The sequence below is a fragment of the Cornus florida genome, unplaced genomic scaffold (assembly GCF_030987335.1).
Source record: "Cornus florida cultivar Cherokee Brave unplaced genomic scaffold, ASM3098733v1 CherokeeBrave_3.0.0_Hap2_Chr01, whole genome shotgun sequence".
Classification (NCBI taxonomy): domain Eukaryota; kingdom Viridiplantae; phylum Streptophyta; class Magnoliopsida; order Cornales; family Cornaceae; genus Cornus; species Cornus florida.
The window spans coordinates 79584597-79728775 of NW_026775571.1; the positions used below are offsets into that span (position 1 = coordinate 79584597).

Below are 144179 nucleotides of genomic sequence, written 5' to 3' on the forward strand. Positions count from 1 at the left end.
CGTCTTGGTCCCCCTGGGCAAGGGCCGGGCCTGAAGATGACCGGTCAAATTTTAGGGAAGTTTGCTCTGCATGGGGTTTACTTGTCGGGTAGATGATTTCTAAAATCTTCCACGATTGTGTGGAGATTGTGGAGTGCTAGAGAGAGTTGTAAAATTTTAGAATATTAAAGAGTATTTGTAATGCGTGGATAATATTTTAAAAGATTATAAATATGTTTTTAAGAATTATAGATATTTATGGAAGAAAATTCTCAGGAATACATAGGATATCTATGTAACCATTAAGCTGTAGAAACTGCAACACGGGTAGATGTTGCCTCACAATGAAGCGATATGTACGTGTTTTTGATAAATAATATCTAATAATGCAAACATAATGCATTTTAAAGGAACAAAGAACTAGTCCTTCACATTTAAGGATAAAATTGTACCACCTTTGAGGTTCTAAATTTTTACAAAGACATGTCAATGTGACTTGAAAGTTGACCCGATAATGGATTCGGAATGAAAATAAGGTTCCTAGGGATAAACGGCATCCAAGAAAACTAGAGTGACTTTCCATGAAGTCACGGAGTTTAAAAGAAAACAAAATACGGAAGCGATATTTTAAAAACGGACAATTTTAGCCCTAGGGGCAAAACGGTAATTTTTAGAAAAATTATGGGTGCTACCGAGCACACCATTGGATAGACAACGAAAAATTAACGAAAATAGACTCAAGAATCACTTGATTCTGAGTTCGGACGGAAGAGAACAGCAAAAAATAAAAATGGGCATCCCGTTTAGAATCAGTGCTTTCACATTTAAGAATAAAATTATACCGAGGTTAGTTTTTTTATTATTATAATAAAAATAAAAATAAATAAATAAATAAAATTTGATGAAAATGTTGGAAATGATGGCATAAAAAGTGTATTATTTATTTCAATCCAAATATGATACACAAATAAATGATAAAAGAAGTCGAAGATATTTCATAATTAAAAACTCAATTGATAATACTACTATTTCCAAGATTGCACTATTAAATCTGAATAGAAAAAATGATCAAATTCAATATGATTATGATGTGCAAAAAACACTCACATGATAAAACATTACCAAGATGAATCAACTTATCTTAAGTACTGAGTTTTGAGTGAAAAACTAGACATACGATGAAACTAAATTTGGGAACGTGGTTGGAGAACCATACAAGATTAGACGAACTAACTTTAAATCATAATGGGAGGATTAAACAATTTCCAAGCAGATTAAGATTTTTCTTTTTCAAATAAAATACATATTTAATTTAATTTTTTGGTATTTGGCAAAGTTCTAGTGTGATGACCTTGTAGGCGGGTGTGCCATGGACGGGTGCAAGACATTAGCAGACTACGACACTAACGAGTTACGGGTGCACAATTCAACATTGTCTAGATAAGGGAAAGGTGAAGTACTTATATGTAGGTGTGTCACTCCAATTGGTATGAGGTTTTTTTGAAATAAAGTCCAAGAGCAAAACCATGCGGGCTCAAATCCAAAGCGGACAATATCATATCATGTGGTGGAGTGGATCGTTACAAATGATATCAGAGCCTGACCCAGCTGGAAGTGTGTCGACGGGAACATCGGACCTCCAAGGGGGGTGAATTGTGATGACCCTGTGGGCGGGCAGTGGGAGCTCAAGCTAAAAGCGAATAATATCATACATTGTAGTGGGTTGGTCGTTACATCTAGACTAAGATTGGGATCAAATCTATCTGGTGGGGCGTGTAAAATAACTTGTCGAAAATTAATGGATAATTTTTTTTATATATAAATATTTTACGACAACCAAATACCAAAAAAATAAAAAAGATTACATCAAAATAAACGGAGCCTAAATTCACATCCCCATGGCAAAAAAAATAAAACATTGTAAGCAAAGAAGAGGTGTGTAAGCTTAGTTTTAGCATATCACAAATAAAATTTAAAATCTGAAAGAGGTATTTTATTCATGTTCTTCTCCACATGGATTTATGGGAAAAGAGGTATTTTTATCTCTTTTGAGTCATTGAATTCAACGCTTTTTGCTTCATTAAAGGCCCGTTTGACATGCGCTTTGTTTTTGGCATTTTATTTTTGGCTAAAACAGAAACACTGTTTTTGTTATAGAAGTGTTTTGGAAAAAATTTGAAAACTCGTTTGGGAACGATGTTTTGCTGTGGAAATGTCGGAAACAAAAACATGCAAACACATGTTTGATAAGTCATGCGTTTCAAAACTTTTGAAAACAAAACATATTTGGTCAGTCCAATTGTTGCCAAAAAAAAAATAAAACAGAAACAAAAAAACATATTTGGTTATCATTATTTTTAATTTGTTTTTATAAATTTTAATTATATTTATAAATAGTTACATATTTTTAATACATATGGAGAAATTTGAACCCACAAACATATATATTTGTAATACACACACACACACACACATATATATATATATATTAATTTTTGCAATAACCTATTTATAAGTTGTTTGCAATAACTTACTTCAATTTTATTATCATTATACCTATATAGTTCAACATAACATTAAAAATAAAAACATCTCTAGTCACATTTTACTATACTACATGAGAGTCAATATTTGTAAAAAAAAAATTTGCAATAACCTATTTACAAGTTCTTTGCAATAACCTGCTTCAATTTTATTATTCTGTTACCTGTATAGTCCAACACAACATTAAAATAAAAATAAACCCAACTGAAAACATAATTGAAATAGAGTGTATACCATTTACAAGTCCTTAAATATTCAACCAACAAATTAAATAAGTTTAAGTTGCACATACAATGTTTGAAACAAAGTATTAACAATACATAATTGTCTCTAAAAATTGATAAGAAGTTCATAAAGTGGATGACAATGGCAACGACACATCATCTTCATAACAGCACATGTGGCCTTCAAGAGAGCATCAACACACTTCATATCTTCAATAATAACATTTAAGTTGAATTATATATCTGCAAAAATGATTTATAGTACATATATATATTACAAGCTCACAATAGCAACAAATATATTACATATAAAAGAAAAAATATATCATCACTTTCAGAAGGATTAAGAGTGTTGAAGAGAATTCCAAATTCGATCAGCAATAGTATTACACAACTGATCCATTTCTCGAAGCTGAGCCGAAGGCACATGCTCAACAATCTCATCATCTTCACCATCACTATGAGGAGGATCGTTACCATCAAATAAATCATCAGGCTGATGCTGATTTCTGATGAAATTATGTAATGTGCAACAAGCCATTACAATCAATACTTGTGTTGAAAACTTATAAGGAGGTATTACCCTCAAAATAGCGAATCTCATCTTCAACAACCCAAAGCATCGCTCAATTATATTTCTCAAAGATGAATGCCTATGATTGAACACTTCCTCTCGACCACGAGGTTGTCTAGTCTTACGGTATTCCTGAAAGTGGTAAGTATGACCTCGAAATAGGGCCAAATAACCAGGCTTATTGGCATATCCTGAGTCCACCAAAGAATACTTACTTGTCATGTTTAGAATACATAAAGATATATACAGTATGATAAACTAACCATATATTAAGTGAATTTGTAAGATAATATTACCTGTTAGTGGAGCTGGAAAGTTCATTACCTCATTCTCAATACACTCTTTTAGGATTCTCGAATCATTAGCGGAGCCTTCCCACCCAGCTAGCACATATGTAAACCTCATGTCAAAGTTACATACATCCATTACATTTTGTGTGGTATAACCCTTTCTACCACGAAATGGAAGTTATGTACTTGCTGGCAGAGTTGCAGGAATGTGGGTTCCATCTATAGCTCCCACGTAATTCTTGAAGTAAGGGTAAAACCTAGAAAACTCTCTAATCTTATTCGGAATCACAGAAAAATCAGGAGGGGCAATGATATGGGTGCCCAACTGATATACTGCATGCAACACAACATGGAAGTGTCTAGAAATGGTTTCAATGGAGTGTTGAAATCTCTCTGCTACAACACAATTCCTTTGATTATGAGATAAAGTGAGCAAAAAGATTACCACTTGTTCATGAGTAGTTAAAAATTTAGAATCCTTCAACCCTATACCTTTCAGGGTACTACGCAATGTTCTGAAAACTTCAGGGTACATCCTAAAATTTTCATAACATCTTTCTCTGTGGCCGTTTAAAATCTCCATAACATACGTTTCCCCTTGTAAAATGGAATCCCTACAATGCCTCTTTTGATAGAAATTCTGCTCTTCTAAAAGAGTAGCAAATATTAAAACACTCTCATTGTCCTTCTCATCATCATAAAATTGAATTATTCTTCTTATATGGTTCCACATATCTATTGCCCTATTTAAAGATTTAATAGAAACAAAACATTTAAGTTAATAAGCAAAACAATTAAATAATAAATAAAACATTTAAGTTAATAAGCAAAACAATTAAATAATAAACAAAACATTTAAGTAATAAACAAATTATTTAAGTTAATAAACAAAACATTTAACTTAATAAGAAAAACATTTAAATAATAACAGTACAGTCACCCGAGAAATAAAAGTATTTAGTTATTACAGTCATCCAAATGTGAAATAGTAATAAGTTAAACAAACAACAAAACACAATCATCCATAAAGAAAGACTCAAACATTCAATGCCCAACCAATTCTCATCTCCTCAGGTGCCAAAAGAAAAAATTTCTGCCACTTTTCAAAATCATATAACAACTTCGATACCTTAGCGAATTGGGCCATCTCAATTCCAGGTATTTTTTGTAAAAGAAGCATGCAAGCATCAAACATTTCATAATCTCTATTCTTTGTTAGAGGGATAGAGAACTTCATCATCTCCTTTCTCACATGAAGATACACGAGTAAAAGTAGAAGATGCTTTAATTGATTTCTTTATTGCAGCTTCCATTCTCTCAGTTCTCCTCGCAGAATTCTCATCCATGTTTGACAAGAGTGCATCCATACTGAGAGATAAACTATCTCTTTTGGCTTTCGCACCTTTACGTAAAGGTGGGGGACTGATGTGACAACCCTCTTCCTCATCATCGTCATCATTGGGAGTAGGCAAAATGATTGCGGGGGGTGCTGTAGTGGAGGGGTGGGCATGCATTCCTGTTGCATATGTGTCCCCAAATATAGTCGACATCTTATCAACATGATTATATCCATGTCTGCGAAACTTATTTGTACCCGTAATAACCTATAAATTTTGTTACAATATTAACCTCATAACAAAGAATATACGACATTTTATTATTCATTTAAGACTAATAATTAAATTACTAACCTTGCTCAACCTGCCCCATCTTTCTTCCTCAACTACAACCATGCCCGTCTCATGGTTATATCCCACGCCAGTCTCCGATAACAATTTATTAAACTCGACATAAATTTTCCTCAAGTGGTTAAACTTATTCCGAAGTTGGGTTTTGTTAAATTTTCTCTCTGTTTGAACCTTCATTTCTTTTACCATAGTAGTCCAACCATTTAGATTAAATGTGGTGTCAGTACGATTGCCAACCCTAACTTGTTCCTCCATAATATTACAGAATTTTTCAGTAAGTGAGTTATCCCATAACAATTTTCCATCTTTCGTAAATTCAGTCACCCCTTCTTCTTCAATTGTGAGATAATCACCACATTGTTCCACATTCTCAACATTCATATCCATTTAACAGATTTAATAACAATACTATAATTAATAACAACAAAAATAATATATATTACTTCAATAACTCATGCTATTACTTTAATAACTCAAAGTCCTATAAGTTCTCCATTATTTAATGAATGATTTCTTACTATTTTCTTAGAAGCCACACAAAATGTATAAAATAATTAAAGTCAAAACAAATAATTCTTTATATTAACAATGAGGAATTGAATCATTTTGAAAAGAGCAAACAATTGAGCTGAGAAAGTTAGCAACAACAAATCTAAGAAGGAGCAAGCAATCAAAATGAGAAAAAACAAAAAACTCAATCCCTCTTAATATGTCTTGTTGTTTCTCTGATGATTGCATCTTACTAATATACAAAGAATGAAGTATTACAATTTTAAGGCTAATTGATTTTCATTTATGCTATTGGTTGCCAAGAAGAGGAAGGAAAAAATAAATAGAATCTTAGATTTTCTTTTGTTTGGTTCAAGGGAAATGAAAAGACTTGGACTGAGGCAATAGGTCTAGACTGTCTAGTATCAAGTTCTTATAAGTTGTAACACACTTGTTGAATAGAATTTCTAGATTCAAAATTTGTTTTACATAATTTAAACAATTAAAAGTTGAAGATTCTGAATTTTATTTTCCCTGTTCAAGGGAAATAAAAAGACTTGGACTGAGACAACAGGTCTAGACTGTCTAGTATCAAATACTTGTAAGTTGTAACAAGCTTGTTGAATAGAATTTCCACATTCACATAAAATTAATTATAGAAAAAATTACTACTCAAGAAGCTTGAGAAAGTTGTAAAGCTTGAGAAAGTTTGAAAGAGTTGTAAAGCTTTAGAAAGCTGCTGCTCAAGAAGCAGAAATGGGCATCATAAGACTTCTTGAAGAAAGGCATTCTATCAAGGTAAGGACCACGTTGAAATCACACATAAATACATACACAAGATCTGTATTCACATGTCCATCAAATGAGCAGGTTGCAGTTATATTGAATATGTGGGCGCAAACACACACATATAGGAAACAAGTGCTTTGAGTCCCTGATTTATGGTTGAGAAACTCTGGATACCACCTGGTCTACTAGGTCTGTGGAATCTGTGCAGGATTTTCCTTTCTAATTAGGTATTCTTAGATCATTTTTTTTCACATTCTACAATCATTTCTAAACTGTTCAATTATATCATGCTTTCCTCATGCTAACTCATTCTAGAGGCCTGGTTTGTAATTTCTCCTTCTAATGTGCCTATTTTTTTTTTTTTTTTAATTCAACTTAGCTAAAATGCTCAAGTATATTCAAAACCATACCATATATAAATATATATTTTCCTTTTTGTCTCTAATTAGATATTCTTAGATCAATTTTTTTCACATTTTACAACCTCTTAAAGGCAAAATCCCTTTGTTTTAAGAAATTGATTTCTTCTTATTTTCATCAACAAACCAATATATATATATATACACACACACACACGAGCTTAAAATTTTATATTCCAACAAAATGATAACCCTTTAAATAATCTAATCCAATAATTGGATAATTTTATGTGCATACATAATAATACCCAATATGAACAAAATCCACTAACTATAGAAAAAAAATTAGAAAATCACAAACAGATCAATATAAAATTAATTATAGAAAAAATTACAAACATGTCAATATAGAAAAAATTACAAACAGATCAATATAAGCTTTCACAAACAGATCATATGATTAATTATAGAAAAAATTACAACTAATCCAATCTGATCAATATAAAATTTAATAAGCATTGACGTATCATTACCAAAGAGAATGCACAAGCGAATCACAAATTGACGTAGCTAACAAAAAATTCTAAAAATCAAATTGAACAATACCATATGTTCATGTATGTTAATTAGATATATAAAATAATAATAAAAAAAAACCTCAAATTGTTGATTACCGCAAAACAAAAAAAAAAAAAAAACTGAGATATTCAAACAAAGTCCAAACCTGTCGAGATCGTCGAAGATAGCAGCGAAGGAAAGCAGATCGTGGAAAGTATGGCCGAAAATAGCAGTCCTTCAACTTTTTCCTATTTCGTCGAAGATAGTAGCCAAGGAAAGCAGTTGTCGCCAAGAACGCCAGAGCAATTTTGTGAAAATGCGAACCCTAGAATTGTTACAACTTTTTCCTTTTATACCTCCTTCCAATTGTTGCCTCCGCTACAGTTAAATGAAGGTTTTGCTTTTTCCGCTACAAGACTTTTTACCACAAATAAAACTGAAGCAACAAAAAACACCAAAATGATGTTTCATAATTTAGGCCCAAATTTGAAAATGTTTTGCAACTGTTTCAAACATATTTTGGGCTTCAAATGGGCTACTATAGCAGGCGTAAAACAAAACAAAACATTTGCCAAACAGAGCCTAAGCTTTCCACACTCCTACATATTTTTTAAATTGAGAAATCATTTTTTTTGGACTTTCTTTTAGTAAAAGACTTCTTGACTTGGTTGATAATAAGGTCTCCATGAGATTCTAGAGAATGAGAGACACCACAAGAAGAGAGTTACCTTCATGAACAAAAGAAATAATCACTGCTCTGGTCTTCACCTATATCAGAACGAATTGTAGTAGAATTACAGAACTGGACTTGAGAATCTGCAGCTTGATCAAGAATGTATATGATCATGATTTACCATGATGGTCTCATCAGCCAAAGCACTAAAACTGTTGGAAAACTTAAAAGAGTTGCGATACTTGCACCGATTTGTTAATTACCTAACCGAGTGTTTCTGATTGCTTATTTATGCACAATACAAGTAAGTGGAAACCTCACTTCCTTATTTGATGCATAGATGAACCAATAAAAAGAAGAGTAATGTTATTGCGAGAGCGCTTTCGCAAAAAGTCTAAAGAGCTCCCGCTTATAAACCACATGATTCCTTTTTTAGGCATTTGGGAGAGATAATTAATTAAGAAAGAATTCTCTGCAATAAGGATCATTTTTTTATCTCTTCTTTTCACGTTCTTTTTCTCTCTCTTGTTAACACCCACAACCAATCTGTCTCTTTCTCTCTCTTAGTTAACCCTCAAAGAATTTATCTCCTTCTCTCTCTCTTGAATTTGTTTTCCAAGATATGTTGCATATGTTTTTGTGTTCATGGCAAATTTTTTAGGGCTATTCGATTTTTCTTCTTTTGTTTTTTTTTTGTGTTAAGTTGCTGGAACCACTATTTTTGTACTATTTTTAGTTGTTGTGTTTCTTTGCCAGCTATTTTTCCTTGATATCCTTCAAGGATCAACTGCTATAAGCTTTTGAGTTCTTAATTCTTTGAGAATTAATGTGAAAAAAGGGGAAAAAGAAATGTTAATTTTTGCTTACTTCCTTTTTTCAAGATCACAAGTTATTATTATACAATGAAGAATGATTCTTGAGACACTAAATAAAAGTAAAAACACTAGTAAATCAAATTTAGATTGAATATAAACTGATAAAATCATGTATACATTACAAAGGCATTCACACTATAATTACACTACACCAAGAAAGAAATAAGGAGGAGGAAGCTTGAACAAATAGCCTCTAATAACAAAACAAGAGAGAGAAAGAGATAGATCAGTTGAGGGTGTTAAACAAGAGAGAGAAAGAGAGAACGTGAAGAGAAGAGAGAAAAAAAGATCGATTATTTATTTCCTTATTGCAGATGATTCTTTCTTAATTAATTCTCTCTCCCAAATCTTTAAAAAAGGAAATCATGTAACTTATAAGCGGGAGCTCTTTAGACTTTTTACGAGAGCGTTCTTGCAATAGCATTACTCTTAAAAGAATTAGGTTATACAACAGATCCGTGCACGTAGTATCATTTTTTAAACTTAAAACTGTAGAAAAATTAAATTCCTAATATACATTAGAATTTGAAATGGAATGAATATATTTGGTTGATTTTGCAATATGTTGAGTTTGTTTCGACGTGAAATATTTTATTCATAAAATATATATATTTTATTCAGGTAAAATATATATTTTCTTTTCTTTTTTGGTGCTTGGCTAAGTCAAGTCCATCAGATGGCGCGTGTAAAATAACTTGTGAAAAAATGATGAATAAATTATTTTTTTAAAAATTTAATACTTTTTTTACCCATAAATATTTTACGATAACCATGTAAGCAAAATTAATAGTCTAACATTAATTTCATAAGGATCAAAAACTATCCATATATTTAAGAGGGGTTGCACCATATTTAATTGATGTGCATTACATCATATTAATTCTTAAAGGTATCTCATGAATAGTCACATATGAAGTGGTATATTAGTTGATGGAACCAACACAACTCTTCATATATAATAGAACGGTCCCAACCCTCGTCTATATATATGTGTTAAAATTCTGGAATCCATCATCCTGTACGCAGAGGGAAGATTAGAGGGTTGAAGGTCATTTCCAATCAGAATATGTCCAAAATGTTGTAATTCTCTTTAATAAAGTTTTCATATCGGGTATGTCTCCTAATTGAATTTATGCATTGGATCCATGAGTTTATTTGTATATGATATTTCTTACATGTGATATCAGAGCCTACATGGACTCTGATGCATGAATTTATTTTACATATGAAATTTCTCTGCAATATATATATATATATATATATATATATATATATATATATATGTGTGTGTGTGTGTGTGATATATATGAACCATTCTTTAGAAGAATGTTTTAACGTGAATGTCATTAATATTTATGGGATAATAATATTTTTGGGTGTTCTTGGCACATCAACATTTTGGTTTCTGGTGTTTATATCCGCCAAAAAATATTTCTCATTCATTAGTATTTCAGGGTTGTCTGTTAATCACATGCAGAGTCATATATTATTATTTATGACAGTTTTAAGTTGTTAATCACATTCAACATACCATTGCATGTTTTCTGTTTGGGTTACAAATGTTCTCAAAAGTCATAACTTTTGGAGTTCAAATTACTAATCACGTCTTTTAGATTTGAACCAACAGACATGTCTTTTGGATTTGAACGAACAAAAATGTCTCTATACCTACAGAGTCATGCTACGGAGGCTTTGTGGTCTATGCATCAAGAGTTATGCACGTGGTGTTCTAAAGATGTTTTACTATAAACTCAATTGTTTTGCGATAAACTCAATTAGGGTGTGCATGACAACAACAACATGCAGTTAATATGCTGATTGTGAAGGGTTTTATGTTTCAACGTACCATTACATGTTTTAGTTTGGGTTACTAACGTTGATTCGTTATATATTTACTTGTATATCATGTCTTAGTCATGTCTTTTGGGATTAAACTAGCATGCATGTCTTTTGAATATAAACTGATAGTCATGTCTCTCCACCCAGAGTCATATATTGCATGCACCCTTACTTACTCTATCAATAAAGTTCGCTAATTTAATATTGGATAATTTGCACAGACCTCCCCTATGGTTTGCCATAATTACAGGTGGCACCTTTTTTGTTCCGAAAATTACGCGGACCTCCCCTACTTTTGAAAATATCCTACACGGACCTCCCTTATATGTGACGGACCGTTAAATACACTAACGGAGCTGTCAAAATTACTAAAATACCCTCTCCTTGGCATCTGAAATTACTAAACTACCCCTCTTAGTTATTGTGTAAGCATGACATCAGCTTGTCATCTTCTCCATTCATTTAAGGATTTACTCACTCTCTCTAACATTTTCTCTCTCTAACGTACCCAAATCCTCTCTCATATGTCAGAGATGAATCCATCAAAAATTGCCATTGTTGTTCAGTTTGTTCTCAAATGGGTCTTTGATGAGGTTTATTGGCAAGATTAGGCCACACTTTGATGAGGTTTGTTTTTATGATTAAAAATTAGTCACCAATGGGATTATTATATATCAGTCAGCCTCCGCCGACCTCCACCCATCAGCGAATTGTTTCGGCAATCTCTTCCTCCACTTCATGCTCTCTCTCTCCTCACTTTCTAACTTTACATAATATACACATACACAACAAATATATATATATATATATATATATAACTACAATTAACAAAAGAGAATAATTTTATTAATGATTTGGAAAACATGAGGTTGTTGAAGAACATTGAATAATCAATCAAAGCTTTTCAATTGCAATTTTACTATTCAAGAGGAAAAATGGGTCAAATTCAAACAACACCCACAACAGATTCATACAATTCTTGCAATCCAGATCTAACATTAATTAAAAAAATTCATATATATATATAGAGAAAGAGAGTAGAGAGAGAAACCATGGAGGAAGTGGTGTCGAGATTCGCACTATCTTCCCTAAATTTGAGTGTCTTCTCTGATACTGCCCATTCCTTCTTAACCATCTCTTCATCATGATCAACATCACCTTCCAACTTTCGACGTTGCTCAACTTCACTCATCTTCATCTCTCAGACCCAAAACACAGTTTGCTTTTTACTGTGTGTATATGTGTGTATGCGACGACTGTGTGTGTATACATGTGTGTGTGAGAGAGAATAGGATAGCCCAGACTCGGACAGACAAACAAAAATGGCTGTTTAATAGTTAAAAAAAAAAAAAATGAAAAAAAAGGTCCTAAACCCTAAAGCCCTGATTTCACACTCACTTCTCCATTAGTACTATTTAGGTATGATGTAAAATGGTTCGGGATTGACAGATTCGATGAATAGCAACCCTAATTTAATTGATCAATCTCAAATTTATTATCAATAAGACCTCTATCCCATTTAAGATGGCGTCGGAGTAATGAGTCTGTGATTCCGGATTAGGATGCAGAGCTATGGACAGATTCTGTTTCTTTTGATCTCTTCCTTGACTCCCCATAATCACTTCATAATCTTTATAAACCAAATCAAATCATATTGTGAAAGGGATAGATCATTTCAGATCTGTATATATATCATGTTGCTAGCAGAGATATATATATATACTTATCTCTACCAATTGATATATATATATATATATATATATATATATATATCAATTGGTAGAGATAAGGGTATTTTTGGCATTTCATTAAAAATAATAGCTGATGTCATCATTTTCTGTCGTTGACTACCGTTGACTCTAACAGAAGGGAGGTCCGTGTAGGATATTTTCAAAAGTAGGGGAGGTCCGCGTAATTTCCGGAATAGGAAGGGTGCCACCTGTAATTATGGTAAACCATAGGGGAGGTCTATGTAAATTACACTTTAATATTTTAATCGGTGAAATTTTTATTGTATAACATGTATAAATTTTGAAAATTTTAGATCTTATTTTGTCCCTTAAATATTAATTTTCATAAATATGCCATTTTTCTTAAGTTATCATCACTGGTTGAATATTTTATATATTTAATGATATACATGGCATAGTCAATAATTAATTTAAAGTTTCATAGCATATAAGTTTATGAAATTATACATGTTATTGAAATTATATACATAATTATGCATGTGTCTCATATTATAAATTGTTGCATAATATGTATATGTATATGTCTTGATTCATTCGGGAAAATTGAATTATATTTTGCAATTCTAAGCACAAGTGTCATTTAGTTTGATTGAGTGTTTAGTCACTAAAGTGGCACACTCATGAAAATTTTAATGATATTTGTAACTAGTGGAAAAATTATTATTTTGTTAAAGTTAAAGGATTGTGTTGGCGTTTAGTAAAGACGAGCAATGATCAAACCCAAAGGTAGGTCATTGAGTTTGTCCAACTAAGCGGATTGAGGTAATTAGTGTAGAAGACACAACTGATGACTCACTACACCCAAAGGAGTATAAATTGTTATTGTGTTTTCTATGATTAATTAGCTTCAAAGGTGAAAGTTATTTCACCAGTGGGAGACTAATATATGATAATTTTGGCCCAAAGGAAAGATTATTATATGTTATGTTGATCCCATTCAGAGTTAATTGTTTTGAGGCATTATTTAATTAACTCTGGAAATTTTAGTTAAGCCCATCAATTAAACTGTAAATGTGTGGCCTTAGTTATTCTCAAAGTTAGTGGGAGTAAAATTCATCTTTAGTGTTAAATAAATGTGGATGACAGTGATATTATTGTACATGAGATTAAACAATTTAACTTCTCAAACATTTGAGATAAAGGTGTTGGTGACGCTTTTTTTATTGACATTAAGTTTCACCTAAATCAATCTTGTAAAATTCTTGGATTGTCACAAAGAACTTAATTAGATAAAGTTCTGAAAATATTTGACATATAATACTATAGAGGTAGAATTGCACCCATTGTAAAAGTTAAGAAATTTGGTAATTTAATTACCAAGAAAATATCTATAGTAGTATTAGGTAAAAGGCATTTTTTACGCCTTTGGGAACCTAATGTATGCTAAGATTTTGCATATGGTTAACAATAATATAGCATTTGCTAGTTAAACAGATATCACAGTGATTCTGGTTTGGATCTATAGTACGCGGTAAAGAAATTTATAAGATATCCGCAAATAATTAAGAGCCATATCTTTCTAGGAATGGTGAAAACTGACTTTGATGGGTGCTAGGACAGTATACAAATCCAACTTCAAGTATTATTTTATTATTATGATAAGTGATAGAAGCGGTGTTAATTTGCATGTTATAAGGCCACATTTCATACTTTATAAAATATCAGTTTTGGACTTCAGGTCAATACCGCTACAGTCTTGTATTAAAGAAACAACAAGAGTTCAAGTTGATCTAAAATATGACCATTAATACCTTGTTATGAAATAGAGGATACAGAACCAGCTAGTGTCTGATTGAGCACATTGATACCCAACAAAAGATTGTTGATCCCATAATTAAGGGTTTGCCGCTAATGTTGTATAGTAAGCATGCATATTTCTCTTTGACAACATTAGAAGCAAACCCTTAATTATGGGATCAACAATCTTTTGTTGGGTATCAATGTGCTCAATCAAACACTAGCTGGTTCTGTATCCTCTATTTCACAACAAGATATTAACGATCATAAATCAATGTGCTCAATCAGACACTAGCTAGTTTTGATTCCTCTATTTCAAAACAATGTATTAACGGTCATATTTTAATACAATAATGTATTATATGTCAAATACTTTCAGAACTTTATCTAATTAGGTTCTTTGTGACAATCCAAGAATTTTACAAGATTGATTTAGGTGAAACTTAATGCCAATAAAAAGGTGTCACCAATACCTTCATCTCAAATGTTTGAGAAGTTAAATTGTTTAATCTCATGTACAATAATGTCACTGTCATCCACATTTAACACTAAAGATGAATTTTACTCCCACAGACTTTGAGAATAATTAAGGCCACACATTTACAGTTTAATTGATGGGGGTCAACTAAACTTTTCAGAGTTAATTAAATAATGTCTCAAAACAATTAACTCTGAATGTGATCAACAAAACATATAATAATATTTCCTTTGGGCCAAAATTAATAAAATATTTTCACATGTTATATATATGTGACTTTGGAGTTGAGTTTATTAGTATCAGTGACCATTGGTATTTTATATCATTAATGAAATAATGACGCCTTGATCCTATATTTATAGACTCGAACGGACTCCAAAATTGAATTCTATTTATGTTATAAATTTCTTACATGTGGTATCAGAGCCAACATGGACTCTAATGCACATATTCTGAATATTTTAAGTATATTGTATTCTTGGTGTGTTTATGAATTTGAAATAAAATAGAACACCATTTGGAATGGGAATACAAATTATATTAAAAGTATACGTATGGCACAATTTTAATTATGCTGATTAAATAATAATGAATATGCATGATATAATTTGTTAAAGATCTATTTCAGATATATGCAAAATACATATATCTGAACATTACTCCATTATGGACAAAGACTGCGCCATTTGGGAAAGCTGAGATAATATACATATACATATACATATATATATATATGTTCTTTTAAATGTTGTGTTCTGTGTATTGCGCACAAGCATTCTCTCTCTCATCTTTCACAATGTTGTGTTCTGTGTATTACGCACAAGCATTCTCTCTCTCATCTTTCACTGCAATGTAACATATATATATATATATATATATATATATATATTGTGAAACAGTACTTAAACAAATTGCCATTAAAATTTTGTTTTAGGGGTATGAAAATAATGTATATATACACCATTTGGTTTATCTCAGTAAACCCCGATGCAACGATTCTTTCATTGAACAAATATTTAAATGAATGAAAGATCTAAATTAGTGGAGTCATGCACAATAGTAAAATATGGAAAGTAATTCAAATAGCAAGTTACAGTACATGGGTATATTGAATAAAAAACCGTACGACACTTGCATAGATTCATGGGTTGAGTACGAAACACTGTTTTTGATTTATAATGTTTACGGATAATTAATATATATGCTTAGAGAATGTAACTGTATATGCATGTACATGTGAAAGTCTCACATATTTTTGGTAAGTAAATAAAAATTTTATATTTGTATGGTAAGATGATTTATATGCATGTACTGAATTGAAAATATGATTCGAGGAAAAAACAAAATTATTGTGAAATAGATGATACAGAACCAGCTAGTGTTTAATTGAACACATTGATTTCTATTTGACAACATTAATTTACTTAGTTATTGGGAGGTTGCATTTGGCTCAGGTAAAGACAATTTTATTTTGTGATCACAGTTATTATCCTTATTTACTAAATTTTTCATATTAGTGCATGTGTATGGAAAATTTGTGACTTAAATGTCCAGTTTTGAGACAAGGTGTGTTCTTATTGAGACACGGTATGACCGATGCATGGCATGAATATTGTATTGAATAGATGCACATACAAAATATATGTGACGTTGGAGTTGAGTTTGTTAGTATAAGTGACCATTGGTGTCTTATATCATTGATGATATAATGACGTCTTTGATCCCATATTAGTAGACTCGAAGGTACTACAAATTGAATGGTAGATGTGTTTCTTATAAATATATGGATTAACTTTTGTAGTACACTCAATGATCATTTTGATCTTGAAGTGATCGGAATTAATTATTGTTAGACTAAGTAAGAGAATTTAAGCAAAATTAATAGTCTAACATTAATTTCACACAGATTAATAACTATCCATATATTTAAGAGGGGTTGCACCATATTTAATTGATGTGCATTACATCATATTAATTCCTAAAGGAGTCTCATGAATAGTCACATATGAAGTGGTGCATTGGTTAATGGAACCAACAGAACTCTTCATATATAATGGAATGGTCCCAACCCTCGTCTATATATATGTGTTAAAATTCTGGAATCCATCATCCTGTACGCAGAGGGAAGATTAGAGGGTTAAAGGTCGTCTCCAATCAGAATATGTCCAGAACATTGTAATTCTCTTTAATAGAGTTTTCATATCGGGTATGTCACCTAATTGAATTTATGCTTTGGATCCATAAGTTTATTTGTATAAAATATTTCTTACAAACAGAACATCATAAAATAAAAATATATTTTAAATCCAAACAATCGGAGTCTAATACTCATAATATGTACTACATTTCGAGAAATTGATTGTTGCTTTGAACTTTCATCTTGATCATGGCAAGCATTGTTAGTTTCATTTACTTATGAACGGATTAACCTTCATCATTGTTTGGAGTGACCATATCTTCTACAGTGATCACACAACTTAGGGATGCATTGCTAATCGAATTTGACTTCCACATATTCAAGTGTCCCTTGCCATGATCAACATATAATGAAAATTTACATTCCACAACAAATTTGACTTTATGTAATTTTTCATAAAAGTGAAAATTAATAGATTGTTTTATTTAAAAATTTCGTTGGTACCCCACTGATTTTTTAATTTTTTTTTATTTTATAATTTCATTAAAATTTCAAAAATGCCCCACTCAAAATTTTAAAATGCCCACCCTTCATATTTTTACTTCATTGATTTCTCCACTAGATTTTTTCTAATTTATATTATTACCTGAAGTTTAAGTTAAAATTTCAAAATTAACCCCACTCAATTTTGTAAAATGCCTCACTTCACAAAATTTTCTTAAAAGTTGTCTACAATTTTTTTTTTTTTTTTAAATTCTTCAACGGCACCCCCCTAAAAAAAATTCATGGGTCCGTCAGTGAACACGATCATTCTGAAAAATGTCTTTCGCACTTCTAAATTAACACTTTCATGATTTTAAAATCTAAATTTTAATGACCAATCTTTTATTAAAACTAAAATTGTTCCATTTCATACACATTAATATCTCCAAATGAAATTTTACGAGATCCTTGTTATTATTATTATTATATATTTTTTTTCAAGACAAGAATGTTAAATTAAAAGTTAGAGGTGTAGATAGCTCGAAATCGTGCTTCAAAAAATGATGGGTGCAACCCAACTGTTGGACTAAAAGATGGCGTTCACGATCCTTGTTAATTGAAATACCAAAAGGGACAATTTTGATATATACTCTCCCATTATTTACACACAGTGATTGATTTCACTCAATTGTATTAAGCATTAATTTAGTTTTTATTTTTATTTTTAAATAATAACAAGAAACTTTTAACTTGGTGTTGTTTCTTAATTTAGTGTTTAATTGTGAACGAATTAAGTATATTTGAATAGGGGTGCATATGGTCCGATTTGGTATGATTTCTAACGGAATATAAATCAAAATCGAAACCGTCCCCATCAGTTCCTAGAAATTAAAATCTGAACTGGAACCGAAAGGATTCTAATTTCCTTTTTTTAGATTATTATTATTTTTTTTAAACAATACCTTAACTAAGGCAATACCTTGGACCACAACAAGCATCGATTACCATACTTATATATATATATACATATATGGTAAATATTAATATATATTAGTAATTATATAATTAAAAAATAATGTGTATACAATTATTAGTGCGGTTTCGGTTTCAATTCCAATTCCAAATATTTGGAACTGAAATGAAATTGTTAAGAACCGAAACTGAAGCACCGATTTCCGAATTCAATTCCTAGCAATTCCAACAATTCTTTATGCACTTTACGTTGATAACACAATTTAAATACTACTTATCACTAAAATGTTGATTACCACTTAAAAACTTTCCAACTTAAAATTCAAATATTGAGTACTTAATTTTCAATCAAACACCGCTCGGTTATATTTCACTTATATATATATATATATATATATATTAATACATTTCGCTATCATATCACACATCACTCATCAGACTCATAACACCCAATCATTATTCTAATACAATCACAGGTCAAAACCCAGAGTTTGGTACATAAATTGAAGCCCATATACGGTCCAAAAAGTGGCACTTCTCAGTTCTCACACAAACCCTCAACATCTCGATTAATTCCAACCATGTCCCTTGACGCTGATTCACCGTCTCCTTCCACCAGCAGAGACTGGTTCTTCCCATCACCGTCCTTCATCCACTCCTCACATCCCTCCAGAAATCCTACCAGAAGGTTCTCCACATACACTAGACCTTCCAAACCCTACGTTTCCGACTCCAAGCCCCCCAGACCGACGTCGTTTCGGAGCTTCTCGCACTCGAGTTCCGTCCCTCATCGAGACCCCCAGTATGCTGGAATACGACGCCGGATCGACTTCGCTCGCCGGAGCGAGATGTCTCCGAGCACGGACGATTCCGGCGGCCGAAGACCGGTCGCTGTTTCGGAGAAATGTGAGGTTTCAGAGGATAAAACGGCCGTCGGGAAGAAATGTACCGGTTTGGTCGGTGGTCGGTTGAAGTTTCGGTGGCAGATGGCCTTTTCTGTTGCGGTGAGTTGACTCTCTCTCTCTTTAAAGCAATTCCTCTTTAACTTTGTTAGAAGTCTGGTTTTGTAAGTTTGTGTTTGGTTGCAGATTTTGATAACAGTGTTCTCTTCTTTACTCCACAAGAACTTTTCTTTACACAACCAAGTTTTTGATCTACAGGTAACTCAGCTTGACTTTCTTTGCTTCACTTTTTTTTTTTTTGATGTTGACTTTAACTTTTATTTAATTTTACCATTATCGCGATTAATTGTGAATTTTAGAATTTGCAACAAGAATTCTACTTTAGATCCTTATTAATTGTGAATTTTAGATTTTACACCTTTCCACAAATTTAAAATAGAACTCCTTTTTAATTAAATACAAGTATTTGCAACACGATTTCTTCTTCATATCCTGATTAATTTTGAATTTAAGATTTTACACTTTTCCACAAATTTAAAATAGAACTCCTTTTTAATTAAATACAAGTATTTGCAACACAATTTCTACTTCATATCCTGATTAATTTTGAATTTAAGCTTTTCCACTTTTCCACAAATTTAAAATAGAACTCAAATTTAGTTAAATTCAAGTATTTGCAACACAAATTCTACTTTGTTGATACATATGTGAGTGCATAAACGGATTTGCAATGCTTTTTTGTATTTGTACTTGTTGAGTTCTAGTTCACGAATCATGATATAAGGCTTCATCATTTTTGTTATTTTGAGTTGGAACTCAAAGGAAACAAAGGAAATCCAATTTATGGAGTTTAGTGTGGTAGGCTGGTGGACTAAAACATCGGCCAGGGGATGAATTTGAAGTCATTTCATTTATTAAACTGGAATGATTGATGTTTTGGGGATTTTTTTAACCTTCACATTGAATGGAATTTTGAGTAGTTGTAGTCATTTTGGCCAGGAAAACTTATACAGAAACAACAATCTGTGTTTTCAGCTAGCCTCATAATAAGCAATTTTAACCACAGCCTGAAGTTACCAATAAAGAAAAATCCCTTAAGTAGATTGTTAGATTCTTCACATGCAATGCACGTGATTAAAAGTATCATTGTGTCTATTTATTTATTTAAATCAGAGATAGATCAAATCAATTACTAGAGGAAGAAAATGAAAGAAAATAAAAAAAAATAGGTCAATGCATGAAAGTAAGTATAGTTGAACATTGGTGAATATAAACTAAAATTAGTCCGTGTCTTACCTTTTGACAATTTTGAATATTTTCAAAGGAAGGAAAGTGTCTTTCCTTTAGAAAATTAGTAGATTCTTGGATAAGATAGAATAACCTAACCTGTAATGAGTACAACAAACTAATTCGGATAGTAAGAACTGCACGAGTTTGTATAGGCAATTGATCCATGGTCTTCACATAGAGCATAAGGAACCAAAATTCAAGAATCTTGCCGTTGGAAATTAAACTTGATTGTAGTTTTTGAAACCTCTAGCAGTTCAAGTACATGGCATAGAAAGGTGAAAGGTTCATATAGAAAGCTAATGCATTTATGTATCGAGTTTTTAGATGTCCATGAGTCATCTTAGTGGAAATAGAGGTTTTAAATGTAATTTATATATAAAAAAAAGAATTAAAAATTTATAGGTTTTTTCAAAAGTTCAAGCATTGCACAATGCCCCTCCTAGGGCTTGAACTCTCAACCTCTCCTTTGGGGAGGAGAGATACAATCCAGGCCAATGGCTTGGTGGTGCATAAAATATGTATATAAAGGATCAAAAGTCTACACACTTGTAGTATAGATAGATATAGATTTGACTTCATGGTTCTGTTTTGACTGATGGAGCCACATGTTCTAAAACAGACTTTGGCATGGTAGCAACCAGTTTAACCATCAGATTCCGTCACAAAACTTGTTAGGATGAATAAACTGGTGATTCAATCGGATGATTGTAAACATTTCTCTGTAATTTGTAATTTGTTAGTTATTTATTTATTTATTTATTTTTCCTATCTTGTTCTGTTTGGTTGCCAACTGGTTTTGTTAGGGCTGTATAATTTTTCAACAATGAAGTATTTATGGATTTCTTACCATGTAAGACCTTGCTAAATAGAACCGGTGTTCCTATTGCAGGATCAGATTTCCAAACTCAATATGAGATTAAATGATTGCAATTTGGTGGAATCTGTGGATTTTACCGATTCGGGTCCACAAGAGAGTGATCATCTTCCCAACAAAATCTTGAAAAAGTCGGCTCTAGTTGTTTCACTCACACTTTTATCTATCCCTTTACTTTTTTTCAAATATGTTGACCATGTCTCCAAATTAAGAAGATCGCCAAACAAAATCACAGAAGAAATATCTTTAAGTAAGCAGTTAGCTTATTGGGTAGATGCAAGTTTTTCAGTCAACCCATACGCTAAGCCATTGGCATTGTTAGTTGCAACCCTGCTACTGATTTGTCTTGGTGGACTGGCACTGTTTGGTGTGACAGATGATAGCTTAGCAGACTGCCTATGGTTATCTTGGACATACGTTGCAGATTCAGGCAACCATGCTAACTCTGAAGGCATTGGTCCAAGGCTAGTTTCAGTTTCCATTAGTTTTGGTGGGATGCTTATATTTGCAATGATGCTTGGACTTGTTTCTGATGCAATCTCTGAGAAGTTCGACTCACTGAGGAAAGGAAGAAGTGAGGTGGTTGAGCAAAACCACACACTAATCCTTGGGTGGAGTGATAAATTGGTAAGGTTCTGATTTCACATCTTATTGATATTTAAGTTTTTTTACCGTTGCTTCTCCCGAGGTTGATAACAGAAGTCCATGTCTAATATCTCATGGTATACTGATTAAAGCATTTATAAAATCCTCCTAAAGTATTTTTCCTGATGGGCATTTTCAATTTAGACGTGGTGGATTGCAAGGACCAAACTAGATTGTCTACATGATCTGGATGATAGATGGTTGTTTCTACAATCCAGTTCTCACACAATTACCTGTCATCCCCGACCGGCCGACCTCTAACAGACACACACATGCATGCATGGCTAACACATGCATCATTACTAATTTACGACTATTCTTTCATTTTTTTTTTCCTAATACTTTATAAAATTGTTAAGGTACTGAATGTCGTCGGCCAGTGGGTAGAAAAAGCTATTTGTTTCCTTTCTGCATTGGCTATAACTGTTAACACAGGCATATCAGGGAGGCTGATTTGACAAACATTTGGTTACCTTTTGGCAGCCTGCAGCCTGACTTGTGAAACTAGTTTTCTCACAAAAGGCTTTACCCTAGTGATCTGCAATACGAGGACATGCTATCCAAATGCAGCTACCTCTGATCGCTATTTTTTACTGAAAACACTTTTACTGATTTCTCCTTTTCTGTAAGGCAATATTGGAATAATGAATTGAACCTCTAATAGAATGTGGATTTGTTAAAAAATAAAAATGAAAGACGTACCTACACGAATAGGAGACCGGTAACCTTATGCACTGATAAAGTTTAAATTTGGTAGGTTTCCGAAAGTAAAACCAACATGAATAGAAAACTGGTATTGTTATGCACTGATAGGTTAAATTTGGTAGGTTTCCACGGTAAACATGTGAAGTCATGTTGGTTTAAGATGATCTACTATCATTGCTCTTTGATTAGCTAAAAGGTACACACGTTGCAGATCTGTAATTGGCAGTGGTCGCAATAGCTGGAACATATATGGACAGACACAGAGAGGGATTGGCTTTTAATAGCAGATAATAGTGCAATTAGACAATATATTAAAATGGATATATTTTTTTTTGTGTTAAATCCTCACCGGGGTAGTCAAATTAAGTAAATTAGGACCGGTTTTCAAATTATGTGAACAGAACCTTTCCACAGTGTTGAGTAATGGTTATTGTGAAGTCATTGCCCAAATTTTTTGGTTTCGGCCTGGGCCCCGTTGTGGCCCGATTTCGAACTGAAAAATGGGCCCGTTTTTTCTCTTGCGGGTTGTGGTCCCAGTTCTAGAATTCTCTTTTAACTCGGTATATAAGGGTGTTTAGGGTTTGTGGTGTCACTGGTGTGTAACGAGAGAACACTGAAAACCGTAGGAAAGAGAGAGAGAGAGATGTAGGTTTTGGGCTGAAACTTGTAATCTCCTGTTTTTTTGCATAGTACAATCTGTAGCCAGATCTTCAATGTGGACGTAGGCTTACACTGAACCACATAAATCTTTGTGTTATTTGTGTGTGGCATGTTTGCTTTCCTGTTATGCTTCTTGGTTTGTTCTTGGTTCATGGTGTTTGTTGTAACATACTTTGTAAATCTGTCATGATTACCTAGACAGATGCAGATTAGGAGGGAAATAGGTTTCTGATAGTGCCATTTAGAGGGAAAAGAAGTAAATTGGAATATAGATGAAGACAATAACTAGCCTATACCAATCTGTATATATATATATATATTTTGCAAAATTAGGATATTTATATTCAGCTGGAAGCTATTACCTTCCCCTTGGAAATGTGAGATTTTAGTAGAACATCGCATAAATTTTTTTTTTGTTTTTTTTGGGGATTAGTTGGTATTACCATCCACTGATACTATTATTGGGAACTCAGGGATCTCTACTGAATCAACTTGCTATAGCCAATGAGAGTTTGGGTGGCGGTACTGTTGTAGTGATGGCTGAGCGGGACAAGGAAGAGATGGAACTTGACATTTCTAAAATGGAGTTTGATTTCAGAGGAACATCTGTCATATGCAGAAGTGGAAGCCCTCTTATCTTAGCTGACCTGAAAAAGGTATTCTTTTCTCAAAGAAATATATGAGTTTTCACAATTCCAATTGTCCCTATTGTTATGTTCTTTTATCAATTGATAAACTAAACCATCTTGTTCAGGGTCAATCTTGCAACCTGGATCAATAGAAATATTTGTGGTTGAGACCGGAAATCAAATGAATTGATTTGTTGATTTTGTTGAGTAAACCCAAAACCCTTTAATTATGTCACTTTTATTTATAATCACTTTTATCTCTTTCAACTCTTCCACTTTTCTATTTTAATAGTTCATGTTATAGGTGTCAAAACTGAAATGTACTAAATACTGCTAGAAGCACATGACGCTTTCCTTGTAAAGTAAAAATATTCTCTATGGGAACCACCACTTCATGAAGCATGTATTGTTCTATTAAAAAAAAAATCGTCTATTTTTAGGCCCTTTCATTTAGATTTATTTTCTTAATTTTTTGAGAGGTATAAATTTGGTTGTTTTGTTCCAAATGCTTATTTATTGTCCTTCAAAGGAGAATAAAAAATATAAGATTTTACCAAGATCAGTCTCATTTAAGATTCTCAACCTGGTTCATTTTCCTGCCCATCCTTTGTGCTTATGGGCAGATGTTGCAACAAGCAGAGGTTGCTTCTCGTTGTGGAGAGTTTTTATTGGTGAATAATAGTATTCTGACTTCAAAATCATTTGGTCTCGGTTTGCTGACCGCATGGGGTTTTATAGGTTTCTGTCTCCAAGGCCCGTGCAATAGTTGTCCTTGCTGAAGATGGGAATGCTGACCAGGTTACCTCAATGCAGAAATTTATATATCCCATGTTTGATATTACATATTGTGTGTGTGTGTGTGTTTTTTTTTTTCCCTAATTTTCTTTCTTTCTTTTTTTCCTTTTTCTGGTAGAAATTTTTAACTTATTTCCGATTTGATACAGAGTGATGCCCGCGCACTTAGAACAGTTCTAAGCCTCACAGGAGTGAAAGAAGGACTACGGGCCCACATAGTGGTGGAACTGAGTGATCTTGACAATGAGGTCCTTGTTAAACTCGTCGGCGGAGATCTTGTTGAAACAGTTGTAGCACATGATGTAATTGGCCGCCTGATGATTCAATGTGCTCGGCAGCCAGGACTTGCACAGGTCATTTTAGTAAATCTAGTTCCTGTAATTCCTTCAACATTAGCACTATGTTTATTTCAGTGTATACAATTGATTTATCCTATGATTATTCAGACGATATATGGTTTACTGACTGACATTATATCTGATGCAAATAAGTTGCAGTCTCAGATCATGCTCGACTTTTTGAGTGGCATATAGTTAATTCTATCTTCCTGGGTCATTGCAGATCTGGGAAGATATACTTGGGTTTGAAAATTGTGAGTTCTACATCAAAAGATGGCCACAGTTGGATGGAATGCAATTCGAGGATGTATTGATCAGCTTCCCAGATGCTATTCCTTGTGGAGTCAAGGTTTCTTCCTGTGGTGGAAAAATTATTTTGAATCCTGATGATTCTTATGTTCTACAAGAAGGTGACGAAGTTCTTGTTATAGCGGAGGATGATGATACCTATGCTCCAACAACATTGCCTACGGTGCTTCCCTTTCCTCAGAATATAACATTTTCAAATAGATTGCTTGGTTATTTCTATGTTCTTTCTCATTAATTCTATGGTTCAAGTGAGGTAATTTCTTCCTTTGAGATTGCAACTTATGCCAAGTCAAGCTATATTCTGGCTTACTAATGCGAAACTGAAAGCATACAGATAAGGGGAATGAATGAATTAATGAATTAAATGCCGAATAGCTTGGCTTGATTTGGTCTTCAGCATTAGATTTTGCCTTTGATCAACAGGTCTCGGGATGCTTCAATTTGAAGCAATAGTTTCATGCATTATGCTTTTGATTGAGCGCGTCTATGGTTCTTTTTCTTCTTTCACTTACCAATCTCAATCTTTAGATTTATGACTGATCTGCCTACTTCAGCATCCAAACTGAAAAGGATTATCTTAATCAAATTAATGATTATCACATTTATGTGCCGGCATAAGGTAGACTCGTAAGAACAAGACAAACAGTACAGTACAGACCACTTTTAAGTTGCATGCCTAGGACATAAAGCTCAGAAAATCGAAATCATAATACTATTTGAAAAATCTGAATGGTGGTAGCCAAAAGCATCCCCTCAAAAATGTGAGTGAATTGATGTCCAGGGCCCTTGATCACTGGTCAGGTAAAAGTTTGTGCTAGGATGAGGTTGGCCCATTAAATTGATTAGAATAATAAGCATGCACAACACATGGAATGATTCCTACCATGGCATCCAAATGAGTGGGGCATACCATGAATAAAACTTACATAAGTATAATCAATTTGATCATTCAGGTCAAAGAAGCACCATTCATACACATTGCCCGACCAGCAAGAAAGCCCCAGAAGATTCTACTTTGTGGATGGAGGCGGGACATTGATGATATGATTGTGGTAAGTATTATCTATTGAAGCCCCTAATTCATTCTTTCCTTCACCTGAATGCTGCAGGTGTGGAGAGGAAATCTACCCAAGGACCCCATTTTTCCAAGGTCTGCAGAAAGAATACTTTTTTGTGGTTGGCGGAGAGACATGGAAGATATGATTATGGTAATGTTGCAAGGAATTTACTGTGCTCCCAGTACTTCTGCCAGGGCAGTTCTGAGTATACGCTATGTGGTGGTTGACACGTCGGAAACAATTTCTGTTCTATCAATTTGCAGTCTTGTTACTGTGCTCTTGAAATTTTCCAAAACCTTCACGCCATATATCTGTCTTGGTGCCGCAACAGAAGACATGAAGTATTTATTTTTACAACTTCAATATCAATATTATTTTGCTGTGTTGTCTTAGGTATTGGATGCTTCCTTAGCGTCTGGTTCAGAGTTGTGGATGTTCAATGAAGTTCTCGAGAAGGAGAGGGAAAAGAAGCTTATTGATGGTGGCCTCGACATTGACCGGTTGGTGAATATATCACTAGTTAATCGTGAAGGAAATGCTGTTATACGGCGTCACCTGGAAAGCCTTCCCTTGGAATCTTTTGATTCAGTAAGTAGCATAAAATTCAAAATCATTGCGATAAGCGTCTTCTTCTGTAGGGTGTATCATGTGGTAACTGCCTTATGTTGTTGAAAATGATGGTCAATCCACGGTCTGCATGGAAGGATTGGCACCACCAACTTGGTCTGCAAGGGAAATAGTAAATTCATGGATGATACTTTTAGAATTATGTACCTTTTTCTTACCAGTACCATTCTTCGACCATCCAAAATGCATTAGATAAGCACATTTTATCACGAATTAAATTAGTTTTTCGATGTGGGAGATCTTAACTGCTGTTTGTGGGGCTTGGAAAGGTTATCTGTCTTCCTTTATGGGGTTAGGCATGCATTGATGTTGTTTTTTGGCCTGAACAGATCTTAATTCTGGCTGATGAATCAGTGGAAGATTCAGCCATTCAAGCTGATTCCAGATCTCTTGCAACATTGCTATTGATTCGTGATATTCAGGTACTTACTTTGAAGGGTGACCTTCAATATAACCTTTGTAGAACTTGTTCTTGGTACTGCTTCTGTCTTTTCTCTTTTTATCCATATATTATCTTCTGCTTTTTTACAAGTATTTGGTCTCAGTGACAAGGCAATTTAAATGCACTTGATCAGGGACTACTTTTGAATCGTTTACCTACCTGCCTTGTTACTAAACAGTAGAATTTTCTTCTTTAGCACTTTAGTTATGGGGTTCATGGTTTAGGCTGTTTGCTGTACAGCAGATCTGAAAGTTGGATCCAGTAATCAGATTAAAATAACATATTATTTAGATTTTTATATTCGCTACTGTAATAGCAGCTTGCGTCTCTTCTTAATCAAGTTGTCAAGTTGTGGGTTATCGTTTTTTTTTTTTTTTGTTTTTTTTTTTTTTGATAAGTAAGCTGTGGATTATAATTTTCTTATGCATCTTTGTGCACTCACTTCTGTTGCATTTGTTGTCTCAATATGGGTGCATTTATTGGGGCACAGTCTTCCGCTTCCATCATTACTTGAACCTTTTTTTTACAAGTACTCAAGTCGTGTAGCTTTCTTTGCTTCCAATGCTTTTGTATGCTCTCCTGTTTCTTTTGTCATCTCTCTCTCCAAAATCAACCACCTTAACTATTTGATGTAGAAAAGGTTGCCAATGACTTTTTTGGGTCAGTTTTGACCTAAATTACAGAGTGGGAGCGAGAGCGCTGAGATCTAAAATTCATTGAGAGCAGCAGAGTGCTTGTCTATTGATGACTCACTTGTTTATATTTTGTTTGATTATATTTAGCAATTATATAATTGATTGAATATTTATTTATACATTATGTGTACAAAATATATACTACAATGTCAGGTTTCCAAAGCATAATACACGAATTCAAAACATGAGCACGTGGATTAGGAGTTTCATCATTCGTGTCAAGAAATAATAATGTGTGATATAGTTTTCTTCCCTATGTACTTGTGGCTCTAATGCACTATTTTGATGTGCCTTTTTACCTGGAAATTTGTTTTTTTCAAAAGAAGAGTAAAATATTCTTTGATGGTTCTCAATTTCTGTAGACTCATTTGAGGCCAAATAAGATGGAATCATGGAACTTGAACAAAATGTATTACTTACCCGTTGTCAATGAACTCAACCTACTAGATCAGTTATACAGCTTAAAACACGTACATGGACACTGGCTTTCATTTTTGCAGGCAAAGCGCCTCCCATACAGAGAAGCCATGGGTTCCCAAGTTCACAGAGGCAGCTTCTCACAAGGCTCTTGGATAGGGGAAATGCAGCAGGCTTCGGATAAATCTGTTATCATCAGTGAAATTCTGGACCCAAGGACGAAAAATCTATTATCTATGTCAAGGATCAGCGACTATGTGCTATCAAATGAGCTTGTCAGCATGGCATTGGCCATGGTTGCAGAGGACCGCCAAATAAATGATGTACTGGAAGAGCTTTTTGCAGAAGAGGTAATTCTTTTGTTGTTGATTCAGATATTCATTGCACTAAATCATTTCCTTGTAGAAACTTTATGATGGACCCAGAGTCGGTCATAACTGCTGATTGCAACCTAAATGTTTATATCAATCCAATTCGAAATCCTTTACTGGATTTCAAACAACTGAAAATTGAATTTTCACCTGAGGGATTAGGTTCTGCATATTGGAAAGGGCAACGGATGTATCTTAAAAGTCATCTTCAGAGGCTCTTATTTTTCCCCCTCCCCTCCTCGCCCTTATCAAAAAAAAAAAAAAAAAAAAAAAAAATGAAACATTGGTTCTTATTATGCCCACATTCTCATCCTATTGACGGTTTTTGAACTTTAACTGCAATTTCCAGTTTCTGTTTAATACTCTTCCTTGGGCCTGTTGCCATAAAAAAATCTTTTGATTTTACCAGGGCAATGAGATGTATATAAGGCAAGCAGATCTCTACCTCCATGAAGGTGAGGAACTGAGTTTTTATGAAATACTACTACGTGCCCGACAGAGGAGAGAGATCATGATCGGGTACCGTCTAGCTAATGAAGAGAAAGCAGTCATCAATCCCCCAGCCAAAAACGAGAGACGGATGTGGTCAGTGAAGGATGTTTTTGTAGTAATCGCAGAGAAGGAATGAGGATTTCACATTCCATCTTGCACTAACTGGGAATATAGTTGGAATGGCGACACTAAGTGTTGAAAATCAGAGGTAGGGGTTTTAAGATCTTCACTCGAGTAACGAGGTAGTGTAGTGATACAAATACGACTGCTATGGAGAGAGGAACAACAACAATGAGTCCCATCTAGACCTCCTTCGCTGAGTTATTGTTCAAATAATTTGACTGACCACATGGTTACCGTTAGGGAGATCAATTTCTTCTTTAGCATCGTTCGGGTTTTCATAGATCACACTCGATGCTCTGCACAGCTGAAAATCGTATACCATCCTGCCTCTCGATTCTACAGAGCAGAAGTTAATAGGAGGGAAAGTAGCGTCCTCCGAACGAATCACTGCCCAATGGACTAAGAGCAAGTCTGGAATCTCATTTGTATCAGTTGCTTGTTCCTCAGATGTAAATAGATCACAACTGGTTTTGTTAGTAAATTAATTAAATATATGTAATTCTTATTGATAGTACTCTCTCTAGGTCACACAATCTCTCTGAACAGATGTCGCTTCTGTGCGATCGCTCAAATTCTCACTGCTTATGACTTAATTTTGTCGCTCTCATGCTCTTGCCTTATCTGACTTAGCTCTCCCTCTCTAAATTTTGCGATATTGCATAGGAATAATTTGATGGATCCCACTGAGAGCACCAGCCTTAACGACAAGATGGAATCCCATTTTGTATACCCGGGCAGATGTGTTGGGAAACTGATGATTTATGAGTGGAATGGTAGACCGAAGTTATTTTATTTGAATTGCCCTTTTTGTTTTTATATATATGACTCCTTGGACAAGAACATGACTTGTTTATATTTAATATAAAACACAACACAACCAATGTAACATATTTAATAGTTATATAATTTGTAACCCGGACATGGCCTGTCAATTATTATTTTTATCTATAAAATGCAAATTATAAAAAAAAAACATTTGAATTAAAAATTACATGATGTATAAAATTTTCATTTTATCTATTAATAAATCATATAACTAACCAAGGACCATGCCAATTTATATATACTAGTAAAACACGTCATCAAAAGTTATTTTATAATCCTAATTAAAAAAATTATATAAAAATTACCAAAATAAATTCACTTTTTCAAATAACTGATTATTAACTTGTTTGAGTGATTAAAATTTCAAATATCAATTTATGAAGCGAAATGTGTTGTCAATATTAAAGTTTAAGAGTGAAACTATAAGTTTAAAGGGTTGTAATTATTTGTATAATATGTATATAATTAGAGAAACAAATATATATTATTAAAAAACTTATAGAGAAGAAAATATATAATATTACAAAACTTATTTATTTAGTTAATAAATGGTGACATGACATAATAAAATAAAATAAAAAAAAATCAATATGATTAATGCAATTCAAAGAATAAAACATAATTAAACAAAAAAAAAAAAAAAAAATCAACATGAGTAGTGCTTAATGCAATTCAAAGAATAATGTACCTCTAATAAAACAAATAACTTACTAAACAGATCAATCAAAATAAATTAAGATGTTTTTTTAAAAATAAATGGAGTCATCCAAAAGAAAAAATCTATGCAATTCGAGTAAATTACTACTAAAGTTGAAATAAAACATAATTTTGGTAAATTATTTTATTAAACAATTACCTAATTTATTTTAATTCGTAACTTGTTTTTAGTTGTTTTAATAGTTTTACATAAACTCTTTTATTTTATTTCCTTTTATATCAATTAAAAATTATATATTAATAAATAAATACTAAAACTCTTTACACTTTGAATAATAATATATACAGATAGATATTACCTATTATACAGGTTAAAATTGGTCATGTTTTATGAGTTGATTCAAGTTACACGATTAATTAAAAATTTAAAATCAATTTAAAAGAGTTGATCCTCCAAATTTGATAATTAATAATTATCGAGTTAATCAAGTTAATTAATTAATAGAGTTAATTGAATTGACAAGTTATAATAAACTCTCAATATCTAATAATTAATAATTATTAAAAAAATTGAGTTAATTAAGTTGACAAGTTATGATGAGCTCTCAACTTTAACATACTAGTATGCATTTACATTTACATTTACATGATTGCAATCCAACGAAGTCAAGAAGTTAACATTGTCCATTTGTCCTCATTTTCTTTTATTTATTCCACAAATAGTTTTCCACAATTTTCTTTGAACAAAATACTTGTCTTACTGATAAAGACCTGCCCAAAAAAAACAAAAAAAATAAAAATAAAAAGAAGAAAAGTTGAAGGGTCATAATATGGGTTTAGCCCATTTCCAAACGGATATTAACATCCAACCAAATCGTCTAACCTCTTGATACCGTCGTCTCTCTTTCCTCTCATTTGTGTGCTCTATCTGACCCTCTATTACACTAATCTCACAAGTTTTATCGCCTAAAAACTTCCATTGAAGTCTATATAAGTATGTGTATCTAATGTGATTTTATATATATATATACACACAAAAATATTTATTATCATAGATCAGGAAAATAATTATCGATGGGGCTTTTCTATCCATTTTTTGAACGGGTTAAACCGGTGTTGTGATCTTTTTACTCTGTTAATTATACGGTGATTTTAAGAAGAGTACAAATCAAATTTGCTAGATCACACATTCGCAGCTCTCTCTCTCTATAGAATTTTCTTCACATGCTTTCTTCTCGCCGGTGATGCAACCCTCCGGTGAGTTCAATCTTCCTTTTCGCATTTCCACTCTCTGTCTCTCTATATTTATATATGTATATGTATATGTATGCGGACTGTCTTGGGGATTGGAAATCTCTGCCTAGCTGTGATCGCATCACGAATTTATCTGATTTTACAGGATGTTTAACATTGAATTATACGTTGTTTATGCAATTACTAAATTTTCTGCTATGTTGATTTGTTTTTGTTTTGTGGGTCTTTGTTGCTGATTTAATTCTCTCCACATGATTGGATTCTGTCTTTGGTGCTCCGAGTGCTTTTAGATCTTAGAAAAGTAATCGTATGAATGTTGGATTTATGTTTTTTGTAGAATTAAGAGTGATTTTGATGTGCAGGACCTCTTGTGGGTGGCAGTGTTCACTAAATATGGTACAAATCAGAGCATATATATTATAATATCTCTGTTGGGTACTGATTGTTCAGTTGATTGAAGTCCCCCTCTAACAACTAGGTTTATGTACTGTGCAGTGGAACAAGATGAATTGTTTTTCTTAGAAAAATTATATATATTTTTTTGATAAGTTTTTCTGAGAAAAATTATATCCTTCGCACCATTTGATGTTTAATAGATAAAAATGACCATAATATTTTATTTTATTTTATTTTTTATTTTATTATTATTTTATTATTTCTTTCACTCTCTGTTACAATATCACAACGACTGATCTCACCCCAAAACATACCCTCCAGCACCTTCCGGTCTGGTTCACAAAAGACCCAGATTCTAATCGATATAGAATTATTATTGTACTTTTTTTTTTTTAGTTGAGGCATGATTCATGATCAGTCCATCTTTATTCACATTTCCTCTAACTAGTTTCAGTTATTACTAATAAAGAAAATTCCCAAATGCATCATGAAGCTGTTATATCCTTCTGTTACAAAGGGTTAGTAAGATTCTTTATGTTCAAAATTTTCACCAAATTTAGAACCAAGGTTGACCGAATGCCTACTAGAATGGGAAACACCACAGCAAGATGCAGGCTATAGAGTCATTCCTTATTTCTAAAAAATATGTAGGATTTTGAAAATTGTTATTTTTCCCCATGGATTTCTGAGGTTGATCTGACATAAATTATTAAATACTTTAAAATATTTGGGCTATGTTCTTACTTCTTAGTTGCCTTTGGCATGTTTTGGGTATCTCCCAGTTCCACGGTGGATATGTTCTTGAAGAAGGTGAATAGTGGAGAATCGAGTCAGAGATGCTTGGAGGGCCACTCCCCTTTGTTTATGGTGGATTATGTGGCACGAGAGAAATAGGAGATCCTTCGATGGAAAGGAAACTCCTATTTGGTCTCTCAAATGCAATATACCATTTACTTTATTCTTTTGGGTTTATGTGCGTAATTGTAAATCTATGGGGCATCTTTTGGATTTTGTGGATGGTTTGAAATTATAGTGGTTGTGCCTTGTGTTTTTTTTTGAGAGCGCTCAAGAGGTGAGCGCCTTTTATTAAATCTTACTTGCAAAAAAACTAAAATATTTTAAATGTTTTTTCCAATTTATTTTGCTGGTTCCACGTCAAGGATGGACAGTAACAGCTAATAAAAGAAAAGAAAAGAAAAGACTAAAGAATTGACCCATTTATTGGAACATGACTTATTTTGTTGTGGACCAACAAAAAGTTGACTTTCTAATTACAACCAGTATGACATACACTATTTTGGGTTTTATTCTACTCTTTTGAATCCAAAATCTATTTATATGATAATAATGCTTCCGATGCTCCTCAAAGAGTACTGGCTAACACAATAACATCAAAAATAACTACAACTATATATATATTTTTATCTTTTTAAAATAAAAAGTTGCTTCAGCGGATCAAATGTTTGTATATTATGTGCTAGTAGCATGACTACACACACACACAGTATAAATAAAAAAGCATGAAATTTAGGATCCATCAATTTAAACAGCATAACTATATTTTGGTGCTAGCCGGCTCCAAGTAATTGGGAAAAAGCTTGGTTATTGTTGTTGTAAACTATTTCTTTGTGCATACTTTTTGTGCATTGGTTATATAATGCATTCTAGTTTTATTTATCCAGTGTGTAGCTTTGTGTATGTGTTTCTACGTTTTGCTGCATGGTGTTTTTCTTCCCTGGTTGTACATATGATGTGATGTAAATATGTAACTTATTCGTTGACTTCCATTTTTTTCTTTATGGTTCCTTCCCCCCTCCTTTTCTCGTGGCTTTTCATTGCCACCTTCATGCATTTCTTTTTGTTTGTTTAGTTGGTTTCTTTAATTTAATTTCCTGTGTAAATTGGGGAACTAAAATTGGCCTTTCCGGACACAACTCTTTTTAATTCATAGATTTTGAGAATGGGAAATGACTAAGGCTTCTGGTATTGCAAATAGAATGAATTATTTGAATCTTTTAGATAGGTAGCATGGTAGATATAGATATGAGGCTCATAAGCATCCTTTTTTTTTTTGTTTTATCTGTTACTTTGCATGAGAAATCGGGAGTCTAAACTGCTTAGTGAATTTATTTATATATTTATTATATATAATAATTTTTATACTTCAACTTACTCTCTACTTTTTTTGCACTTCATCAGACTGTTGGCACTCTCCATAAGGAGTCATAAACCTTAAGGCTCTCAAGGGCACCTAACTCGGTTTATAGTGGGAATATGGAATCGCCTGGTGAGATCCTTGTATTATTGTTTTCTTTTCAAAGAAATCAGAAGTTAAATTTGAAGATATAGAGGTTCTTATGCTTGTAAAAAGAAAAAAATAATAAAGGATTATATTCTCATGTGTGTTGTGTAGGCTATACAGAACAAATCGTTATGTCATCCTCAAATCAATACATCCTCCAAGTGGTTTAATTACGAGCAGTTTATGATTCGTTTGATCTTTTTTATTTGAATTTAAGTCCAAAAGTCCAAAATGAAAATTAGGGAGTAAAATTCAAGAATGACCCTAAACAATCCTGCCATTTTTTATGGCTTGAAGAACATAGTATAGTGTGCATTGATCTATGAATAATAATTGTTAAACGAATTATGGGGAATGAGTACATGGAAGCCATAAATTACTCTGTAACGTTCAAAAGGATTGAAGCTCTCATTATTGTGTGAATTGGTATATGGAAAATTTTATGTATGCTTGCGCTTTTTTTTTTTTTTTTTGATAAGTAAATTGTATTAAAAGCATTCAAAAGGGGAACGCGTCCCAAACTATACAAAGACAAAACGGAGCCTATGAACTCAAAGAGCTTATAAAATCAACAATATCCTCAAGAGAGGAGTAGTCTCTCCCCTGACCCCAACAAAACAAATTACAAATGATAGAAAATTTTAACACCCCAATTTCCCTCAAAAGATCTTCCATTACGCTCTCTCCAAAGGCTCCACCAAATACAAAAAGGGGTCACCCTCCAAAAAACTCTGGCCTGAACCCCCACCCATTGGCCCCTCCACATATCTAACAACTCCCGAGATGACCGAGGCATGACCTAATGAATACTAAACAGGCCAAACATCAAACTCCAACAATCATGAGCCACAGGACAGTGTAACAAAAGATGATCCACCGACTCCCCATTAATCTTGCAAAGACAACACCTATTAACAATGATATGCCTTCGCTTCCTCAAATTGTCCAAAGTCAAAATCTTACTCCAAGCTGCAGTCCACACAAAAAAGGCCACCCTAAGAGGCGCCTTAGACCTCCACACCGTCTTCCATGGGAATGAGGTACCATGAAAACCAGAAAGGCACACAAAAAAGGACCGGACCTGGAACATCCCTTGAGAAGAAGGCACCCAAATCAAGGAATCTGCCCCAGACCCCTCCACCTCCTGTCCGTAAAGGAGAGCCAAAAACCCAGTGACATCATCCAGCTCCCAATCCTGAAAAGCTCGCCGGAAACGCACATCCCAAGACAACCTTCCACTATCAAGGCGATAGTAGTCAGCAACCATAGCATGTTTGTCAACAGCAATCCTGAAAAGCCTGGGAAACAATAGGGCCAAAGGCCTATCATCACACCATGGATCCTCCCAAAACCGGACATATCTTCCATCCCGAACTCTGAATCTAATATGTTTGGAAAAGGCATCCCACCCCTTACCAATGGCCCTCCACACCCCCACTCCGCTAACAGACCTGACTGGTCTAACTGACCACCCTCCTCTCTCCTCCCCAAAGGGACATGAGATAACCCTTCTCCATAATCTATGTCTTTGCTTACCAAATCTCTAAAGCCACTTACCAAGAAGAGCACAATTGAAAAGGGCCAATCTCCTAATTCCAAGCCCTCCCAACCGAATAGGCCTGCAAACCTATTCCCATTTGACAAGATGATACTTGAACTCTTCTCCACGACCCCCCCAAAGGAAATTACGTTGGAGCATTTCTAGTCTTCCAACAATAGAGGCTGGAATACGAAAAAGCGAAAGAAAGTACGTTGGAAGGCTTGACAAAGTGCTCTTCACTAACGTAACTTTACCGCCCTTTGACAGATATTGTTTTTTCCAACCCGCTAATCTTCTCTCGACCCGCTCAATCACCGGGTTCCAACTTCCCACCCTCCTAGCCGAGTCCCCCAGCGGCAAACCCAAGTACGAGATGGGAAAGCGTTGCGTCCCACACCCTAGAACAGCAACCAGAGTGTCCACCTCCTGAACCTCCCCCACAGGAACAATCACACTCTTTCCCACGTTAACTTTCAAACCAGAAACAGCCTGGAAACAAACCAAAACACATCTCAGATACCTCAACTGGGATACATCAGCCTCACAAAAAACAATAGTGTCATCCGCAAAAAGTAAATGAGAGATCTCCAACTGCTGAACTGATTCAGGGCCAATCTTGAAACCCCTAAGAAAACCCAAATCCACCGCCCTTCTCATCAGCCTGCTAAGGGCCTCCATAACAATAATAAAAAGAAAAGGGGAGAGAGGATCCCCCTGTCTCAACCCACGAGAACTGCCAAAGAACCCCGAAGGAGAGCCATTCACCAACACCGAAAACCTGACAGTGGAAACACAAGAAACAATCCACTTCCTCCATCTCTCACCAAAACCCATCCTCTCCAACAGATAGAACAGGAAATTCCAGCAAACATGATCATAGGCTTTCTCAATATCCAGCTTGCACAGAACACCAGGAGTCCCACTACGAAGTCTAGAATCCACACATTCGCTAGCAATAAGAGCGGAATCCAGAATCTGTCTATCCCCCACGAAAGCATTCTGAGACTCAGAGATAACTCCATCCAGGACCTCCCTCAATCTAAAGGCAAGGACTTTTTCAATGATCTTGTAAATGCACCCGATCATACTAATGGGTCTAAAATCCTTGATATTAGAAGCACCACCGTTTTTAGGAATAAGGGCAATAAAAGATGCGTTAAGCGATTTCTCAAATCGCCCCGTGGAATGGAACTCATGAAAAGTGCCCATAATCTCGTACCGGACCACCTCCCAGCTTTCCAACAAAAATCTCATCGTGAAACCATCAGGACCTGGAGCCTTATCACCATTGCAACTCTTTAAAGCCTTCAGCACTTCCTCCTCCGAAAAAGGATTTTCCAGCCCATCTCTCTCCAAGCCTTGCGCTTGGCGAGCCAGCGCAATGTCCCTTTTAATGTCATCAGATAATGTGGTGAATATTCCTAAACATTTTCATTTTTTGGTACTTTGAGCCTTTATCTTCCTCTACCTTCTCTCTTTATTCCTCTTATATGATTTGTACTTCTGTATATTTCATATAAACAGGTGTTTTCGATCTAAATAGAAAAGACCATTGAAGAGTTTATACACTCTAGGTTTTCTGAAGCCCGATTCTCTTCATGGCCATATTTTTGAAGCATGCTGATTGGGAAATTATACTTAAATTATTATTTTTGCCTGCGTACCCACTATACAGTTAAATAGTTCTTCATTTCTGATATCTATCATTCTGAGGGTGGTGAATACTACTGCCCTTGTTTGAGGAACCTCCCATGACCTGCAATGAAATTAAAGAAGATAAATTTTTCTTGATGGAAAGTTATCTTTCATTAAACTTTTCGTGCGACTTCTTAGTTTTCTACCATTGATGCACTTTAGTTGAAAAAACCAAACCAATCCGAACTAACCCATGAGAGTTATGTGTATATGAATTTAAGTTTGTTTTCATTTTATTAGTTAGTAGCATTTGTTATCCATAGGTTTGCCGCATAATGAATCAAGGTTATATGTATTATTTTCTTCTAATCCTAACCTTATTCACATAAACATACTAATGAAATAATATTCTAATTCTTGTTATCATATTGGATTATTGTTATGTTATAATTAGGTTTTGGAATTATAAAAGTATTCTCAAGTAGGTAACAGAGAAAAAATTAATCTAGATCATTAAAGTTGGATTGAATTAGACTTGATTTAGGTTAACTATAGTTATTATTGTATTATGATTTTAGGAAATCTCAGTCCGTGAAAACAAACCGATTTCAATCATTCTTAGAACTTTTAAAGATCTGAAACAATTGTTATGGAACTTTAGGGCTCTAGCAAGCATCTCTCCCCTGAGGTTTTCTAAATAATCCAACTAAAGAAGGAAATACAACTCTGTTATTAGAAATTAGGACTCGAGTTTCAGAACCGTATCAGAAATTAGAACTGAAGTTCCAGATTCAAATTCATTTGCTGAAGGATTATACAATAAATAATGATCAGTTAAAACAATTTTATTATGTAGTCATAATATTTTATTCTTTTTTGGCATTTGGGTTCTATTCTTTGTCATGTTTGTTTTTTTGTTGTTCAGTTATCTTCATTTTTTTGCCTTATCTATCTGACTTTGCTATATTCTCCTTATTTCCTGTCTTTTCATGCAGATTATCCAGTGTCCGGTGCAGCCAATCGTTTAAGGGATACATCTGTTGTTGTTGTTACACTGGATACCAGTGAAGTATATATTATTGTCAGCTTGTCTACTAGAACAGATACTCAGGTGATTTTTGTTGATCCAACTACTGGAGCACTCATCTATACTGGAAAGCTGGGTTTTGATGTTTTCAACTCCCAAAATGAAGCACTAGATTATGTAACAAATGGATCAAAGTGGCTTTGCAAGAGTGTAATATATGCCAGGGCAATATTGGGTTATGCAGCCCTTGGGAGTTTTGGGTTACTGCTTGTTGCAACAAAGTTGACTGCCAGCATTCCATATTTGCCTGGTGGAGGGTGTGTATTTACAGTGACTGAGAGCCAGTGGATTAAAATCTCACTTCAAAATCCTCAACCTCAGGGTAAAGGTGAAGTAAGAAATGTTCAAGAATTGACTGACCTTGATATTGATGGAAAGCATTATTTTTGTGAAACTAGGGACCTCACTCGGCCTTTTCCAAGCCGTATGCCCTTGCAAAATCCTGATGACGAATTTGTTTGGAATTGGTGGTTTTCAATGCCCTTCAAAAACATTGGGCTGTCGCAGCATTGTGTCATTCTTATGCAGGTTGGTTTAGACTTAATATTTTCACATTGACACTTATCTGAATGTTTGATGGTTTGTTACTATTTTCTTTCCAGATTTTTGGCCAGCAAGTTTACCTTCTATACAAATGATTGTAAAGTGCTTTATGTATTGCATAATGTTAGAACAATACTGATTTGCTATTTGATTGCTCTTATCATCATATGTGCCTACTTCCTATATGCATGTTTGTGTGCGTACTTATGATATTGTTGGGTGAGAAGTCATCATATCAAAGTGTTCGGCATGTACAAGATAATATACCAAAGGACCAAGTGGCCCAGCGGTATCACCCCTTCCTCCCCAAAGGGGAGGTCGGGGGTTCGAACGTCGGTGGAGGTAGGGTGTGCGCGTTAATTGCTTTAACTTCCAAAAAGAAAAAATGTACAAGGTAATATGGTAAAGAGATGGTTTCTACATTTGTCACAGAAATATGCAAAACGGATTTAAATATTTACTTTGAATATGGCATTGACATTATGGAGAGGTCTAAGAAAAGTGAATATATTGAACTCATTACAAAACAAGATATTCTCTTTGTTGACCACTGGTTCAAGAGTAATAGTTGTCAGGTGATGATTGCTCAAGTCACACTATGCCCACTTGAGTGCAGGTAGAAGTGCCTGTAATTTTGCATATATCCATCTCAAATTTGTAGAGAATGAGTTGGGTTAGATTTGCTACAGTGAGGTTGTGTTTCAGTTTCTGCAAAATTATTTTGCAAGCCCATTTTAATGGAAAATTACTGTGAAAGGAGATAAGTCATGTTCATAGTTTGGAATCTCAATTCTGTCACCCCAATTTGTCCCTAGAGAACAAATTTATTTTAACAGTGGTTCCCTTTATCTGAAAACTTGTGTTTATATTGGCTTATTATGCATCTTTTATAGTTTGTTTCTTAATTTTATCGAAGCAATTATGTACTTGTTACCCAAGTAATGGCCCAAAAGGGGGGTGAATCGAGTCTTTGTCAAACTTTTAAAACTATTTCAAATGTATGATTTATGCAAAAGATAAGTGATGTATGATAATAATATGTAAATGAATAATGACGAGTAAATGTAAAGGGATGGGGAGAGAGAATCAAACACAAGGATGTTAACGTGGTTCGGCGCCCTCGGCTACATCCACGTCTCAAGATAGCGCTCTTGAGGATTCCCAAATCCACTAGTCTTCTCCTTCAAGGTGGAGAATAAACCTTTTACAAAGAAGCTTTATAGATCTCTTTCTCCCAAAGTGAAATTTCCTTCACTTTGAATACAAGGGTTACACCCACCCACTTTACAATCTCAATAAATGAAGGATGTAAGTTGTAGGTACAACAACAACTCTCTTAAAGAATGAATATGCCAATACAAGCTCCGATTATATACTTATATATGAAGAAGTAAGTTGAAAGTTCAAATCTAGGGTTCAAATGGTTAATCTCAGTGAATGATATTCAAGTTCAAGTTCAAGTTCAAATGGTAGTTGATACACATAGATGTTCAAAACATTGAGTATGTATGGTCCTTCTAAGAAATATGGCAGTTTGGTGCATTTAACGCGCGAAAGGATAGTTGAACTAGCTATTAGAAATTTTAAATAACACATTCACTTGACTGACTTTCAAATTTTAGTTGACTAACTCAACAAGTTGGTCAACTGAACGTTTATGTCCAAAAAGGCTTGAGCACACTAGACTACTTTCAGTCGACTGACTCTTAGATTTAGTCGACTGATTTAATTGAAATTAGTTTACTAGTACACTGGAGTACTTTAAGTTGATTTATATAAACACTTAGTCGACTAATTCACTTGGAATCAATTTGAATTGCACACTTAAGTGATTAGTCAACTGACCTTATACAATTGGTCGACTTATCCATAAAGCTTAGAGATCTGAACCAAGTTTAGCAAATTCAGTCAACTGATTAAATTAAAATATGAATTTAGAAATCTTTGAAGGCTAAAACATGCTTGAATCTCTTCAAATTTAACGTGGCCTTATAAAATTGATCAATTGAGTTCATGGCCTAAGTCAAAGAGTCTAGGGGCCTCTAAATGATCAGAATCAATTTAATTGAGGGTCCTAGAGTCACTTATCAAAAATAAAATAAAATTTGAGGGTCCTAGAGTCTACTAAGTCAAGATTGAGCTTTCAAATTTAGTTACTTCAAAAATAACTTTACAATGTAATCTAAAATTCACTCAAGACTATCTTAGACTTTGCTCTCAATCTTAAATCTTTGAGCTTCGAGGTTCATCATTTGCTTTAATGGAGTCCCCCAATTGTTCTTAGAATTTGAGTTTCTTCATAAATTCAAGATACTTGAATTACTTGAGGTAATTTGAAATTTGATAATTAACACACCAAGTAAACTCATTAGATTTACACTACAATAGTTTGTTGTCATCCAAATTACCCAAATACCCTTGGCGCTCACAATATTTTTTTTTTTTGATAAGTAAGAATTTATTAAAAACGCTCAAAAGGGGAGCGAAGCCCAAAGAAACAAAAGGGCCAAAGGGTGCCTTAGACCTTCAGAGAGGCCAAGCAAACAATAATTTCCTCCATAGATCTATAATCTCTCCCTGAAACCCAACAAAAAAGAGTAGAAATAACAGAGAACTTAAGCATAGAAATAGGCTTCTTTTTTCCATCAAAATATCTCCTATTTCTCTCAAGCCAAATACACCACCAGATACAAAGCGGCGTAGCCCTCCAATATTGTTTGAAAGTGTCACTCTCAGGATATAAATGTTTTCTTTCTGCAAATATTTGCTAGAGAGCCACTCCCTCTCTTTCTCTTCTTCTTCCTTTTTCTATATATATATATTTTTCCATCCAGTGGCTTATAAAAGATTTTCATGTTATATTCTTCCCATCCTAATTTATTTTCTTCTTTTAACAAGTCACTGTCACCTAATTTAAGACAAATTTTATAAGTAAGGTCGTATTCTGTTGTTATCTTTATCTTCCATAAATGTATTTCTATTAATTGTCCTATAGAATTTTGTAGACAAGTGATTTTCTCATTGTTAAATTATTTCTCTTGGACTTATTGTCTATTTGGCCCCATTCTTAAATATAGTACCTTTATTATCTATTTGACCTTAAATAACGGTTTCTTTTAACACTGAATTACCGCAGATATCCTGCTTACAACCATTTATATAAATGGCATTGGCGTCTTATTTACTAATGCTGTTATTATGTTGAGAATAAAATTATCATGCTCATAATATTTACTCATTCCATATCAATTTATAGGGGTTTGTAGAGTGTAGAAATTTTGGGAGCTTAGGTCAGCAAGAAGGAGTAGTTGCTCTCACAGCTCGTCGTAGCAGGCTGCATCCTGGTACTCGATACTTGGCAAGGGGCTTAAATTCATGCTTTAGCACAGGTAGCATATCATTTGTTAACTTAAAAATATGTTGCTTCTTTTTTGTAATTTATAGATTGTTCAGTGTAATGCTTATGGACTCTTTGCAGATATATAGCTTATTTTTTAACATACTTCTCATCTAATTGCTGCTTGGTTTTAGTTATAGTTACACTAATTCTCAATTAATATACATATATAAGTGCTTCAAATGGTTTTTGACTCTCCCATTAGAGGTACCCAAGGCTGGATGCAAAATTTGTGTCAGGTTGACAGTTGCCTGTAAAATATTATGTCAAATCTTTATGATGAATTCATGCCACTACAGGAGATTGATAAACCTGGAGAAGTGTTTTCTTTCTCTTCTTGTTCTGTGTGATGATGCATATATCAGTTTGACCGGTTCTTGTTGAAAGATATAAAAAAGTTGAAGAGAGAAATTAAAACATGAAGAACACAAGAATGTACGTTGTTGGGCTTACATCCACGACACACAAAGCCCAGAGGACTACATCTCTTTCATTACTTTCTCTCTCGATTTTGTTTACAATAAACACCTCTATTTATAGGTGAATTGGGGAAGACTTGTAATAAAGAAATTACACAGAAAGTCAAATATAATTATAGCAACAACTTGTTGCCCAAGTATAGCAACATAACATTCTGTCAAGGAGTGATTTAAGGGCTTAAATCACTCGTATAATTATTCTCCAACAGTTCTTATCTTGACCCTTATTATATTTAGGTCATGCTTTTCACCTCAATTTGACCTCTGTGTTTGGATAATCACTCCTGCTTGGTTACTTCATGATTTACAGTTAAGTTTTATGTTGTCAACTGAAATATAATGTCTTTTTTCCTCCACAGTAAATTAACTGCAATATAATTTTACTATCTGTCAATCTTTGCTTTTATTTCCTTCCATGCGTCTAATTTAGTTTATGACTGTCAATTGGATTTCTCAGAACTTTAAAACTCTACATTTGACAGGCAATGAAGTTGAATGCGAGCAACTTGTATGGGTTCCCAAAAGGACAGGCCCAAGTGTTCCTTTCAACACATACATCTGGCGACGGGGCACCATTCCTATCTGGTGGGGTGCAGAATTAAAGATCACGGCTGCAGAAGCAGAAATATATGTTTCTGACCGTGATCCTTATAAAGGAAGTGCACAGTACTATCAGAGGTTGAGTAAGAGATATGATGCACGAAACCTAGATGTCGCCGTTGGTGGGAATCAGAAAAAAGCTGCTTTGGTTCCAATCGTGTGCATCAACTTGCTTAGAAATGGAGAAGGAAAATCAGAATCCATTTTAGTTCAGCATTTTGAGGAATCCCTGAACTATATCAGATCAACCGGAAAACTTCCTCATACTCGCGTTCATTTAATAAATTATGATTGGCATGCCAGCATAAAATTGAAAGGTGAACAGCAAACAATTGAAGGATTGTGGTATCTTTTAAAAGCTCCCACAGTAGCTATAGGCATTTCTGAAGGGGACTATCTGCCCTCACGTCAGCGAATAAAGGATTGCAGAGGGGAAATCATCTATAATGATGACTTTGAAGGTGCCTTCTGCTTAAGATCACATCAAAATGGAGTGATACGTTTTAATTGTGCTGACTCTTTGGATAGAACCAATGCTGCTAGTTTTTTTGGTGCCCTTCAAGTTTTTGTAGAGCAATGTAGACGGCTAGGAATATCACTTGATAGTGATTTTGCATTTGGTTATCAGTCAACAAATAATTATGGTGGATATACTGCTCCACTGCCACCAGGTTGGGAGAAACGGTCTGATGCTGTAACTGGGAAAACATATTATATTGATCACAACACTAGGACTACAACTTGGAATCATCCCTGTCCAGATAAACCTTGGAAGAGGTTTGATATGACATTTGAAGAGTTTAAGAGATCAACGATTTTATCACCAATTTCTCAACTAGCTGATATTTTTCTGCTTGCTGGAGATATACATGCAACATTATATACTGGTTCTAAAGCAATGCACAGCCAAATTCTTAGCATATTTAGTGAGGAAGCAGGCAAGTTTAAACAGTTTTCTGCAGCGCAGAATATGAAAATTACTTTACAGAGAAGGTATAAGAATGCAGTTGTAGATAGCTCTCGTCAGAAGCAGTTAGAGATGTTCCTTGGATTGAGGCTCTTCAGGCATCTTCCATCAGTTTCAGTTCAACCTTTACATGTATGTTTTTCTCGTACTCTTATCACATCAGCCAAAAGGATCATACATTCATTGTTCTAAGCTTCTTTCGTGCTTGATGCATCTGGGCGGAATGTTGGACGTTAAGAAAAAAAAACAGGAACTACGCATCCACGTAGCTAAAATAGGAGTGTTGAAATAGATGATAGGAGTAATGAAAAGAGAGAATCAATAATCAACCTGTGAGGGAAATAGTAGGAGTGCTGTCAATGAGTTTAGGTGGTATGGTCATTTATACTGTAGACCTAAAGATGCATAGACTTGCACTAGTAAGAAGAAGGTTTTTATAAAGGTAAGAGACAAGGAGGCTGACCAAAATTAACATGAGATACAGTAATTAGAAAATATTTTAATTAATTAAATATAATAGGATATATGACTTGTAATGGAAAGAGAGAACTCATGTGGCTGGTCCCATTCACATGGGATAAAATTCAAGGATGATGGTGATTATAAAAGAAGCATACTTTCTTGGATTACTTTAATTATCTACTCATCTTGAAAAGTATGTGAATCCTTGCACATTTTTCATTACATCCGGCGCAAATATGGTTCTTCTTACCTATTTTTTGTTGCACCAGGATAAAGATTTATTATGATGCTTAAAAGGAATGTCCACATTAACAATACTTACACAAATATTTTCTTAAATATTATTAAAATTTAATGTCCATGATGGGTTTGACAACGTTTCTACACTGGTTTAAGATACCCAACCTGACCATGCTCTTTATTCGGTCTTCGGATTGACCGTGTTAGGATAAGACACTACGAACAAAAATTATGTAGTTCTCTAAATATTATTTGAAAACTACTCTGCATTGTATTTCACATACAATTTGACATAATTTGGAAAAAAAGACCCCAAATTAAAACTATGGCAGAGATCCTATGCAGACTGGTTATTAATTTATTACGTGTGTTGTGGTAAGTGAGCAAATTATTGTTCTTTTAACAGTATCATTTTTGTCTTGAAGAAGAAAATTCTGAGTCAGATACCAATTCTATCCAATTTTAGTTGTTTCTGTTCTTTAGTGTAGCGTTATGTGAAAACTCGTGTGGATCATTGCAGGTACTCTCTCGGCCATCTGCTTGCCTTCTTAAGCCAGTTCCCAATATGTTTACAAGTTCTGATGATGGAGCCAGTCTTCTCAGTTTTAAGAGAAAAGACCTAATATGGGTACTTACAATCTGTCTTTGCATCACAAGCTGAAAAATGGTCTTTCCTTGTTAAATTCTTTCATTTATTGTTTGTACTGAAAATTTGGCGTCAATTGTTTGAGTTTTATTCTAGTCATTACTTATGTGCATTGTTCACCCTGCAGATTTGCCCCCAGGCTGCAGATGTAGTTGAACTTTTTATCTATCTTGGTGAGCCTTGTCATGTTTGTCAGCTACTCCTCACAATTTCTCATGGTGCGGATGATTCAACTTTTCCGTCAACGGTTGACGTGAGAACCGGACGCTATTTGGATGGGCTTAAACTTGTTGTTGAGGTATGATATTTCTATTCTATAAATTGAGCTCCTTGAAGTTTATATCCATATTTCGATTCTTGCACAAAACATCTGTAGTATATTGCAGAAGAGTGGTATATTGATTTAATCCTGAAAAGGAAATAAATTTTGTTTTATTTCTGAACTGATAATTTTCTTTTGTGCCATAAGTCTTGAAATTCACTGCCTATCTGTTTTCGGAAAGCAACTTTTTGTTTATAGTTGCAATCTTAGATTTATATCTCGACGTATTACTTTTTCAGAAAAGTAAACCTGATAAATTGTCTTTGCATCACAAGCAAAAGATGAAATGGTCAAAATGTCTGATCTAAGATGACATTTTGCTTGCACTGCAGGCTTGAAGGCATTTTGACCATTTCATCTTTGTTTTTCTTCTCTCGCCCTCTCTCTCTCTCTGGGATACACTAGCTGATGCCTTACATTGGTTAGAGATGCTGGGGGGTTGTGCAAAAGAAGAAAGAGATATGAAGGATGACACTTATTTTCCTTAGGTGATATGTTTCCCACGGTCTTTCTAATTGTAGCCATGCTTCCATCATACATGGTCTTTATTGCGTCAATGTTACGTTACATGGACTCGGGTACGGGTGTCAAACACGGGTATTTATCCATGCGTCGAACGTGTCAAACCTCCAAACAAGACACATGGACACTGCTAAATATTTATTTTATTTTATTTTCTAGAGTAAAGTAATGTTTTTATCTAATATAGTGTTCAATATAGGCATTTAACTCATTCTAAAGTAATAATATAATGTAATTGAATGATCAGATATGTTTTTTAAATACATGTCCAACCAAAAGTGTCGGACACATATCCCATACCTATGTCCGAGGGATACGTGTCTGACACGGGTACTTCACTACTTTTGAAGAGTCCATGTAACAGAGTGTCAATGTATCCACACTTCCATGATTCCGTCATACACTTATTTGCCTTGGGTGATATGGTTGGAAGGTGGCACTTCTCTGCCTTTGGTGGAGCCTTTGGCGGGAGCGGAATAAGAGGACTTTCGATGGGGAGGACCTTCCGATATGGTTGTTGAAGTTCTCTATTCTTAGTTCTTTTTTCTTTTGGGTCCAGGGGTCTAGTTGTAAATCTGTTGGGGATATAGTTGATTTTAGGGTATCTGCAAGAAACCCCCCTGAACTATATAAACTACAAAACACCCTTCTAAACTATATATTTTTTTGCAGTTTACCCCATCCGGCAACCGGCCGTCCATACATGAGCGCATGCTTGTCACGTGACACAAAATATTACATTAAATGACCATAACGCCCTTATAAAAATGAAAATACTTTAATGCCCTTCTTTTAATTGTTACACCCAAACACCTCCTAATCTAATTTCCCAAAATCCCCATTTCACCTTGCTGCCAAACAGCCTCTCTTCCTCATCATCTTACTTGTACCTCTCTCTCTCTCTCTCTATATATATATATATATATATATATTCATTCTATATATAAGCATTTCTTCCCAAAAATCCGTTTATACATGTTGTTCTAAATATAGAATCTGACTCAATTTCCTTAGGAACTGTTTGTTCTTGCAATTATATCTATATATATTCGTTTTATATATAGACCTTTCTTCAAAAAATCCGTATATATATATTGATCTATATATAGAATCTTGCAATTATATCGAACTCTGATTTTCCGAAGAACCCTCAAAATCATCAGGTCCCATTGATCCCAATCTCCACAATTGAAACTCCAATCTTATATTTCTCAAACCAAGCAATCCTCACGTTGTCTGGTTTCTAATTCCCATTTGTTCCAAAATCTCCCAATTCCATAATCGGTTTAAGACAAAAAAATAAAAATAAAAATAAAAATAAAAATAAAAATAATCAATCACTCATCTCTATATACTCCTATATATCTGTGTGTGTGTGTGTGTGTGTATATATATTACAGAGAATGAGTATATGTATATGTATATATATATATATATCTCTATATATATTACAGAAAATGACGCTAATGATCTCATGAAATCGAAAATTCCCCCCAATCCACCAATCCAAAACCTTCGCCAGTGTCTTCATCGCAAACTACCTTGGCTATCCTCGTCTTTGTTCTTCCTCGCCCTTTCGGCGACCTATGCTTCTCTGTTGGTGCCATGATCGTCCTCTCCAAAGCCAATTTTTGCATCAGCTCCAACAATTTTGGAGTTGTGGCGTGAATGAGAAAGGAGGAGAAAACTCGGTCGGGAAAAGAGTTAAGGTGACTTTTCGGAAAGAAAAAAAAAGGAGATAAAGGTTGCTGTGTTGTTGAATATCCATTGGTTGGTGAGATCTTATTTGCCACGTCAACAACTTAAGATTACAAGTTTTAAAACTGTGCCGTTTTATAGTAAGGGCAAAATGGCCTTTTGCTTTTTTCGGTGACTTAATGGGGTAAACTGCAACAAAACAACAGTTCAGGGGGGTTGTTTGTAGTTCAGGGGCGTTTCTTAAAAATCCCCAATAGTTCAGGGGGGTTTCTTGCATTTTACCCTTGATTTTATGGAATCTATAGCAGTTAGTGTGCTACCTTGGCCCTTCGTTGTTTTGTGGGATGCACTCCCTTTTTGAACGTCTCTTAATGAATTTTACTATAAAAAAAGAAAAAAAAAAAAATTGTTGGTCTCCTCAATTTGTAAATAGCCTCTGTTGTTAACCTCCACCACATAGATCCAAGTTGACTTTTGACACTTAGTTTCTTGTGTTAATTGTTTTTTAATTACTCTCCCAAGGTTTCATAATAGACTCCTCATTTAATTCCAATAATTAGTACAACTATGTATATCCCCTTTATTTTTATATATAGATACTAAATACACTTGCAGTACTCTATAGTTTTCTTAGTTGTGATTATCTTAGTACACAATTTTGTTAGACAAGATACACCATCATCCCCTGAACACTTCCAAATCTCGATAGAAATGCCATCTAGTCCTAAATTCTTTCCTGATTTACTCTTCCTTGAGCGTTTCCCTAATCCTACGGAAAAGTAGGTTCTCTCTGTTCTACCTAATGTTTCCATTTTTTTTTATAAGCAAGGTTACCATATTCATCTAAACCTAAACTTCCTAGAGTCTTTCATTTAATAATTTCTTATAATAACTTTTCCATCTTTCTTTATTTCTTCATCTTTTACTAAAAACCCTTGAATTTTCACTCTTGATACATTTAGCATGATTAATATTTCTAGTTTTCCTCTTAGTTTAGCAAGTTTATTTTTTATTTTTTGATAAGTTTCTTAGTTTAGCAAGTTTATATAAATATTTTCCCCATCTTTTGTACTTAATTTAGAATAGAGATCACCATATGCTTTTTATTTAGCTTCTCTCATTACTTTTTTAACTGCCTTTTTGGCATCTTTGTATTTTTCAAAGGTTTCTCTATTTCTAGTTTTTTGCCGAAGTTTATAACATTCCTTTTTTTGTTTTTATAATGGTTTGGACTTGTTTCTTCCACTACCAAGTTTCCTTGGATAATGGTTCTTTTCCTTTTGATTATCCTAGGAACTTCTTATACTCGTTTAATTCGTACAGTCATCCAATTCCACATTAAGTTTGTTTAATCTATTTCACGTTGCTTCTTTTAGCACCCAACTGGACAATTTCATGAATTTTCATTTTTATGCATTTTGAAGCAAACAGAAATGAACACAAGTCTTCTTACAACAGTAAGGAAGACTAGAATACTCCAATCACCGTCGGAACCTAGATTTCTAAAGGGAAATCTGGGAAAAGCCTAAAGAACTGTTTATAAACTGATAATAACTCAAATTGATATTGATTATGACTTGATTACAGCAGTTATAGGAGGCCGTCCCTTTTATAATAAGACTATTAATGACTCTTCAATTCTCTAGACTGACTTTTGGACTATTTAGAATGACTCTTTGAATTCCCACACAACATTAATAAGACGTTACCACTTTCCTAAGTATACTTGGTAATTCCAAATCTTAGTAAAACAAGGACTCTTTGACTTTTCTTCAAGGCATTTTCCAAGGCACCATTGACTGCCTCAATCCTGACTAAAGTACCCTTAATGACTTGCATCAGACCCTCCTCCTTGAAGAAAACTCACTCTCGAGTTTGAAGCAGTTTACCACGATCAAATAAGAACCCGAGTAAAGCCTTCCATCCTTTCTTTCTTCTTTTCCTTGCTTGATCAAAGCACAATAAGCTTCTGTTACTGACAAAGAATAACTTTGAACAAACATTCAGAGCTGTGAAATCTCCAAAGCTTGCTTGAAGATAAATCATGAACCCATCCCAAATCAAGTCATGCATGTGAAATCCATTATTTGTCAAATCCAAGAAGCTTCAGTTCTGACCAAAATATTCACGAAAATTAAATTTGCTGGAATACTTACTGCACCACGTACAACTTTTTTTTGATAAGTAATAATTGAATATAAATAGGCGTTCAAGAGGGGAACGCATCCCTTTTACAAAAGTGGAACCGGGGTTTAAGGCCCCATAGAATCCAAAAAAATGATTAAATCATTTGAAGAGGAACATGACTTCCTCTTCACGTAACTGAAAAGAGAGCGAATGATGTGAAGTTTCAGAATCGCCGTAGACGACTCTTTTCCTTGGAACATTCTACTATTCCTCTCCTTTCATATGCACCACCAAACACAATGTGGTACAATTCTCCAGTAATCGTGAACATCACTTCTCACGCGGCATCCTCTCCAAACATGAATCAAATCCTTAGGATAACGAGGCATAACCCAACGCATACCAAACAGGCCAAAAATAAGATTCCAACAGTCGCTCGCCGCTGGACAATGCATGAGAATATGGTCAACTGACTCACCATCTTGTTTGCATAGGCAACACCAGTTAACGAAACAGTTGCCTCTTTTCCTTAAATTATCAATCGTCAGGATCTTACCCCATACAGCAGTCCATACAAAGAATGCCACCCAGTTGGAGCCATAGAATGCCAGATCGGAAAATCAACGATATCAAAATTAGAGAGACATAAGAATAAGGATCGAACTTCGAAGTGACCATGGGAAGAGGGAATTCATGTCAGATCATCTTTTCCTGTACCAACTGCCTCGTGTTGATACAACAAATCCAGAAAAACACATACCTTGTCCAACTCCCAATCCTGAAAAGAACGTCGAAAGTGCACGTCCCACGTAACCCCACTACTATCAAGCCGATAACAATCGGATACGTAGGCATGTCTATCAACTACAATACTCTGTTTCGGACTTCTAGACAACTTATGCTGCTGATTTCTTTTTCCAGTAGTCTGTCCTGTCCAATATTCACATTCATATGCATTCATTTGCTGATTCCTTCCTCTCCAACTGTCCAGCTTCAAAGGAGAATTTTGTTCTGATAGAGTGCTCAATCAAGAAATTTGATGTTGTAGATTTTTTTGCAGATTTTGAACATCTTATTTTGTGGCTATTGTGCTTTCTTGCCTAGCCGTAGATCTGCAGTAATCACAGATATGAAGGTGAGGCTCTGATACCACTTGAAGCAAACAAAAAATGACGCAAGTCTTCTTACAACAGCAAGCAAGACCAAAAATACTCCAATCAACATTAGAGCCTAGATTTCTAAAGGGAAATCTGGGAAAAGCCTAAAGAACTGTTTATAGACTGATAATAATTCAAATTGATATTGATTATGACTTGATTACATCAGTAATAGAGGGCTGTCCCTTTTATAATAAGACTATTAATGACTCTTCAATTCTCTAGACTGACTTTTGGACTATCTAGAATGACTCTTTGAATTCCCACACAACATTAATAAGACTTTACCACTTTCATAAGTATACTTAGTAATTCCAAAGCTTAGTAAAACAAGAAGGACTCTACTTCAAGGCACTTTCCAAGGCACCATTGACTGCCTCGATCCTGACTAAAGTGCCCTTAATGATTTGCATCACATTTGCATCCCTATTTGGGTGTCACTTAGAGTCAAAATTTTAAGTGAATGGAATTTCACTTTTAGCTTATCTGAATATGCTTGAGAACATTTTTAAAGTTTTTATTGCTTAGTGAGAATCTATTTAAATTCTTTATTTGGCTAGACAAATTTACCCTTAAGAGAAGTAGAATATTACAAATTTAGCATTTATCAAGAAAGGATCATACATTTTAGGCAAATATTCTTGCCTAGTTTCATCATTACACAATCTAGTTTTATTTTCAAGTATATCCAAAGAAAGGGATCCTCTGTCTAGAGCCTCGATTATGTTTATAAATTCGTTGCTTAAGTTCTTACTTTTTTCTTCATTGGTATAAATCCAATTAGTGTATAAAACTTCAACACTTAAACTTCAGCTCTTGAAAATTTCAGCACTTTTGACTTTCAGATTTGTCAACACCACCTTAGTTTTTGGTTTATGAATCAGATATATCTTCTGTAGCCAAGCAATTAAAGAGGGGTTATGTCTTCTGATGCCAAGCAATGGCTGCTGTGTTATGAGCTGACAATGCATAGGCTAAAATAATTGATGCTTTCTCAATTGTTTAGATGCACTAGTATATGTTATTTTCTTTTCTTTTCTTTTCTTTTCCCCTTTCTTCTTCTTATTCTGAAATTTAACACTCTTATATTTGTATTGTGAGAAGATTTTAGAAGAGAAAAAAAATTGGATTGTGAAGATGATTTTCGTTACAATGAATGAGTTATTCTAATCCTATTGAGAACTTGGGATTGCTGGGAGTTGCATGCCCAATAAAAATGCACGGGTCATTCATTTTCTAATAGAAGTAAAACTTAACAGGAGATATGCATATCCATTTGGAGGCTTTTTATTTTTATTTTTGATAAGTAAAAATATATTAGAAAAACGTTCAAAAGGGGAACACGTCCCTAATACAAGAAGAAAAAAGATCTAAGGACCAATAGTATCCAAGAGATCAAAGAAATCATCAATCGAGGAGCATGCGTTTCCTCTTACATAACAGAACAAAGAACGAAGAATATGAATTTTTAAATACGCTAAAGATGATTCATTTCCTTCAAAGGGTCTGTTATTTCTCTCACGCCATAAACACCACCAGACACAATGTGGAACAATCCTCCAATAATCACGAGCTTGTTCTTTAATAGGACAACTTCTCCAAGCGTTAATCAATTGTGAGGAGTGCTTAGGCATTACCCAGAAAACGCCAAACATGCAAAAAATATAACTCCAACAATCATACGCCACAAGACAATGCAAAAGAATACGATCCACGGATTCACTATCTGCTTTACATAAACAACACCAATTAACAATGATGTTGCCTCTCTTTCTCAAATTGTCCAATGTCAAAATCTTTCCCAATGTGGCACTCCAAACGAAGAATGCGATTCGAAGAGGATCTTTAGAACGCCGAACAAACTTCCATAAGAACTCGTGACCAACGAAATTGGACAGACACAAAAACATGGATCGGACACCATACCTACCATGAGTTAAAGGAACCCACAAAATATCATCACACCCTCTGCCAATATCCTTCTGCCTATACAACATATTCGAAAAAACACAAGCTTCCTCCATTTCCCAATCCTGAAAGGGGTGCCTAAAACGCACATCCCACGTAACTCCATTGTTATCAAGTTGATAACAATCAATTCCGTAGACATGCTTATTGGCTGCAATACTGTAAAGTCTAGGAAAGGAGTGAGACAACAACTGATCTTCGCACCAAAGGTCCTCCCAAAAACGGATATGTCTGCCATCACGAACTTTGAATCTAATGTGTGAGGAGAAAACATCCCAACCCTTCCGAATGAATTTCCACACACCAACGCCTCTCGTAATAATGACTGGAAGAGAGGACCAGCCCCCACTCTCCTCACCAAAACGACACGAGACAACTCTTCTCCACTGACGATGGCGTTCCTTTCTAAATCTCCATAACCACTTTCCCAAGAGAGCCCGAATAAAAGGAATGATTTTTCGAATGCCTAACCCGCCTAACCTCAACGGTTGGTAGACTTGATCCCAATTAACAAGATGATATTTAAACTCCTCTCCCCTTCCACCTCAAAGAAAATCCCTTTTAATTTTTTTCAATCCTTTCAGTAACAGAGTATGAAATTTGAAACAAAGATAAAAAGTAGGTAAGAAGGGATGAGAGAGTACTCTTAATGAGTGTGACTTTCCCCTCCTTAGATAGATATTGTTTTTTCCATCCTGCTAATCTTTTCTCATAATCACTGGGTCCCAATTCCCAACTCGCGTAAAAGAAACTCCCAAAGGCAATCCTAAGTAAGAAAGAGGAAAAGCACCAACTCCACACCCTAGGACAGCAGCTAAGGAGGAAATATCTGGAACATCCCCCACTGGAACAAGCACACTCTTTTCAACATTAATCTTTAGCCAAGAAACCGCTTGGAAGCAAGCAAGTATGCACCTCAGATATCTGAGTTGAGAAACTTCAGCATCACAAAACGAAAGTATCATCCGCGAACAACAAATGGGAGATCTGCATCTGATGTTCAACATCTCTGCCAACTCTGAACTCCCTGATGTAACCCAAATCTTCCGCTTTTCTCATTAATCTGCTTAGACCTTCCATGACAATAAGGAAAAGAAAAGACGATAATGGGTCTCCTTGTCTCAGACCACACGAGCTAGCAAAGAAACCCGAGGTGAACCATTCACGAGCACAGAAAACATAACTGACGAGATACAAGTTTCAATCCATTTTATCCACCTGTCTCCAAACCCCATCATCCGAAGCAGATACAGAACAAAGTTCCAATTAACATGATCATAAGCTTTCTCGATATCAAGCTTGCACAAAACGCCAGGAACCCCACTTTTTAACTCTAGAGTCAACACATTCCCCTGCGATAAGAACAGAATCCAAAATCTGCCTTCCACCAACAAAAGCATTCTGTGATTCTGAAATGAGACCATCCAAAACATTACTCATCCTGAAGACGAGAACCTTGGCAATAAGCTTATACAAACATCCAATTAAGCTAATTGGCTGAAAGTCCTTAATATCAGAGGCACCGCCCTTCTTGGGAATGAGAGCAATAAAAGATGCGTTCAGTGATTTCTCAAATGTGCCATGAGAATAAAAATCCTGAAAGGTGCCTATCACCTCAGCTTGCACCACCTCCCAACTCTCCTTAAGAAACCACATAGTAAACCCATCCGGCCCAGGAGCTTTGTCCTCGTTACAACTAGAAAGTGCCTTAAGCACTTCCTCCTCCGTGAATGGAATCTCAATCCTATCACTATCCAACGCAAAAATAGAATTAAAAGGAAGACCATCAAGAGTAGGTCTCCAACCCAAAGTCTCAGTGTAGAGCTGCTGATAAAAAGAAACGATTCCCCCCCGCACCTCATCCTCCCTCCACAACTCAGAACCATTGACCCGGATACGCCCGATGGGATTACATCTTCTGTGAGCGTTGGCAAGTCTATGAAAGAATTTTGTATTACGATCCCCATCTTTTAACCACAAAGCCCGAGACTTCTGGCGCCACGAAATCTCCTTCATAAGGGCAATCTCAGCAAAAACCGCTTGGCAAGAGGCTCTCTAAAGCGTAATGACTCCCCATTCTATCCCACCTCATCAAGACGATCGAGCTCAGTAATATCAGTAAGAACTTTATTCTTCTTCCATTCAAGATTCCCAAACACTTATTTATTCCACCTCTTTAACTCAATTTTAAGAAACTGAAACTTTCTAGCTAACACATAATTAGCAGAGCCTGTGAAACTCGCTTCCACCCTCCAAGACTGAACCTTCCCTTGAAAGTGCTCAGATCTCAGCCACATATTTTCAAAGCGGAAAGGAGTGCGTCTAGAACTCAAACCACCACAATCAAGAACTAAAGGCACATGATCAAATGTGACTCTAACCAGAACAGCCTAAGAGACATCCGGGAAATGCTCTTCCCACGCCCCAAAAATCAGAAATCTATCCAACCGGGAAAAAGTGACTGTTCCGTACCATTAGACGAAGTAAAGGCTGCTCCTTCCAGTGGTAGGTTAATGAGAAAATGACTATCAATGAATTATGAAAACATGGTCATTTCAGAGGACCGCCTGCCCCCTATGGACCTCTCAAATGGGGACCTAACAGAATTAAAATCCTCGCCTAAACACCAAGGCAATGACCATAAATCCTTCACATAGCAAAGCTCTTCCCACAGGACTGGTCTATCACTATCAGTGCCCATAAACACCTGAAAACACTCATCTGAAATTGTCTTCCTCCATCTGAAACAGACAAGACACAGAGAAAATACCCTTCCAACAATTCAAACTGGCAACCACCTTTGATCCCACATGAGAAGAATACCACCTGAAGTGCTTGAGGCGTTTGGCACTTCCCATTCCACAAATCCACCTCCCCAAAGACTCCTGACAATCTCAACAGCGATAGCAGCCATCTTAGTTTCCTGTAAACAAACGACATGAGCACTCCACTTCCTCAAAGCTACCTTGACAACTCTTCTTCTTTACGGATCATTTAGACCATGAACATTCCATGTTATAAGTCGTAGCTTCATGAAGAACCAAAAACGATCAACTCTCCTCCTCCCCATTTACCACTTCTGGTTCTTCCCCTTTCTTTGGTCGTCCCATTCTTCCCGTCATAATTAACACAAGAAATCAGATTCTTCACTTCCTGTTCACCTTTTCGATGCGAATTTCTGACTTTGACTTCTTTTGTGCCACGATTAGGTTCAGTACTATCATTTCCTGCAACAATTTCGTGAAGAATAGACAAGGTTTGTTCCTCATAACCTTCTGAAGAGACACCCAAAGCTTCAGTTGCTGCTCCAATGTTCTCGATAACCCATTCCATACCCAGATCATTGGTCGTCTCCAAACAATCTGGCCGCACAACTGCCAGAGGTTCCATTAGATCCACTTCAGATTGATCAAACTCCGTCCAGGAAAAAGAATCTTTAGAACAGTGCTGCTGAGAAGGAAAATCTACCACTCCCAACTGCATATTCCCCTCTGTTTCCGAATTATCATGTTCAGTTGACAAAATCACCTCATTTGCAGATGGTTGGCTGTTCAAACCTTCAATCGCAGCAAAGAGCTGAAGCTCTTTAAGCAGAGCTATAGCTGAGTCATTATTCTGTTTGAAGTGCAGATCTTTCCCAACGCAAACTGTCACTTCATTGAAACAACCCACACTCTCAGTTGTGGCTTTTGAGACATCCAACTCTGACCCATCACACCATGAACCTGAAGACCCAATAAGACCCCTCTGTTGATTCAAAACATCCTCCACAACATCCCTAGTACTCACCACTCCACCTGAAGAAGAAGAAGTAGAAGTAGAGAGAGCATTTTGAGAATGATCAGAACTCAAACCTGAAAATGAAGTGTGAGGTCGTGCAACCCATTTCTGTTTTCCAGTCTGAGTCCACTGAGATCAATGGCGACCGACATCTATCATCCTCCGCTTAGGTTTCAGCAAATGAGGCGAAGGCTTAGCATGGGCTTGTACTTCTTTAAAAGGCTTAGAGCCTGGTTTGGTGTTTGGGAAAGAGATAGATAAAGAGTTTGGCCCTTTTCGCACCTTTCTGTTAGGCCCAGATCTAATAGGCCCAGTCTGAATCCGCCCACTTGGCCCGAATCTAAGCGGTCCTTTCTGTACCCATCGAAAAGGCCCAGAACCAAAGTTCGCTCTGTTGGGTTTAGGCTGAGTGAGCCCAAGATTAAGACTAGGCCCAGTCTGACTCCTAGCCTGTCTTGACATCATTTGGCCCATTTCACCGCCATCCTCAGCCCAAAAAGAAAAGTCCTCCCCTACCTTATCATTAAAGGATAAGGATAAGGCAGAATCTGGAAGAGGACCCCGTCGATCTCCCATGTAATCCTTCTTTGCTCATCATCAACGTGTTTTGCCGGCGCGTGGAGATCACTTCGTCTTCTACGTCCTATGAACTTCACTGCTTGTTAGATTTCACGATCCTTCAGCCACTGCTGAATTTCGAGAACCCCCTCTTTTCCTTTACTGAGAATCTCATTCCATTTCTCTTCCGACATAAGATGAGATCCGTCACTACCTTCAAGACTCTGTTGAAGGAATATGCTTCGGCGAGATTTCTTCCCAGATCGCGACCTTGTAACAAAAGGTGTCGTTGTTAATAAACATGAACTTAGGACAATCACGGCCGGATCTCACTGCTATCAGAATGCTTTCGGCATCCCTAGTCTCATCCGCATCAGATCTCACGTACCCACCACAAAGCTCTCCCACTTCGACGAACAAAGCATGACACCAGAGATGCAAAGGGAGGCCAAACAGCCTGATCTGTTTGAGACCTTTATCACTAAGAACGCGACAACGCCCAACTCGGAAGGACCACACGTCGATCTTCAAAGTTGCAGAACCCCAATGTCGTCGCCCTTCTTTCAACATGCGTTTGGCCTCTGCTTGAGAAGAAAACCGGAAAAGGAGCAGTGAGTCGGATAAGGGTGTTACCCCCACTCCACAAGTCGTATTCCAAGCCGGCGCTGCCCATTCTTTCACACGATCACAACCCCCCACTTCCTTATCAAATCTTCTGACCAAACAAGATGAGAAGACTGACTTCCTTCCTCCGACGGACTCCCCGTCAATGTACAATGACGGTCCTCAGTGAGGAACTGCAGTCTTCACTTCCCCTCCAAGCGAGATTCTTGGTAATCTTGCAATTTTCAGAAAAGATTTCATCCCAAACCTAGCAAAATCGCAGTCACACAAATCGCCCCCAAATCGCCGCTAGTGTGGTGAAATCGCACATAGTGATGTCACCATTTGAAATTAACTACAATATCCATTTGGAGGCTTATACCAATATGGTTTATATGTTCTTTCAACATAGTTCTGTACTTCAGTTTTGTTGGTCTTTTAACTATTTAAAGAATAAGAAATTTGTGAGAAAATTTTGTTACAGGGAACTTTAATGAATTTTCTCACCGCAATGGGTGAGAGAATGCTGAATTTTGAAAGAGTGTAAATGAACATTTGAATGGATTTAGTCACCACAATGGGTGAGAGTGCTGGCTTCTGAATGGGTGTAAATGAACACCATTACAGAATTTTCAGCAAGGTTTTGAAAAGTCACTTACCAAATCCACAAAACTTTTTATTTGGTGCATCATTTCACCCATTTTGTGGAATCAATGTGATAAAGAAATGTGAGAACATGATTTTCCAAAAGAATATTATTAATTATTCCATGTAGTTTTTTCCTTTTCCCCTTCATATACTATTGTACTTTTATATGCAATAAAATCCGCAACAAAAGTTGATGAAAAACTTGTGTGCCGGCTAGCACATGCGATGCTTAAAAATGTTCAGAAGTTGCATACATTACGATGTAATCTAACAGACTCCTCTAAAACTTTTTCATTAATAAGGGACATGCTGTCAATTACGCATTGTGTGCCTTGCATAAAAAGCTATAAGCATTTTAAAAAGTTGTGATTTTTTTCTGAGCTTTTAATAAGTTTCGTTTAATTTTTAAAACTGGAAATGCCATTATAATTGCATGTTTTATGATTTGGAGTTACATATTATTTAATTTTTGATACATGCTTTAGTTGACAAATGCATTTAAAATTAGTAATCACAAACATAAATTTTTAGAGTATTAATACATTGACTTAAAACATTATCAAGGATGTGGGAACTACCGTGCAATTGATCAAAATGTGTGTTAATCACAATCATCAAAATTCCTATTATCCCACATCTCTCTCTCTCTCTGTCTAAGAAGGAAAATATCCATAAATGGAGAACCCACTTTTGTGGCTGTATCACCCTAGGCAAAGTTCTGATATTCTGTTGGCCTAGGTGTTGTAATCCAAATTATTTCATGAAGTTCATTTTTAAAGCTAAATTTGTAAAACAGGCAAAGGGAATTCAGTTTCAATTGCCTTCGAAGCAAAAAAATGGAACTGGATATTAAGAAAGAGGCTCTTTAACAGTGGGGAGAAATGTCATTTTTACATTCAGCCAAAGTTTTTAAGTGTCGTATTGGACTTGAAGAGTGCGGTAACAAAAAAAAAAAAAAAAAAAAAAAAAAAAAAAGGTATTTAAAAACACATTTTACTGCGAACTTGAACATATTAAGATAGTCTAATGTCAGACTGGTTCTAATCTGGTAATTTTCTTCTTTGGGTGCTAAAAATTAACCCAATTTTGGGAGGATCGAGATATTGGTGTGCAATACTCTTTATTTGATGGACACCTATATTGGACAAAATCTCATATGCTCGCTCGTATTCTTCTTTTATGTTTGAGCTGGGGTTTTTCGTGGGTGTTTTCCTTCTTTAAAACTAGATGCTGCATATATTTTTTTCTTTTATGTTTGTAGAGAACCGTCATGTATATATCTTCTTGTGGAAAATTATATTTTTATTGCACATACAAATCAAATAGATTCTAACACAAATTTTGTATTATTAACAGGGAGCTTCTATACCTCAATGTGTGAATGGGACAAACATTTTGATACCCTTACCGGGACCAATTAGTGAAGAGGATATGGCTGTCACTGGAGCAGGTTCCCGCCTTCATGCCCAAGATACGTCTAGTCTTCCGTTATTATATGATTTTGAGGAACTGGAGGGAGAATTGGACTTCCTTACTCGTGTTGTTGCACTCACATTTTATCCCGCTGTGTCTGAAAGTCCAATTACTCTTGGTGAGGTACAGAGAAATTTGTATAATTATGTTATATAATGCATGATAGTCCTTTATTCTTAACCAACTTTTCTCAGCCTATTAGGGGTATTTCTTGCTTCCACATCCTGGACAATTTCTTGTTTAAATACAATGGCTGCTTAATTTGTGGTATGTTAGGACATATTTGTAATGCAATAAATAGATTTATGGATATTCTATTATTCGCCATAAAATTGAGTTTGCGACCTGGAAACATGTTCACCCGTGATAATTCCTTGAATGTTTTTCTTGGCTAGATGAAAAGAAACATCCACTTTTTGGATGTATGAACGGAAAACACTCTCATAGAAGAGCCAGGGGTAAAATAGTTAGATTCAGTTTGAAATTTTTGTAAACATCTATATTCCAAATGACCCTTTTAACAGGTTTTAGCTTTGGAAGTGCTTAGCTATTGCATTTTTTCTATTTGCAGGGATTAAGGATCTTATTGAAGGGAAAAAGGGTCATTTCTTTGTGTAAATTGTGTAATGATTAAAGCTCTGGAATACGAGCATGAGGACTTAGCTTCTAGTCTAAGAGCAATCCCACTTTGTGTTTAATAATGTCTGATGACTCTGACTACTCAGTCTTTCCCAGCACCCCATGAAGGTGGGAGATGAAAAATTGGACTGACACTGTTGGCTCTGATACATAGAGTACGCTAAAACCTAGAATAGGTCTTACAGATTTTATTGACAACTTTCAACTATTCAAATTATAACTAATTGATGTTAACTTCAAACCCTCCAACACATCCTCTTCGAAAGCCCATGCCAATCAAACCACCTTTGCTATCTTCACATGAGTTGAATCTGACCCATCATGCTATGGTCTCCTTTCTTCATTATTCGTAAGCTAATTCTTCCACCAACTAGAAGTGCTGACCTATACTTTCACCAATACACCAGTAGCAAATATTCGCCATTAATATTAAATCTTGTAAGAGCTTGAGCAAGGTGGTCTAAAAAACTTTTTTTTTTTAAAATTTATTCTTGTTAGCTGTCCTCTTGAACTCGGGACAACGAGTACATGAAACACTGTATCCCATATATGACGTTTTACTCTTAAAATTAAGAATGATTCTTTGGCGTATTTAATGCCGTTCAATCCCTTTTCCAAAGGCCCCAAGAGCTTCTAAACTGACTCTTGTGAGTCTTAACCCTCTAAATCAAGACAAACTCCAGGAGGAAGGTATCCTAGGGATTCCTTGGTCTTTGGTATAATCCATTAATAATTTCAAGTATGAATGGACCATTGACAATCTGAGAAGGTAGTGTCAGATTATTACTAATTGATCTTAACTTCAAACCCTCCAACACATCGTCTTCGAAAGCCCATTCCAATCAAACCACCTTTGCTATCTTCACATGAGTTAAATCTGACCCATCAAGCTATGGTCTCCCTTCTCCATAATTTGTAAGCTAATTGTTCCACCAACTAGAAGTGCTGACATATACTTTCACCAATACACTATTAGCAAATATTCCCCAATAATATTGAATCTTGTAAGAGCTTGAGCAAGGTGGTCTAAATAACTTTTTTTATATTTATTCTTGTTAACTTGTCCTCTTGAACTCGGGACGACGAGTACATGAAACACCGCATCCCATGTATGACGTTTTACTCTTAAAATTAAAGAAAGATTCTTTGGCGTATCTAATACAGTTCAATCCCTTTTCCAAAGGCCCCAAGAGCTTCTAAAGTGACTCTTGTGAGTCTTACCCCACTAAATCAAGACAAACTCCAGGAGGAAGGTATCCTAGGGATTCCTTGGTCTTTGTTATAATCCATTAATAATTTCAAGTATGAATGGACCATTGACAATTTGAGAAGGGGGCGTCAGATTATTGTCAATTTGTCTTGTTTGCGCAAGATGGATTGGGAGTCGTTGGATCATCTCCTTAGCTGGGACATGCTGTGTATTTTTTTTGGGATTCAGTGGGTCATGACTAAGTCTGCGCTGAGTTTGATTGATGCTTGGGGTGGTTGCTGTGTGTGGCCTCAAGTTAGAGATGCATGGAGGACAACTCCCCTCTGTCTGTGGTGGGCCTTACGTAGAGAAAGAAATAGGAGATCCTTAATGGGGAGGAGTCTCCTTGGTGGTTGTTATTTTTTGATCCTAGTTCTTTATTCGTTTGGGTTCATGATGGAGGTTCTTTTGTCTTTTGTGGATAACTTGAGGCTATAGTTTTTGTTCGATTCTTCTAGGCCGTGTCCTCCTTTTGGGCGCTCTTTAATGAATATTTTCTTATCAATGAATAAATAAATAAATAGGCAAATCAAATAAAAGATTCTCAATGCTAATTTCCTTTTTCTCATTTCTTCTCCCCCGGTCTAGTCACGAAATTGATGAAATGGGCCGAATATCACAAAAAGCATGTAATAAACTAGATGATCCATTAATACTTGAAATTAATTACATGAACCAATCCGAATAGGAAAAAATGTGTTCCAATACAGGTAACCTAAGTCCTATTGACTACAAAATTGTTAAGAACCCCTTAAAAATGTAGAAAGAGTAAAATTAAATCATATTACTAAGCCAAAATGAACATAGAAATATGAAACTAGTCTTAATTTGCACCACCACCACTTCTACACAGCATCTCCACGTCCAAAACAATGGAATTGTTCGTCTAGATGATGCACGTTGTAATGTATGTTTCGGATATACTCTGAGTGAGTCATGGTGGAGGGCAAAGAGATCATCATCTAAACAAGTCTTGCGCGTCTCTGTGGCATCATATCGGGCGTATGCTGCACTGGTTGGTCCTTTGTCAGCTTAAACCAAAAATTGGTCATTGATTGGTTTAGGCTTATGATATCATCATAGATTGATAGTGTAGATCCTTCTGTTGAAAGTTGTGGTGGTGTTTCCTCGCTTTCTTCCTTCTTGATTTTTTCACTCCACTCTCACTAGATGAAACAAGTCCCATATGTGCCTGGCATTGGTCACAGGGGAGAGGAGATGTATTTGCTAATTCAGTTGAATCGATGGTGTCTTTTTGCTTCATAACATCTTCCCTTTCATCAAACTTTGGGTAGGGAAGAGATTTTAAAGTTGTAGACTCCAAACAAGCTAACATCACGAGTCTAGTGTTGTAAGCAGGAAGATCAATTGGAGATTTCTTTGTATAATGAAATAAAGGTTCTCTAACCTTTGCTTGTTAATTTCGGCTTCGTGGCCTTTTGGGTCAACATTGTGAGTATCTATTTGGTTGAACACTTGATATGATGGCTTGAGGTCCGATGCCGGCCGCTAATGCTACTAGAACAAAAATCTAAAGAGCAAATGCCATGGATACTAGTGAGAGAGCGTGGAAGGAGTAAAGAGTGAGAGCCTTGGGATAGCTTGAGAGTTTTAGGGTGGAATAGAGCTAGAGAGAGAGAGAGAGAGAGAGAGAGAGAGGTTTGTATGAGAAGTGTTTGGGGAAGTTTCTATTTGTAGAGTTCCATACCCTTTTCCTATTCCAATTAGGATTAATTATCATTAAAGTTGGTCAAGATGTAGGTGTTTTAGGTTTGTAAGAAGTCATTCAAAACCTAAAACTGATTGATCAATCAATGAAACTTCCAACCGATCGAAATCACTCTAGCAGCCTTCAAGCTATGTGCCCTGAGGGTTTGATCGATTGGACTATTGATCAAAGTCTTTGGAGTTGTTTTGATTCATTGCTTTGAGAGATCGAAGCATCACTCATACCCTTTTGGAATTTTAGTCATAACTCCTAAAAAAGAGTTCGATCTTTCCAACCTTGGATTGAGCAATCGAAAATCCTAATTCTGGAACTTTCAAAAACATAGACATGCAAAAATCCAACATACATGTTCCATTTTGTACAAATTTGTCAAACTAAGTCATATTGACGTAATAGTCCCTTATATTGTTCATTGCTTCACTCCCACTTGAATCAACTCACTCTTTCCAAATTAACCATCAAGAAAGCCATTGCTTCAAAGCAAAAGAGAGTAACCTAATTACTTGAGTTGTGCTTCCTCTGCCTTTCAAAAAAGTACGGTGTTGTATGCAGATAATATGTGTTAAACTAACTGACACCCCAACATCAAGCCCTTCCATTATACTCATCTCATAGAACTTCCATCGTAACTTGAGGGTTATAAAGGATTGAAAATCCTTTCACTGAATGGTCTCCATTTTGAGGCTATTTTTGAGCTTGATAGAGATAGGATTGAGAATCCTTTCACTGAAGAAGAAGTTCTTAAGGCTTTATCAAGTTGTAATGGGGACAAACCTCCGGGGCCTAATGGCTTTACCATGCGATTTTTGATGGAAAGTTGGGCGGTTGTTAGAAATGAGGTAATGGGTACTTTTCAGGAGTTTCATTCTTATGGCTTTTTGAGAAGTCGCTTAATGCTTCATTCATTGCCCTTATCCTAAAGAAGGGAGGCGCTTCAGATATAAAGGATTTTCGTCCAATTAGTTTGGTGGGCTGTATTTACAAACTTCTTGCCAAGGTACTTGCTTTAAGGATGAGGGAAGTAATGGATGGGATTATTTCGGACTCCTAGAATGCTTTTGTTGGCAGACGGCAAATTCTTGATTAAGTTCTTATTGCTGGCGAATGTGTGGATTCCAGATTGCGGAGTGGTATTCCTGCAGTTTTATGCAAACTTGATATTGAGAAAGCATATGATCATGTGAATTGGAATTTCCTACTCTATTTGTTACAAAGAATGGTGTTTGCAAGTAAATGGAGGAAGTGGATTGAGACCTGTCTTTCGTCTGTCAAGTTTTTCAGTTCTTGTGAATGGTTCTCCCAATGGTTTCTTTGGTTGTTCTCGGGGTATAAGACAAGGAGATCCTTTGTCATCTTTCCTTTTTCTTGTTGTTATGGAGGGGTTAAGTAGACTTATGCGCAGGGCAGAGGACTTTGGTTTTATAAAGGGATTCAGGGTGGGTAGAGATTTAGTCCATCAGATGGAGATTTCTCATTTACTCTTTGCTGATGATACCCTGGTTTTTTGTGATGCTGATGTGTCTCAACTTCGATACTTGAGGTGTATATTGACTTGATTTCAGGCAGTTTCCATGCTAAAGGTCAATGTGGCTAAGAGTGTGCTTGTCCCAGTAGGGAATGTTCAGGATATTTCCTCTTTAGCTGCAGTCCTTGGATGCAGGGTGAGCTCATTCCCTATTCCTTATTTGGGCTTGCCCCTTGGGGTTTCTTCAAGGTTAGTGGGGAGTTGGGATTCCGTGATTGACAGATATGCGAAGAGATTGGCAGGATGGAAGAAGGAATACTTGTCAAATGGGAGCAGGTTTGCAGGCCTTTTCGGTTGGGAGGGCTTGGTATTAGGAGATTGGCCCCCTTCAATAGTGCTCTTCTTGGCAAGTGGCTTTAGAGATTTGGTAGTGAAAGACACAGATTATGGAGAAGGGTTATTTCGTGTCGCTTTGGGGAAGAGAGAGGAGGGTGGTCAGTTAGACCAATTAGGTTTGCTTATGGAGTGGGGGTATGGAGGGCCATTGGAAAGGGTTGGGATGCCTTTTCCAAACATATTAGATTCAAAGTTCGGGACAGGAGGAATGTCTGGTTTTGGGAGGACCCATGGTGTGAGGATAGGCCTTTGGCTCTTTTGTTCCCCAGGCTTTTCAGGATCGCTGTTGACAAACATGCTATGGTTGCTGACTGCTATCGCCTTGATAGCGGAAGGTTGTCGTGGGATGTGCGTTTCCGGTGAGCTTTTCAGGACTGGGAGCTGGATGATGTCTCGGGGTTTTTGGCTCTCCTTTACAGGCAGAAGGTGGAGGGTACTGGTACAGACTCTTTGATTTGGTGCCTTCTTTTCAGGGGATGTTCCAGGTTCGATCCTTCTTTGTGTGCCTTTCTGGTTTTCATGGCACTTCATTCCCATGGAAGACGGTGTGGTTGTCTAAGGCACCCCTTAGGGTGGCCTTTTTTGTGTGGACTGCAGCTTGGAGTAAGATCTTGACTTTGGACAACTTGAGGAAGCGAAGTCATATTATTGTTAATTGGTGTTGTCTTTGTAAGACTAATGGGGAGTCAGTGGATCATCTTCTGTTGCATTGTCCTATGACTCATGATTGTTTTTTGGCTTGTTTGGTATTCATTGGGTCATGTCTCGGACCTCTCGGGAGTTGTTGGATTCTTGGAGGGGCCAATGGGTGGGGGCTCAGGCGAGAGTTTTCTGGAGGGTGGCCCCTTTTTGCATTTGGTGGAGCCTTTGGAAAGAGCGGAATGGTAGATCTTTTAATGGGAAGGAGTCCTCCATTGCAGTGCTTAAATTTTCTATTATTTGTACCCTTTGGGTCAGGGGAGAGACTACTCTTCCCTTGAGGATATTGTTGACTTCATGGGCTCTTTGAGCTCATAGGTTTCGTTTTGTCTTTTGTATAGTTTGGGATGCGTTTTCCTTTGGAACGCTTTTATATACATTTTACTTATCAAAAAAAAAAAAAAAAAAAAAGGGAAGCGGGGGGGGGGGGGGGGGGGTAAAGTACGTTATCGAGCATTCCCACTTATTTTCTTTCTATGTTCCAAATCCCTTGTTCCGTTCTGTTGCAGATATGATTGAAAAAATTCAAAGGGATTTCCTATGGGGAGGAAAGGGCGATGAGTTCAAGTACCACCTTGTCAGATGGGAGGAAGTTTGTAAGCCTATGAAATTGAGTGGACTTGGTATAAGACGTTTAGTTCCTTTCAATCAAGCTCTCCTGGGTAAATGGTTATGGAGATATGGGAGGGAAAGACATCGTCCTTGGCGCATGTTAGTCTCTTGTCGGTTTAGGGAAGAGGTTGGAGGTTGGTCTACAAGTCCGGTTACCCTGGTGGGAGGAGTAGGGATGTGGAAGGCTATTCGGAAGGGATGGGATGTTTTTTTCTGCTCATATCAGATTCAAACTCCATGATGGTCGTCGCATTCGGTTTTGGGAAGATCTTTAGTGTGGGGATCAGCCACTTTCTCGTATATTTCCTAGATTATTCAGTATTGCTGTTGATAAACAAGCCTACGTAGTTGACTGTTATCGGCTTGATGGCAGCGGGATTACGTGGGATGTGCACGTTCGGCGCTCTTTTCAGGATTGGGAGATGGACTAGGTATGTGTTTTTCTGGATCTTCTGTATCGGCAGGAGGGCGTTGGCAGAAATAATGACGTTTTGATTTGGGTTCCTTTTTCCCATGGTCATTTCGAAGTTAGATCCTTGTTTTTATGTTTGTCTAATTTTGTGAATCGAGACTTCCCGTGAAAAATTATTTGGCGGTCTATGGCTCCAACTAGGGTGGCTTTCTTCGTCTGGATCGCTGTATGGGGAAAGATTATGACAATTGATAATTTGAGAAAAATGGGCAATTGTATTGTTAATCGGTGTTGTCTATGCAAGGATGATGAGGAGTCCGATGATCACCTCCTTTTGCATTGCCCTGTGGCGAACGACTGTTGGAATCTTATTGTTGGGTTGTTTGGCATGTGTTGGGTTATGCCACGATCTACTAAGGAATTAATACATGTTTGGAGAGGATGTCGAGTGAGAAGAGATGTTCGTGATTTCTGGAGAATTGTACCACATTGTGTATGGTGGTGCATTTGGAAGGAGAGAAATAGCACAATGTTCGAAGGGAAAACGGTCAAACTTTATATTCTTTGTTCTCTTTTCAATTATGTGAAGAGGAGTTTTTGTTCTTCTTCTGATGATTTAATTACTTTCTTGGATTCTTTGGGACCTTAGTCCCGGTTCCATTTTTGTAATTGGGACGTGCGCCCCTTTTGAACGTCTTTTTTAATGTTATTTTTACTTATCAAAAAAAAGAAAACTTGAGGGTTATTGTAGAAGCACACAATTTGGAGTCAGTTATCCACTTCTGCAGGACAAGAAAGATGGACAGGAAGGTGGTAAGGACACAATAACAAAGAAATTCATTTGCATGTAGTTATGTATGTGTGTGTGCGCTCTAGTATTTATGATGACTCTTCTCCTCCCATACAAACTTGTTTGATGAAACTTTATTACAAAATATCTTCTATAAGATATAGGTACTCAAACTTCTAATAAATTTTATATCAATTTAAAAATTAATTTTTGTTTAAATTATATTTTAAATGATATAGTTTTCATGCTAAAAGAAAATCATATCCCAATGTCTAAGGTTTGTCCATCACATGTTGGAGAGTCCAAAAAGTGTCAGCGATATTTATGTAGAGTATATGAGAAATGCAGGCGTCTTACATGGGCACGACTTCTTAATAACTCCCTGTACTTTTTCTCTCCTCCTCACCCTTTGTGTGTGTGTGAATATAGATACATGTACTATGTTCAATCAGGCATACTCATACAGAGAGATTCCTATGCATTTATTTACGACCTTCGTGCGTTTTCCCTATATCCGATAGACTATCCTAATAATATTTGTCCATGATCAGAAATTACCATCAGTAGACAACATCTATCTGGGGACTGTTGTTGGTGTATCCATTTAATCGGCTCTTTTGTTTTGTTTTGTTCTTTTTATTTATTTATTTGTTGAAGGTTGATGGTGGGTGATGAAAGGTATTTGCTGTTAGCCTGTAATTGCTACTTAGTAATGATTTTGTTGTAAATTCTGTCACAGGTAGAGGTTCTTGGAGTTTCTCTTCCATGGAGGGGTGTATTTAGTCAAGAAGGCATTGGTGCAAAATTATGTGAACATGCCAATAATTTACGGACGGAAACCACCAACCCATTTTTGTCTGGTGCCGATGCCAATCCCTTTGGTGCTTCTTTATCCGATGAAAAAGTTTTGCCACAAGTGCACCCAGATGCATCTACCAACCCATGGATAGACCTTCTGACTGGAGGAGACACACTTCCAGAAACCATTTTACAACCAGAGATTGGAAATGTTGCAAGTGAGGGTGGTAATTTACTTGACTTTTTGGATGATGCTATTGTTCAACAACTGAATGGTGGAACTGATTCAAATATCTCTTCATCACAAGATGAAAAACCGTCAGACAATGGTGTTCAGCAGTACATAAACTGTCTCAAATTCCTGGCAGGCCCACATATGGTATGTTAATTTTTTTGTTGAGTGGTCTTATGGCCCGCCATGTTATTGCATCCTTACCTTCTTATCTTGTTAATTTCTGGTAGTTCTTGACACCACCTATAACATCTTAGCATCCGGTTTAGTCTGATCTTCAAATATAGTGCATAGACATCTCAATTTTTTCCCTTTCTTCATTTGTTTGTGATATAGTTTGGTTTCTAATAAGGGACCATTGCTTGGTGCAATGATAGAAGCAAATGTTGAGAAGTGTAATGATATGGCTGTTTTAACTATGTTTCAGAATAAGAGTATTGACAATCCTCAGAATAATAATCCAACTGCTTGGCCATATGAACTAGGAATAAGGGACCAATTGGTGCAATGATAGAAGCTGTTGTTTATCACGAGAGACACAGAGAGGAGGAGAGAGAGCTTGTTCTATATTTCACACATACACACTTACAAACCTAATAAGCCTATATAGGCTTATATAAGGGATACAAGTCACCTTAATAACACGAGGGCCCTACTAACATAATGTAATTACATAATGGCCCAACATATATATATATATATATATATATAACACATTCTAACACTCCCCCTCAAGCTGGAGAATATATATCAAATAATCCCAATTTGGAACAGATAGTTCTTAACCGGTTATGACCCAATGCTTTAGTAAACATATCAGCTAATTGATCTTCAGACTTCACGAATGGAGTAGAGATGCTCCTACGCAATATCTTTTCTCGAATAAAGTGACAATCAACTTCAATATGTTTGGTCCTCTCATGAAACACAGGATTTGAGGCAATATGAACTGCTGCTGCTTGATTATCACAGAACAATGGAGTAGGAGCTTCAACTGTCAACCCAAGTTCTTTTAGAAAATGTTGTATCCAGGTCAACTCACTAGTAGTATGGGCCATTGCCCTATACTCAGCTTCAGCACTAGATCGAGCTATCACCGTTTGCTTTTTACTTTGCCATGTAACAAGATTTCCTCCTACAAATGTGCAGTAGCCTGTGGTAGATCTCCTTTCTGAAGGAGAACCAGCCTAGTCGGCATCTGTAAAACCTTCCACTCTGAGATGACCATTTGATTTATATAGTAACCCAACACCTAGAGCTTGCTTGAGATATCGGATAATCCGAAGAACAGCAATCCAATGTGGCATTCTAGGAGCTCCCATGAACGGACTTACAACACTAACTGCATATGAAATATCAGGTCGAGTGATAGTGAGATAAATTAATTTTCCAACAAGATGACGAAATCTGCCCGGATCATTAAATAGATCACCTTCATCAGACACAAGTTTTGTATTCGAATCCATAGGAGCATCAACCGGGCGACCACCCAACATACCTGTTTCTTCTAATAAATCCAACACATATTTTCGTTGGGATAAAATTATACCCTTCTTGGATCTAACAACTTCAATACCCAAAAAATACCTAAGTTTACCCAAGTCTTTAGTGTGGAATCAATATTGCAGAAATAACTTCAACTTAGCAATGCCTTCAGAATCATCACCTGTGATCACAATATCATCTATACATACCACAAGAAAGATGAAGCCAGCTTTAGTGCGCTGGTGAAATACCGAATGGTCAGTCTGACATCTGTTAAGACCAAATTTTAATGTCGCCTCAGAGAATTTTCCAAACGAAGCCCGTGGAGATTGTTTCAATCCATATAGGGCCTTTTTAAGGCGACAAACAGTGTGAAGATACTCCCCTTGAGCAACAAACCTAGGTGGTTGCTCCATATAAACCTCTTCTGCTAAGTCACCATGCAAAAAAGCATTTTTAACGTCTAACTGAAACAGGTATGTGTGGAGGGCTGCCCCTCGTTTCTTTGTGTGCCTTATGGAGGGAAAGAAATAGGAGATCTTTTGATGGGGTAAGTCTCCTTGGGGTGTGTTTGATTTTCTGTGCTTAGTTATTCTTTTGGGTACAGGGGTCAAATTGTAAATCTATGGAGATTCATTAGTCTTTGTAGATAACTTGAGGCTATATTTTTTGGTTAGTGTAGTTGTTCTGGGCTGTGCCCCCCTTTTGGGTGCCTTTCAATGAATATTTACTTATAAATATATATATGTATATATAAATACTATTTCTGATGTGGAACGAAACCAATTTAGTTGTACTGATTCAAAACAACATTGATTAGCGTATTCACCTCCGTTTCACTAAAAAACACTCTGTTTAACCTGAGAAAGTAACTAAAACCAACTAAAACATCACACTAATAGCAAGGCTGGATGCTTTAATTTCTTTCTAAAGAGGCATATCGACCTGCTCATTTTTTTGTCGCTGCCATTATATGTGGGCTGACATGTGATACATGTGGAAAGCTAAATATAAATATGAAATTGTGAAGTGTTCACATGCTCAGTCAAGCCCGAGTAAATGATTTAAAATTTTAGATACCCAATGCCTCGTTTAACCTATGCCTTGATGGGGAAATGGCTATGGAGATTTGGTATGGTGCGGAACCGGCTGTGGAGGAAAATTGTTGGAGACGAAGATTGGAGAGAAGAGTGAGGGGTGGTGTTTCAGAGAGGCGGCTCATTCGGCAGGGTGGGAGTGTGGAAACACATTAAAAAGGGTTAAAAGGAATTTTCAAAGCATATTAGGTTTGAGGTAAGAAGTTGGAAATATATTAGGTTTTGTCTGAATGTGTGGTGTGGAGACAGGCCTCTTGTGCAACTATTCCCAAGATTGTTTAGGATTGTGGTGGACAAACAGGTCATGGTAGTCGCCTGTTATCACCTTGATAACAGGAGGGTGACATGGCATGTCTAGTTTTGGCGTCAAATTTGGGACTAGGAAATGGAGGATCTTATAGTTGTTTTTGGAGTTGTTGTACAAGCAAGATGTTCTTGGGGAGGGTGAAGACAAGTGGAGATGGGTGGGCTCTAGGCATGGAAGCTTTCTGGTGAAGTCTTTATCATATTCATTCAAGCACTAGGTGTCCACCTTCCAGTGGAAAATGATTTGAAAATTTAAAGCCCCTCTAAAGATGGCTTTCTTTGGGTGGACAATGGCTCTTGACTATAATAATTAGAGGAAGAGGCAGCAGATTGTCATCAACTGGTGTTTTGTATGTCTAAGAGGGCTACTCCCCTATGTATTTAGTGGGGATTGTGGCATGAGAGGAATAAGAGATCCTTTGAGGGAGAGGAATCTCCTATTTGGTATGTTATATACAATATTCTATCTTCTTTATTCTTTTAGGTCAATGGGCGGGATTGTAATTCTATGGATCATCTTTTGGATTTTGTGGATAGCTTAAAGTTATAGTGTTGTCATGAACAACTTCTGTTTTCTTTGGGAGCGCTCCCCTTTTGGGCGCCTTTAATGAAATCTTACTTATCAAAAAAAAAAAAAAATTGTCGAGGAGTCTGGGAATCATCTTCTCTTACATTGATTAGTGGTTATAGACGTATGTGCTGTGTTCTTTTCGATATTTAGAGTACATTGGGTTGTGCTGGAGTCTAATATCAGAGTTCTTGCAGCGTGGAAGGGGTGTACAATGGAAGGCCAAGCCTGAGAATCTTCGAGGGCCGGACTCCTGTATATTTGGTGGGGGCTTTGCAAGAAAGAAATAGGAGTTCTTTTTTTTTTTTTTTTTTTTTTTTTTGATAAGTAAAATATATTAGAAAAGCGTTCAAAAGGGGCGTCCCTAATACACAAAACACAAAAAGGACCAATAGAGTCCAATAGATAAAAAAAAATCATGAATCGAGGAGCAAGCGCTTCCTCTTACATAACAGAAAAGAGAACGAAGAATATGAAATTTTAATTTGCTAGAGACGATTCATTTCCTTCAAAATTTCTGTTATTTCTCTCTCTCCATATACACCACCAAATACAGTGTGGTACAATCCTCCAAAGGAGGTCTTTTGAGGTTGTTGAAGAGCCGATATGGGTGTTAAAGAATTATACTTTGAGCTTGCTCTTTTTTTGGTTACCGGGAGATCTTGTATATCTTTGGAGGATTTTCTTAATTTTTTTGGATAGTTTGAGATTGTGTAGATATAGAGATGTTCTCTTTTGTACAGTTGTTCCTTGGGGTCGCTCGCTTTTGAGTGCGCGTTTAATCCCCCCCCCCAAAAAAAAAAAAAAGGAAAAGAAAATAAAAGAGAGATACGAGTATGACTAGGATACGCGAATAAAAATAAGTAATTGTTTTTTTATATACAAAAAAGGTTAATTTTTTAATTAATACGGGCCATACGGTAATCCTGCTGCTTATATATTTATTCCATATGACCTTGTTTTCTTGAACAGTGTCTAGGGGCTACCCTATCTAAAACCTGTTCTGTTCCATCTGTAACCTCAACATAGATTATAGAGACTAAGAGGCAAGCATCTACAGCAGACACTTATAATCCTCTTTTTCTTGCCCAATTTTGTAATTCTTAAACCTTTCCACCACTGTGAAAATCACTGAAACCTTAGTTGGCAGATGGTTCAGGAACAAAACTCTAATTTATACTTTTGACCGTAAAAACCCTCACAGCGACCATTGTACACATATAACGGTTACCTTGTTGAAAACACGTCCTGCTAAGCAGAGCTGTTTAACTTCTGCAATCCTATATACAGGAATTCATGAACTGCTTTTTTAGATCCTATGTAATGCAAATCAACTCTTCCCTTCAAAACTCAAAACCAGTATTTATGTTCTCTTAGAGCAGCTCCATTGGTGGTCTATATTTTTTTGTGTAAATCTGATGTGTCATAGTAGATTTACACAAAAAATTTGGACTAATTATTTTTAGCTCCAGCTATTGTTTTATACCGTTTGTGTAAAAATATATCAGCTAATAACAACTAACCACATGTTATGCCCAAGACCCTACATAACTTTTACAAACCTACTTAACATAGGGTTGATTCGTTAATGGAATGAGAAAGAGGAAGGAGAGAGAAAATATGTTGATGTGGCTGTGTAAAAGGGTTGTGCAAAATACACAACGATTTTACACATTGGTGAGGTGGCAATGTATCATAACATACTGCTGGGGATAAAAATTTTTTTTTACACATTGTGTATATTTTACACAAGGGTCTTTTAACACACCGCTGGAGATGCTCTTATGCGATAACAATTGCCGGATTCTAGTGTTGGTTGTCGATCCCACCAGAGAAATAACTATCTGGTTATTTAGGTGCAGTGTTGATTTTAAAAAGTACGTGGATATAAACCTCATGGCCTTTGAAGTTTGAAGATCAGTTTTTTTAGCAAAGTTGCTAAACTAGAAGCACAGATCGGATATGGCATATGGATACTGCACGCCGCAGATATGGGGATACAGCAAATCTTATATATATATATATATGGGTACGGCTAGGATACGACAATAAAAATAAGGAATTATATTTTTATATACAAAAAAAAATATTTTTTGATTAGTTTTCTACAATATTGTGAATCTAAATAAGACAACTCACATATGTCTTATTACTGTTAAATAATATTATCAATCTTATGTTGCAAAGCATAAAACGGAAGGGAAGGGATAAATAAAACAAGTAGAACACACAAATATTACGTGGTTCAGCCACTAGGGCCTACATCCCATGGCACAAAGAGTCCAAAGGGCTACATCACTTTTATAATACTCTCTCAATTCATATACAATACAATGGTGGAGGCTCCTTTATATAGGAGAATAAATTATGAGAATGGAAAGAATTAGAAAGTAGAAAACAAGGAGGATTTTTCTCCATTGATTCATCTAGTAACACCAAATCTTCAATAATAGGAAACAACATGAAAGATTTTCCTCCACTGATTTCTCCATTAAATTTTCAATATTCCCCTTCAAGTTGGAGCATGAATGCCCAACTTGCCATTGAGATGACGAGTAGCAACACGTGTGAATAATGAAGGGAGACAAGGGAAGGCGCAGAACAATGCTACTGAACACACTGGTAGCACAAACAAGTCAAAAAAAAAAAAAAAAAATTGACCAAAACACGGCAAAGGCGAAGACAAGCTACCAAACAAACCGGTAGCCCAAACAAGTCAATACAAACTTTCGGAGTCACGGCAAAGGCGAAGAATAGTACTACTAAACACACTGACAGTCTAAACAAGTCACAAATCGCACCAAGAAACCCTTGGTAACATTTCAGATGCTAAGGGAATACCCCAAAATAGGGGTCCGAACCTAGGAAGAGAAATTAGGCTCTGATATCATGTTAAAATTGAATAGAGAAACAAAGTATGAAGAACACAAGGCAAGAATATATGTGGTTCAACCACTAGGGCTTACGTCTATGGCACACAAAACCCAAAGGGTTACATATCTTTTATTATAATAATCTCTCTTTTCATACTCAATTCAATGGTAAAGACTCCTTTATATAGGAGAAGAAATAATGAGAATAGAAAGAGATAGATATAGGAAACAACATCAATACTGAAAGATTCTTCTCCACAAATCCCTTTAGTATCTTCAATAAAAGGAAACATCAATAATGGAATATTTTCCTCCATTGATTCCTACAATAACAAATATAACAATAAATCTTCAACAATAGGAAAGAGCATCAATACTGGAAGATTTTCCTCCATTGATTCCTTCGGTAAATCTTCAATAGGTTGACGGATCCCCTTCTTCCTCTTCTTTTTCTTCTCTCTTCCCCTCTCTCCCTCTATCTGCAATTGTTTTTGAGCCGAGAGGTGTCGATTTGGGTTTTTAAGCCCATTTTCTTTTATTACGTTTAAATCTATGAATTCTTTTAATATTATAACCTGACTCTCATTCATCATCATCATCATCCTTGCCTATATCCCTCATGAATCTCACTCTCATTCTTTCATAAAGATATTTACAAAACTGCCTAGACGTATCCGCAAAGTATCCCTAACTTATCCTAGTGTATCCATTTTGGAGGGAAAAAAATGTATATTTTTACTGTTCCGATACTTCCCAGCTATATCGGATACCTATCCAACTTTATCCGTGTCAAATATGCATCACACGGCCACAGCACTCTCAGGGAAGTATTGCTAGATAAAGCCCAACTCAGACTTTCCAGGTATGGCAATAGGAGTCCAAAATTAAGAATTTTGTGAATTTTTGAAAGGTGGCAAATGGATGCAGGTGCCTTGAGCATTACACTGAGGATCACAAGTTTTGGTGTAAGGCATTTATTGACAGAAGATTACAAAATTGAACTTACAGGGACCTTAGATGTACGTTTCCACTTGATAGGGCTTAGATAAAATTCTATGCAGTTTTGGCACTTTACTCAGTAAGGAATTGAGAATTCTCCTAACTTGACATGACAATTGATTATATTTATGTTTGTCCTCTAAATACAGGAACACAAAATTTTGTTGAATTAACTGGAAAGGATCGGTAGAAGATTTAATTTTCAATTCAGACCATTTAGTTAGGTAATTATTTGGTTTCCTGTTCAGTTTCCAATTCAACTAATGAGGGATTTCCTATTACCTGTTTCTAAAAAAAAATTGTTTTCATAATTTAAAGATGGTTGGATCCACTTTTAAATCTTGACCCACTGGTGGCATTCCTTATCATTTCATGAAATTATGCTAACTCCAATTCTAATTGTATGTCTCATTACTCTCCAATTCTGTTCATCTCTCATTAACATGGGTTGTAGTATCCACTTGGGTCACATAATGGGCTATAACGATTATTCAAGACTTGTGTTGATATGTGCGGATAAAAAAATACAAGATTGAAGAGATAAATTAAGAATGAAACAACACGAGGAAATACATGGTTCGGTCACTACGGCCTACATACACGGCACACAAAGCCTAAAGGGCTACATCACTTTTATTATATTCTCTCTTAATTTTTGTGCACAATGTTCACCTCTATTTATACGCGAAAAGATACAAACATGTGGTAAATAGAATATAGGAAAGATTTCTAAAATCACTCCCACGATTCACTCATATCAATATTCTGTCAAGAAGTGATTTAAGGGCCTTAATCATTCCGATAATGATATTCTCTACCATCCCCCTAAAGTTGGTACACGGAGATTTTAAATAAAACGTCCAATTTGAAACTAAATGCAAAGTTGTTGAGAGTCCAAGACGAGTACACCTGGATATCCAAGTCAAGTTGATCCGGAGATCCGAGACGAATAATCTGGAGATCTGAGACGAGTTGATCCAAAGATCCAAGACGAGTTTACTAATACAATGTTGATAAAAAAAAATAATAATAATAAATTGAAGAGAGAAATTAAGAATTAAACAACACAAAGGAAATAAGAAATGCAAATAAGAAAAGTGAAGAGATAAATCAAATGAGTAGAACGCACAGATATTACGTGGTTCAGCTACTATGGCTTACATCCACATACAAAGCCCAAAGGGCTACATCTCTTTCATTAAAATCTCTCTTAATTTTGTTTACAATAGCCACCTCTATTTATAGGTGAATTGGGGAAGACTTATAGCTAGCTATAATAACGGAATTACACTAAAAGTCAAATACAAATATGGAAACAACTTGTTGCCCAAGTATAGCAACTTAAGATTCTGTCAAGGCCCCCCCCCCCTTCAAGTTGGTGCACGGATATTTAACTCAAGTGTCCAACTTGAAATTAAATATGAAGTTGTCGAGGGTCTGAGATGAGTTGATGCAAAGATCCGAGACGAGACTTGTTGATCCGAAGATCCAAGATGAGTTAATCTGAAGATCCGAGACGAGTATAGAGTAAGGTATTATAAACCTGCTCTGATACCATGTTGTAAAGCATAAAACAAAAATGAAGAGATAAATCAAACGAGTAGAACACACAGATATTATGTGGTTCAACCACAATGGCTTACATCCACACACAAAGCCCAAAGGGCTACATCTCTTACATTACATTCTCTTTTAATTTTGTTTACAATAACCACCTCTATTTATAGGTGAATTGGGGAAGACTGATAGCTATAATAGAGGAATTACACAAAAATTCAAATACAAATATGGCAACAACTTGTTGCCCAAGTATAGCAACTTAACATTTTGTCAAGGAGTGATTTAAGGGCTTAAATCACTCGTATAATTATTCTTCAACAGAAATACATGGTTTGGCCACTACAACCTACATCCACGGCACATAAATCCCAAAGGGCTACATCCCTTTTATTATATTCTCTTTTAATTATTGTATACAATGATCACCTCTATTTATAGGTGAAGAATACAAACATGTAATAAATATGATATATGAAAGATTCCTAAAATCACTCCCACAATTCACTCATATCAATATTCCGTCAAGAAGTAATTTAAGGGCTTTAATCACTCCAATAATGATGTTCTCCAAACAATATGCATGCCTAAGGAGTAGGTGAAGCTAATATCAGAGAAGAAACTACTGTGGCCTATCTAAACTCTTACAAAACCGTGTCAGACCAGTAAACTCATCTGATCCAAGCAGCTCTCTCTCTCTCTCTCTCTCTCTCTCTCTCTCTCAATTTTATAAATTCAAGATTGAATGAACCCTTTTAGCAAAATGAAAATTTTGTTTGGACCATTCATTGTGTGATCAACAATCATCTTTCTATATTGGGAGCTAATGGAAGTAATTTATTAATTTCACAATTGGTTGAAGAAGAGGGAAAACATCTCCACCTTCAATATATTAATTACTTAAAATCACTGACCTGCGCCTCAGAACCTTTTCGGCAAAATCGTCGGCAAAATGACGATTTTGTTGGACCAGACATATTGAGTGATTGACAATCATATTTCTATGGTGGAAGCAAATGAAAGCTTATATAAATTGCATGATATATTGTAATTTGTAACTAAAAAAAATAAAGATGATGGCAGATGTGGTCGTCTTAAAGATATTTAACTAATAATAAATGCTAACCATTGTATGAGAACTGTAGGAATGAGGAAGTATTTTTTTGATCTGATGCTGTGAAGGAGCTAATATGGGTATTTACACCATGCATCTTTTTAGGTGCACAACTTTGTTATCTAGGTCGAAATGGGAAACAATCTTTGTGCATGCGGAGGTAAGGCTGCGTACATCTGACCCTCCCCAAACCTTGCAATGGCGGGAGCTTCATGCACTGGGCTAGTCCTTTTCTTTTCATAACCTTTGTTATCTATGTGTGTACCTATTACCTCAACTTGTCTGTAGCCTGATTTAGGATCTCCTAGTTACATTTCAGTAGAGGTGGGGAAGAAGAGGGGTGGTTTTACACAATTAAGTCCATAATATGGGACAATGCTATGTATTCTTTTGGACAGATATTGGATTAAACTTGGTTGCAGCACCATTATAATGAAAAAATGCTAAAATCCATCTTCAAGCTACACCTCTATTTTAAATCTATCCTGGCATGCCACGTTGTGTATTTAATTGACTGGTCTCATTAAGTGCTGCACTGACATTATTTTAATTTATAAAATTTATGTTTTTTTTTTTTCATTTAAATGTATATGGTTTGGAGAGGAATAGAAGAAGAATAATGGTGGTTTATCTAGCATAAACTCGGACACGAGACATGAAAGCGACATGGGTTGGAGATGTTAACAAAAAGCAGGGCACTGAAATGGCAAGTTCACACTCTGTGTATGCGAGAGCGCGCATACGTTTCTTCTAAATGACTCATATTATGCATTAAGATCCATATACAGTGTAGAAAACACAACTTTTCAGGGATTACAGGAAACGGTGAAATTTCAGATTTTTCTGCAACTTCCATAAAGCATATGGAAGACTAGATCTCTTCTCGAGAAACAAGTGGGCTATTTCTTTGCAAAATTGTGCTCAATTTCATTTCGCTTTCGTCTCTCAGTGTCAGTTTCGGTCCAACAGAGTACGGTGTGGTCATACTCGGTTTAATGTATAATGTACCAGGAGTTTTCAGAATCATTTTGAGACTAAGCTTTACGAATAGATGCTAAATTGGAAATATAGATATACAAACACAAAGGAAAGTAGGAAATCCACATTTTTATTACTTTGTGGTTGATTGGACTCCAAAATAAATTTATGCATGATGTGCCATCTCAACAGGTCATGTGCCTAACATTTGCAGCTGTAATCATCACTGGTATGAGAATCAAGTTCTGTGGTTTGATAATCAAGGCCTTCCTTTTGTTTTTTTGATGTGAAGCATGGGAGTAACTAATTATGTAGTGCAGACATGGACTTGCTCTCGAATATATATATGTGCATATCGACATGTTTCAATTTTGCCTTTTCCAGCTCAAACAAGTTGTTTCTCATTGAAGTTGTTCTGCATTAATGAATTGACAAAGTAGGAGAAACGTATCTTATGATATTGACACATTATGTTTATGAAACTCATTATTTAAATTTCTTTTCTTGTGAAGTGATTGTTATGGTAATTAACAGAGAATGATGGTTTGCTTTGTATTATTCATATTTTGATATGTAACTTAAAAGTAGAAAAAGGAACAGTGTCAAACTTAGTTCAAATTCAGATTCGGTTCACATTAAGGTTTGCCAATTTGACTATTCTATTTTTGCAGGAAAGGAAATTGGGTTTTACAGAAGCCATGAAACTTGAAATTGAACGTCTTCGACTTAATCTTTCTGCTGCTGAACGGGATAGAGCTTTATTATTAATTGGAACTGATCCTGCTACTATAAATCCAAATATGTTGCTTGATGATTCTTACATGGGAAGATTGTGCAGGGTTGCAAACAGCCTTGCAGTGCTTGGCCATGTTTCACTTGAAGACAAAATCACTGCTTCTATTGGTCTTGAGACCATTAATGATAATGCTATAGATTTCTGGAATATTACTGGGGTTGGTGAGAGCTGTTCTGGTGGCATGTGTCAGGTTCGTGCTGAAACTGGAGCACCTGGACACACATCATCCACAGTTTCATCTTCTGGGGATTCACAGTCTATCCTTTTGTGTTCTGAATGTGAGAGAAAAGTTTGTAAAGTTTGTTGTGCTGGGAGAGGAGCTCTTCTATGTGCTGCCTATAACACGAGGGAGGTTTCAAACTATAATGGTTTATCAAGTCAGGGTGGATCAAACCATGGGAGCGCAGACCTATCTTCAAATCGTTTGGTAACAATGGATGGGGTTATTTGTAAACAATGCTGCCATGAGATTGTGCTTGATGCATTGATCTTGGACTATGTCAGGGCCTTGATTAGCCTGCGAAGAAGTGCTCGTGCAGACAGCGCTGCACATAATGCTTTGGACCATGTGATGGGATTTTCTTCAGGAGATTTTCTTTCTGAAAAATATCAGTCTTCTGATAGTCAGGGAAGTTTGAAGATCTTAAGAGAGTTACTTAATGGAGAGGAATCACTTGCCGAATTTCCATTCGCCAGCTTCTTACATCCGGTATTGTCCCAGCTCTTATCTTGTCTGATTTGAATATGTTTGTGGAAATGACTTTCCTTCTCCTTATCATAAATTCTCTTGATTTCTGAATGTTTCTCAGAGTTATTAGACTTACCATGAGTTCTATTGTTATACCTTAAGCATTTTGTGGTACCACTCATCTTTGTGATTGTTGTTCAATGTCTCTTTAGGTAGAGGGCCATGGTGGTCTCTACACGTGTTAGAATATCTCTACTGTTTCTACAATCACTGTTTCTTCATTGAAACATGTCACAGATCTTATCTAGTTCTTTCTGTTTGTGTTTCTTTCTGGAATGCATTGATTCACTTAGCTATATGAACTTGTATTTTTGCCCTAGAGTACCCATGTTGACATGACATTATATGTGTACGAGGAAAGGGTATGGCATGAAAAAAAGGAGTGGAAATGACTACCATGCGACACATATTCTGTTGTGTTGAATGAAAAAAGAGAGCTTAAATTTTGTGCCACCTTAGCATCACTAAAGATTAATTGAGTACTCAAGTCATTGGAGGAGTCATTGCAAATAAACCCTTGTATTATGGCACTCTAAAAGATACAGTTTCATGGGTGCTTCTATGATCTATTAAATTTTTATAGGATTCCACACTGATAATATTTATAACGACATCTACAATAGTAATAACCAGAATCACCCTTATTTAAATTAAAAGTCTAAAACACACAGCCTTCCCAAATTTTGGGCACTTAGACATGCTGAAAGTGTTTGAGCATCAAAGGACTCAAGGATTATATAGACCACGCAAGGAACTGAAAGGTTAGTGATTGAAGGGCTGGGTGCACATCCAGTTATTTGTTGAATTAGTTAGCCGTATGTCTGATTTCCTTCTACTGACTATTTGAATTTTAATGAAGTCAGATTTTAATTCCCCTTTAGATAAGCCAGAGTCCAATCATGGATCTAAAGCCCATACACATCCAATTTATGTGGAAAATCAAGTGCTTGGGCAAGATTATATTTTTATTTAGTTCATTTTAGTTGAGTTGGTTTCTGACCAATTTTGCCCTGTGATGATGTGTAAAAATAGAAAACAGTGTTACTTGTGCAGCTGCATATCACACAAAAATCTTGAAGCATGCTCAAATTTGCTTTAGAACTATGTATTACACATGGCAGAACTTTCCTCAAGTTAGGCATGGTAGTTGACTTGGTATGGCTATACGTCCGATTGAATCTGCTTGGTATCCTGTTTTATGATTGTAGAATTGGCCATTCCCAAATATCATCATCTTGAGATTCATTTCCTATATGCTGGGGATATGACCATGTTAATCTTGTTTCCTTGATGCTGATCATGTCCAATGTTTGTTGAACAAAAAATTCTATAAATCTGAACTCATTTCATGCAGAAATCGTTATTGTACCTTCAGATTAGATAGCCTAGATTGCAAGATATCATGACAAGAAGATTCAAGACACTACCTAATTTTGCATTCTAATTTTTTAGTATTCATATGTTAAAAGTGTTCAACTATTTATTTATGCTTAAATATTTGTTATGTGATTGTAGGTTGAAACAGCAGCAGGTTCAGCACCATTCTTGTCGTTGCTTACTCCATTCAATTCTGGCTCACGTCATTCATACTGGAAAGCGCCCCCCAGTATCTCCACTGTTGAATTTGTTATTGTTCTTGGTAATCTTTCTGATGTCTCAGGGATTGTCCTCCTTGTTAGTCCCTGTGGCTATTCAATGTCTGATGCCCCTACTGTGAGTACACCTATCTTTTTACCCACATTTTTGTTAAATGAATAGCAGCAGTGGGTGAGTGGTCTGTCTGGTTAGAGCCCTGTATTTCTATGTGCCTACAAGAAGCCTAAAAGTTTGACATTATGTCCTTGCATCATCTTAACTTATAAATGTTTTGTTGGGTATTGGCTAAAATTGGATTTCATAATTTATAATGTCGTCTTTTAAAAATATTTTTAGAAGTTTTCTTGTGGAAAGAGATTATATATTTCCCTACGGATTATATTTTTCAATTTATATATCCGTAGTACTTGTCCAATAAGGAACTAGGTTTAGGGACTAAATAAAATAGCTATATTATTATATGAGGTTATAAGAGTGACAGGGTAATTTGCAGAATTACAGTTATATAGTTGTGGTTATTGTTGTAGTATTTATTCTCATATGTGAACTTAGAAAACAGCAGTTCAACAACTTTTTTAGTATGACATGCTTGCCTTTCGTCATTGTGTTGTTATTTAGGTTGATATTAAATTTGTAGTAGCATACTGTAGGCATAGGACCCAACTTGTCAGGTGGCACTCTATGTCTTGCCACACACTCACTTTCTGCCTCACCACATGGCACATTCACCTTGCCATCTGTCTTCTCTTCTACAATAACATCGTGATATTCCTTTAAATTGAATCTCCATTTGTCAGGTCCTCCATACATGTGTGCTAGCTATTTCTAGCTGCCCTCGGTTGTCCCCACCTCATGAACCAACCTTTGATACAGTGCTATAAGAGGAGGGGGACAACAGTAATATCAAGATTATCGTAGATTTTCTCTTACCACTTATTCTGTCCCTAAGTTTGCTTTTCTGTTCGGTTTAGCAATGTCTGGGCATTCAATTTTCTTATATGCAACACCTCCATCACTAGGCCTAGTTTGATCATATTAGTAGTTATAATTTTTTTCAATATTTTCCCAGATTCAATTGAATACATAATTTTTAGTGCCTCTATCCCACGGTAATTGGTGCTCATCGTATCTAGGTTATTATTATTTTTTTAATATTGATTTTCCTTCAGCAATCATTTTCCTATGATAGTCATATACTAATTTGAACGATTTTTTGTTGTAACAACTGCTAATTTTCATGTTCTACCACTAATTTCATGCATTTTCTTGACAAGTATCCTTCTACTGTTACTGCAGGTGCAAATCTGGGCCAGCAATAAAATACATAAGGAAGAAAGATCGTGCATGGGAAAGTGGGATGTTGAAACCCTGACCACATCTTCGTCTGAACTTTGTGGACCAGAAAAGTCGGGTAAAGAGGCTAAAGTACCGAGGCACATAAAATTTGCCTTCCGGAATCCTGTTCGATGCCGCATCATTTGGATTACACTACGTCTTAAAAGGGCTGGTTCAAGTTCTGTTAATTTTGAGAAAGATTTTAATCTTTTGTCTTTAGATGAAAACCCTTTTGCACAACAGAATAGGCGTGCCTCTTTTGGAGGACCAGTTGAAAGTGACCCATGTATTCATGCAAAAAGAATTCTAGTAGTTGGAAGCCCAGTGAGAAAGGATATAGGGCATACATCACAACAAAACTCTGAGCAAATTAATTTAAGAAGTTGGTTGGAGAGAGCACCGCAATTAAATAGATTCAGGGTGCGACTAATGCTTTTCTTCTTGTTCAGCCATGTGTAGGTTTGCTTTTTATATTTTGTATCACATATATTTTTACCAATAATACTCTTTCCACTTTCAGGTTCCAATTGAAGCTGAGAGGTTAACCAACAGCGATCTTGTTTTGGAACAGTATTTATCCCCTGCTTCACCTTTGCTGGCAGGATTTCGTCTTGATGGTTTCAGTGCAATAAAGCCTCGAGTTACTCATTCACCTTCTTCAGATGTAAATATATGGGACACATCATTAAACCTTTTAGAAGACAGACACATTTCTCCAGCAGTATTACATATTCAAGTTTCTGTTCTTCAGGTATTCATACTGTTATATTATTATTCAGTTGTCTGCACCATGGATCTAATAATATTATTTTTATTTCTTTTGATGTGGCTTTTATTCTCTCATACTAGTTATATGCCGGAAAATGTTTCAGCTAGTGCAACAGGAATTTTCAAATGGCCAAAATTCAAATAGCTAACATTTTTTTTGATAAGTAAAAATAACATTAAATAAGGTGTTCAAGAGGAGAACACGTCACAATTACAAAAGTTGAACCGGCGCTAAGGCCCCAAAGAATCCAAGAAAGTAATTAAATCATCAGAAGAGGAACAAAAGCTTCTCTTCACATAATTGAAAAGAGAACGAAGTATGTAAAGTTTGACCACTGCCGTAGGTGACTCTTTCCCTTCGAACATTCTGCTATTTCTCTCATTCCAAACATGGATTAAATCCTTAGTAGATCGTGGCATTACCCAACACATGCCAAACAACCCAACAATAAGATTCCAACAGTCATTCGCCACATGGCAATGCAAAAGGAGGTGATCAACGGACTCCTCATTATTCTTGCATAGACAACACCGATTAACAATACAATTGCCCCTTTTCCTCAAGTTATCAATTGTCAGAATCTTTCCCCACACGGCGGTCCAGACAAAGAAAGCCACCCTAGTTGGAGCCATGGACCGTCAAATAGCTTTCCACGGGAAGTCTTGATTAACAAAATTAGACAAACATAAGAACAAGGATCTTACTTCAAAACGACCGTAGGAAGAAGGAACCCAAATCAAATCGTCATTATCTCTGCCAACGCCCTCCTGCCGATACAGAAGATCTAGAAAAACACATACCTCGTCCATCTTCCAATCCTGAAAAGAGCACCGAAAATGCACATCTCACATAATCCCGCTGCTATCAAGCCGATAACAGTCAACTACGTAGGCGTGTTTATCAACAGCAATACTGAATAATTTAGGAAATGTACGAGATAGTGGCTAATCACCACACCAAAGATCTTCCCAAAGCCGAATGCGACGACCATTACGAACTTTGAATTTGATATGAGCAGAGAAAGCATCCCAACCCTTCTGAATAGCCTTCCACATCCCTACTCCTCCCACAAGGGTAACCGGACGTGTAGACCAACCTCCAGCCTTTTCTCCAAACCGACAAGAGACTAACCTGTGCCATGAACGATGCCTTTCCCTCCCATATCTCCATAACCATTTGCCCAGGAGAGCTTGATTGAAAGGAACTAAACGTCTTATTCCAAGTCCACCCAATTCCACAGGCTTACAAACTTGCTCCCATCTGACAAGGTGGTACTTGAACTCATCGCCCTTTCCTCCCCATAGGAAATCCCTTTGAAGTTTTTCAATCCTATCTGCAACGGAATAGGGGATTTGGAACATAAAAAGAAAATAAGTGGGAAGGCTCAATAACGTACTCTTAATAAGAGTAACTTTACCCCCCTTGGACAAGTATTGCTTCTTCCATCCTGTCAATCTCTTCGCATACCTGTCAATCACGGAATCCTAACTTCCCACTAACCTTGAAGAGACCCCTAGGGGCAAGCCCAAATAAGGAATAGGGAAAGAACTCACCTTGCATCCAAGAACTGCAGCTAAAGAGGAAATATCCTGAACATACCCTACTGGGACAAGCACACTCTTAGCCACATTGCCTGAAAACAAGTCAATATACACCTCAAGTATCGAAGTTGAGACACATCAGCATCACAGAAAACCAGGGTATCATCTGCAAAGAGTAAATGAGAAATCTCCATCTGATGGACTAAATCTCTACCCACCCTGAATCCCTTAATAAAACCAAGGTCCTCTGCCCTGCGCATAAGTTTGCTTAACCCCTCCATAACAACAAGAAAAAAGAAAGATGACAAAGGATCTCCTTGTCTTATACCCCGAGAGCATCCAATGAAACCAGCGGGAGAACCATTCACAAGAATTGGAAACTTGACAGACGAAAGACAGGTCTCAATCTACTTCCTCCATTTACTTCCAAACCCCATTCTTTGTAACAAATAGAGTAGGAAATTCCAATTCACATGATCGTATGCTTTCTTGATATCAAGTTTGCATAAAACTCCAGGAAAACGACGCCGCAATCTGGAGTCCACACATTCGCCATCAATAAGAACTGAATCAAGAATTTGCCGTCCGCCAACAAAAGCATTCTGGGAGTCCGATATAATCCCATCCATTACTTCCCTCATCCTTAAAGCAAGCACCTTAGCAATAAGTTTGTAAATACAGCCCACCAAGCTGATTGGATGGAAATCCTTTATATCTGAAGCGCCTCTCTTCTTAGGGATAAGGGCAATGAATGAAGCATTAAGCGACTTCTCAAAGACACCATAAGAATGAAACTCCTGAAAAGTACCCATCATCTCATTTCTAACTACCGCCCAACTTTCCATCAAAAATCGCATGGTAAAGCCATCAGGCCCCGGAGCTTTGTCCCCATTACAACTTGATAAAGCCTTTAGAACGTCTTCTTCAGTAAAAGGATTCTCAATCCTATCTCTATCCAGCTCAGAAATATCCTCAAAATGGAGACCATCAAGTTTGGGCCTCCAAACTAAAGGCTCGGTATAAAACTTCTGATAAAAGGAAGCAATACCGTTACGCACCTCTTCCTCTCTCCACAGCTCCTCACCTTCCACCCGAATTCTTCCTATATGATTACTACTTCTGTGAGCGTTATCTAACCAGTGGAAGAATTTTGTGTTCCGATCTCCTTCCTTATTCCAAAGAGCCCGAAATTTTTGTCGCCACGAGATCTCCTCCATACTAGCAATCTCAGCAAGAACCGCCTGACAAGAGGCTCTCTTAGAACGTAGAAAGTCCACATCCCCTCCCGCCTCCTCAAGACGATCAATCTCGGAAAAATCTTCAAGTACTCTATTCTTCCTCCATTCCAGATTCCCGAAGACATCCTTGTTTCACTGCTTAAGAGCAAATTTGAGAGCCCTTAACTTCTTTGTTATTGTGAAACTGGGCGATCCTGAAATAATAACTCCCTCCCACCAAGATCTGACTTTCGCTTGGAAATCTTCCACTCGCAGCCACATATTCTCAAATCTAAACGGGGATCTTTGAGAACATAAACCCCCACAATCTAAGACCAAAGGAATATGATCAGAGGTGACCCTTGCTAACACCGCCTGAAAGACATCTGGGAATTTCTCTTCCCAATCCCCGGAAATTAAAAATTTGTCCAGTCTTGAAAGAGTGATTGGATCCCTACCATTTGACCAAGTATAGGTTGCGCCTTCCATTAGTAAGTCAACAAGAAGATGCTCGTCAATAAAATCAGAAAATTGATCCATTTCCAATGATCTTCCCCCTGTAGACCTCTCTGATGGGTACCTAACAGAATTGAAATCCCCTCCCAAGCACCAAGGGAGAGACCACAATCCTTGGACATGGCAAAGCTCCTCCCAAAAGATACATCGCTTATCATCAACAACCGGTCCATAGACTCCAGTAAAAACCCATCTGAAGTTGTCCTCTTCCATCTTAAGCACACAAGATACAGAAAATCTCCCCATCCAGATGTCCGTTCGAGATAACCATCTACTATCCCACATGACTAAGATCCCATTCGAAGAACCTATGGCATTCAGGGCCTCCCATTCCACAAATCTTCCTCCCCACAAACTCCTAACCACCCTGTCAGAAATGGATGCCAACTTGGTTTCTTGTAAACAAACAAGTTGGGCACCCCACTTCCTTAAAGCTACCTTCACCACCCTTCTCTTATTCGGATCATTGAGACCATGAACATTCCATGTAATGATTCGTAGCTTCATTGCAAACTAGATAAAATTATCTCCCCTCCACCCTTCCTAAGACTGTTGCTCCTGGTCCTTCCCCTTTCCTTCGCAACTTCTCCTTTCCCTTCGTAGTTGACTTCAGAAATAAAATTCTTCATCTCCTGTACTCATTTCCAAGACGGTAAAGACCTATTGTTCATAACTTCATTGTTCACTGCAACCTCTCTGCCTTCCACAATTGCTTGAAGGATAGATAATGTCTGATCGTCATTACCTTCTGAAGAGACTCCCAAAAGCTCACTAGTGACTCTAATATTGTCAACTACCCAGTCTTTCCCCATGTCAGCAACATGTTCGTCGGGTCGCACCATAGCCAGTGGTTCCTCCTGTAGGATTTCAGAACCATTCTCTATCCAAGGTGTAAGCTCATTGGAGCAAACCTGTTGGATAGAACCCAAATCATCAAACACCTCCTCTTCTAGCTCCCTGTTATTCTCATAAAAAGAATCTGATACTGTAACAAAATCGCCCATCCCAGCGAATCTGCTAGAATCATTCTCGTCAGCCCCTACATAAGGCAAGCAATTAAGACCTTTCAGTGCTACACTTAAACGAAGCTCTTTGAGCAAAGCTATAGCCTCTTCATTGGACAACTGAAAATGCAAGTCTCTGCCCACACAGATTGTAACCCCTTCAGATAATTTCTTGATTGCACAATCTGCGATTTTCATCTGCCTAGAGATGCCAGACTCACTATCTTCCTGTCCTTCTGTAATCAGCCCATGCGAAGAGTTAGTTCCATTGTTCGTAACAGTTAACCCGCACCTCTTCTCCAATTACGGCACAACACCGGCACTCCTCAACACACTAGAATGGGTAGAAGAAGAGGATGGAACATTGAAACTTTGAGGATGTGAAACTGATGGCCTTGGAACATTAGTAGAAGTCCACTTCTGCTCCTCTTTTCGAGACCATCTAACTCCATGACGGTTTCTGTTAAAGTCCCGAGATGAAGACTTGACAATTTTTCCCTTCGGCTGTGAAGTATCAGAGAGGGATGAAGATGAGATGCCTGCACAACATTGAGAATGACGAGAACCCTTCTCAACAGGACCTCCACCAGTCGCGGCAGCAGATAAGTTCATCCATCTCTTCTTCTCCGGTGAATTCCAGAAGGTTGCAGAGGCATCATCAAAACGACGCCTCTGTAAATGGCCAACTCCTGTGGAAATAGGTGGGCTGGGCCTGGAGTTGATAAAAGAAACTGAAATTTTATTATTGGGCCCCCTCAAAACCTTTCTCTTCAGGTTGCTCACATGTGGTCCATATCGTATATTGGCAATAGGCTGTGGGCTGGGCTTGTTCTTAAAAGAAACAGGCCCTCGATGAACAGCCCTCTTCATCTCCTGTGGGCCGTGATGAACAAGCAGCCCATTTGTCGAATTAGGCCCGTAACCCGCTTCAGATCCGCGCTTAGGCCCATCAGAATCTGCTCCATAAATATCTCCCTTAAAACCACGATCTCTGCCACGTGGTTGGTATCCGTTAGCGTGTATATTACGAGGGAACGTAAGGCGGTGACCAAGGGCTTGATTGACTCTGGCCCCTCAGCCCCCTCTACGTGCTTCTGGCGCGTGAAAAGGCAGTCTCCTCTTTCCTTCGACGCCTTGGTGGATCTGTGCATTCCGGCGACTACCTTCAGTTGCAGCAACCGGGATATGTGAACTCTCCCCAACGCCATAGTAGGATTTCGGAAGGATATGAGGTGTGATTTCCTCAATCAAGTTGACCCTGAAAGCCACTCGTTGGTCCTCAACAAAAATGTACTCCGGCATCACTTTTCTGGCCGAAACATAGACGAGAATTCTCAGTCCACACGCCGAGATGTCCGCCTCAACACCACGAAATCCACCACATAAGTTCCCAATTGCTTCAAATAACTTGTTGTACCATAGATGGAGGGGCAAACCAAACAACATCACCCTTCGTATTACTCGTTCGTTGACAGCAGAGCAGCCGGCGGCGAAGTACCAAATGTCGATGGATAATAAGGCGTCGCCCCATCTCTTTCTCCCTTCATCCAAAACCCCTTAAGGCCTCAGTCTTCGATAGAAACCTGAACACGAGCAGATCATCAGATAAAGGAGAAACTTTCACCCCACATGAAACCTTCCAAGTTTTCGACACCCACGCCTTAATCCCTTCGAGACACCCTACGTCTTTGTCGAAGCGACCTACCAGACATGATTGCAATACAGATTCACGCTCCTTGATGCTTTGATGATCAACCCTAAAAACCAGATCATTGCCTATAGAGCAACTTTTGATTTCCCCGTGGAAATTGAGACATGGTAGGGTCGCAACACTGAGATAGGATCGCTGCATATCATGATTCCTTGCCAAAAAAACGAAAAACCAGTGACAGACATAAACGGCTGACGCCGGAGTAGAAGACTCCGACGTCAAAAAGAGAAGAGAGAGAAAAGAGAAGAGAAAAGTCGAACATAGTCAACGAGAAGAAATGAGACATTGTAATGATTTCAAATATCTAACATGCAGACACGTTTTTGATCTGTTGTGTTCTGTTAGACTTGTTGCTTAGGCAAGAACCAGTGGATACTATGAGTTCTTTGTGTTGATTTTCCTCTGCACCAGCAATAGAAGTGTAGGACTCAAGTTTCAGAGAAACGGATCTGAGTGAGAGAGAGCTCAGTTCCTTGTGGTTTTGATGTATCAGTTGCACCCTTTTGTGAAATCTTGGAGATTTGTTTGGTAGGAGATATACTGATTCTTCAGTTAAGCATAGGATCCTTAATGGGTGAGAATGAGGGTATTTTAGTCTGTTTTCCAGGCAGGATGAGGTGCCCATTCTTTTCACTGCTAGGGAGTAGTCACACAAAAGTCTTACTTCCTTCTTTATCTTTCTTCCTCTTTCGTTTGTTAAGATTCACAAGTAGCTACTTAAAATAACTTTGGGAGGCAGAAACTGCAAGACTAACATAAGGAAATGACTAACATAAAATAACTTTTGACAGTTGACAACTGCTAATAGTGAACTCTAATTATGAGTGAACCAATGAAAGTTGGAATTAGCTTTTTACCCTTGAATACTGGATCTTCCCTTGGGAAAGTTTCCACAACTAACTTAACTAACTTTTGACAGTTGAGTGTTGACAACTGCTAATTTTCATGTTCTACCTTAAAGTAACTTTGGGAGGCAGAAACTGTAAGACTGCTGATTGTTAGATGCATCATTTCTCATCTTGTTAGGAAAACTGAACCTCGAATTCTATGATTGAGAAGATCATGTCAGTTTGATAGTCTGATGAATCTTTAAAGCTGTCTTTTGCACCTAATGTTTGCAATAATATGGAAGAATGTAGAGTGCTTGGGCCTTCCTATTGATTGCAAGTAGTTTGACTCTATAAAAATGGCTTATCTTCCATGAACGCTCATTAAAGTACTTTTTTATCTTCCCGGACAACTCTCGATATTGCTAAACTAAATATGTCGAACATGCCATGAGCTCTCAGGTTCACATGCCCAACTTCCTGGGCAAGGGTTGAGGAAAATTAGCCAACGGTTGAAAATGAGGATTGAGAGCTGAGAATAACTTTTACATCACACTCTTTTATGTTTTGAATAGATGTATAAATTTCACGAAAGAGCCTAAAGGGGCACAACCAATGCAAGTGCAAACTATGCAAAAAAAAAATAAAAATCAATGCATACAAGTCTATAATGTCAAATTCTTAATTGTTTTTGTTGTTTTTAATTGTTTATTTATTTATTTATTTTTTAACATCTGTATGCAAAATTCTGGTGTAAAAAGTTATGTCAAAGTTAGGATCTGCTAAGAATCTTCCTCTCCTTCCAGTTTTTTTAATTATTTTATCCAATTGTGTCTGCATGGGATCGTTACATGGCACTAGGGGTGGTTAAAATTGGACGGGACAACCCAAGCCCATTCCCTGTTTGTGGATGGGCTTTGACATTCCTTTGTATTGCCCGGGTTAGGCTTGAGTTGAATTTTTTCAACCTGACCACAATGTAGGTCGGCTTTGGGTAGAGGTGCTGGCAACACAAGCCTAACTTTATATATATATATATATATATATATATATATATATATATATATTATGTTTAATAGAGTGTCAATTGTCAAGTTAGTTAAGCTAGTTGTGGTAACTTTTCTAAGGGAAGATCCACTATTCAAGGGTAAAAAGCTAATTCCAACTTTCATTGGTTCATTCATAATTAAGGTTCATGATGCATCCATATAGTTCACGTTTTGTAATTATAGGCAAAGCTCAAGAGGGGAGTGCATCCCAAAAACTATGCAAGGGCCAATAGGGCCCCTAAACTCTTAAAGTATCCACAAAATCCACTAACTTCCCTATAGATTTTCAATTTCTCCCCCTTAGCCAAAAAAATAAGTATGGAGGTTAGAGAACTTGGCACACTAATAGAATTTTCCTCTTCCTCGAAGGCCCTCCTATTCCTTTTGTTCCACAAAGACCACCAAAAGCACAAAGGCAAAACTCGCCACACATCACGAGTTTTAGCTCCCACAATGCTGCCTCTCCAAGCCTCAAGAGCACTCCTAGTAGAAAGAGGCATAACCTGTTGTGCCCCAAAAATGTCCAAGAACATGTCCCTACAATCTCAAGCCACCGGGCAATGTAGAAGGTGATGATCCGCCGTCTTCTCATCCACATGTAACCCGCCTCAAATTGTCCGTCATGATGATCTGACCCAAAGCGACTGTCCAAGCAAAAAAGGTCACTTTGAGGGGTGCCTTTATGCGCCACACAACCTTCCATGGAAAAGGAATGGCTCATCAGTCACCAATCTCAAGTAGAAAGAGCACACCCTGAACCTTTCCTTGGAAGAGGGAATCCATAACCACTCATCTGACCCCACACCCTCCACTGGTAAAACACTGCCAAACAATCACAAATGTCCTCCAGCTCCCAATCCTAGAAATGTCTTGACCACTGCACATTCCATGTTAGCACTCCGCTATCAAGACAATAGCAATCGACAATCATGGCATGTTTGTCTGTTGCAATACTAAGAAGACTTGGATAGGAACAAGCTAAGGATTTATCTCCACACCAATAATATCCCTCACCCTAAAGCGAATGTGTTTTGAAAACGCATCCCATCCATTCTGGATGATTTTCCAAACTCCAACTCTAGGCGGGCCCCTCAGTGTTAAAGAACACCACCCACCCCTATCCTCTCCAAACTTTGAACAAATGACCCTCCTCCAGAGTCTACTCCTCTCCACCCCAAATCTCCATAACCACTTGCCCTACAGGGCATTGTTGAATGGAGCAAGTCTCCTAATCCGCAAGCCTCCCATCTGAATTGGCTTACATACCTGGTCCCAACTCAGAAGATGGTATTTGAACTCCTCCCCCATTCCTCCCCATAGGAAATTTCCGTTGGAACTTCTCAATCCTCTGCCTCACTGAGCCTGGAATCTGAAACAAGGATCTGAAGTAAGTGGGCAAACTCGATAATGTGCTCTTCATCAAGGTCAAGTGACCCAATTATCAAAAAAAAAAAAAAATCAAGGCCAAGTGACCCCTTTTGACAGATACTGTTTCTTCCACCCTTCGAGCCTCCTCTCAAACCACTCAATAACTGGGTCCCATGTTGCTACTCTCTTCGAAGGTGCCCCCAAAGGCAAGCCTAAGTATGATATTGGAAAGTCCCCAATCCGACAGCCCAGGATACCCGCAAGAATAGAGATCTGGGCCACCTCCCCCACCTGGACAATCTCACTCTGCTTTCACATTCAAGCCAGAAACTGCTTTGAAAGCAAACCAACACACTCCTCAGATATCTCAACTGGTGCATCTGCTCTCTACTTACTATGAAGTCTCTAACAAAACCCAGATCCACTGCCCTCATCAGACGGCTGAAAGCCTCCATCACAATTAGGAAAAGAAATGGTGAGAGTTGGACTCCCTGCCTCAACCCTCTCGAGCTACTGAAGAATCAAGAAGGAGATCCATTTACCAACACTGAGAACCTCACAGTAGAGATACACACCTCTACAAAAGGAATGGCAAGAAACCCCATCTCACATGATCATAAGCCTTCTCAATATCCAGTTTACAAAGGACTCCTGGGACTCTCCACTACTCAATCTAGAATCCATACAATGGTTGAATCTAGAATCTGACGGCCTCCCACAAAGGCATTCTGGGACTCTCAGATGACACCAGCTCACCAAACTAACAAGCGTGAACTTAACATCCATCGCTCCGAAATCGTATCAGAGTTCAACCCATCTGGACTCGGTCTCCAAGTAAACTCTGTTTACAAGGGCTAGTAAAAGGAAGCAATCCCTCTATGCACATCCTCCTCTCTACTCAAAAGGCTCCCATCAACCCAAATCCTCCCACTGTGGTTGCTCCTCCGATGAGCATTAGCTAACTGATGGAAGAACTTAGTGTTTTTGTCAGCCTCCTTAAACCACAAAGCCTAAAGTGTCTATCAAGGATTCATGTCAGCTCGATTGACTGAAGAATGAATCGAAACTTACTACCAATCGATTGACATGTGACTCGATTGATCAAATAATTCGATTATTAAGTTTCAATTATATTTGAAACTCTTAAAACCATTGTTTTGTTTTGTTTTGTTTTTTTGTTTTGTTTTGTTATTTATTTATTTATTTATTTTTTTTTTGATACTCGATAAAAAGACACCCACAGTTAAGAGAACCTAAGCTCAATATACTAGGGCATTCAGGCATACTTTATAGCATGCATTGTGCATACTTGTAATCTCTCTTTTCATTTTTTCTTTTGTTGGTAAAGGCGTATTTGCAATGTCTAATTGCTATGGTTTTGTGTTTTTCACATTAATCATACATCTAGCAGGGTGATTGTGTCCTTTGGTGGTTGTTGCGTTTCATCATTCTTCAACTACAAATCCAGTCAAACATGAGTTGAAGTTACTTTAAAAGAGATTAGAAGTCCATAGAGAAGAAGATAGCATAAAGAAGGGAAAGGAAGAGGGAGGGAGGGAAGGGGGGAATCTAGGCAAGTGCACGAGACTCCCGTCATTACAGAGTTGTGGGGCCTGTTGAACTAATACTATGTACTTAAAAATTGAAAAAAAAATTATAAATCAATCGTAGTAAGTATATATATATATATATATTTATTTATAATATTAGTCTTATTAATATATATTTTGAGGGAAAATACAATACAAAAGGTGAACCTAAATAAGTAGTTATGAAAACTGATATGAAAAGGAAAAAGAAATAAAAGAATAGAGAAAAGGAAGCGCTTACAAGTAAAAGAAAAGTTGTAAAGAGAAAACATTGTTCAATTATTAAATTTTATTCAACATTTGTTTACTACTCATGAAACTGAGTGATAAAGAAGGTTCATGTATTTTTATTAAATATGAGGTGCCATTAGTGTAATTTTTTCATCTCTTTTTAATTCGTATAATAGATATTATACTTGTGTATACATAAATGTAAATAAAACAATGATATGTTGCAGCAAAACAAAATTTATATGAATTTTGGGGGTCACAAGTAAGGGTATTTATATAAAATAACAAATTTTGTGGGTGCGTAAGAAGAAATTTAAAAAATTTTGGGGGACAATAGCCTCCCTTACCCCCCTCTGGCTCCGCCCCTGGGGAGCGAGTCTGTTGACAAATTAGCAGCTGGAAGGATCGGGGATGATCTTTGTAAGTCTGAGTCGGGAGGGGGAGAATCTGAAAGCTTAGATGTATTCTCTTTCTCATGTAATACATTTTATCTGCCTGATTAGGTCCCACGGTTTTGCTCATTTGGGTTTTTCCCATAAAAGTTTCCAGTGTGATTCTTTTGTATTACTTTTCATGTTCTTTTTTGCTTTGATGAACATTATGGCTATTAATCTAGTGGAAATTTTACATGAGATAAAATTGGAACTCTAGGCCTAGATCACGACTTTGCGCATACTCTAATCAGAGCCTAGGGTTTCAGCCTAGTATTTTTCTCAATTACTAATATATTAGGGAACTTGACTTGACCGGCCCTATTTTAGCCCGGCTAACCTGACCAATCCAAGCCTAACCGAGCTTAACTGAGCATAGAAAAATATGCTTGGGCTAGGGCTAGGGCTTGGCACCTTGGGTTGGGCTCAGGTTGACAACCAAACAGCCCGATTTCCACGTACATGCTGCAATGGTGAAAATTATTCTCACAAGCTATGTTTGGTCTTGATTAGGCATGGTTAGTTTTTTGTGTACAAAGCATCTTCTGCATGGTGTTTATTCATTTGTCCATCTTCATTACTCGTTACTATTATTCTGTGCATGTGGATGAAGCATACGATCATGTTCTGGACAAGAGTTTATACTTTCTTAATGGTAATGATTTAGTTTCAAGTCTTTTAGAGTTGAGTAAGCGAATGTCAACTGTAAAAAGATTATATTTATGATATCTATCTACAGGAACCTCACAACTTGGTTACTGTTGCGGAGTATCGGTTGCCAGAGGTGAAGGGTGGGACACCCATGTACTTCGATTTCCCTAGAAGGATACAAACTCGCCGAATCTTATTCAGGCTTCTTGGAGATGTAGCATCATTTTCAGATGATCCATCTGAGCAAGACGATTCAGATTATAGAGCGCCATTGGCAGCAGGTTTGTCTTTGACAAATAGAATCAAGTTGTATCACTATGCAGATCCCTATGAACTTGGGAAATGGGCGAGCCTTTCTGCTGTTTGATTGCTATCGTACAAAGATGACAGGTTTGGGGAATTGGTTGCAAATTGGTTTTTGTAGGTTGATCGAATTAATATTCTTTGTTGTAATTTAAATTGTTTGTAATGGTTTTGTTATTCATTAATGTAATAATAGTGGTGTCATCCAGAAATTAGATTAGCTTGTTTTTACTGTGTGCAAGACCAATTTGGCAAAGATAATCTGCCATTGTTATCAGATTCTAATGTTCCTATTCTGAATTTGATATAATAGAAGCTGAGAGAGTTGTTCCTATTTTGCCTATTTTGCAAGCTTTGACCTACGTTCAAGTTCTTCGTGTGAATAATTGTTGATGTGACTTTCTACAATTTACAAATGCGGAGAGCCATATAGAGAGCAACACATCGGTTGCGGCATTTGTATGCAACCATCACATCATCTATCCATTTTTTGAAAAGTGGATAGCCAAGTCAGTATTAAAGTGTGCTGATTTGGCAATTCATATATTTTTTTCCACTAACTTTTGTCTCATGGTATGCAACCCAATATCTGGCTATCTAGTATCTACTTTATTATTTTATAATTTTTTAAATTAATTTATTTTAAGAAATTAAATTTTATTTTATTATTTTTTAATAATTTATTTGTCTTTTTTTCAACAATTATATTCCCAACTATTATATTTCTAATGGATATATTTCAATTTTTATATAAACTACTCATTTTATCTTTCAATCCTCAAGTCCACTCTTGAAATTCATTTTATTTTCTTTGAGCTTTCATTGTTTTTCATACAAAAAATAATGACTTCATTATCACGATCTATTCCAGTGTCCGAGTCTATTTCTCCATTCAATTCGTCAAATTTAGCTGGGAAAGAAGTTTTTGAGATCCATCGGAAACAGATGAATGTTATGAGAATGTTGTTATCGCCTGATAGGGTGAGGGCATTTTTTCAACCTTGTTAAAAAAAATATATTAAATGTGGTCAAAGAGGAGGAAGGACAACGGTTATTCCAAGATTATTTTGTTGAAAGCCCAATTTTTCCACCAAACATCTTTCGTTGATTGTTCTGGATGCGACGAGAGTTGTGTATGAGAAACAAAGTAGTTGAATGAAAAACACAGAGATGTAAAAAAAATGAGTCTATGAATGAAAAACAGAGCCTTTGAATAAAAAACGAGACTTGTTGCGAGATATATTTGCAAACGGCTATTATAATTGATTAGGAAAAGAGACAACATATTATCACAAAAAGTAAAAGATATGCTTAAAAAGTTGTGCCAAAAGTTAACAAAAAAGACACATATAAGAGCATCTGGGTGCTACCCAAAATAGAGAGAGATGTCAGTATAGAGAGTGAATAGAACGGTACGCTGAAAGAATTTGACCAACTTTATTATGAGCCCTACAACCACACTCTACATCATGCTCCACAGACAGAGAACCATTTAGACAATACTCCACAATTTTTTTTTTTTCTTTGTTTAAAGCAAAAGGCAGCTTCAACGGAAATAAAACAAAAGGCAGCTTCAACGAAAAAAAACCAAAAGAATGCTCCAACGGTCAATTACATTCCAAACGATAAATTACTTTCAAACGGTAATAAAAAGGCTATATTATTAGCCTATAAAAACCAATTTCATCTTCAATAATTATCATCTTCAATAATTCTCTTTCTCAATATTTTTTTAACATTCATCTCTATAGATCCTCAACCTCCATTCTATCGCCCCCATCTCAACCAATCTCATAACTCTGAATTTTCTTTTTCTATCTCTGTGTAATGTAATTTTCTTTTTCGATCTCTGTATAATGTAATTTTTATTTATATATGTACTGGATATTTCTTTAAATAATAGTTTATTTAAATTTCTTAACAAATCTAATCGAAACAAATAATTTTTAAATTACATTTTATTCGACTACAACAAATTTAAACATCTTCATTACCAAAATTAATTCCACAAATGTTCCATGAGATCTCTCCTAAGATCAGCATTGTCTGATCTATTGCAAATCCTACTTAGGCGAGAGGAAATGTGTGCCGCCAACATTGATTGGTTTCGAATGTAATGTGAAAGGGAGATTGGGTCATCTATCGGATGTGTCCATTGCAAAATGTGTTCGCCCTCGTCTTTAATGATCATATTGTGTAATATGATACACGTTCTCATTATCTTGTTTAGATCTTCTGTATTCCAATAAAATACCGGTTGATGCATTATAGCCCACCTCATCTGCAACACGCCGAACGCCCGTTCTACATCCTTCCTAACAGCTTCTTGTTTGTTAGCAAATAATTTCTCTTGGACTGTTGTTGGGTGCGGGATGGTCTGCATCAAAGTTGCCCACTTAGGATATATATCATCAGATAGGTAATACCCCATTGTACGCCGATGCCCATTTACCACGTAATTAACTGGAGGCATTGAACCATTGATCATGCTTTTGAATACTGAGGAATGATCGAGAACAGTCAAGTTATTGTGTGAACCAGCCATACTAAAGAAAGCATGCTAGATCCACAGATTTTTCGATGCAACGACCTCCAATATGAGGGTAAGTTTATGGCTTTTTCCCGTGTGCGTGCCATGCCATGCTGTGGGGTAGTTCTTCCATTCCCAATGCATACAATCTATAGAGCCAAGCATACCTGGAAAACTTCTCTCTTCCCCTTCTCGAAGCAGACGTGCAATGTCATCTGCATTTGGTGAGCGTTGGTACTGCTCCGCATACACAGCAATTATAGCATCACAAAACCTCTTCAAGCTTTCGATCGCAATGCGCTCAGAAATCTTTATATACTCGTCACAAAGATCAGCTGAAATTCCATATGCGAGTATACGGATTGCAGCAGTCATCTTTTGTATAGGAGTGAACCCTATACGACCGAGGGCATCGGGTTTCTGGATGAACCATTCGTCATATGTTGTAACACCGTTCAAAATGCGAAGAAACAACTCTCGTCGCATCCGAAACCTTCTACGAAATATGTTTGGTGGATAAATCGGATTTCCAGCAAAGTAATCTCGGAATAGCCGTTATGCTGCCTCCTCTCGATCGCGTTTAATATACTTTCTCTTACGAGGTTGAAAGAATGTCCACACCCTATCGGGCGATAATAATCTGCTCACATAGTTCATCATTTTTCGATGGATTTCAAAAATATCTTCCCCATCTGAATCTGACGAATTCAATGAAGAAATAGACTCAGAGACGGGTACATCTCGTGACGATGAAGCCATTGTTTTTTTGTATAAGAAATATGAAGACTCGTGGTTTATATAGAAATTGAAAAAACAAATAATGGACTTGAGATGCAAAGAAGTGGATTTCATAATTGAAAGAAGATAGAATGAGTGATTTATATAGAAATTGAAATATAGCCGTTGCGAAGAAGACAAAAAATTATTAAATTCAAATTCAAATTTTTTATTTTATTTTAAAATTAAATTAATAAAATAATAAATAGAGAATGAGATAATTGGTTTCCACACTATGGAACATATGCATAAAAAAAAGTAGAGTACCACATCATCACTTTTTAGCTTACGTGGCAATCTACTTTTTAAAAAGCAGATAGATAACTTGTGTTGCCTACACCACTTGCTCTAAGAGCATTCGGGATGGGAACCAAAGTAGAGTATATCAGCATAAAGTAGAGAGAGGCGGTGTGGGTGAAAAGTAGAATACCAAATAAGTAGCCCTCACTTACTGTAATCTATTGAATTGTCCACGGTTAGAGAATCAGATAGATAATATATATCCGTTTGATACAATATTTTAATATTTTTCATGGTGCCTTTTGCTCCTTTCCTCGCATCAAATTATTTATTTATTTATTTATTTTTGTCTCTTTCCACAACATGAACTATACCCATTTGCATATACATCTCTCAATCAATTCTCTGGTTTTTCAATTTTTTTGTGCCATCTGTTTTCATTCAACGGCTATTTTATCATTCAACAGTTCTTCTTCACTCAATGGCTCTTTTAAAATAATAGTATATAAATATTAATTTAACTCTACTAATAATTCTTATCTTCAACAATTATCTCTCTCAATATTTCTTTTAATATTCATCTCTATGGATCCTCCACCTCCATTCTATCGCCCCTATCTCGACCAATCTTATAATTTCGAATGACCACCGCAATCTAATTATAATTTGGATTTTTAAAATTTTTATCATTCTGAAAATCCATCTCAATCCCAATACTCTTATTTCTCATACCCACTTCATCCCCAATTCCAACCTCATTCTCAATTTCGACCTTCTCGAACCCAACATAATTCAAGGCGTTTGAAACATATTTTTTTTTCCTAATTGGGACTCACACACAAGAAGATGAAGCATTATGCAAAGCATGAGTTGGTCCATGGAAGAAGATATATTTTTTTTCTCCTACTTTCCAAAGGGAGGTAAGACGTTCGAAACATATTTGGTCCATGGAAGAAGATGAAGCATTATGCAAAGCATAAGTTAACATTGGGAAAGATCCAACAGGTTTGGATCAACAAAAAAGACAAAAAATAATTTATATTTTTTTTAATAAATAAATTAAAAAATAATAAAATAAAATTTAAACTTTTTTATTTAATTTTTAAATTAAATTAATAAAATAATAAATAGATAATGAGATAATTGAATTCCATACCATGAACATATTGGATGACAAAATGTAGAGTATCACATCAGCACCCTTCATTAAAGTAAGTTGATGTGGCACTCTACTTTTTGAAAGTAGATAGATAATATTTGTAAAGCACACCGGATGTTCTAATCTATGAGACTCTCTACATGTGGACAATGTAATAGATAAACGACAGTGGGGCGACATGGCACTCCCCACCCACACCGATTGCCTTATTCTCTACTTGACTCTCATATTGCCTACTTCTACTTGCACCCGGATGCTCTAAGGGGATTGGTAAAGACCAGCTATCCCTTTGAGTTTCACTTGCATAAAATCCTCCATAGTTCTAAAATTCCACAAAGATTCTCAACTTGTCTCTCTTTTTTTTTTTTTTTTTTTGGTCGTGTATAAAGAAAGATTTTATTTTTTCCCCCTCATTTTCCAAATATGTTTTATCGTGTTGCCATGTCACAGTTCCATTGCCACTCTCAGAGCATCTAGGGCACATCAAATTGTAAAGAAGATTTGTGAAAAGTAAAGAGAGAGAGAGAGAGGAGCGGTATGCATTCAAAATTGAGTGCCCTTTTTGTGGCACCCACAAAGACTTATCTATGGGCTTCTTTACAAACAAGATAGAGAATGGTTTGGAGCATATCTATTATTTTCTTTCCTTTGTTTATTGGCAACTCTGTCTTGTATAGATTCACAAAGAATTTATGGATACAAAGTAAAAAAAAAAAGATAACAGCTTCAACGACTCTTTTAAAACGGCAATAAACAACGGCTATATTATTTACTTAATAAATACTAATTCTCATTTTCAATAATTCTCTCTCTCAATATTTTTTTTTTTAACATTCATCTCTATGGATCCTCCACCTCCATTCTTTCGCCCCCATCTCAACCACTCTCATAACTCTGAATTACCAACGCAATCCAATTATGATTTGGATTCTTCAAATTTTTTTCAATCCGAAAATCAATCTCAACCCCAATACTCTTATTTCCAATTCCAACCTTCTCAATTCCAACCTTATCAATAATAAATAGATAATGAGATAATTTAGTTCTACACCATGAAACATATTGGATAACAAAAAATAGAATACCACATCATCACTTTTTAGCTTATGTGACAATTTACTTTTTAAAAAGTAGATAGATAACCTTTAACCCCACACCACATGCTCTCAATGCCATCAAAAGAAATAGTGATCCCTTCACAAATATTCACAATGCACTTAAGAAAGAATGGATCATTATGTCTAATTGTTGTACAGAATAAGAAATGAGAGAGAGAGAGAGAGAGAGGTAACTTGTATATAGTCAAAAAACGAGTTTGAGTTTTAAAGCAGCCAATTTTGTGAAATTCGGCAGAACCCTCTTATGGTTTAAGAGGATTTTTACCAGGCATTTGCTAGAAAACAGAAAAGCTCAAGAAAGCTTCCATCAACAAGTCAATGTCGTCACAACTTCTAATAATGCCCTTTCAATTTTGTTCCTTCTTTGCAAAAACCAACTTTGTGCATCTAGAGGTGGAAAGATCTATAGACTAAATTTCAAGCTTTTTTCATTCAAGCATTGGTGCAGTGATACACTTCCATCAGAAGCTAGCTATATATAACAAGCAATGACTTCTTTTTTCAAGTGAAGTGGCATACCATCCAAAGCACCAGAAATATGGAGCAGATATATTTAGATTCAGGGGCCATTGCCGGGTATATTTAGTAAACACCCGAGCCTAGTGGAATCACGAATTGAGGTTCGAAAACAAGCATTCCATATATGTAACATCAAAAATTAGATTTGCACTTGGTCTATCTTTCCCTACGCGTCAATTAAGAGGAACATATATTTGCTTAGCGAACAACAACAATGTGACAATAACCAAACGTCTAAAGTGACTGCAGGACTCGAGAGAAACATAGCAGGTTGTTATAATCACATTTTATAACTCAAAAGAAGTGGTTCACACCAATTGTACAAGTTCAAAATCATAAACGACTTTCAAAATTTCAGATTTTTGTCCATTCAACATTTCTAGGTAACAATTATTCAACCAACCAAGCTCACCATTCAATGCATTTACATCCCTTACAAACGATTGAAACCGTCTCCGATGTATAATCACTTTCCAATTAATTTCTTCCACTTTGAGCTTAGGTTAAGAAGACTAGAACAAACAGGACAATAAAGAGGACCACCAAAAACAGTAACATCATAATCTGACCTTTGGCACCAGCCTTCTTCATAACCATAGCGACTTTTTTCTGTAGTGAAATTCGTGTTTGAAAAAAAAAATATATATATATATTAATTAGATTACTCAAACTATCTCATTGATTAAAAACAGCAATTGAATTAGTTTTAGCTGCCTGAAAAGTAGCAGAAGGGTTTTAGCTTTAAATTACAGGTTTGAAAATATATTTTGCGACAGTTTAAAATAATGATAAACAAGTTTTCAATTCAGAACTACAGGAAAAGAATCACCTGAACAAAATCAAGACGATTTGAGGTACTGTCCATCTCTGAACCCAGATCATCTATAATCTTCTCCTGTAGCAATGTATGTATGTATGCATGATGTTAACAGTCGGTAAAAAAAGATCCCAGAAAGAAGTTTGGCTAAAAATATTAGTCCATAAGTTATAAATACAGCTGCAAGAGAGTGACTCTTGCATAGGTGTTTGAAGATGAGCAAAGGGTAATTGAGGTTCCTCTAAAAGCATTGCAAGGAACTATAGCATAAAACAATACTTGCCTGTGCAAGGAGTTCTTCGTGTATAGTAAGCCCAACGCCTCCAATTCTCTCCACACTTGCACTAAGCTCGTCCAGCTCTTCATCCTGTTGCCTAGAAGCACCAATTGACAGGCATCCACAATGAGAATATCTATATACTTGTGTGTATGTATATATGTATGTATTTATATTGGGCGAAAATAGGTTTTTGAGTAAAGCACAATAATCAATTAGACAGTAATTATGTCCGCACCCCAAAAAAAAAAAATAATAATAATAATAATTGAATAAAAAAAATAATTAATAAATAGTTTCAATGGAAAAGTAGTCTTTCAATTACTAAGATACCCTCATTACTACCCTCCCTCCCTCCGCTCCTCTCCATCCACATCCTTCACAACCATCTTAATCCTCACTATACGGGGCAAATCAATTTGGATCTCAATTCAGTGGGAGGACAAGCTGTAGTTTATCCCATGAGAAACCCATTAATAGCAGCATTATTTTCCTAGTCCCAAAACTATAAATAAATAAATAAAGTTCGGAGGTTTAAAGAGACAATGATGACTGCTAAAACCTTTATTACCAGACCCTCATATATCCATTAAGAATGTTATTTCTTTTTATTTCAGATTAACACTTTTACTTTGATATTACTACATTATTAATGCTGTAAACATTTTAATGATTACAAAAAATCAGGCAGAGAATTACAGATCCTCAGAAAAGATCTAATGTTATTTTGGTAACAACAAAGGGAAGTTAATGTCATTTCTAGAAACAAGGTTTCTGGATTCTATCAAGAGAGATTAGTAAGCAAAATAAATAATAAATTAGAGATTCATCTCTCTGAATTGCAGAGAGGTAATCATAAATGAGCTCGGGAGTTGAATCCTCGCATAAGTGATAAACCCATAAGTGAGAAAAAAGCATAAGTAAATATAGATTAAAGAATTCTTGATAGAGGATATGAACAGAGAGAACGAAAATGTGGCAACATAAAAAAAAAAAAAAAAAACAAATAAATAAAATAAAAAATGAAAAAGGGACCCTACTTGATGAGAAGTAGCTGCCTGTCTGATTCCGATGATATAAAATCATCATTATCTTGAGCAATGTACTGGTTGGATCTGTCTGACTGATGAGAATTTGGCATCCGCATAAGTTCTCTGCGCATCCCATTCATGTTAGAAGTGCTTGTACCATTCAATTCTTTTCCAGTTACTACTGCTTTCTTCACATTACCCACCTAGCAACAGAATGTAATCTTTTAGGGATCTGAAAGACTAAATCTAACTCTCACCATGTAACATGTGATCAGAAAAGATCACAAAAGAATTGAAAACCATACTTGTCCGAGTGTGACACTCAAACAACATGACAACGTTCTTCTTTTATAACATCAAGAGATTGCCAGCCATAATATATTACTGTTGCTAAAACTTTAAAATAAAATGCAGATAGTACCTGAGTACGAGCAATACTGGTCCATCTTTTTCTTTTATCAAGTTCGATTTCATTAATACCATACCAAGCAGGATCCTTAGCCGCTACAGCAATTGTTTTGTCCAATTCATCCACCTTCCTATCAGAAACAAGATTTCAGTATGGACACATAGAGGTCAAATTGTCCAATAAAAAGCCAAAAATTGTAGCAAGGCCTGTGGTGGTCAAGTTGGTAGACTACTGATCCTCTAATTGGAAATTAGTTGAAACAACACATCTGGTTAAATCCATTTAAGTGAACCACCACTTTTTTTGGCACATACCTGCCACTCGATGCTCTCACAACTAGCAAGGAGCTCCTTTGTGAGATGATGCTGCTCTCCACTATCTGAAGGATTGCGTTCCCATTGATGAAAAGCAGATTGCAACTTGTCAATCTAACCAAGGAAATAACCAAATGGACAGATATTAAAAACTAAAGAATTTCAAAGCATGAAATGACCATAAAAAAATTATATACACTTAAGAAAAGATCTCTGGGTGGAGAGGGGAGAGAGAATGTGGGCATGGGATGCATGTGTGTATGTGCGTCAAGAATTCAGTTTTTGGATTGGGCCAGGGGTGGGGCAACATTTAAGAATATAAGAATATAATATTAATTACTAATGTTTTTGGTAATTACATGTACAATTGTCCTAGATGAAATTTAATATTAAGCAAGATTTTGCGTACAAATTGGAGTGAAAAACTATGTATATGTAAGTAACACAATTATACAAAACAAATTTGAATGGTTGCATGTTCTAGTGTATCCTTCATTCCCTCTTACAATGAATACAATTTAGAATTTTCCAAATAGTCAATTTATTTAGGACTTAACAAACCTAGAAAGTCCTTGCTTGCAATAATTAAAAATTAACGAATGAAACTTGCCTTTGTATTTGGAACTTTTAAATCAAGGACTGATGGATAATTAAATTAAACCAAATAAAGAACCGAATTGCGCCTATGGGTCTTCAAATATTTTTAAACATGTGTACATACAATATTAAGTAGACAAAGATACTTTATTTAAGGTTTCTTTCGTACCTTCTTAGAGATTGTGATCCTTCATTAAATAAAAAATAGCTGAAAGAATAATGTAGCATAGACAGAGAGGATTAAAAAGATGGAAATATGGATTGGATTAAATTGGAGGATAAAGATTGGTAGTGTGGGGCAGTTTTAGAATTTAAAATCCTATATTTTAAAAATATGAAGAAAAAAAAAAAAGCTGACGGGGCAGTTTTAGAATTTTAAAATTTATACATAAAATGAAAATATGAAAAATTTGAGGGAGGGAACCTGCCCACTAGGTCCCACATAGCTCCGTCACTGAGATATATATATATATATATATATATATATATATATATATATATATAACAGTATTTGTAGGGAGACGAGTCTTATTTCATTTTTTACAATCAGAATTGCAGAATAATTCTAGAAGAGAGGGGCAGCCCAAAACTCGTAGTATTCCCATATGCACTCTCCACTCACTATTTCTACGAAATTTCCTCTGCTCTCACATGGGCACGAATGCCTGCTACAATCGAAGTGGTTTAACAATTTTGTTTCTTTGATGAAATAACACGTGATGAGAAGACAACAAAAAACTAAAATTTGTCAAAAAACTACAGGTTTTATACTGAGTATTCATTACCACAGGAGAAATACTAAATCATGAGGTTCTAAGAATACTATTTTTACTACATGAATAAGTTTTCTTCTAGTCCATCCGAAATTGACGGAATGAACACAATAGCAATGGGGTAAACTACCTGTACAGACACTTCTAAGACTCAATAGGCCACTTACAAGTATGTATGACTTGTAAAACAAATTAGTCAACTGAACTGTTCCATCAGCATCTTTCAATACTCAATAGGATTTCAATCAGGTCCTAAATCCTTCCATACCTTCTTTTTTCTTGGGCCTCCATAACATCCACTACTACAATTTTGTTTTTTTAACTATAGTTGCTAAGTTCCTGTTTCATCAAATAATTTTTGAAACTAGAACTTCCATCCATAGTTGTTAAGGGCTCACCTGGGCTAGCCCCAGGCTCGTCAAGGCTCATCCAGAGCACTTCAACCTACTACAAAAACAGGCCCCTTCAACCATGCTCATGTCAGGCTTGCACTTTTTAGCAGAACTCAGGCTCAAACAAAAAAGCACAGCTCTTAATTTTAAATCATTCATTCATATTGTTTTCTTTGTTCTGTATATGAACATGAATCTATGTACTCTACGAATGTCATATTCAATGGATCACATTGTCTAATCTTATGAATGTTTTGACGGAATTCACGAGTTTATGTGACTTCTGACATTAAATGTTATCCGTGTTTGATTCTTGATTTTCATCATAAGATATTCATGTTTAAATTTACATCATTTTGCTTTTTATTGTTGCACAATTATAATGGTATTTGACTAGTTCATGCATATGCATATTCGGAAGGATTTATTTGCATTTTTCTGCACTCATATTTAAGATTCACTTATATTACACATGCCCCTTACTTCAATCAGGCTCACACCTTATGTCGAGAGCCTAATAATTAAGTTTCCATCTTTCATTAGTCTCATTCTCTCTTACTAAAAGTATCCTACTCTTACCCATGATACACTTAACATAAGTCAGTGTGTCCATTTTCTAATGCTTACGAGCAAACTGTTATACATCTTTCTTCCTTTGCATTCCTTATTGCCTCCTTGGTTTCCATGTTAGCTAATTTATATCTTAGAAAACATGTCATCCTTCCTATACAAATCTTAAAGTCTATGACAACCTTATAGTAAAAAATTTATACATACACAACACCCATAAAGATTCTCAACTACCAATTTCTAATGTCACTGTTGATGATCCCCTGAACTAAAACAAGTCGGTCCATGTACTGGCCTTAAATAATATTGTATAGAACCACCACAGAACAAGCTTTCAAATAAACGCAGATGCCAGATGGTTGAATCAAAACCAACTGATTGGTGGATCTATATCAATGGGAAAAAGATTATAAACTGCATTAATGATAATGCTGAAATTCACAGATTTGCTTTGAAAGACATCGAATATAACAATAGAACACATAATAGTATTACCGTGAGGCCACATTTGATATACATGAATGAATTAAATTACTGATCTGCAAATAACAGTTTTCATTTCATAAAACAAGCTTACAGATTCTTGGATCTCCTCCTTTACAATGTAAAATGGATCTTGAGCTGAAGACGTCATATCGCCAATTACATTATATTTACCTATGCACATCAAAAAGGTTAACGAAAAGATATCAGACCCACATGCAGGCTGAAGTAAACTACTTTTAAAGCTTTAGCACCAAGGAACCAAGTGATATAAAACATTAGATATTAAAGCTAAGATTCTGCTTTAAGGAATCAGTTTCCATAATTTTAGTGAATTATTATTCAAGAGGAAGATTCTTATCACTTTTCCTGGCATTCTGGACCAAAAGACCAACTCTTGGATGTGTTCCAGTCTCATCATTCACTCTTTTGGTTGTTGTGATTAACATGATGCATAGATTGGTATTTAATATTCAGCTTTAGTTTAAATTTGAAATTTTAGTTTCAAAATTCAAAAAATTGTTAAACTTAATTAAGGTTACCAGTAACACCTATTCACACTCCCTCTAAGACTAGTTCACTGACCTTGCGCTAACTCTCTATCGGAGCCTAAGGTTCCATTAATTACCCCATCCTAAATAAATATTTAACTATGTTAGTAGAAGAACAAACTAGGAATTCATTTATTATGCCAAGGTCGTACATGACCAATAACAAATAACTCCCTTATCTTAATCATCAACTTCCTACCATTTATGGGAGGATATCAAATAAAATTCCTCAAACAAATCCCTCACTTTCTCTCCTTCTCCTCTCCTTTCCCTCCTCATTTTAAAACCAAGATTCGTATAACCTCTCCTCCCTTTTCATTTCCTTCCAACTCTTACAATCCAAATGCACTTTTAGCATACCCACAATGAAAAAATGGAAACAGAAAATACTCAAAATCTCTACTTATCCATCCACATATGCATAATTCACGGACATAGAAAAAGTCCACAGGCACTATATTAGATAATGATAAGAAGGAAAAAATTTAAAAGTTTTCACCCAAATAATAATAATAGTAATAAAAAGCCAGAATAAAACATTATGCTGAAATAACCTATACAAAACTTCACTTTAGAGACTAAATGTAGGCTATGTAGCTACAAGAAATGATCCCAATTAGGAGAAAAATAAACAAATAAAATTAAAAATAATAATAAAACTCACCCAAATGTTTAAAAACAACAGTTACAATGGAATGTATCAAATTGAAACTATGAATCTAACAAATCCAGATCGGGATAAACAACGAAAAGATAACCCACATATAATATTAAAAACGTTTTTTGGGTTCCAAAAAGGGAAAACTCAGCTCCGCTGGGTCAAATAGTCTTCGACAGAGTTCAATGGAGGTTTAGTTTCCTCGATCCGAAGTCCAAATTCATACACAGAGTAAAATCAGGAATTCGATTTCTTTTCCATGCCTTATTGATACATTTTCACATCTAGCGACATTTAACATACTCGATACACGAACAGGAAACAATCATGAAATGCAATTCACGAAGGCCTGTGTATGTGTATTTATGTGTGTGTATACGTTGTGTGTGAGAGATCGCGTTTACATATGATATACAAGCAAACACAAATTAAAATGGTGCTCAAAGTGCTTACCGTTGTAGCAGATGTGTGAAGAGAACTCTTGAGCTTGATGCGTAGCAAAGGAAGCATATGCGAGTGGCGTTCAACATATAACCAAACCCAACAACAGTTTTCACGGGCGAAATGACAAAAATGTCCATGCTGTTATGTGCATGATCGACCGTCAATCTCTTGACTTGTGAATCTGATCCAATCCAATTGGATCAAATCATATTCGAATTACTTATATGGACTTGACCATGATTCAAACTAGGCTGGAAAATAGTTGTGTAACGACCCAAATTTAGGGGTTCGAATCAAACCTTAACCGAATCTGAGGTCATCTAAGGGTATTACGATCATTTATAATATCAAGACATAATTAATACATCAATGTAAAGTTTGCAGTACTTCATAGTATTATCAAATGGGTCAGGGTTGGACATGAGAGAAGAAGAAATGAAAACTGGAGAAGCGGCGGAACCGGTCGACGTGTGCAACCTCACGTCGACCGATATGACTCTACGCATGGTGACCCTTCTGCCTAGATACCGGTTGACGCCTGGCTTGGCACACGTCAGCCGGTTTGCACTTTCTTGGCCTTTAAGGCCTGTTTCTGCTGGTTTAAGTCCCCGGCACCCTTGTGGCTCATTTGTGACCTTAAATGTAGACTATACATGTCCCGAAAACATGTACTTGGTGGAATATGACTACAAATAACATCCATGCATTCATTTAAAACATAAACGAGCTTAACACATCAATTGAAGTAAAAATGAGTCCAGTTACATAGCAATACTGCCTTAAGGCCTTACATGGATTTGGAAATCCTAATGAAACCGCAAAATATAAAAGAGTGGTCTCAAAACCATTTATATCCGTGGAGTGAATATATGGTGTCGTTTAATACAAACTAGTAGCAAAAGAATTACATAGCCTTCACAAATTCATCATTTACATCTAAATCATAACATCCAAAATAAACTACATGTCTAGTCTACAAAAGAAGTCCATGGGGCTATCATGGGAGATGTTGTGGGTCGTCCATTACCTCTTTTCCGGTTTCTAAAAATAATAATGAAGGGGTGAGCACAACGGCTCAGTAGGAGGTGCCTAAATGCACTCCTTAATGATTCCGTGAATCTAATACAAAGCATAGAATATAAAGAAAGGGGATTATGCTTATTTTGGGAAAAATAACCATCATACAATTAAAGTCTCATGAATGAATGAGATGCAATGCCAATGTCACTCCCCATCTTTTCAAATAAAACCCTTGCCAACGTAACAAATGTCAAACCGTTATTGTAACCCGGCTCGAGGCAACTCCCCGGCGCCATAAGAGAAGGATTGACTAACTATCCCTAATCTAAGGCAACTCCTTAGTGTCATTTAGGGGGCCTAGGTAGCTCAACCACGCATAGGGCAATCTTCCTAGTTCCCTCTAGGTTCCATTAATGCCATGAACACAAGACGATGTCTTGCCGTCCGGTTTTCACAAACATCTTTTCAAATCTTTCTTCTCAAAACCTTTTTCCAAAAATCAATTTCTTTTCATTTCAAAATCAATTTTCCCTTTTCTCACCCAATGCCAATGCATGAATGTTACATGCATCTCTATGTCATGCCAACATGAAATTTCTACATCAATTTACAACCATACTTGCATGCTTTGGAAGTAAATTAACACAACAATTCTCATATTATCGACTACACAACCATAACATTTTAAACTTGTAAAGCATGTATTCATTTAATTCAAGTATATATTTTTGCCATAATTCAATTAAATAAGCAAATCAATACATTTGCCACATAGAAAATAACCATCATGCTTTACATATAAAAACTCTAATAACCATAAACGTAGCTCACAATTTTAACATGCTATATTCACAATACATAGGAGATAACTCACAAAAACCAAATGAATTAAGGTTTAGAGACCTCTACCTCAACAATTCAAGTCCAAGCCCTAACTTTCCCCAAAAATTTGAAATTATCAAAGTGGCCCAAAAAAAAATTGGCTCAAATAAAATCGTAACCCTCGTTGTGTTCGTCAAATTTGCCTTCAATGGCAAAGTCTAAATCCCACAAGGAATAGATTAAATTTAAGCTTAAAGGTTATAAATTTAGAGAGAGAAAAGTGTTTAGAGAGAGGGAGAGACTTGCTTCAGCTGAAGGAAGAAGGAAAAATGACCACAAAATTGATTATGTGGTCATATGAATAAAGTTTGGTTAACATGGGGTCCGCTTAACCCTCAAAATGTCTCTTTTGCCCTTATAAGCATATATATACACTAAACATGCTACAATTGATATAATTAGGCACATAACCACTTAAATACATTCCAAGCAATATGATATGAAATGAAATGACCTCAAAAAATAATCCCGAGAACGAAAAATTCGAGTGTGGGACCCACCCCGACTTCCCAGCCCGAAAATTTAAAAAATGGCAAAATGACCCAAAATACATTTCTAAGAGTTCTAAACTTAAATAAATACCCTAAATCACTCTCAAAACCTTCGTGTCACGCTAACTGGTGCGTGACATGCAAAAAGAGACGAGAAAATAAATAAATCAGAAAAAATCAAAAAATACCTAAAAAATGAAAATTCAAGAAACATTACAAGTTGATCCATCTTAGTCGAGGGATTTTTGTGTGAAAATGTTTGCAACAAGTCTAGGTGTCTCACATAGCCCCATAGCGGTGTATATATGCTTGACGAGTCGAGTGTCGTTAATTTTAGTTTTTCCTATATAGTTTTCCCAACTCTAAACTTTTTTACCGCCATCCACTCTCTCACTCTGCCTCTCACATAAGATTCACTTTAGGAGATTTTCTTGATCCTTCCTCGATCTTTGGCATATCACGATCTCTCAACGTCTCATGGTCGCTAAACACCTTATAATTATTATAATCTTTGGTCTAGTGATGAGAAGTTCAAATCATTGTCCATTATGCTTAAATGAGGACTCCTTTTCATTTGGTGCACTTATACAAAATTTAGCAAACATAGAATGTGTGAGACTCTTGTGGGTCCAAAACAAAATCCAAGTGTACCTAGAGTAATCATCTCCAATCACAAAGGTATACACATTGCCACCTCGATTGACATGTATATTGGACCAAACAAATCTATGTGTAGCAATGTCCATTATTTTACCTCTTGTCTCCAAATTTCACAAGGCCACCATCCTTAGGCTTAAAAAAGAAGAACACTGAACAATCTCCTATCATATGCCTTGAGCAGCCACTATTAAGGAGCCAGTTGCTCTTGAAATATAAAGATGAGGAGGATTTCAAGTAAACCTATAAAAGAATCCTCGAGTGACTTCCTTTGGTCCCCAAATTCCTTTGGATCCAATTGGTTTAACTCCATGAATCAAAATTCCCTTAAAAATCCAAACACATCTAATTCTAACTTTCTTCTTCCTAAATGATACTGAATTAGGTCCTTGTCCTTTGCAATGTTTACCAGTCTTCTTGGGAGGATGACAAGAGGTTTTCTTGATAGATTTAGATGTCGAGCATTTACGTTTAATCAAAGGATTGAATCATTTCCTAGACTTGTCATTGGCATGTCTCCTTCTCCAAAGTAAAACATTTAGATTTTTAGAATCATTAGTGAACTGTACGTGCTAATGATAAAGGTAAGTCATCAATGCTTTTCTTTGAATTAGTGGTTTTTTTTTTTTTTTTTTTTTTTTTTTTTTTTTTAGCTCAATTGAGGATTTAACTCTATAGGCAGTCTCATCTTTTTCCTTTTTCAAAACTTCATTTTTAGATTTAACAATTGAAACCTCATTTGAAAGAGATGTTACTTACTTCTTATGAGCTATGTTTTCAAAGAAGTTATTTCAGATTCTAAAAGTAGCTCATCAAAAGCTAGCATTTTGAAGTTCTTCAACAAAGTGGTCAAGAGATTCATATGCCAATTCTCTTATGGTCAGCTGATCCTTGCATGATTCCTCGTCTGATTAGCTGTCATCGGAATCATCCAAAGTAGCTTTGAATGCTACCTTGTTTTTCTTGCAATCCTTTTGTTATGGAAATTTAATTTCATGCACTAAAATATTATAAACGAATCACACTAAAACATTATATAAATATAATTGATAATTAAAGTAAGTTTTGGATAAATTAAATCAATAAGAATATGGTAGTTTTGTATGATATTAGTTACATGCAAATATATATATAGACACAAAATTTAAATATAATTGTTTCATATAAAAGACAATGAAATAAAACAAATAAAATATAAAGGTAAAGTTAAAAAAAGACTGGCCTGATATAGAGAGGCACGTGATATACACGCTGACCTAAAGTTGATAGCCCTCCCCTACGTGCAGGTGCAGACGGTGCTAGTCAACTCCAAGATACAACCCAATCAGCTCTCAATGATGCCTCCTCTATGTACACGACCACAGGAAGGCAAAAGGACCAAGTCTCCAATGTCAAGTTGCCCAAAATATTAAAATATAGGTAAACTATATGAAAGATATCAATATAATAATCGCAGAAAAAACAATACGCAAATATGGTAGAGCAGATTAGTATATCCCTTTAAGTGCATCCTGTAGACACTAAAATTTTATGGACTTTTGTCTTGACAAATTGATCTATTAAATATGAGTCTTATGTTAAATTAAATTATTTAATTGGCCCAAACTTGGTCCACTTAAATTATTTAATTAGCCCAGCCTAGATGATTAAATAAGAAAGATAATTATTCCTAATAAAATATATATGGAATAATTATTTTATAGATAATCATCACAATATAGTCGGCCCGGCCTAGTTATGATTTTGTTCTTATCAGGAGAGGACATGTGTCATCATCCTATTAATCCAAGAAGCTTATAAATAAAGGCCTAGAGGAAGGAGAAAGGGGTCTAGAAATTCAGAGACTCAGAAATCCAGAGGGCCAGAAATCTTAGAGAGAAATACAGAAGCTTTATCAACATTCATTCCCAACACCCAAACATGAAGGCGAAGTGCAACAAGCACATCAAATCGTGCCGTTCTTCATCAAATTCCACGGTGATTAACAACAAGCACAACCAAAGTCGGGCCGTTCATCCACAAATTCTCTGAAGACGAAGAACAACAAGCATATCCAATCCAAAGTCGTGTCGTTCTTCCTTATATTCAACAAAGGATAGCAAGCACATCAAAATCGTGCTGTTCTTTTCTCCGTGATTCAACAAGTTTGACAAATCACCACACAACACTGTTCGGGATCAAGCTTCGTCAGCCCTCGATCAGAAATCATCGGCGGTCTTCCCCAACTACAAATACTTGAAGAAGATTGTTAACAGCCTAATTCAAGATCAAGCTGCAACAGCCCTTGGATCCAACCAACAAAGTAGATTGAATCAGAGGACAAGTTCTTTATTTTTGTAAAGAATATCTCAGAAGATTGTACTCAATTTTTATAAATTAATATAATTCCATTTGCTCCCTAGTTTGTTCTTTATTTGCAGACTGCAAAATTTGTGTGTACAAATTTTTGGCATGCCCAGTGGGACATCCTCTGTTTCTCATCTCTTTCTCCTACATCAAATCCTCAATAAATTCATTGTCAGAATTCTATGACTTCCAACAAGATTCAGATGAAGAGCAAGAATACCCCTAATGACATTGCAGTCGTGACAGACAACATCATTACCACCACAAAAGGTGGCAAGAAGGTTCCAACTTCATCAAATGGTACCAATATCTCTGCAAGCCCAATGATGCGGAACATAGCCAAAGCATTCGTTCCCACCAAAAAGCAACATGATGCGGTAAAAGTAAATCCCTTAAAATCCGCCAAATCTGTCCACGTAACAACTCAAGCTCATACCACATTCACCTCGCGCGGGGGCAAGGAAGAAGGTTCTTACAACCTCAAAGGTTGCTCTAGTCACAAGTTCAAGCTTAAGGCTGGTCCTAAGGCCACAGATCTCTTCTAACTTAGTCATTATACCAGTCATGATGACGAGTACTACCTTGTACGAAGAGCAATTGGTGAGTATGGCCAGTGCAATTAAAATATTACAACACCCTATCAAGGAGCAAGATCTGAAAATTGCCTCACTGACAGAAAAGTTAAAATTGAGTGACGACAATGCTAAGTCAATCAAAGGCCGAATTTCTCATTTGAATTCCATGCCAAAGATCACTCCAATTGGCGATCACAATGATATGTTCGCCAATCCAGCAATTGAAGCTGCCTCTGTCACCTCACTTTCTGTCCAACAACTTCAAGACATGATAGTGAATTGCATAAGAGAAGAATACAGTGGCGTTCCTCAAAGTGCTCGCATGTACTCAAAGCCTTACTAAAAAAGAATTGACATCTTAAAAATGCCAGCTGGGTATCAACCTCTAAAGCTTTAACAGTTTGACGGAAAAGGCAATCCCAAGCAATATGTCGCACAGTTTGTAGAAACTTGTAGCAATGCTGGTACAAATGAAGATCTCCTTGTCAAGCAATTCGTTCGTTCCCTCAAAGGGAATGCATTTTATTGGTACACAGACCTCAAAGTTCGGGGTATTGATGGTTAGGAACAAATGGAACAAGAATTTCTCAACCGTTTCTACAGCACTCGTTGTACTGTAAGTATGTTGGAGCTTGCAAACATAAAATAGATAAAGGGTGAACCCGTGGTTAACTACATCAACCATTGGTGAACTCTAAGTTTTGACTGCTAGGATCGTTTGTCTAAAATTTCTGCAGTTGAAGCATGTATGCAAAGCATGCGCTGGGAGCCTCTTTACATCCTGCAAGGGATTAAGCCTCGCACATTTGAAGAGCTTGTTACTCGAGCCCATGACATGGAGCTTAGCATGGAAAATCATGGTGCTAGGGAAGATGTTCTTGATATACCCGACAACCTTCAAGAAGATGAGGGAAGTGAGTCCGAAAAAGAAAACAATATACTTCCTAACTCGGATGATGAAATAGCTTCATCTTTCATTATAAGCATCACCTTGAGAGAGTTGCATCAAGAAACATACCATGCTACAACAATGACTTCAACCGAAAGTGCTAAATCACAAGGGCATTAAGTCAAGGAAACCAAGAAGAAAATCCTCAAAGTGACGACGAAATAGTCCATGCCCCTCAGCATAAGTTTGGATTGTCACTTGATTCTTACAAAGTTGAAGAATAATTAAAGTTGAAGTGCTTCTAGATACGAGCCTAAACTGTCGATGATACTCCCTGACACGAGTATAAACTATCAACTTGAAAAAAAAAAAAAAAAATGACACTCCTTGACATGAGTTTAAACTGTCTACCTGAAAACAAAAAATCAAGAACTCCTTGATACAAGTTTAAACTATCTCCCAAAAAAAAGAAAAAAAAAAAAAATCAAGAACTCCTTAACACGAGTATAAACTATCTACCTGAAGAAAAAAAAAAAATCAGTAACTCCTTGAATCAAATTTAAACTTTCTACCTGAAAAAAGAAAATCAAGAACTCTTTGATATGAGTATAAACTGTTTGGAAGAAAAAAAATTGAACTATGTGATGACTTGATCCCTGTTCAGGGTACGTAGGCATCTTGGAGGTCTGTTCCAAGTTCAGTCAACCGAACGAAAAAAAAATCTCAACAACGCTTCTTTATATGAGCATAAACTATCTTCAAATTTCAAATTGGTCCATGTCAAACTTAAACTTGGACTACTCCCAAGCCTTTAAAAAAAAAAATTAGAGAAGGTAAAATCAACAACGCTCCTTGATATAAGCTTAAATCATCTTCAAATTTCAGGCCAGTCCACACCGAACTCAAGCTTGGATTGCATAAGGTTTTGCCAAGATAAGGTGAAGCTCCATCTTCAAAGAGGATTACACTAGAAAGCTGTCAACTCCAAATCAAGCTTTGTTTTCGAAACTAATGCATAAGTGCACTGGTACACAGTTAAGTTCTTATGGAGATTATGTTTAAGCCCACTTGCGTAAGCTATTAATTTCAAGTCAAATTTCACATTCAAGAGTGATGTCTAGATACACAAGAACATAAAGTCAAATTCTGGTGGAGTTTTGTATGCAAAGACGGATGCAGAAGTATACATGTGTAACATGTTAAGATTTTGATGGAGTTTTGCTAAAAAGTTTATTAAGTTTGCTTTGTTTGGGATCTTGGTCATAATTTGATTGCCTTTACTATTCACTTCACTCTTGGCTTTTATCAAAGTGGATTCCCTTGCAAAAAAAAAAAAAAAAAATATTGCAGCGGAACGTATGAGTCCTAAAAAGACAAATGAAGATGTGTTCCAAAGGAACAATGGGTCCTTACGGACTAGATGCATTCTAACGGAACAATGGGTCCTGATGGACTAGAAAAGATGCGCTCCAAAGGAATAATGGGTCCTAATAGACTAGATGCGTTCCAAAGGACCAATGGGTCCTTACGGCTAGATGCGTTACAAATGAACAATGGGTCTTGACGAACTAGATGCGTTCCAAAGGAACAATGGGTCCTTACGGACTGCATGCATTCCGACGGAATAATGAGTCCTGACGGACTAGTAAAGATGTGTTCCAAAGGAATAGTGGGTCCTTACGGAGTAGATGCGTTCCAATGGAACAATAAGTCCAAGAGGGATTAGTAAAGATGTGTTCCAACGAAACAATGGGTCCTGATGGACTAAATGTGTTCCAAAGGAACAATGTGTCCTAATGGACTAGTAAAAATGTGTTCTAACGGAACAATGGGTCCTGACGGACTAGATACGTTCCAACAAAACAATGGTCCTGACGGACTAGTAAAGATGTATTCCAAAGGAATAATGGGTCCTGATAGACTAAATGCATTTCAACAGAACAATGGGTCCTAATGGACTAGTGAAGATTTGTTCCAAAGGAATAACGGGTCCCAGATGGACTAGTAAAGATGCATTCCAACGGACCAGTGGATCCAAAAAGAAGGAAAAAAAAAATTTGTGAAAAAAAAAGAAAAGGAAAGAAATAAAAAAAATGCATGAAAAAAATAAAAAGAAAAAAAAAAGTGAAAAAAAAGAGAAAAAAAAGAGGAAAGAAAAAAATGTGTGAGAGAATTAAAAAAAATGAAAAAAAATGCGTGAAAAAAAATAGAGAGAAAAAAAAGGAGAGAAAAAAAATGCGTGAAAAAAAAAGAAAAAAAGGAGAGAAAAAAAATGCGTGAAAAATTATACTGATTATTTGTTCGAACAGAGACCGCAATCTAACAAGTCTTTAGAGGCTCTGGAATTGATGGCAAACCCTATACCATTGGTGGTATATATAGGCAACAAAATATCTCATATTTGTACTAGGATTTGTGTAATCAATTCAAATAGGACAGGGAAATTTTACAATCCAAAGTTGGATAGAAAAGTGAAAGAGGAAATTTTCCAATCCAAAGTTGGATAGGAAAGCGAAAAAAAAGAAAAGAAAAAAAAAGAAGTTGGATACTTCAAGTCCCACTTGAAAAAGGAGACAAGTCCTGTCAAATTTAGGACTCGAAGTTGGGGTAATTTGTAGACACTAAAATTTTATGGACTTTTGTTTTGACAAATTGATCCATTAAATATGGGTCTCATGTTAAATTAAATTATTTAATTGGCCCAAACTTGGTTCACTAAAATTATTTACTTACCCCAGCCCAGGTGATTAAATAAAAAAAGATAATTATTCCTAATAAAATATATTTGTAATAATTATTTTATAGATAATCATCACAAAATAGCTAGCCCGGCCCAGTTATGATTTTGTCCTTATCAGGAGAGGACACGTGTCATCATCCTATTAGTCCAAGAAGCCTATAAATAGAGGCCTAGAGAAAGGAGGAAGGGTCCAAAAATTCAGAGACTCAGAATTCCAAAGGGCCAGAAATCCCAGAGAGAAATACAGAAGCTCTGCTAACATTCATTCCCAACACCCAAACCTGAAGGCGAATAGCAACAAGCACATCAAATCGTGCTATTCTTCATCAAATTCCACAGTGATTAACAACAAGCACAGCCAAAGTCGTGCCGTTCTTCCACAAATTCTCTGAAGACAAAAAACAACAAGCACATCCAATCTAAAGCCGTGCCGTTCTTCCTCGTATTCAGCAAAGGACAACAAGCACATCAATATCGTGTTGTTCTTTTCTTCGTAATTAAACAAGTTTGACGAATCAACACACAACATTGTTCGAGATCAAGCTTCGTCAACTCTTGATCATAAATCATCTGCGGTTTTCCCCAACTACAAATACTTGAAGAAGATTGTCAACAACCCAATTCAATATCAAGCTGTAATAGCCCTTGGATCCAACCAACAAAGTAGATTGAATCAGAGGACAAGTTCTTTATTTTTGTAAAGAATATCTCAGAAGATTGTACTCAATTTTTATAAATTAATAGAATTCCATTTGCTCCCTATTTTGTTCTTTATTTACAGACTGCAAAATTTGTGTGTACAAATTTTTGGCACGCCCGGTGGGACATCCTTTGTCTCTCATCTCTTTCTCTTACATCAAATCCTCAACAAATTAATCGTTAGAATTCTATAACTTCCAACAAAATTCAAACAAAGAGCAAGAATACCCCCAAAGACATCACAGTTATGACGAACAACATCATTACCACCACAAAAGGTAGCAAGAAGGTTACAACTTTGTCAAGTGGTACCAACATCTCTGCAAGCCCAATGATGCGGAACATAGCCAAAGCATCCATTCCCACCTAAAGGCAACACGATGCAGTAAAAGTAAATTTCGTTAAATCCGCCAAATCTGTCCACGTAACAACTCAAGCTCATACCGCATTCACCTCGCTGAGGGTAAGGAAGAAGGTTCTTACAACCTCAAAGGTTGCTCTAGTCACAAGTTCAAGCTTAAGGCTGGTCCTAAGGCCACAAATCTCCTCTAACTTAGTCATTATACCAGTTATGATGACAAGTACTACCTCGTACGAAGAGCAATTGGCGAGTATGGCCAGTGCAATTGAAAGATTACAACACTCTCTCCAGGAGCAAGATCTAAAAATTGTCTTGCTGATAGAAAAGTTAAAATTGCGCGACGACAATGCTAAGTCAATCAAAGGCCAAATTCCTCATTCGAATTCCATGACAGAGATCACTCCAATTGGCGATCACAATGATATGTCCGCCAATCCAACAATTGAAGCTGCCTCCATCACCTCACTTTCTGTCCCACAACTTCAAGACACGATAGTGAATTGCAGAAAAGAACAATACAGTGGCATTTCTCAAAGTGCTCGCATGTACTCAAAGCTTTACACAAAAAGAATTGACATCTTAAAAATGCCGGTTGGGTATCAACTTCCAAAGCTTCAACAGTTTGACGGAAAAGGCAATTCAAAGCAACATGTCGCACACTTTGTAGAAACTTGCAGCAATGCTGGTACAAATGGAGATCTCCTTGTCAAGCATTTCGTTCATTCCCTCACATCCCATTGCCATATATATAGGCCTCCTCAAAGTAGCCAAAACGGCTAACTCTTTATTTGCTATAATAAAACCCAATAATTTCTATATGCCTATAACGTTCATGTAAATTAATTCGTAAGTTACAATATAAAATTAAAATAATGAAATGAAATAATAAAGGGATATTAAACGAGTTTTAAAATCTTATAAAAAATCTCCACACCTTTTTCTTTTCGTTCTTCGGCCTTGGATAATCTATTTTGAGTGTCTAGGTTTTCCACACTCAAAGCAAGTGAGGATCTCATTCATTATAGAATCATCTTCGGAGTCATTTTTCTTAAATAATCTTCTTTAGGGATTCTTTTTGAATCTGTTGAACCTTCTCAGCTTCTTAAATATCATAGCCAGCCCATTTGTGTCGTTGTTATCCACATCTTATTCATTGTCCTGGAGAGACGACATGAGAGCAAGCTTGTTGGAGTGCTAGGATATAAGCTTTTTTTACTTGTTTCAATGGTTTACCTCTAATTCTAAAACTTGGTTGGTTTGTTTATAAACAGTTAGTTGAAATTTACTCCTTATATCCACTACTTAAGAGGCTCAATAGTTCTTTTTACTGTGGCCAAGGGACATGGTCACTTTGTTAAAGGGAGATTCTTTTAGGTCTCCTTTGTGGCCAACATTGTCCTTATCAAATTGGGTAACCTTTCCCAATTAATGCCTTAAAAGTGTCTTATTCACTGTAATTCTTCTCAAACAGGACAAGTTGACGGTAGACCTTCTCATCATTCAATATGTTGGGCTCTAAAAGGAAGAAATAATTGCTTGTTGCCCATATTTTATAAGTAAATGATATGTACATGCCAGTAACTTTTTGAACTGTACAACCTTAATGGCTGTGTTTTATATGCAAGTTTCGTAGATTAGGGATTGGATGTTTGCCACTTTATATTGAGTCAGAGGTGATGTAATACCCCTAGTTAAAAAGGATATTCCTGGGTTTTTAATTTTATTATTTAACTGCATTTTATTTGATTATGTGTGATTAGTTGAATTAATTGATTAATTTGACTATTTAATAGGAATTATTTGTTTAAGTGTTTTAATTAGTTAATTGACTTAATTGTCTTATTTAAATGTTAATTTTTTAAATTGCTTGATTATTTGAATTAACTATTTTAATTATTTATTTGGCTTTAATTTCATTAAATTGTGTTATTTGATTAATTACCTGATAGAATTGTTATTAATTAATTGTTTTCATTTTTGAATTTATTTACTTATCGTAAGTTAGGTTTAAAATTTGCATAGGTAGCCGACGTTGATTATAACCTAGGTACCTATGGGCCGAGTTATATCTTTATGGATTTAGGGTTATCAGGATTCACCTATAAATATAAGCAATACGGTGGTTTAGGGTTTTAGAAAACTAAGTCAGTTCTGTAAAAACAGAGAGACCTTGAGATACAGAGAGCAACTGAATCTTTTGTGAGACAAAATACAGAGAGAACCTTAAAAGATTAAAGGAGAGATTCAAGGAGGAGTTTGGGACTGAATTAGGAGCAGTAGAGGTAGTTTAGCACAACCGACATTGCCGGATTTGATAGAGACGACGGTTAGAGATTTTAATCTAAAGTCTCAAAGGCAAGTCTTGTTCTTCTCTATCTCTTTAATATGTGTTCTGTGCATGTTTAGGAAGACTCCAGGAATTAAACTAAGGCTTAATTATACTTTATGCATGTTTAATTAATGTTTAAACTCATGAAATTTAACCTGTTCTTCGTTGTTTCAGAAAGATAGTAAAGAAACTGTAGTTCTGTAACCTTGCTCCGTTATGTAGTGTTTCATTTTCAATTTAAGTTTGATGGTATATCATTGTTTTACAATCAATCTAGAACTGAATTAGACCTTAGAACATGCATTAAAAGTTTACTACAAGAATTGGTACTCACAGAAATCAGAGAAGACGATGAAACGGACGAAGCTGCTAAGGGGAAAAGGGAACAGGCTCTGAAAAACCCTTAGAGCCGGCTCCTAGAAGGTAGAGCCGGCTCTAGGATGTTGTGGAGCCGGCTCTAATGAGCCTAGAGCCGGCTCTGAAGAAAAGAAGAGCAGGCTCTTTTAATATCTAGAGCCTGCTCTCTCTTAAAAGGTCCAGAAACTGTTTTTGTGGTTCGTTTGACTGAAATTGAATTTTCTGGAACTGTTTGAAGCTACTAAATGTTCTAAATATGTGTTTGAGACTTATAATAATGTTAAGAAGCAAGTTCACATTCAGTTATTGAGGATAGGAATTAATTTAAGATCAAATAGAGGGCTCGTAGGTGAATGTTTAAATATTTACATTACGCTGCTTACTGTTTTAGCAATTAGTTTTATTGCATGATCTTAAATTATGAATCATATTGTTAGCTGTGTTAAGAGCATATGACTATTAAAATATATGTGTTCTTAGCTGGAATTAACTGATGTTTACAAACTAACATACCGGCATCAGTTATGGTATTATATGGAGAAATAAACTTTATAATCTTGATTTGTCAATTTAAAGGATTGGAACTGGGATTCTAAAATTGTTATTGGAGGCACAATTTAGTTATACACATGTTAAACTATATTTATGCAAATTTTGGAGTATGGTTGGTTAGTATCTGATACTGTTTTCGTCAACTACGCTAACTGGAGGAGCTAAGTGTACAGTCTTTTATTTTTATAAAGAACCGCAATGGGATATCTAAATGTTATATTGGAGGCATAAATTGGTTGGATACATGCTAAACTATAATTATGCTTATTCTGGGATGTGGTTAATAAATAGATATACTGTGTTATTAACTATGTAAACTGGAGGATGGTATGCACCGGTATGGGACGGTGTCATACTAGGTACGAATTAGTTCAGACACTAAGCCTACCTAAATTTGGATTAAGGTATGGATTAATCATAAAGGTTAAGTCCATCACCTACATGTGTTATATTAATTGTGAATTGAATGACCTACTATGGTTTCAGGATGGATTGGTTATACATATATCAGACCACTACACAGATGGACGGTTATTGTATTAGGAGGAGTTCGGACTTTATATATATATTATACGGTGTCGTGGAATGAGCTTGAGTCTCATGACCATGGTTAGGGCGCGTATATCACCTAGGATGGATAATTGGACATAGGTGTTGTTCCCTGGTAGGTCTAGGTACTCATGCCCACCCTAGGGTGCGTATTCGCATTTTGCCTTCTATTCAGGCTGAGACAAACCTACTGGACTAGCGAGCGTCCTATAGTGTGTACTATATACATATATAGACTACTCTAGTTATTGTTTTGTCTTCCTAGGATGTATCTGCGTATCGGATTACTGGTTGGATTGTAGTAGATCAGGACTTGCATGTGGGCCTGACCCACTTCTTTATTTTTCAGGTGCTCGTTAGTTCCAGGGTTAGAGTTTGGACGTGCAGAGCAGATACAGCTATTCATTCCTCCGATTATGTAGGAATCTTCTCTATGTTAGCTTTGGATTTTATTTTTATTATTTCAGTATCTTTTGGAGAATTTAAATAAGGGGTCCAATGAATGGATTCCCGAGTTGTAAACTTATGGAGTATTGGATTATCAGGTTTTAAGTATTTAATTATAAGGATTGTATTTCTAGATTCTTTCCGCTTATTATTATTTTATTTTATTTTATTTCGTATTTTATCTTGTATTCTGTGTTCGGTTACATATTAATTGTCTGATATCCCTCGGGTTTGGGCCTGGGCCTGATCAACCCATGTCTCGGATCCGAGGGGTATCACAGGTGAAGACCATGGACCCCCTCCTTGTCTTCCCTTGCATCCATTTTCGTCTCGATACCAAGAGAGAAAGTGTGACAGTACGTAGAGTTGTAGCTAATCCCCGCCTTTTTTTTTTTTAATTTTTTTATTGTGATTTAAATATATGCATGATGATGGTTGTGATTTAAATATATGTATGATAAAGTTTTTTTAGTGTCTCTCTATCATGCATTAATGATGTCTTCTCTATATGGTATGGTAGGCTGGCTTGCTTGCTAGCTCATGTCCTGCTCTTATTGTAGTTTGAAGCATGGTTTGTAGTAGAACATTTTCCAAGGGGTCTAATATCGTTACATATTTGCAGGGGTGACTCAATATAATTTGAGGCCTTAGGTCAAAAAATATATAAAAGTGGTCTTTTAAAACCTGATGTATAGTCAATCGAATTAATCTTTCTTGTCACATAATTGATCTTAGAGTTATACAACTTATACTTAGTGAAAAAAGAGAAAAATATGTAAGAAATAAGATGGAAAAAAAAAAAAAAACAACAACAAAGAATATAAAATTTAAAATAAGAATATGAAAAGTTTTACAAATTTCGGAGAAAAAAGAAATAGGTTTTTATTAAACCCTCTGTTACCTCTTTAAAAAGTTGAGAGAGAAAGAAAAAAATATATTCCAGTATGATACTAATAGATACAAATAAATCTCTATTGGTTAGAGTCTAATAAATACATATCAATTGGTCACAGTTTAATTTTTATTTTTATTTTATTTAATTTTTATTTTTATGCAGTTGCAAATAAACGATCTTAAAGCAAGTTAATACTCCGACTCACCTACTGGCACTTACAATGATTTGTATCCGTATGTGATGGGAGAAGAGAGAAGGGGTCATGTGTGGATACTTGGCTTGGGGCCTCCACCAAGCAATATTTGGGGGACCTCTCCTACTAAAGCTCAGTTCATTAACAAAGCCAAAAAATCTGATGAGGAGGTACGTACTGGACGTTACAATTTCAAAAATGCAAGCTGACTTTGACGAGAAATTGGAGACTACAGTTTCAATAATACGAGCGAACTATGACGAGAAATTGGAAAGTCTACAACAACAAGTGGCTATGCTAATGCAAATGCAACAACGAAATTCTAGTGGACAGACATATTTATTATTAGTTTTACTCTTTACTCAATATAACTTTACTTATGCCAAGATTTCATGTATAATTTTGTTTTGTTATTTTGAAGGTTTCTAAATCTTCAAATGCTCCTAGAGTATCCCCACATTTTGATTCTAGTTATGCCAATTCAGTTAAGGTTATCACTTTAATTTCTTATATGTTAAATATTTTCATTATATATGCATTGTAATACCCTTAATTTCTTATATGTTAAATTGCCAACCTACACATGGAAATTCGGAGGTATCATATTTATTATAATGTGCGCTTAATGAATTTATAAAAAATGTAGGGTAATTCAAATAAAATGGGCAGGAGTTGAAGTTGAAGTTGCACTTATTAAAGAGCTAGAAAAAAGAAAGTTTGAAGATGCACGGGTAGTGTTTTTTGAATTTCCTTGGCAGATGTGAAAACTTCTAGTACATTTGGATGGGTTCACTTCTTTGGTAGAAACTTCTTGCGGTTATGTTCACTACTTTTGTGAAAACTTCTTTCGGCTGTATTTACTTCTTTTTTGACTACTTCTTTAGCAGTTTTATTTATTAGGTTGTATCACAACTCATCTAGCATCATCTTCTTGAGATCCTTTACTTCTTCAATGGTGTGACTATGGGCTCCTAATAGGTAGACAGAGACCTTATAATCTTCATAATACTCTTATATATGGAATAACCTTCTCTGATAGCATCTAATCCATTCAAGATGGTAATGAATTGAGTTAACATCTCATTCATTGATGGTCTTCTTTAGTTTCATTTATTAATAGGCATTGACAAGGATGTCGGCTTTAGTCTCGTTGACTTAAGTTATGCCTTCGTAGGTCACCTCTATCTTATCCCAAATCTCATTGGTAGTCTTGGAAGAAGATATTTTGTTGAACTCATCCTGGTTCAAATAATTGTACAAATTATACATAACTTTGTAGTTAAGTTCATCTAGATAATCAGGAATTCACGCTGATTTCTCCTTAGAAGTTCCATTTGCATGTGCAGGAAACTTTTGGTCCAGTGGTGACTACCTCCCAAATTCTATAATCAGGGGCCTTAAATAGATCATAATTTTGGCCTTCCAATACTAATAGTTGATTCCATCGAACCATGAAGGTCTATAAACACATAGTTATTCCTCCCTGCTTGTGCTTGTTATAGATGATCCACTCTCGATCGGTTAAGATTGAATGAAAAACACTGCTCTGATACCAATTGTTGTCAGGATAATGGCTCTAGAAGGGGGGTTAATAGAGTCTTTAGGTAAATACATTGGCAGAGTCATTTGAAAATTACACGATCCAATATGACTCTAAAATAGATATGTAATTATAATAAAATTTGAGACATCATTATCCTAGCAAAGTCTAACTAGGGGAAGATAGAATGGCTAGCTAAGGGTCACTTTGGGTATTCTATTTTCTATCTCAAGATTGAATATGAAGATGAAAATTATAGTGTGCTAGCTAGACAAACAGATTGGTCTTTGGTGTGCAAATAAAATGGAATTAAAACATGGCACATGACAAGAATTTGCAAGAACATAATAATAATATATAGTTCAAGAGATAGAGAAATTCCAAACATATCACAACAATTTACAAGGTTCGGTCCCAGCCTACGTCCTTGCCTCCAGGAGAGTTTTAAGAGGATTCCCAAATCTCACTATCTCTATTATCTTACTGGGTAAAGAAAAAACACTTACAATGGTCCTTTTATAGGCTTAATACCAACCTTTTTTACCAGGCTTAAAGGAAATCTTTTCTTGCTTAGGAGCACCACTTATTCAAACTTCAAGAAGATCTCAACGACCTTCAATATAATATATCTCAACATATACAATCAGCTCAAATATAGAGGTGTCCATTTTTGGACAAAATATACAATGAATTCCTCACTACAGATTTATATAATATATGAGTACTGCTATTTAGCCTGACTTAAAAAAATCGAGTTATAACCGACTCTATACTTAGATTGCCACGTATGCAAATATCATCGTTCTCAAGTCTTGTTTTCTCCACCATCAGATCTTGTGAAGGCGTCGGATTGGGGGTAAAAAACTACTTTGGTTACAAAACACGATGGTCTTTTCATTAATCCAACCACCGGTGAAACAGCAAGATCTGCCGAAGAACTCCCAACAATACTCAAATTCGTCTTCTGTTTGTACGATCCCAAACACACACGTTCAATTTTCAACAAATTCATCTTCTGTTCGTGCCATCCCAAACACACACATTCAATTTTCATCTTTTATCCATCGAAAACCAAATACACACAGATTCATTTATCATAGAATCTCAAATAGACACTCACTCTTCCCAAAGCCGCAAGGCAGTACTCACTCATAACCACATAACAGGGACAAGAACATTCTTGTTTAAAAGCCCCCCCCCCCCCCCCCCCCTTTTTTTTTTGCCCATTTTTACTTTGTGGGTTGAGAAACGTTATGATGTAATTATGGAGTCCCAATCACCATGCTAACACCTCCCCCAGATACAAATTTGTCGTCCCGTAAAGTAGGTCTCTCTCTATATCCATGGTGAAATAGGTGTCGCCGGTGGTAGAGTAATAACTCTATGGTGATTTTTAAAAAAGGTGGGCCACCAGAGATGGAGGAATTGTGAAACTCTATTTTTTTTCCTTATATATTAATATTAAATAAACGTGTTTAGGTGACCAATAGCATTCAGCCATATATTGAGTTGGTTTTTTATCGGTACAAAGAAGTCGTCAAAAATATCATTTTCCATAATATATATGAGTAGTGTTATTTCCCGTTACTAGTAAAAAACCTACAAAAATACGACACCAAAGTGTATATTATTGTCTAGCCAGCTGTTTCCCTTTTTTTTTTTTATTTATTTTTTTTTGTGTACTCCACCAAAATAATCTTGCATCATCTCTCTTCCAATCACAACAAACTCTAATTGTGCCTGTAAATTCATCAAGCCATTAGATTCAACATCCCCAAGAGTTGCTACTTTGATTTTTTTTTTCTTCCTATGCATAAAACTAAGCTGAAATTAAATAATTCTCTATACCACTCAAATAGCTAATTTTAGAAATAAAAAAACAAAAAAAAAACGTATGATTAATGATCTCAAATTCAATCCAAGCATGTATTACCCAAATTCAATCTAGGGATTGCCTTCGATTCAATGTTGTTCAAGTTAAATTTGATATGATTGTTTAGGTTTCGGCTGGTGTCGAATTCGACGGTAAGGATTAGGGCGAGACAGTGGTGTTGGAGAAAACATTGACTACTCGTAGGAGAGATCACCGGCAAGTGAGGTGGAGTTGGAGATGATGAAGGCGAGGCCAAATCTGGGACTGAAACTGATCTTCGATAAAGTGAAGAAGATGAAGAATGTTTAGTTTTATAGCCTTAATTGCTTCAGAATGAATTGATTTTTTTTTTCAATGAGAGATAAATTGGGATATATCTTTGAGATTTTGGGATAATTTCGCTGGCAGAGATGGATCTTTATCACTAGGTCATCGTGGTTGCGGCCAATGATTTCAAATGAACAGTGATAGCAGCAGAGGAAAGCGTGCAAACAAGAGAGAACATTTATGGTTATTACGTGACTTGCCAAGTTTTTATTTTTTATTTATGTCGGTTTTAAGTTGTTAGATAGATGTCATCAAAATTATCATTTTCCAATATATATAAGTGCACAAAATCCATCATTTTATGCATTCAAATAAATATTTTAAGGTAAAGTATACCAACACTCCTTGAGGTTTAGCATAAGGACAGTTGGATAAAAATTGTCCTAGTTTTGAACAATCACACCTCCTCAAGTTTGATAAAATGGGCAAAGACACCCTGACAATGGTGAATTGACTTTATTACCCTTTAATATAAAATTAACAAATACAATTGACTTAAATAACCTTAAATCAAATAAATTTAAATGTGTTATTGGGTAAAACCAATGTGATAAACCCAAAATCCTTACCCTCTTCTTATCTTTCCCCCCTCTCGGACCCTGCCCAAGTAACTAATATATATATATATATATATATATATATATATATATATTGTCTGTATATACACACACACACACACATATAATCACCACCACAAATCATATGCATGTACACACATATATCATCAAGCAAGGCCTATTTTGCACATAATGGAGGTGTTCTACGCTCTACCTCGGTTTCTTCAACCCTTCACTTCACCACAAACATATATACACACACACGCACACAAACATATATATATATATGTATATACAGATACATACAAACATATATATATATATATATATATATATATATATATATATATATATATCTCCACACACACAAGGCGGCGACGACGGCCCATACACTGTAATTTTGATCTCGTCTCCACAAATTGGAGATATAAATCAACATCAAATCAAAAAAATTTTAAGATTAAAAAAAAAAAAAAACCCTCAAGATTGAAGCCATGGTGATCTTTGACCGGATCTAAAATAATAAGAGAAATTGGTTTGCTGTGTTCTATTTGGGTAGATAGGTAATTGACTGAGGAGGAGGAGGAATCACAAACTCAAACACCAACACCTAATCACAAACCCAAATACCAATCACAACCTTAAGCCACAGCCCTTCACCACCAATAGATGACGTCGGAAGCCATCCTCTGAACATAACCATCATCGAAATCGAGTTGTGTTTTGCCTCCATCGTCGCCAGAAGCCATTGTTGGATGATGATAATGATGATGACGACGGGCGGCGGTGAAATATTTCGTCTTCCATTTCGGCAATGGTAAGTGGTTGGGGTTGGAATCGTAGAGAGAGATTGTGATACCCTTCGATTTTAGAGCCACGGGTGATCAAGTCGGAGCACAGATCTAAGTGATACCAAACAATTAAAGTATGTAATAGAATGCATAATACAAAATGAATTAATTAAGAATAAATAAATATACTGAAAGAAACTAAATAATAAATCCTCATTAATTAATCCAATAATAACTCCTTGAATAACGAAATCCTCTGATACCAGTAATTAATTAAAACTACAACTCGGGAATTCCATCATGTGGACTCTTAATAAATCCCAACTGAAAACTAAATTAAATAATATCCAATACTAAAACATAAAGGGGAAATCTTACGTAGAGTTAGAGGAGTGAATAACTGTCTCTGTTCAGCATGAACAATCTCTAACCCTGAAGCTGACGAACAACTGAAAAATAATAGTGAGTCAGCCCACGAATAAGATCTAATCTACTACATCCTAAACAGAGACCCCATACACGTATGCATCCTAGTTAATTCAACAATAACTAAATAGCCCATATGTAGATATATACACACTAAAGGAATCTCACTAGACTATAGAGTTGCCTCAACCTGAATAGTAGGCAATATGCAAAACGCATATATAGTGGGTATGAGTACCTAGACCTACCAGGGCACACAAATACATTATATCTAGCTACACATCCCTGGCAATATACGCATCCTAACTACTGATCCTGAGACTCAAGCTCATACCATGACGTATAATTATATATATAAAATCCGTCCTATCCAACCATTAAAATAAACTATCCAATTATTATTTTAATAATATGTCATCCAACTGTTCCATTGACCTGACACGAATAAGTAGGACTTAACTCTATGGTTAATCTGTTCTCTTATTAAAAATAGGTAGGACTTAACTCTTAAGTTAATCCGTCCCTAATATGTCCCCATCGCATAATGGTACGTTAATCCATATCATAACCAAATAAAGGTTTCCAATTCAAGGATAATGTAAATAATATTTACATCTAATAATCCAAATATATATGATATAAATTATATATATATCCTTTACATTTCCTTGAGCAAAAATATCATTTCTAAGTAGCATGCATTTAATTTACATCACAAGAAATTAACATGGATCTCAACTAAATTGTAGATCTCCATATTCTGATTAAATTAATTTATCCTTCTAAAATTAATTAAATTCCATACTTAGCATGTAAACTTAAATCATGCATTCCAATCCTTAATGAACCCTTTTTAAATCAATTAAAATATTTAACAATAGGTCCATTAAGGTAATTAAATAATCTGGAGTTTAACATCCCAGGTAATTAAATCAATTTAAAACTATTCAATACAGATCCATTAATAAAATTAGAAATCTGCAAAAATAATAACCCAGCCGTTTAATAATCCAGACCTACCAACAACAATAATTAACTATATAATCATAATTGCAACACATAGAATACAATTCATGTACAAAATCATCAAAACATGTAATATTAACACAAACCCATTAATATATACATGAGCTATAAATTTAGATTTAATCATGCAAATAGGTTCAATTAATTTAATTAAATTCCTGGAATTAATGTAGCATGTATAGATTATGAATCAAAGGAGAAGAGAAGAAATAAAACTTGCCTTAAGGATTTTGATAAAAACCCTAGTCTCATTCTTCCTTGCCCAAGCCCTTTTCTTCCTCTCTTTAGTGTCTCTCTGTTTTCTCGCCCCTCACGTTGTTTGCTAATGGGTTTTGCCAACCCTTAGCAGACTCATATACATATATATTTATATACAATTCCTAATCAAACCACAAGTCCTATTTCCTTATAGAAAAAGAAAAAGAAAAGGAAAAGAATACTATAGAAACTAAAGTATACATATATAACTTATGTCAGTCAACCCACGTGATAAACATGTATATATAAATATTAAAACACTAGTAACCCTATGCCACTAACTATAACGTATGTTCATATATATCTATATATACTAAGTTTGCTAAACCTAACATATATATATAAAGTAATGAAATGTTAATAATCATATATAACTAACTATCCTTTTATTCAAAATACCATTAAATAAATAAAAAATATATAATAATAATAACAATCTTATCTTTATATATATATATATAAACTAATATCCATGGGTAATTCTCCACACCCATCAAGCGTCCTATCCAAGTAATCCATGGGACCTAATTAATTGGTCCATTACTACTATCCATAGCCATAGCCATAGCCATAAAAATAAAAAATCAAATAAATATTAATCTACAATTAATTATAATGAAACAAACACGTTAATTAATCATTTAATTCAAATAAAAGATTTAAGTACGTAATTTCAATTAATCATTTAATTTAAATAAAATAATTAATTAATAAATTCAATTTAACACGAAATCAAATAGCCAAATAATCAAGTAAAAAAATAAAAAATGCAATTAAAATATTTAAAATAACATCGAGACTATCCTTTTGAAATTAAGGGTATTACAGAGATAGAGAGAAGGGGTGGGCAGTGGTGGCGGCGGTGATGGTGGGTGATGTTGGAGTGGTAAGAGGAGGAAGAAAGAGAATGGAGAGAGGAGAGAGAAATGGGTTGCGAATGGGATGTGGAGGAGAGAGAAAGGTGTTGGGTAGAGAGAGATGAAAAGAGTAATTTGGTCATTCAAGTATTTTGATATTTTATAAACAAAATTAATAAAATAGTGAAGGGCACAATAGACTTGTCATATGTTTTAAGGCTCTGTTTGAATGACAAATTTCATAAGAGGGTGTGGTTGTCCAAAAATAGGCAAACTTTCATCTACATGGCCTTACCCTAAACCTCAGGGGGTGTCTTGTACTTTACCCAATAATTTATTAGTATTTTATATTAGGACAATACTTAGTTCCTCACTAGTGAGGATCTACAACATATTCACCGCTGATGTGGATCAATAATAAATTGACGTGTGATATTTAATTATCAAATCAAATATATATGGTGGGTAGATATCCACTTACCAAATCAGAGACAATGATTTGATTACCATCTATGATTAGATAATTAAAATAGGATGTGTCCATTTTTATTGGTCCACATCAGCGGTGAATATGTCGTAGATCCTCACTATTGAGGATCTAAGTATTGTCCTATATATTATTATATATAGGTTTTATGTTTTATAGATATAAATTTAAGAATGAGAAGGAAAAAGCAAAACTGACCGAATACGATAATTTATGGCTGTAGAAAGGATGAGAATTATTTATAGATGAAGAAGAGCACTAGATGCCTTGTAGGAGAGATGGTATAGTTAGTAGCATAACTAGAAGCCTTGTAGGAGAGATGGTACAGTTAGTAGCATAACCTACTTCATAAGATTTCTCAAGTTCAAGACTTGGTTGCAGCATAATTGCTCTATTTTTTATACACAGCCAGTCAAATTCAAATTCGAAATTGGCGCTCCATCAAATTGGGAAGATTTTGTTTTACCTCTCTGTACTTTGGTTTTTCAAATTGTTTTATTTTTCCCTCCTAATTCCTCCCTTCTAAAATCTATGAATATGGACATATGTAGGGAGGTAAGGATGTACCGAGTTAGTGAGAGAAAAGAATAGAGAGTTAGAGATTTTTATTGCCTTGCATTTTCTTTTCTTGTAATTTATTTTTTCTCATCAATGAAAATTTGTTCTATTTCTAAGTTCTATTTTCTTATTAACACGTTAGCTTAAACAATTTCCTGTAGAGGGAAAGATGAAGCCACAATGGCTAAAATATAGATCTTTTCTTTCTTGTATAAGTTTTCCTCTAGAGATATTATTTTATTATTTTATTTTGAGTTTTAGAATGAAATAAAAATAGAGGGAGAATTCTTCGTGTTTGCCAAATAATGGTAATTCGGAGATGCATACATCTATTTACCTTTTTAGCAAAGTTAAACATATTAAATAAAATATGTTAGCTCATATATAAGCAAGTATTTATTTAACAATATACTTTCCTTTATCTTTCCAAGTTGTAATTGGACTGGTGAACTGATTTGTTTATAAGAGGAAAAATTTACATAAGAGAAGAAATTTATTCATATGGATCATTGGTGATGGATTCTTCTTCCTTGAGATTTTCTCTATTACTTGATCACAACCATTCAATAATAGTTTTATTTTCATTATTAAAAAATTAAAAATTGTTTTAAAATTCTTTTCCATTCCATAAATTCTGGTTTTGACTTAGGATCACAAATATCTCATCTTGAATGTGTGGTTCGACCCTACTTATTCTATAAAAAATTTAGTTTAGTTTTTACAAGTTTTTCTTTATTTTTGTATGAAGTGTAGAGAACAAGCGACAAAATTTCAAAAATCCATACTCGTGAATTTACACACACAATTAGCTCATTCAATCTCTAGAGTAATGGATGAAACAAGTAATCTAGCTCAACTTTTAGAGTGTTATTTCTAAAGACTTCTTCTGATATTCAATGAAGATTGAAGTATGTTTTCTTTCTTTTCTTTCAAAATTTTTTCTAAAGATTTGAATGAAATGGTCTCTCAATTTTCTCAAAGAATTCTAAATCAATTTTTACAATTTTGTACGGTGATTAACTAATCTGATTCTCAATTGAGTGAGGAAAACTTTCTTTTATAGTCTCAATAAAAATTATAGTCGTTAGAGAGCTTTGCGGTTGTTTGAAAACAAGTGTAAATGTTGCATTTTTAACTTTCGGTTTAATAGGCCTATTTCAAACAGTCATCTGTTCCAAGTTGAGCAAACGTCTCAATGGACTTTCTGAGACCATTTTTGTATCCCAAGGACGATTTGTCTAAACAACCAAACATCCATTTTCACTTTTCTTAGAGAACTTGAATTAAAGCATTTTGAATCTAAAAAGTAATGTACCAGATGATCAATGACTACGTTACTCTTACTTTTGAATTTTGAATTTAAATGTGAGAGTGGTGGAGTCATATCTTTATGGACCAAAAAAAAAAAATTGTCTTTTAGCCTAGGTCTGATTGTTATATCCTATACAAAGACGGATCCAGGGTGAGCTTGATAATTTTAGCCTAGCCCAACAAAAATATATATATTTTTACAAGAGGTAATTTTAGCCTAGCCCAAAAAAAATATAAAATTTAGTAGTACTAGCCCACCCCAAAATATATTAGCTCACTCTATGTATTTTTGAATCCGCCCTCGATCCTATAATTGAGCGTCGAATCATCTTGCAACATAATCGATAATTTACATTGATTTTAACACTTACCAACCCCAATTGCCCCTATGGGCTATGGTGTTGAACTTGATCTTCAACATAATCAATAGAGTCTTGGTTCCTTTGCCATGTGATGGGTCAAGCCGTAAGCTTTGTGTCCGAATTGAATTAACTTAATGCACCACCACCGACCTACTTAATACTTGGGTTTGAATAATTAAACATTTAATTTATTAATCTGAAGGCACAAATTAATATCTTATTATCATTAAAATCACCAACTTCCACTTGGCTTGAAACTTTGGGCCAACAATTTTAATATAGTTAGTGGATATTGGAGTGAGGTCTTGAAGAATTCTGTTTTCTTCGAAAAAGTTTTATAAACTTATAATAATAGGGTAAGTTCATGATATTCAAATGTTTTCCGTAGTTTTCTAAAAAAAATTATGAAAAATTTATTTTCCATTTACAAATAAGAAAGAGAGAGAAAGCAATTGTATTATATTGATGTGTAAAATTAATGAATATAAGAGTGATTTATATTGGAAGGAATATGTGTGGTAAACAAGTAAATTCTATATGTATATTGTAAACCTTTGATTCCACAGGGAATCAAAGGTTGCTGCATTTGATTTGGTGAACGAAAAACTGTCGGTGATTCCCGTGCCCTCTTTCTTCGCCAAGAGTCCACCCGATCAGTGCCATATAGGGTTGTTTGGAGGAAGATGGCTTCATCTAATACCATCGTGTCATAGTCATCAAATTTGGGTGATGAAGGAATATGGAGTGGAGCAATCATGGAGTAGAGTTGATATGCAGAAACCATTTCGCCATCTCGCGAATACTGTAACTTTGATGGAGAATGATGAAGCTGTTGTGAGAATGGAGGAGGAGAAGCACTCGGTTTTATACAACACAAGAGAGAGGACATTTAGGGATCTTGCACTGCATGTAATCCCATGTTCTTTCATTTTTGAAGCAAATTTCTATGTGGAGAGCCTCATATCACCATATCATATATGTGGTGCTCAGAAGAGGCAACATTCAACAATGAATGACCAAATATCACCATATATGGCCATCGGAATAAGAAGATGCTCAGGTATTGAAACATAGTCTTAGGTGCTATTTGATAAAATTGAAAATCAAGTACGAAATTTTTTTGAGTATTTGAATTTTTTTAAGTAGTAATTAAAAACTAAATATTGTTTGATATATCTTTTTGAAATTTCAGTGTTTAGCATTTAGCATTTAGTGATATGTGATTTTCTTGTAGCTTAAAATTTTGATTTCTTAGTTACTTAGAATTTTATAGTTTTCAATGATATTCAAATTGTTGAATTGAGTTATCAAACAAGTGGATGCCACACATTATCCAATTGCTATCAAAAACATTTCGAATTCATTTTGCCATCCATGGAGCAGAGGATGGTTGCAATTAGTCATTCTTTATAGCTACCCTGACTTTGTGAATGAAGCATTCCATTAGGCATGGAGTTATATTGCAGGGTTAATTAAAAATAAAAAGAATTTATAAAAAACTTTTCGAATTCATTTTGCCATCCATGGAGCAGAGGATGGTTGCAATTAGTCATTCTTTATAGCTACCCTGACTTTGTGAATGAAGCGTTCCATTAGGCATGGAGTTATATTGCAGGGTTAATTAAAAAAAAAAAGAATTTATGAGGGTTTTCGTCCCCCATTCTTACAGATATTTATTACTTGGGAATCTGTATTAATTTGTTTGGCGGGACATTTTATAGTTTTTTTTTCGTATAACTCTGGGTATCCGAGGCTTCGCCTACTCCCCGAGCCTATCATATCCAACATGAATTTTTATCCTTTATTGTTCCTTGGGGGCATGCATCCATGAAAAGTATACACGAACATTGAATTCAAATATTAAAATCCCTCGCACCTTTTATATATGTGATTTTAATTACTTATGCCAGAATATAATTTTCTTGTAGAACAAATGTTGTATTCATTTTTTAATTGTGAGCTGAGCTCTAATTTTGTAAGTGAAGTTTGTGAAACTGGGATAAAGATTAATGTTTGTGAGGTAGCCATGGATACAAGAAAATTAAGAAGAGTTTCTTAATTTGTGGTTTGAGGATGGCGAGACTATGGTGTGTGGAGGGAATTTCTAGGAAAGAAAAGGAGTACTGTTAGATTATAACAGGTGTGAGGGGTTGGTTTCTCACATTGTCATATTCTGCATAGCTCTTAAACGGAATGTGGATAAAGATTAATGTTTTTGAGCTTTTCTTGTGATACTAATTGCTTCCACATCTTTTATATACGTGCTATTATGCTGTAATTTAATTCATTCCAGCATAAACATATCCATGGTAAAATCATGGTAAAAAATCGAAACACTAATTAGGTGTTTTTACATATTTCAGCACTCTAATGATAAAAGAGTAAAAAAAAAAAAAAAAATGAAAAACTGCAAAAGACATTACCAAACATGCTTCTTATTATACAATAAACGTAAAAACAAAATGCGTACCAAACAGGCCCTTAATTATTCATCGGATTGAACTTCAATGTGCCCTCCCTCTACATCTTCTGAATATTTTCTTTATTGAAAACTGTATGAGGTGAATTGTGTGGCCAACAAAAAGAAGAGTCATCGCGCCAAGCCATAACTTGTTTTCCTAGATCCTTCTTAACTAGCGAGTGCTCGTGGAGTGGTGTGATGGCTATTATGGCTATTAAGGGATGCTACTACCATTAATGAGTCACGCTGCTTGTCCAACCAGGCATCCTGCTTCCTGAAATGTTTTTCCCAACTGCTGGTTTGTTGTGGTCCCAACGACGAAATTGTTTTCAAATGATTGGAATGCAATACGTAGAGATGACGAACTTTTGGCCCTCACAGATTCAATATCTCTTGATTTTAGAGCACCAGCTTGCTGAAGGCATTCTAAATTGATTTTGGGGGCGTTTACTTCTATTGTAATATTGGTAAGCAAAAAGTTTATAGTCTGCGCAGATTTTTTTTGCATTTAGTATACATAAGTTTTAGAAGGGAAACATTAGAATCAAACATGCCATTTATTGTTATTATTGTTTTGGTTTTTAGCATTGTATTAAGCATTAATGATATAACTAGGTTCAATATTCTGAAAACAATTCTCACAAAACACAAAATTGTTAACAGACCTTTTTATAATTGATGGGGGCTTCGACCTAAAACGAACAATATCATATCATGTGGTGGAGTGAGTCGTTACAAATAGTGTCAGATCCAGCTGGAAGTGTGACCAATGTAGTGCCAAAACATGTCCAAATCTAAGCAGAGCTCAAATTTCAAACCTTCAATGTACCCACAAAAGTATTGGCTTGAAATAGCCATGTTTTAGGTTGTGCGTAAGCTGGGTTTAGGCTTACCAGTTTCATTTATGGGCCTATTAGGAGATAGGAGGAGTTTGATCATTGTTCACAGAAGAGGTGGTCTTTACATGAACCATTTAAGATAGTAAAGGTATTGAACACCATACCTCAAGTTGTTTGTCAGCCAACGCTATATAGCCTTGATGTATCATGTTGTTGCCATCATTGTCTTTAGAATTCACAAAATCTTGACCATTATCCATACTTCCCACCATGAGCTTCAAAGCCTCCAGCTGGTTGTGTTGTACTCATAGGTGCAATATGGTGCCACCCAGGTCTGCTACAAGGTTGGGCTTGAACTTTTTTTTTTGAAAGTTAAAGCAACTGACTGAGTGAAAATTCGAACTTGGGCCTTTGACCACAAGCAGCACATTACCACTGGGTTTGAACCAGCTTTTGCAGCACACTAATCCGACCCTTAATATATGGCTGCAACGTACCTGCAGGGGTTTCTTCCATTGCGGTCACAAGCAGAGCACAACTCAGGATTGATCAATTAGCAAAGCTTTTACTACTTCAACATACCCTTTTGCGGATGTCAAATGTAGAGGCATCGATCTTTGAGAATCTACCTCTCCGGCTAGTTCAGGCTCTGGTCTTAGAATCTCCTTAACGAAATTCTAGGTGTCCGAGCAGTGCAGCTATGTGCAAAGGCGTCTCCGTGAAAGAGCCAACCGTATTTCTATCAAGAATAAGGGCGTCTTCATGAAGCAAGTTAAGCGTGGAAGTTACACTACCTTCCACAGCTGCTTCATACAACCTTCTAAATATCTACTCTCTCTCTCTCTATCTGGGAAGTGATTTTCTGTGCTGTAGATCACATACTCCAACACCGCACTAGCCTATGGTGCACTACCATAGGCTAGTGCACCTAGTGCACTATAGGCTATGGTAGTGCTTCACAGAAGGAACTTTTTATATAAAACACAATTTTTTGTATTATTTCTAAAAAAAAATATTTCTTAAGAATTGTGGGATTTTATTTACATGTCTTGTCAAATTCACATGATATTTGCCCATCAAAACTCTCATATGACATTTTAGCACATCCGAATACCCATTAACAATATAATATATTAATCAAGAAACAAAATAAATTGAAAAGCAGATTAAAGTTGCCATCAGTCAAACTATTTGCCTCCTTTCGAATCCAATACAAATAGTAGCGCGCTTTCAAAGTAATCAAGCAATTCTGTATATCGTCCAAGATCATTGAATTTAAAATCGACCTCGTTCCATTTGTAAGATATATGGGATATATAATAGGATTAAATTTCTTTTTTTTTTTTTTTTTTTCCATATAAATTGACTAGATATATTTTTCAATGCAGTTAGTGGATTGAAATATATATATATATATATATATATATATATATATATATATATTGAAACTAAGGTGGGAAGTGAGAACATGGATGTCATCCACGGGGC

The 144179-nt window shown here is 35.8% G+C and overlaps 5 protein-coding genes and 1 pseudogene across 8 annotated transcripts; 2 read left to right on the plus strand and 4 right to left on the minus strand.

Moving 5' to 3' along the window:
* Window positions 1-3090: 3090 nt before the first annotated feature.
* On the minus strand, window positions 3091-4344 carry LOC132275789 (uncharacterized). Its single transcript, XM_059777027.1, has 4 exons — window positions 4104-4344; window positions 3798-3944; window positions 3618-3704; window positions 3091-3512 (listed from the first exon to the last, which is right to left on the minus strand). Exons 1-4 carry the CDS (start codon window positions 4342-4344, stop codon window positions 3091-3093), a joined length of 897 nt encoding a protein of 298 aa, XP_059633010.1.
* Window positions 4345-4816: 472 nt separating this feature from the next.
* LOC132275805 (L10-interacting MYB domain-containing protein-like) lies at window positions 4817-5686 on the minus strand. Its single transcript, XM_059777028.1, has 2 exons — window positions 5303-5686; window positions 4817-5215 (listed from the first exon to the last, which is right to left on the minus strand). Exons 1-2 carry the CDS (start codon window positions 5684-5686, stop codon window positions 4817-4819), a joined length of 783 nt encoding a protein of 260 aa, XP_059633011.1.
* Window positions 5687-18890: 13204 nt separating this feature from the next.
* Window positions 18891-30407, plus strand: LOC132302471 (ion channel CASTOR-like). Of its 4 annotated transcripts, none has more exons than XM_059799361.1 (12): window positions 18891-19443; window positions 19528-19599; window positions 21521-22132; window positions 23989-24171; window positions 24883-24942; window positions 25089-25316; window positions 25501-25749; window positions 26540-26638; window positions 27038-27232; window positions 27601-27693; window positions 28909-29175; window positions 29606-30407. In XM_059799361.1, exons 1-12 carry the CDS (start codon window positions 19021-19023, stop codon window positions 29822-29824), a joined length of 2700 nt encoding a protein of 899 aa, XP_059655344.1. In that variant the 5' UTR covers window positions 18891-19020; the 3' UTR covers window positions 29825-30407. The 4 variants fall into 4 exon arrangements, with proteins under 4 accessions (XP_059655344.1, XP_059655335.1, XP_059655357.1 ...); XM_059799352.1 differs by lacking the exon at window positions 26540-26638 and adding an exon at window positions 26696-26794 and having other exon boundaries at window positions 18892-19443; XM_059799374.1 differs by having other exon boundaries at window positions 18892-19443; window positions 25089-25292.
* A 1801-nt stretch (window positions 30408-32208) lies between these two features.
* LOC132302497 (probable phosphoinositide phosphatase SAC9) lies at window positions 32209-99711 on the plus strand. Its single transcript, XM_059799383.1, has 14 exons — window positions 32209-32550; window positions 35143-35230; window positions 39416-40035; window positions 43307-43439; window positions 44409-45625; window positions 46716-46823; window positions 46969-47139; window positions 61581-61820; window positions 70428-70865; window positions 82367-83200; window positions 84755-84952; window positions 86132-86590; window positions 86691-86921; window positions 99163-99711. The coding sequence occupies exons 2-14, from the start codon at window positions 35218-35220 to the stop codon at window positions 99439-99441; spliced, it is 4941 nt and encodes a 1646-aa protein (XP_059655366.1). The 5' UTR covers window positions 32209-32550; window positions 35143-35217; the 3' UTR covers window positions 99442-99711.
* A 1665-nt stretch (window positions 99712-101376) lies between these two features.
* LOC132275821 (uncharacterized) lies at window positions 101377-102666 on the minus strand (annotated as a pseudogene).
* Window positions 102667-105991: 3325 nt separating this feature from the next.
* Window positions 105992-113164, minus strand: LOC132302506 (syntaxin-61). Its single transcript, XM_059799393.1, has 8 exons — window positions 113046-113164; window positions 111478-111557; window positions 108569-108682; window positions 108267-108380; window positions 107855-108048; window positions 106821-106911; window positions 106550-106615; window positions 105992-106329 (listed from the first exon to the last, which is right to left on the minus strand). The coding sequence occupies exons 2-8, from the start codon at window positions 111532-111534 to the stop codon at window positions 106219-106221; spliced, it is 747 nt and encodes a 248-aa protein (XP_059655376.1). The 5' UTR covers window positions 111535-111557; window positions 113046-113164; the 3' UTR covers window positions 105992-106218.
* Between the last annotated feature and the right edge of the window lie 31015 nt (window positions 113165-144179).

What these genes read in the sequence shown, in the direction of transcription:
- LOC132275789 (XM_059777027.1), bottom strand. Translation starts at nt 4,344, where the DNA reads ATGTGGAACCATATAAGAAGAATAATTCAATTTTATGATGATGAGAAG. An exon ending in ATTGCGTAGTACCCTGAAAG is followed by an intron (nt 3,945 to 4,103) that starts GTATAGGGTTGA and finishes TGTTGCATGCAG; the next exon opens with TATATCAGTTGGGCACCCAT. An exon ending in TCCTGCAACTCTGCCAGCAA is followed by an intron (nt 3,705 to 3,797) that starts GTACATAACTTC and finishes CATATGTGCTAG; the next exon opens with CTGGGTGGGAAGGCTCCGCT.
- LOC132275805 (XM_059777028.1), bottom strand. Translation starts at nt 5,686, where the DNA reads ATGGATATGAATGTTGAGAATGTGGAACAATGTGGTGATTATCTCACA. An exon ending in GATGGGGCAGGTTGAGCAAG is followed by an intron (nt 5,216 to 5,302) that starts GTTAGTAATTTA and finishes CAAAATTTATAG; the next exon opens with GTTATTACGGGTACAAATAA.
- LOC132302471 (XM_059799361.1), top strand. Translation starts at nt 19,021, where the DNA reads ATGTCCCTTGACGCTGATTCACCGTCTCCTTCCACCAGCAGAGACTGG. An exon ending in TCTTAGCTGACCTGAAAAAG is followed by an intron (nt 24,172 to 24,882) that starts GTATTCTTTTCT and finishes GGGGTTTTATAG; the next exon opens with GTTTCTGTCTCCAAGGCCCG. An exon ending in CTCCAACAACATTGCCTACG is followed by an intron (nt 25,750 to 26,539) that starts GTGCTTCCCTTT and finishes TTGATCATTCAG; the next exon opens with GTCAAAGAAGCACCATTCAT.
- LOC132302497 (XM_059799383.1), top strand. An exon ending in GTCCAATTACTCTTGGTGAG is followed by an intron (nt 61,821 to 70,427) that starts GTACAGAGAAAT and finishes ATTCTGTCACAG; the next exon opens with GTAGAGGTTCTTGGAGTTTC. An exon ending in TTCAAGTTTCTGTTCTTCAG is followed by an intron (nt 86,922 to 99,162) that starts GTATTCATACTG and finishes ATCTATCTACAG; the next exon opens with GAACCTCACAACTTGGTTAC.
- LOC132302506 (XM_059799393.1), bottom strand. Translation starts at nt 111,534, where the DNA reads ATGACGTCTTCAGCTCAAGATCCATTTTACATTGTAAAGGAGGAGATC. An exon ending in AGGAGGAGATCCAAGAATCT is followed by an intron (nt 108,683 to 111,477) that starts GTAAGCTTGTTT and finishes TTCCTTGGTTAG; the next exon opens with ATTGACAAGTTGCAATCTGC. An exon ending in ATCGTCTTGATTTTGTTCAG is followed by an intron (nt 106,330 to 106,549) that starts GTGATTCTTTTC and finishes ATTTCACTACAG; the next exon opens with AAAAAAGTCGCTATGGTTAT.